The sequence below is a fragment of the Colossoma macropomum genome, unplaced genomic scaffold, assembly GCF_904425465.1.
Source record: "Colossoma macropomum unplaced genomic scaffold, Colossoma_macropomum, whole genome shotgun sequence".
Lineage (NCBI taxonomy): Eukaryota > Metazoa > Chordata > Actinopteri > Characiformes > Serrasalmidae > Colossoma > Colossoma macropomum.
In genome coordinates, this window is record NW_023494805.1 from 26,806,152 (window position 1) to 26,948,825 (window position 142,674).

Genomic DNA, 142,674 nt, shown 5'->3' on the forward strand with positions numbered 1-142,674 from the left:
AGTAATGTTCCTTTTCTGCCCTATAATGTAAATGTTTCAAGCCAAAACATTTTACATAATGAATGTCATAATGAATTAACAATGTCTCAGACATCAGACTGCATATTTGTTACCATTTCATGAAATAATTTGCTGTGACGGAGCTTTAAGTGGAATCAGTTCCTCAGACGTCTGGTTCCTGTCACCACCACTGTGAATAATTCTGACTCGGCATGTTCCCCTTTCAGAATAAGTCAGCCAGTTTACATTGCTTTCTATGTAGTTTTTGAATAATAAGCCTGAAAATAGGTCTGGAAAGAGGTTAACCAGAGCAGTGTAAGACCCTAATGTAACCCTGGGTTACAACCCTCTTGTTTGGCCTGTGGTTTATTTGCCATTCATATAGACAGAGTGAACTCAGCAGATTCGGGCTGTTTGCTTACGGATGACGAGATGTCTAAATGATAGGAGAGATTAATGCCACCGTCATGATTTCAGGAAGCACGTGAAGATACAGACATGTGAAGAAGTAAGTAAAAAAATTAGGCATTTTCAGCATACAGCATTTGGGTATACAGATATCCAGTCTTTATTTAAATAATGTTGAAAGACAGAAGTCATATAATTTGACAAGTGACACCTGAATTTAACATTTTTTTTGTCATCCTTCATGTAACTGAACAGAAAACAGAAATCCATTTTCTTTATGTGGAAAAAGTAAGCACCCCCCTACATATATCACTTCTTCAAATTTGTCAGATTGAAATCAGGTGCTAATGATTCGAAAATATCTTGCATGAACTTATTTTTAAACCTCAGATTTCCGTTCTAGTTTGCTCTTTGTTATTGGAGTTTGGGATATCATCAAGCCTATATTAAAAGAGAGGTGTTTCCAAAATATTAGAAATCAATCCTTCAGCTGTCTAAAAGATCATCTGCAAGTAGAGAAGATTTAAAAGCACTTCCAACTTGTCTAGGCCAGGCTGCCCCAGCAAATTTAGCCCAAAAGCAGACCATGAGATGCTAAAAGAAATCTTTAAGAATTTCATCACAGGATCTGCAGGCAGCTCTTGCCACTCTGGATGTCAAAGTACATCCATCTACCATTAGAAAAAGACTGCAGAAATTTGACTATGCCAGGAAGAAGCCTTTGCTACGGACAGACGAGTCAAACATAGAGTTGTACCAGACGCCATGTCAGCTTTTTTATTAGAAGAACCTTAGACTTATAGATCACCAGGACCAGGGTTAGGTCCCCAGGTGTACAGAACAGTCAGTTTTCAGACTCACCGGAGAGCAACTTTTTCCACCACAGTGGTTAAAATAGAGTTCTGGGTGAGGGCTCCAATATCAACATAAACATGTTGCTTCTGCCCTGAGCTGCACATGAATGACACAGCGTTTGCACCCTGCTTTACTTCATAGCAGGAAACAGGTGCCCTCCACTTCATTGTTCTTGGTCTAGCACCACCCATAGAGAAAAGGAGCACTTTAGAATGACTCAGTCTGCACTAGTGGTGATCTAACCAGAGGAAGGAAGGATGAGGAGGAGAAGCATTGTGTGTTTGGGGGCCCAGAGATAAAGAAACATGACTTAACACTTGAACTTTGTGACCGGTGCATTTACTGAAATGCATTGTAAAGGGAGCTGTAGATTTTCCTACCTTGAAATATGTGCTGTATGTGGTAAGTAGGCAACATGACAAAATGTTTTATTAGGTGCTTTCATTAATAAAGAGGAGTGTTATTCATATGATTTCAGAAATTGGAACGATGTCTAAGTTTCATTGATCCTTAAACAAGGCAACATACATAATGACCACAGACACTGCGTTTCTGATTGAAAGAAATTAATTTAATTTTAATTTATATAAAATAGGTCTGTCTTTGTCCAGCAAAAGAACGTTACATTTGACAACGTCAACATTATTCTCTTCATCAACCTTTACATTTACTTTGTCTGGCTTGTTTGAGTCCTTGGCCTGCTTGGACTCCTAGACTATCACAAACCATCAACAAAATATACTTTCCAATCAAAAATATCATTAAAACAAAACTGAGGATACTTCAACATGTTTAGTAGGGTTACTTATTTAAAATAAACAGGCTCCAGGCCTTTTAAGTTAGTACAGTGAAACGTTTGTTAGTGCACAAGTAACTAAAGTATAACATGTTTAGGCTGTCATTAAATATGAGAACATGGCAACCATTGACCTACTGACATACAGGCAAGCAAAAGACTATTTTCTTTCTCAAGAAGGAAAAGAAATCTAACTGGACAGTGCCAAATATGAATGCAAACATGGGGAAAAAACAGGGTTACACATTTTTTTTTTAAATGACTCATAATCAGAGCCATTTGCATAGCCACACTTCTACTCCTGGCAAAATTAAACATTCTAAGCACTCCATCAAAAACACTATAGACTTGCACATTCCTTTTTAAACAACATACAGACTCTTTCATCACACTTTTCTTTTCCAACACTTTCTGCTCTTCGCTTCTTAACCATCTTTACTTGCATTTCCTCGTTCTCCATCTGAACTCCTAACACACCTCTCCACATACCATCTACATTACTTTCTTTTTAAATCTGAAATTACTAATCACTTCTAATTGACAGCTGTATGTACCTTGTCATTTCTTCTATTTTTTTTTCTTTTTTGCTTTTGCCTTTTCCCCACACATTTCCTGCTAAAACTTGTGAGAAAGAATGTTCAGCTGGCCAAATAAATAAAGTAGAAAGCATGATAGGTAATAAAAGTTACAGTCAGCACGTCTAGTGCAGGAGAACAGCATTTCTGGAAGGCTTTTGTGTGTTATGGTACATGTCTGCTTTCCAAGAATGCTGTACTCCACCTCTTTATATTAAACAAGCTTAAAAGCCTCATAGTTAATAATACTTTTCATGCTCTTCTCTTCATATAAATCTCTGGTGAGCCATTTCAGAAGTCCCTAGGTACAGACATCCAGCGACTCTTTTGATCTCTTTTGACAGAGTTGAAACAAGACCAGATTTCAGGCCCTGGAAGTGGCGAAGGTTCACCACCCTGGACGAAGTTAAAGGGTAAGGAATTGTCTGAATTGACTGAGTATGTGTTGGATCCCTCAGCAGCTCTGCAGTATGGCTGTTCCAGTCTGGTACGGGTCTGCCAGAACCTTATAGCGGATCTTGGTGTTGGTGACAGCTCCATGCTTCTGCCTCAGGTGCAGCCTCAGCTGGCTCTTATGACGAAAGCGCAAATCGCACTTCTCACACTGGGAAGAAAGAGAGGGGAAACCGATTACATTAGAAGATTTGTGAAATTCAGCACTAATATAACATTGCTGTCATAACATAACCTTGTACCTCTTAAATGATCTTTGCAACCACATTCTGAATCCAGACCTATTCTTAAGGCCTGGGATGAAACACAAATACGTTGGTCCCTATTTATCATAGTTGAGTAAGAAAGAGTGCAGATTTGACCTCTTTTAATAATGTACACACTACTCTGCGTCTGATTCAAGGAAGTTCCCTTATTTACATATCATTTACATGGTGCATGCCCTGTTTCATGCAGATAATTTGGTAGGAAACCATCAGCAGTGAGCAGCTGGTGAGCCAATAGCTGTGCTCGTAGGTGACGTTTGACTGCCCCCCCTTTTGTCCTGACTGCCATGTGCACAGATTATTAGTGCTATTGTTATTTTCCATTTTTATTCTTATCATTGGAATTGACATTTCTACTTCTACTCCTACACCAAAGATGATTAATGATGAATAGCAATACTGAAATAGCAACAGTGAAAATTGTGTGCGCTCATTTTTCGATCAGAATTGACCATACTCAGATTTGATAAATAAGGGCCAAACCTCCTAATGAATAATGTCCTAAACCCTCAATTGGAGATAAGGGACATTGTCGTCAAACCTCTCGCACTACATCTTATAAAGAGGAGGGGCCATGGGAGGAGTAGTAAGTGTTTGACCATGCCCCCACCGCTACCAGTGACAGGACAGACTCAATACCCAAACCCTCTGTGGAGACCTGACCAAAGACTGGACATGGGCTGAATGATGTGTTTCACACAGTGTAAAAGGCAGCTGGTGCAGCTGTTGTTTTCAAACAGTGTGATTTTATTAATGGAGTAGAGGGGAAAAACTGCATAATTACATAAGTAAGGTGTAAACAAAGTCATACACACCAGTTTAGTGTTAAATGCTCCTTTCTTTAGAAAGTCAGAATTGTTCACAGCGGTGGTGATAGGAATCAGATAGTGCTGTTGCCTCACAGCAAGAAGTGCCTGGCTTCGATTCCCAGCTGGGCAACCAGGGTTCTTTCTGTGTGGAGTTTTCTTCTGTCCAATGACTGCTGGGATAGGCTCCAGCATCCCCCGTGACCCAGAAGGAAAAGTGGCTTACGTAATGTGTGTGTGTTGCAGACACTGCAACCTCTGATTCCTACCACCACTGTAAAGAAATCGGTAAGGAGTCTGCAGGTTTCTCTTCAATAAATCCTTTCACATCAAACCACTGTGAATGACTTTGTTGACATCTTATTGATTTAAATATGCAGAATTTCAGAAAAATCAGTGGAATTCTCCTTTAACCCCTTACATGGGCATGCGCCCACCAGTGGGCCCAAAGTTTTATTACACACTTCTATAACCTAAGAATAGTTCAACTTGATTGCATTAAAGTCGCTGCAGTTACTGAACAATACGTCTTAGTTTGTAGTATGAGGTTTTGATACAACAGCAACAGTAATATTGTTTATTAGTAGGTACCCTCTTTTAAAAAGCTGCTATATTTCAATTAGTGAGATATGTGCACTTAATCCAGATTGTTTGTTTGTGTGCGTGCGTTAGCTGTGCATGAGTACTCACACTGTAGGGTTTCTCCCCTGTGTGAATGCGAAGGTGGCTCTTTAGTGTCTGCAGGTGACGGAAACGTGTTCCGCAGGTGTGGCAGGGGTACGGCTTCTCCCCAGTGTGGATCAGAACATGAGCGCGCAGATGAGCAACCTGGTACATATACAATTGCACATACACACACACTTGTGAGTGAACCGGTAGCACAAGCTTACTACACTTTTCCAGTGTTCTAGTTTTAATGGATCCCTATGGATTTGTGTGTCATGTTGTTATATCACCATAAGGGCTACAAAACTACAGTTTGCTAGTTTCCCTGCTGTAGCACACTTGACTCAGCTCATCAAGGGCTCGACAATTAACTGAAGAAATGAGTCAGTTCCTTTAGTGATACATATTTGAAGATGCTGATAAGATATTGCTATTATAAAATGATAAGGCTGTTACTTAATTTACTTAAAATGTAATGATGCTTTGGTACAGTGTAGCACATTAGTCTTGTACTTTACCTGGACAAATCGAGCTCCACAGGTGTCGCAGCGATAGGGCTTCTCTCCTGAGTGGATGCGGGAATGGGTCTTCAGATTAGCTGGCCGGTTAAACTGAGCCCCACATACATTACAGCGATACGGTTTATCTCCTACAAAATAATTAGACATAAGGGTTCAGATGACTTGTTTATAATATCAATTGTTTATTTACCTTCTCCAGTACTTTCCAGTGCTCCAGCATATTTCAACATAATCTCTATTTGCCTCATGTAATATACAGTTAATTACAATGGACAATAAATTCCCTAGACTTAGAAAAGAACAGAAAAAACCACTGACTCATAGTACATTTATAATAGAAGCCAAAGGGGAAGGTGTTTCGGCACTTGCTCATTAGTTTCTATTCTGTATTTTGAGTCAACAGGTTTTTCTGTTCTTTTACTACATATATACTCTCAGAAATAAAGGTAGTAAACTGTCACTGGGGCAGTACCCCTCTTGTCACTGGGGTGGTACCCACAAGGGTACATCTTAGTACATTTAGTCATAATATAGAACATAATTATACCATAATCCATTGAAATTATATTTTCTAAGTTGTATTAACTGTCTACACACCCCGTCTCGTCTCCAGGCTTTTTATTTTATTGTTCTGTTTTAAAACATCAGGTTATGAAAAGATACAAATATGTACTTTTCACCTGGAAAAAATATATTTTAGGTACAAAATTGGACCTTTGAACCACTGTTTTACCTTTGAGGGAGCATTTACATTGTTTGTACCTTGAAGAATGAAAAATGTACCTGCACAGTACCTTTATTTCTAACAGTGTTGGGAACCGCATCAAAGTAATTATCTAAGGTAATCCACCACATGCTAAAGAAATGGCTGATTGATATTAGGTAGAAAAACACCAGGGTTTTCCTTTAAGCAGGTCTGAGGAATAATTGCTGTACCTGAGCAGGCAGGCTTTGTGCTGCCTTGGTTCCCTGAGTAACAGATCACTGGGGAGTGGCTCTCAAGCTTGATCTGAAGCTTCCCAAATAAATGAGCGCTCTGTTTTGCTGCCTCTAGCACAGGGGGGCAGGGGTGCTGATACACAGAGCAAAAACCTGTGAAGAACAATAGATCACAAATCCTGTCATTTGGTGTACATTTGCCCTGTTTTACACTGCCACATATTTTCATGTCATGTATCTTATGTAGTCATGTGTAATGTGCTGCTGTTGTGTGTGAGGCTTAAATGACATTTTGTTCTGATGTATTCAGGTTACATTGAGGAATGACAATAAAGACTAATTTCCGTGACTTTTTTTGTCCTCTCTTGAGGGGATGGAGTTAGGGTAACTTTCTGGTGGGCCAACTTTAGCCTTGATCTACACATTTTGTATTAACACAAAGACGTAATTAATAAATAAGGAATTAATCCAGCATGAGATAAAAATACCTTATGAAGAAGTCACATGCATTTTACAGGTAAAAAAACACGGTTTTTGCACATTTCACATGTGAAATATATATGGCTGTTCTGTGAGGCATGAAGCCCCTTGTTTAATTAGCATACCTTACAGAACGTATTCATGTTATATGGGACAAACAGAGGGGTCTGGTTTGCGCTAACCTTGGTTTTCCCGGCTGAAAGTGACCAGTGGTCCCATATAAGTATCCGCTGGGTGTGGTGAGAGTCCATGGTGAGGAGTGAATGGCATTTGTTGCTGTGGCGAGTCATACACTGGAGACAGGCCTTGCCTGCATAAAGAAAAGGTGTTACCAAGGTGTATATTTTTCATATGCAACTCATAAAAGCTTTTTTTTCATAAAGCCTACTTGAAAAAAAATGTTATTATTGTAAACCTAGTCTCAGCATAGCCTCTTATAGCACTTGAAGATACAGCAATAATTTAGCAATCATTAAATATTCTGTGGGAAACATGTATTAACATGGTAACAGCATACACACACAGAGTTGGGCATGCTATAAAGCCAAAGCAACATACACATCATTCAGCCCATGTCCAGTCTTTGGCCATGTCTCCTCAGATGGTTTGGGTGTGGTGTCTGTCCTATCACTGACAGTGGGGGAGTGGTTAAATGTTTGTTGCTCCTCGCCTGGCCCCTCCTCTTTAATAGATGTAGCACAGAGAGGGTTGAGGACGATGTATTTGTATTTCTTCCAGTTACAGGCCTTAGGATCTGGAGTAGGTTTGGATTCAGAACGTGGCTGTAAAGATAAGATGATAAAATCAGTAGAATAGCAGTCCTTAAATGCTGCAGTGGAAACATAGACAAACTGCTCTGTTATTGCTCAGCCAAATATATTACTGCAACTTACAACAGATTAAAATGAAATCGAGAACATTACAGATTATTTGACTATATGCATATCTTCTGTGATCATTTAAGTGACTAAAAAAGTTCACATGCATGCCTGTTTATGCACAAACACTCACATAGAGAGGCAACATACCTTCAGTTTAGGGGAGAGACTGCAGCCGCTGGACTCGGCAGGTGAGTTGGGCTGGCCGTTGGACTGAGCGGGGCTGTGTGGAGATGGAGTGCTGGGGGAAAAAGATGAAGGTTCAGACTTCTCCACTTTCAGGCTCTGAGGTCTGGGAACAGGCTTCAGTGAGGTCAAGTTCTCTCCGGGAACTCTGCAAAGAATAAGAAGTATGGGTTCATAAGTATTACACTGATTACTTTTTTATGCTACTGTGATTTCAATTGATGTATCAGGTGTAGTTTACATTAGTTTTTCTGTCCATGTGCTATAGGACATTATTACTGTTCCTTCAGATGGTTTACCCCTTTCATCTTTTTAAATGTGGAACATGTCTTGTATTTTAACCTATTTTCCCCTTGGATTTTACCCTCATTAATGTACTGCAGGTGACCCTTTTAAACACGTTAAGCTTAAGAAATCTATCAAATTCCTCCACACAATTGAGCTCTTTCATCTATGAATCTGTAAAAAGCTGCAAACACTTTACTAGATTCTTGTAAAAGAGAAAAGAGGGATCTTAAAGGGGAATTTCACAATCTGTTCAATATTTAGGCAAAAATATGTCATTAAGATGCAAAGAATCAATTGTTCTAATACTTCTAAACCTTCAGAATGGTCTGATATGAAATGGTGGACTGTAGAGAAACTTAACATATCAGACTGTCTTTACAGTGGGCATGATAAGAACCAAATTTCAAAAAATACATTTTAAGGTCAAAAGCTAATCTTAAACCCATCATAAAACAATGTCTCAGGCATTAGGCACTGTATTCATAACCATTTCATATAATAGCTTTCTGTGAGGAAGCTTTTAAAGGCATTAAACACTTTGGGTGCCTGGTTCCCATCCCCACCCCTGTGTACAATTCTGACTTGGTAAGTTTCTCTAGAAAGAAACATTTCACATCAAATCACTCTGAAAGATTTTGTTCACATTTGAATGATTTAATTATGCAGAAAGTTTGAAATATCAGCAGAATTCCCCTTTAAATCCTGCATTGCCTTCACTCTCAGTCTGTATCTCTCTCACCTAGCTCTGGCAGGGCTGGGCTCCTCTGCCTCTGCAGCAGGTCTGGAAGGGGAAGAGGTCAAAGAGGGATGTGCTGGAGGGGATCTGCCACCAGGAGGTGCTGTGGAGTTCACATGGGGGCTTCTGGAGGTCGGCTCCACCAGAGGAGGGCTCACACACACCCCTTCACTGTGAGGAAGACAACATGCTCTCGGTCAGATTCACACAGAAAGTCAGGTAGGAGGTATTATGCAGATATTCTCCATCAGTATCACTAGATGTGTCCCCCAGGCCTCACCAGTGTTAATTATGAGTGTAAAATTCAGAGTTCCAGTTATGTGGTGATTTGACTGTGTAGTACTGAGCAGTTGAGAAAAAATACAATTAGGCTGTAGGTTAGGTTTCCATCAAACTGCAATAGTAAAACTTTTTGAACACAAGGAAGATTCTGATTGTCTTTTGCTCCACTTCTGGGTCATCAGTTCCAGTCCTGGTGGGACAGAGTGCAGCTCACTTAAAGAATTACCCTGCTTAAACACACCTGATTCAACTCATTGGATAGTTACCAGGTTTATTTGGTGGTTTGAAGAAGGCAATTGCGCTGGGCTCCGGCCCTCCAGAACCAGAACCGAATACCCTGGTCTACAGTTTTACCTGTTCTGTAGGAATGCTCTGCAGGTGTCGGCAACATGGTCCATCTGCAGGTAGGTGGCAGCAGCGAGCACTCCAGGCACCGTGCTGGGGGTCAGAGGAAGGCGGGAGGTGTACATGAAGTCCAGCAGCAGTGACACACTGCCCGCATCCAGCCCCTCTGGCAGTGGCAGGGAAACCCCTCGCTCATTAACAGCACTGGCTGTGTGGCGGGAGAACAGAGAGTAGAAGAAACCGCTGCAGAGAGAGAAAGAGAAAGAGATAGAGTCCCATTAAGATAAAACACTAAAAAATACGTCATGTTTGCATTAAAAAATCAGTGGAGGTAAAACACAACATTACTAATAGAAAGTACACTCTTAAACATAAAGGTTCCTAAATGGTTCTTGGTGTGGATGTACAGTTCTAGGAAAAACATTTATTTGGTTTAGAACCATTACATTATGAGGAACTCTGAAAAGGTTCTTCAGATTCACACATCTCATTCATAAAATTAGTTCTTCAAAGAACCATCTATTGAAACGTTCTTTAGGGAACCAAAAGTGGTTCTCCTCTGGCATCAATTCAAAGAAACCTGTGTGACACCTTTATTTTAGGAGTGTAGCCGTGTAAAACTGATTACAACAAATTAGGCCTCACATACAGATATCAAACAAAGTAAGAAACATATAAAAGACTATAAAATTAGAAAGTACACAACATTCCCTTTAAGGAAAATGACTGAATAAACTTTAGGGTAAAAAAGAGAGGAAGGCATCCACTGCTCATAAATGGCCACAGGAGAAGAAAAAATGACACAAATCCTCAAAACAATGAGACGTTCTCCTGAAAACAGAATCAACAGCGGAGGAAGGAGGAAGAGAGATGGGAGGGAGGAGGAGAGAAAGAGAGTCTGCCCCGTGTGTTGGCCTTCCTAGCAGACTGACCTGCACGCTATCAGCACTGCACAGTGGGCGCGCAGCCGGGCACTGCCCACCAGCAGCGTGGCATCAGTCAGAATGTCTCGATGGCGTAGCTCGTTTAAATTGAGCAGGACATCGTTGGAGTGGCGTGTGAACTCCTTCACATACCCCTGCACCTCCACCACCTGGTCACACCGTGAGGGAACCCCACGTCCCTCAGTCATCTGCATTTTGCTCATCATCTGGCAAAGAAAAAAAAGGCATGTTCAGATGAGACATCACAGCTGGTATATGTTTGAACATTTGCATGGAACCAAAAAACATTGCCTTTATGTGGACCTGCTTACCTTACTTTATTACCTTATTAGCCTTATTAGAAATGGTGAGAAGAGAAAGTTCTAAAGGGTTCTTATTGGGGAGACCAGCTCCCTACTCGTACCTGCAAAGGAGGAGACAATTTCATTCAGAAAGTCTTTCATTTGGTCATTTAAGCGCACACATAACTCTCTTAACTACATAATGTACATATTAGTTTTATAGTTACCAGTTAATTCATAGAAATTACTCAATAATAAGCCTAAAGATGAATAATTGAATAGTAATTTTCGAGTTCAAAGGCATTAAATCAGTCTGTACAATTCAAATGTTAATGTAAAGTCTATATCATTATCACAGTTACTTAACTATTTAAGGGAACTGTACTCTTAAATACAAGTCTGCAAAACTCTGATCACTGACAATTTACACAGATCAATTAGGCAGCAGGGGTTCCATACAAATACATACTTGTTAATTATTAGAAAAATAATTTTCTCAATGATGGTTTAATTTAATTACTTAAAAATACTGCCTTTTACTATAATTCAGCAGTTTCACTAGTTCAACTAGTTCTTCTGACATACAGAATTTTGCTAGAATAATAACAGTAAAAATCATTAAAATAAACACACATGTCTGAAATAAAAGTGATCATTTGTTTTTGTAAATTTACATAAAATTTTTTTTTTACAATTTACTTTTCTGTAAATTTAAAAACAGAAATAAAGTACATGCATGGTTTATTTACATGCTTTTATCCTTTTTCATATAAAAAACAGGCACTGACTATTACATTTTACAGTACTTTGACATTGAATTTTACTGTTTAGATCATGCAAAGTAGACCATGAAACAAACATAGCACAGCATTCAATCATCCATTCATTCAAAGAATCACCAGTGGCTCTTCACAACTAAATGGGCAAGGGCAGTCTTGCTTCAGCTTCTAGCAAAAACTTCCAGTTTGCTTTTAATTTAATGAAATGAAAATTCAGTATCTCTCAACAAAACATAGCATCTCTCACTGAACAAAATGTTTAACTCACTTAAAAATTATTATTTAAAATATTTAAAATCACCAACATAAACTCACCCCGACCAGCAGGGACGAGAACACACGCTGCCGTGGTTTTGTGACCCCTCTCTGCTGCTGTCAAACCCACAACTGCACACACAATTCTGTGCGCCTTTCTCAGATGATGCTTTTTACAACTGGCCAGTGCAACCGGAGGGAGGAGCGCCTTTATAATGTTGTGCAGGAAGTTCCATGCGGCCAGGGCCGCTCATTTCCTGTGTTGGTAGAAGATGTCCTTTTTACGCTGGCCTGAGAACAGCTTCCTCTCACCAAACCTCAACCTTAACCCTGACAATACAGTCATTAACACTGGCCTGAGGTCTGGCCTAAACACTAATGTCTTTCCGGATCCTCATTTCCCTCTTCCCTGGGCGGCCCACGCGCGCTGGAAGCGCTGCAGGAAAAGGCCCCAGGGCCCCAACGCACCTCAGGTATTTATAGTTATGTATTAGAGCCTTTTGTGTTTAAGTCTGCCTGCAGCGTAAAGTGATGACAGGAAAGAGGGGTTCGTGTTTTTGATCTGTTGTGTACATAGTCCATATCAAGTGTTTGTGTGTGGGTGGATGCATGCAGAGAATATTAGTTTATCTGTTAGAGTGCGTGTTTACCTAAACAGTGGGTGCGTGCGAGTGCATGTCTGTGTGCTTTTGCGTGGGCACACTAGCATTGTCGCAAAGTCAGAAGGTCCCATAACACTATCCAGGAGTTCACCTAACCAAAGCAGACCGCACTGACCCTGTCTGACTCTCTCCAGGACGAAGGAAATGGGCCGAGAGGAAGTTTTTGAAAAACAAGGGGAATTTACATTAACACCCTCCGTGATACACCCTGCACTACAAAATATTATGAAGGATATGTGGATCAGTTTCAAAGCTATGGAAGCATAAAGAAGTATAATTTCATCCAGATATCAGATGTTTGTGTAAATGAATAGTAATTGTGCATTAAAATGTGCAGACATTTGTTCCCTGCAGAGGATGTTTTAACTTCATTTCATTTAGAAAATCATAAAAACATAATGTGATCAGGGGTGCCAAAATTTTGCATATGACTGTATGGTTCATATCCCAGATATTATACACTATACGTTCAAAAGTATCCAGAGACCCTTTTGTAATTAGTGAGTGCAGCTACTTTAAGGTGTCCCCATTTCTGACACAGGTGTTCAATCTCAATAAGAAAGGACTGCCAATGGAATGGGATGCTCTAGAGATGCAGCACATGAGCCTAAGGTCGCTGTGCCCAATGCCAAGCATCGCCTAGTGTGTATAACCTCCCTACCACCCCAGCATTAAGCTGTGGAGCAGTGTAACTGTGTTCTCTGGAGTGAGGGAGCTCCAGCCAATACATCGTTGTTGTTTTTGGTTATTCAGATGCTTCCCTTACATTGCCCAGTTGCAAACAACAGGCCCAAGCAATGGTAATAGCTGAGAGAGTAATATTAAGAGAGTGAAAATCTGCCTCCCCACCCAGTTTTCACAGATGGTTAGAGGAAATGGTGTTATAGGTTATATAGGTTAGAGGATATTGCACTACAGAAATAAACCACAGGGTGAATTTGAGAGAGTTTGGGGCACTTTCCTCAACTACCTTAGCTAGGTCCTGATTACGTTCCTGATTTAGGAAATATTGTTGATTACAGACCTCCTGTAATTCTCAACTCTAAATGCTTTATTGTAGTCTGGGTTCTCTACCTTATTGTGTTTGTGAGACTTTTGGTTAAAGGGAAATTCCACTGATTTTTTTCAGTTTCTGCATAATTAAATCATTAAGATGTAAACATGTCATTCGGAGTGGTTTGATGTGAAATGCATCACTCTTGAGAAAGCTCCTTCACAGAAAGTTATTACACAAAATGATTACAAATGTGCTGTTTGATTTCTGAGATGTTGTTTTATGATAGCCTTGAGATCAAATTTTGACCAAAAACCAAATTTTGGCAAAAAGGTACACGGGGGATGCTGTAAGGCAAAAGGTTCATTTTGGATATTAAATAAAATGGCTATATTTGCACTGCTCGCAATCCCTGATTCCTACCTCCACCACTGTAAAGAAGTCAGGGTTGGTAAGTTTCTCTACAATGAACCATTTCACATCTGACCATTCTAAATGACATTCTCAACATCTCGATGACTGAATTATGCAACAGTTTTAAAAAATCAGTGGAATTCTGCTTTTTTTCCTTTTGCTGCTTAGATATTTCTCCAGAGCAAAAGAGCCCTGTAATCTCACATGTATCTCCTTTGATCTTTGATTGAGAGATCACATAGCTCACACATTGTGCTCAGATTTGCCAAAATAATAAGAAATTATCTGCAACTGAACTAAAGACAGGAACTCAACCATTTCTCATTCAAGACTTCTTTTTGCCTCCTTTGTGTCTAAGGCTATTTCCTCTAAAGATTTTTCATCTGGGTTTCCACATCTGGATCTGTTGGTGTCATATGAAAATTTTCATGTGCAAACTGTACGGAGGAGGGGCACTAATTGAGGATTAATATTCGCCTTTCAGCTTCTACAGAATGCGATGACGGACGTGGGCTGATCGTAGATCATCATCTCTATTCATTTGTGGATTCGGTTGCTGACCTCAGGTTAGAAAATCCTCTGCTAATGCAGCCAGGTCAGCAGGTGAAGCCAGATTACACACCCTGCTCATGCCTGCTACAAAAGCTGCCGGCAACCTCTCTGTCTGCCTTCCTGTGACTTTATATGTCTGAGTGTGATTGAGGGCCCTTGTTATGGGTATAGTGAGGAAGGAAATGGGAGAGTGAAAAAAATGAGCCGGGGTGATACCCTCCTCTCACAACTGAAAAACAAGCTCACAACACCTAGAGAAATGCAGTGCACAGATGTGCAGGAACCATGGAACACCCTCTCCATGATGCTTCCTGTGAGCAACACACACACACACACACACACGCACACAAAACACAAAGTCAGGCATGAAACGCCTGCGCAGGACATCCGTCAATAAGGCCGAGCGGAGAATGAGACTGGGGATGTGGGGCCCGTTCAGGTCCCCAATAAGCTGAAAACAAATGGGAAGTTACCTCATCTTCAACACACACAGTTCATGGAGAGGTTTTGACACACACACACCTACACACGTGCACGTGAAGACTCTGATCTTAATAAGTTGGCACGCTCGAAGAAGCTTATAAAACAGATTGATTTGTCCTTTGTTGCTTGATAGGCTTGTATCCTGGTTATATCTGGCGAGTATTAATTCATATGTGTGGTGTTCATGCATGAACTTCATAAGTGCATGTAAAAATCTTTTTTTCAGGCGAAAATTGCTTCAATTTGACCTGCCTAAGCATGCGTTAATATTAAAGGTCTAATGATTTCACTACAATACTGAAAAATTGGGAAAAAATAAAATGAAAATTTAAACTAATACTCATAGGTTTGCTAATACGACTCTTGTTTTAAGTTACACTACGTAACTTGGGGATTTGGAGACCTTGCTGGTGGAAATGTGTAATCGCATGCAGCAGGTAGAAGTGAATTATTTACTATTTTCATCATCAGTATAATGTTGATTTTGCACTGGAGACCTAAACATCGAGCCACATCTTCTTTTACACCTGTTTACACCTTGCATTAACATGCGTTTCTGGTGACCAGATCACACTCACATTTCACTTAAATGGCTGAAAGGTGTAAACACCCCCAGGACGCACTGTAAATGGATTACTATCAGATCACTGATACCACATTCAGAGGTGGTCAGAGATAGATCCTGATCACATTTAACACAAGTATAAACAGAATGCATTTTGTTGTCCGTGTGCTAACTAGCATGAGAAAGTAAACAATGAAATGAAAGATGGAGGATATGCGAGGCTGAAGTTAGCCCCAAACCAAGAGCCATCTCTCACTCCAGGCAACGAAAGCATCCAAGCGAGCTTGTCCACTTGCATCGTAATAAAGAAAAGGTAAACAAAAGTAAAATGGAAACAATGTATGTGTAGATATGCTTTATATCCAGAAAATGTATAATCTGACCTCATTCAGCCACACTGAGAACGAATTTTAGTGAAAAATGTAAATGGAATCTGGCCAAAGTTGATCAAGATACATGAAATACATGTTAACACAAGGTATAAATAGGCGTTTTGAGTTCGTGTAACGTTAATACTTAAAGACATATGATGTGGTCTGTAAACTCCTGCAAAATATGACTCGACACCTCTGCCTTTTAAAAAATTATTACAGGCTCAGACTCAATAATGCTACTTCTTTTCATTTTGAGAAGAAAATCTTACATATTGCAGCTTTGATTTATTGTCACAAACATGTATACTGGGACTTAAGGTGGAAAATATGACAAATTTAATGTTTTCTTTTTTTGAATGTACAAACAATGTTGCCTGGTTCAATAATTAAAAGTGAACAGAAATCATATAATTGATTTCAGTAACATTTTCCAATTAAGTGACAAAATCTTATTTTTTGAAAACATTAAAGCAAAGAGATTCAACGGTTAAACGTAATACCTACATGCATATATACGAGAAACAGATATGTGACTGCATTAGGGTAATGAGAATTGGTGTAAAAAAATACTAAAAACTTTAAAATGGAAAAGTGAATAATTTTACTTTTTGCTGTAACATATAGAGCTCAAATTGATGTACTAAATTATGAATATTCTTCATCTACGTGAAGATTATGGCACTCAAATATTTATGGACATGGTTTGAGGCAGTTTCAGTCATATACGCCCAGTTATGACTATTCAGACATACATAGTTTATGGAGAGATTCTGACACATGCATGCTCACGTGCATGCAGTCTCAATTCAATCATGCAGAGATATTCATGTGAAATATCACATATGGCCAGTGAACCTAACATGTGTCTTATGAGTTTTTAAATGTAATGTTGATAACGATACAATAGTGTAAACCCACCCCACCCCCCACAAAAATAGTCCTTTGGGACTGCCAAAATGATAATAATATTAATATTTCAACAATAAATTTTAGCCCAAAGCCTACTAGCAAAAGACCTGTAACCATTTCAAGGGATAACTTTCTGTGAAGTAGCTTTTAGAGGCAATAAATTCTTCAGGTGTCTGGTTACTATCACCCCCAAAAATTTACAAGCCCTGGGGCACCTTGGAAAAGCATAAACATGGTACCATAAATGGGTAAAACATACTGATGTTCTAACATATTGGTAAGGCCATATACACTAAAAAGTGATCTACCGAATTTTTTTTCATTCAAATATTTGCATCAGTTCTACACATATAAAGTATATAACTTCAATACAAAAATTAACTGAAAGGCAAAGAGATCAATGCATCACTAATTTCAGTGTGGTTACTGTCCTCCTTCAGGTCTATTGAGATCATTGACAACATAATATAAGCTGTAGCTTTAAACTTTATCAAGGCAGGCTGTAAACATGCCCCACACTAGTGGTGCACATGTGCCATAGGGAATAAATCTCAGCCTAAATCAGAGTTTGTTTTAAAGTCTCAAATAAATGTCTGTAAGGTAAGATCTTCTTCAGTGGAGCATGTAAACTGAACTAGGCAGTTTCCCAAAAGAATCTTAGCACAAAGACGATTCTTAAATGATACAGCGAGCATCACACTAAACACTCTCTCTACTAGTTTAGATGATCTTTACACTAAAATGCACTTGGGAAACTGAGGCCTAGTTTAATGTATTGATCGCTGTTTGGCCTTTTAAACAACTGTCAAAAGATCTTGTTACACACTAAGATTGTGAAATATAGGCCTATTATACAAATAATGTGACATATAATGGTTTCAGACCATCCAAATAGGAGTAGGATTTCGCTAAGCAAACTTGCATGAAAACCATTAAAGTACAAGTCAGTAATGTCTTACCCAAACAAGTAATCCTCACCCAACAAGAAAATAAATCTGGAATCTGGAATATGTATCATTATGTGATTACAGAACTTACTTTGTGCCTACACATGCACTCAGTACTCTAATGTGAGTCGGAAGTATCTTTTGGTCTGGGGTGTCAAGAGCGTGTGTGTGTCTTTGTGCTCCTATTTGTTTTGATGGGGGCCTGGATCAATTGTGTCTTTGGCTCGAGAGGGAGATAGAAAAAAAGAGAAAAAGAAAACAACAGACAAAAAAATAGAAGGAGATGTGGGTCTAGGCGACTTCCAGGCATTGTGCGAGTAACGGAAGAGGGGGGCGGCCGAGGAAAAGTGAGAACATTACTGAAGGAGGTTCACCAATTAGCGGAAACTGTACAGTCTGTCGGACTGGCAGCAGCACCACTTTTATCCCCAGCTTCGTGTCTCGCCTAGCGTCCTGCAGCACACCCTGGGTGGGGTGAATCTCTACTGTACGTTATTCTACTGTAGATCAACAGCTTAAGACAATCTTATATAGTCACATGCACTCTGAGACTAAAGCATGTCAGTTGTTCTATTGTTAGTGCGGTATTTTCCCCCAAGATATATTTAGGTCATCTAGTTTTGAGACCAAAAGAATTTTCAGTCGATTCTCCCCATATTCTAATACATGGTGTGTTTTTATCAAATCTATTTTGCAATGTTGAGAATTGCTAAAAATGTTTTTGTTTAAAGCTATTTTAGTGTTTGTAAAAAAATGCAACACATGAATTGTATTATTCCATCTGGGTTTATTTAAGTTATCTAGTCAAGTCTAGTCTGTTGTGTGCTTGAGAAAATGTCCCCCTAATGTGCAGTCAGCAAATAATGACCCAGATATGAGCACTGCAAAGCAATTAACTATGTTAATGCTGCTATGTTCTCGCTGTTTAACTGCTTTTTGTCTGCATGACCACTGCAGGTACTGATCATGCAATATAATACCTTTCTATCGCTTGTCCTAGCACAAAAAACAAGAAGTAACAAAGAGTGCAAGGCTGTGAACATACAAAAATGACAAAATATTAGTTATTTTTAAACTATTTTTAAGTCCTTTCTATAATATCACTGCACGATTCCACTATTGCAGCTGTTGAAACAATAACTGGTGGTGATAAACTGCTTCTTCCTGTCGAAGCTGAGTGTTTTAGACATATAAGGACATACACCGGGGCTATCCGGTGGGGAACGGTGGGGGATTGAGGGAGGTGGGGGTTGTTTGTCCTCTTTAGGAAGGTAGTAGGAGGCAGAAACATGGAAAAAAGTAGACAAAGAAAACAATAAAGAAATACTGAAAAGGAGCTTCCTCTGCGGACGTAGAGGGGAATATGTGAGCACTTTATGTTGATGAGTCTGTGTGTGTGTGTGTGTGTGTGTGTGTGTGTGTGTGTGTGTGTGTGTGTGTGTGTCTTGGAAAGTGAGAAAAGACCATGAGGAAAGCCATGAATCAACCAAGAGTCACTGTCATTCTGAAAGTGGCAGGAAATCTGAAAGAAAGTTGCTAGATGTGGTTACTATTCAAGCCTTCTGACCCCATAATGAAATCATTAATCAGTCTAAAGGCTTTTTGTTATACTCCCTCCTGCAAAACATGGTGATGATATTTCAGGTCCATGTTACCTTTCATAACCAACATAGCATTATTAATAGAAGCTAATGCCATGCAAAGCAGCCTTTTATCGGAAATGGATCTGAAGAAAAATCCCTGCTAACAACAATAGCCTATTCACACGCCTGTCAACAGCCACACAAATCGAGGGCAGAGTTTAAGCATGTGATGAAAACCTTCTTCTGTGATATTGATTCATCCGGTCTGAGAAAATCACTGTGGGCTATAAGTGGTCAAGTAAAGAACTGATGAACCTGTTATCTGTGAATATGATTCACTAATAGACACTTTGAAAGAATGTAAGAATCACTACATAATTTCTTAAGAATAAACCAAATTAAGCATGAAGTTGTTTTAAATGCTGTTTTTCATGTTATGTCTTTGGAAAATATGTATTAAGACAATTGAACTATGTGTCTGTGTCCTAAAGCTGGGCGATATGGCAACAATTTAACATCACGATTCTTGAAGATGTTCATGATACATGATAGCAGTATTTAGTTTTTCTTATGTTTGTGTGCAGAAAACCATACTCTACCTTTTTATCCAGTGCTTTCAAAAATATACTATAAAAAAGAAATTGGTAAAAATATATTCATAAAATAAAATGATGCCATAATGCACTGACATCCAAATACCTTTTGTTACCATGCAATTTGTGCAGTAACTGTAGTGGTTGTTGTTGTTTACAGGCTCTCTATAATTGGTCTAAATCTGATTTATGATAAATGCAGTTATTCAGTATTCTAAAATAACTGACAATAAATAACATATCATCTCATAATTTATCATCATGTGAAAACATGTTGTCATATTGCATCTCTTGTCAAAAAGTATGGCTATTCAGACTATAGGCCTATTTTCCATTATAATTCTATGCATTTGTTAATTGTTTATATGACAACTGTTAATATGCATTACTTTATAATACAAGTTTCAAAAGCATAAAGACACGTGCTGATTAAGTATTACCTGTTCATTGATGCTTGAAGATAACTTCTAGTTTCCCAGGAATTATCCTTGACATTTCCCCTTAGAGTCAACTTCTACTTGACACTTCCCCTTAACAGTCCCTTTACTTCCACGAATCCTTCGAGGGCCTATTCTGAGAAAAGCTTATGGAAGAGCCAAAGCTGTGCTCCCACAGGAGAATACCTGGAAGACACAGGTAACACCTGGGACTACACTGATATTTATCCATGTCTCCAAGCTGTGAAGCATAATATAAGAAGTTGTTAATGAAACCACATGCAAATGTGGGTTGAGGCTGATTTAAATAAAAGTGTCTGAATAAGATCAAACATTAGACGAACCTTTCCTCCGCACTTGTGGTGCATTCCATTAATCTGTCACATGATCCACTTCCGCTGCAGTACTATAATGAGATAACAGTTCCCTGGCTGAGTCCTCAGGTCAACATCAGTGTCCCCTAAGGGGTGTAACGTGATCTGTCTGGCTGTTGAAATCATGAAATAAATTCCCATAAGGAGAGAGAGGTGTGAATATTTGATTAGACTCTGGAGGACTTGGTGTAGTTAGCTATTGTACTAACTGGCAAATAATGGTGGTGTGAAAGCCAACTGGCTGGCATGAAAAGCTGAGTGACAGCAGTGGTTTCATTGCCTGCGTTGAGGTTCTGGGTCAGCCTGGGTCAGTTCACAGTGTGGTATTCGCAAAGCATCTATATTCAAGAGTGCTGTTTCTGGACCAGTATATTTTGACCACATAGTGATATAGGTCTGTAGGGAGTGCAGCAAATATGATCCTGCAACTGGTGATCTATTTTAAGATGATTTGTGAATACCACTAGAGTTGGTCCCTTCAAGCTGGTCCACTTCATACCACGTCTAGCAGGTCAGTCTGATTCCACCAACTAAACCAAACAAATGTATACTTATCACAGAGGTCTATAGAGTGTAATTTGTTGTGAGTGCACAAATATGGGCACATTATGACTGAAGTAAAAGATTCAAGAAATCATTCTTATAAGAGAAAACAAGACATTTTCATTTTTCAAAATTGCAAGGCCAAACGTAGCAAGGACTTACGTGTCTTTACTTCTCTTTACTGCCGTTTATTTAGTGTATTTACAGCTCACGCTGCCTCTGTACAAAGTAAGGCTTAGGGATTAGGTCGCCATGGGTGACAGGGTTTTTTTCTTTCCCTTTTTTCCCTTTTTTCTGTAGATAAGGATATGCACCATCTGTCATTCCAATATGGGACACTGGCTGGCCAGCACAACGCGCCCCCCCCAACACCCCACACCCCTAACGTCACGCGTTCAGATCGCTTCCCAGCGTATTTTTCCCCACCCGTATTTCGACAAGCCCCGCCTCCTGCGCTCGGATTGGCTGGCAGCATTCCTCAAGCTGCGCTAGGATTGGCTAAGTAGTTCATTCTCATAAAGATTCCGTCGACGTTAAAAATGAGTGACCAATCCTGGCTGGGGAGGTGGGGCTTATCGCAATACGGGTGGGGAAAGACGCGGCTTCTCCTGGGCCTGTGGCGCACACACACGCAGGATCCACGAAAAAAAGTAGGTTACAGGAATGCATCCGCTGCTGGAATAGACAGTAGCCTACTTCACATTGTTATGAAAAGTTTATATACGTAACCGTGAAGTCGTGGCGAAGTAATGCAGGCCAGTTCAGCGCTCTTTGGTGCAACAACAAGAAGTGGGGATGGTGCTAGCTGTAACGTTAACGTCCGCTATCTAGTACGTCGAGCTGGACAGTTAGCCTGGGCACCAAACAGCCAAACACTGTAGCTTTAACGGTTTGAGCACACTGCTACTCCATGGCTGTTCAGCAGTAACGTTAGGATGGGAGTTTCAGTGACGGAGTTCAGTTTAAATCCGTTTGGTTGTATACCGTGAAGCTGAAGTTGGGCTTCCTATTCGCGTCTTGTTCGGATTTCCCCGTTCCACCTTAAACGCCTCAGGCGCCAGAACGTAACTGCTGCTCCATTTAAGGTGGAACGGGACCATTCCAATAAGAGGCTGACTTCAGCTTCGTGTGTGACACGATGTCTGGAGCTGTTAGACTTTAGGCTAACGTTACTCGCCTGGCATGGTCACCAGATTTAGGGTTTTTATCCCATACTCCAACACGGGGCGAGCAGGCTGCAGACTCGTTACTGAATTTTGAGCAGCAGCCGAAGCTGAACTGTGTGTTTGGTTCCGCAGATGAGATGAGAGGCGAGTCAGGCCGGCTGTAGACGGAGTGGATTAGCCAGCGTTTCGAGGAGGTAACGTTACGGAAATCAGTAAATGTTCCATTGTTCCAGTTTTCCCGCAGAGTCACAGCCCTACTGGAGGTACAGGGGGTTAGTGTAGTGTGGAGCGGGCTGCGTCGCTTTGGTGCCGAGATTTAACAGTTCACTTGGTCATTGGCTAAACAAGTTATCGTTCAGTTGCCACAGCGGTAGCATTCACTCACTCCCTCACTCACTCACTCCTACCCATAAACGACAGGGGTATAGCTGCACTCCCATTCAGCGTGTTGTTTTCTGGTTAAAGTCTCGTTAAACAGTGAATTTAGGAATGAATTAAGCCAAAAATCTCGTTATTTGGCTTATTGGAGTGCGTGTTTTTCGGCCCGACGCTCCTCGGGTTTGATTAGGGCTCACATACCAGCCCAGTCGGCCTAGTGACGGTGAAGCTCCTCACAAACTTACAGACGCTTGTTTGGCTGCAGCCCAGTGTAGCGAGAGGACAGCTTTCTTTACCTTACAGCCTAGTTGTTGTTTGACTAGTCGTGAAATACATTAAGAGGGCGAATCCGCTTATTTCTCTAAATTTCTGCATTAAAATGTTCAAGATGTCAGCAAAGTCATTCAGAGTGGTTAGATGTGAAACCCTTATTTCCAAAGTCAGAGCTGTTCACAGTGGTGGTGATGGGAACCAGACGCTGCCAAAAACATTGTTTTACAATAGTTTTGAGATAAGGTTTTGGCCTTAACATGTTTTTAAATACACTGATGGCAGAGAGACACTGGGCATTGTTTGAAAAAAATAAAAATAAATATTCCCCCAAGATTTTTTACAAAAGATTTTCCACTATTTTATCCTTATCAACTTTACATATTAAATCTTTGACACGTGTAGGTTCACTGGTGGTTTTGTGTTGTAAATAAAATGGTTACATTTGCGTTGTAGACATCACAATCTGTGGTTCCTGTCACCACTAATCTTAGAAATCCATATTGATTAATTTCTCTACAGTTATCATTTCACATCAAACTGAATGGCTTTGTTTACATCTCATCGATTGAATTATTCATTTTGAAAACTTGATGTAATTTCCTTTTAAACTTTACAGGTGTTATGTAGGTATATCCGTTGCTCATGGGCATTATATATGTGATATAATAACTGTAAAATAGTGGTATCCCTGTTTCCAAGCAAGTTTTTATTTTTTTATTCTATTTTGTGTATCTTTGTTATTTTGTGTGCTTTCAGCATGTGTTAACGTTAACAATGCAGACTTAAATATAGTTTGATAATGATTGATTCTGAAAATACTGCAGTACTGAATGTTATTGATATTGTTCAGCTCTAATCTGTTGTTGTGTCAAGTTTAGGCTATGTTTTCCTGATGAACCCTTCCCCCCCTTGAAGGCAGCTTTGTAAATGAAAAAGAACCTTCCAGTATTTTGTATTTGACTGGCCATTGTGAAGTGGACATTGTTGTGCTTGTCCAGATGGGTCAACAAAATTGATAATTGCACAACATTTCCTATCTCATTCTCATGTAGAGGTTTGAACACAAAGGGTCATGTCTAAATATTAAAGACAATGGCCATTGTGCCAATGGGGGGATCAGGAGGAACTTCGCACCTGTGGGAATTTTGTGTGTGCGTGTATGTGTGGGAGGCTGTTTGCTCGAGGACCCCTGGAATTCCCCTCTTGGTTAGGAATGGTTCCCTTTTCCTGCTTTTTAACTCAGAGCCTGTTGTTGTAGCAACTGTAAGTTGCCATAGGAAACCCACAGCAGAGCATCCTCTAGTTTCCCTTGGTAACCATCTGCACACACATACACAGCATAAGACCTCGATGACAGATGCGTTTGTCGGTGAGATTGGCTGTAGTGGTGTGCTTCTTTTTGGTTGATGTTCAGTTAGTGAGCGTTTATTAAATGACCCTGGGGATTTCCATTAATGGTCCTGGCCATTTCCTCATATGGTCCTGCATGTCCACTTTTTCTGGCCTAAGGTTTGAATGCTGAATGTAGTCGTGCACCAGAGTGGCTTTGTTGTCAAATACACAGCACATGGGTGTTTGGTTGCATCTGATTTGTGTAACTTACAGGCAGTTCACAGGCTCCGTGTTATTGGCTTAAAATTCTCCATTTAAATGTTTTTTAGATAATGCTGTTAATTATGTCATCTATAATTAAAATTGCAGCTCTTGCGATAAAAACACACTCTTAAATTGTGATTTCAAAAAAAGATTAAAAGATTAAATGTGCAGCCCTGTTTGATCTAACAGTCAAATGTTTATGTGAAACACACTTTTATGTGAGTAAAGAGTGGTCTTGTGCTCATATATATATATATTGTTGAGAGAGTTCACCTTCAGATGAACACTCCAGCATTTTCTATATATTATATTATATATATATATATATATATATATATATATATATTATATATATATATATATAATGCCATATCTGTAGTGTACAGCTGATTACTATGGACAGTCATTTCAACCTTTCATTATACATGACAAAACAGACCTGTTAATTTAAAATATATTTTTAATAGATTAGTAGCTTTGATCTGTTATAGTAAATAGGGTTTCTGTTCTTTCCTAAGTACAGGATATTTATTGTCTGTGCTAATCAAGTTCATACTACAAATGCTGTTGATACAGATAAGGTTGAAAAATGCTAGTTCAAAATACTGACAAAGGTTCATTTTTATATTCCTAACAAAAACTATTTGCTCTGCCAACAGAAGTCCGTTATGTCCGGCCCCACCTGGCTGCCTCCGAGGACTCTGGGTAGTCCAGAGCGACCTGCAGCACAGATGTCACATGCTGGACCTGCCTACTACAGACCGCCCAAAAAGGGTCCTTCTGACCAGAGGCCCAGATATGGTGTTTATGACCAAAATGGAGCAGCAGTCGGACATGGTGTACCAACAAGGTACATGGCCACTGGACCCTCAGGTGAGAATTTCTTTTAAGCCCCAAAAAACAACAAATCCACATACAATAACTTTATAAACTGCTGTCGGGGAGTCACTTTCTGTATTTTTTACATTCATCAATGTTGTTCCCATGTTAAAGAACACATTTGAGGAAGATTGACTGTAACATCAAATAAGAACCAGTGTTAAAGATGATGAAACTTATTTTCAAAAATAATTGTTTTGTTTAGGTTTGAATTTCATGTTACAGTCAAACTTTCTCTAGTTTATCAAATAGAGCAACAGCTCAAACTGTATAAAACCTAAACATTTGGATTTACAGTGCAGTAAACAGAAAGATGGCGATAATAGTCAATCTTTTGGTAATCTTATTGCAAGATGTCCCTCTTTCACAGACTGCACGTTTTCATTGTTTTTAATAGAATTATTTTAATTTGACAGAATTCAAACTTATAAAGTTACAGTGTTTCTTCATGTACTGGATCTGTTTTGTCCTTTGTTTCCTCTATTTGTAGAATGTCTGCCTAAGAGTGAGTGGTCGTTTGCTAGCTTGCTGTTAATGAGTGATATATTGGAGAATGATTTCTGTGAACTATGAATCATAAACCCAAAGGACCTTCTCACATATTCACACAAAAACACTACTGATGTTAAAGACCCATTTTTCCATAAAAAGATTTGAATCATTCCATGACTGCTTAGCAGAGGGTAGACTGGAATAACAACATACTGTTTGGTTGGATGACAGTGTGGCAGACTTGTGACATTTGTTCCGTCCACACTGATAAGATTATCTTTTTATTTACCATGATTATTTTCAGGGATGTATCAATACCATTTTTAGACTTCATACAAGTAAGAGTACATATTTTTAGCTCTCTGTCCTCTAAAACCAGACATACACTGTGTGATTTTTAGAAATCTTGTTTTTTGGTGACTTCTGCTGCTTGAAAATGCTCCATCCATGCTGTGTGAAACACAGCCTCTAGCCGGCTCTGCCCCTGAACATTTTCACCAGCTGTTTCATTCAAAATAACACACTGCGCCAAGTCCTGAGCAAAACTGATACAGCAGCGCTGCTCACACTGTGCAGTGAAATATACACGATAAGACAGTATGCCCTCTCTAAAAAATCACTGTATTAACCGCACAGTTCTGTTTAGTCAAACACTAAAGTCAGCATTTTGTCTTTGGTACGAAATGTCAATTTTTTTGCCTCATTTATCTGGCCTGTGTTTCCACCTCCTATTGGGGAAGCAGTTGTGATTGTGTGTTTTAAAACAGTCTAAAATCACATAGTATAGATGCGACGGCTTTGTGTCCGACTGTTGCAGAGTCAGTAACACTTCTACATGTGAGCAGTGTCCTTCACTGTGTTCGTTCATTAGTGCAGCAGCTACGCTCAGCTTACATCACTCATCATCAGCAGATATCGCTACTAACATTCTGATGAATTTTTAAGAGTACGAGTAAATGAGCACGGTATCAGCCACATACCTTTCTCTTTGCATCCCTACTTATTTGTATGTGTTTGATTATTTAGGTGGAAGCATGCATCACCAGCATCAGGATGACCTTTCAGGGCCATCCCCCTACCACCCCAAATCAGGAGAGCACTACTATCCTCCAGCAGATGGGCCCAAAGATAACCACCTCTCCTGGAGCCCACACATGGCCAGCTACGATCACCATGTAAGTCAACCAAATCTGCCTTCTGTAACCTGTAGAATTGTAATGTTAACGTATTCCTTTTTGAAGAGTCTCATTGCAGTAATAGCCTCAATTTCTTTAAAAAAAAGTTTGCTTCTAGGTTGATAATTAGTAGTGGAATTTAGGCTTGGAATAATATATAAATACATGAACGCTCAGTTGTGTTGTTCTTGTGAGTTCTCAAAGATGTGTCCATGTCAAAGGGAAGAAAAAATGTTTTTTCTTTCACTTCATGTTAAACTGATAAACCGCAGAAGAAGCAGGCCCAGACGTTTGCATGGCCCCTATAAACATTTTTTATGTACTGATGGTAAAAAGTCATTTAAAAAAATGTTATTATTATTATTATTCTTGTGTGTCCTGCTGAGGTCAGTTCATGTTCTAGTCACTAAGAAACTAAATAGAAACCTATTTGGTGCCTGAACTGTAAACCAGGTTAATGAATCCATATGTTTTGTAATTCTGTTATTCTCAGGCTCGAGGCTCTGATAAGCACCTCTCTAGTATTGATGCAGAGATAGACTCCCTCACCTGCATGCTGGCTGACCTGGACAGCCACCCTCCAAATTCAAGCACACAGGTACCATCTCTGTCATCTCTTTCTTCAGTATGAACCTTACTACCCTACAGCTTACAGGGCAAAAAAATGAAATCAAGATAGTTTGACATGACTATAATTCGTCTAGTTCCACCCACAGTCTGCTAAACCTGCTCCAGCTAATGAACTTCCAAAATTATTCTGTTTACATAGAATTCCAAGATTCTTAAGACAACTTTAAGATTTTAAGGCTTTCAGGATGTAAAGATTTTCTAGAGGGAATGTTTCTGAGGTATGTTCATGCTAACTTTCTCACCCACAGCTATACGATAACGTGCCTTACAACAAGCACCTCCCCAGTGACCGCTACAAACCCTCTGGCCAGACGGGGGTACCGTCCCAGGCTAGACCCTCCATGGGCTACCCTCCTCATTCTCAGAGTCAGTACCATTCCTCTCCTCCTTACACCTCCACTCCGCAGCCTGAGTACGCCTATCCGTCCCCTTCTTCCTCCGCCCACAAACCGTACCCCCAGCCAGTACCTGCCTCCTACACCACTGCCTCCACTCCCACCGGGCCGCGCTTCAGCGTGCAGGTTAAAACTGCCCAGCCTGTTACCTACTCTCAGAGCGGACGGCAGGCAGAGCAAGCCTATACTCCACCCCCTCCCCGCCAGCATGCTTCTCGCCCTGCTCAACAAGACCGCCCTCATTACCCTGAAGTGGCAGGGCAGGGACAGGGCTGGTACCCACCACCGCCCCCTCCAGCCCAGGAGGCTCATGGTGACCCGGCAGCATATAAGGGGGGATCAGGTCAAGTTCAAGCACCGATCAGGGTGCAGGGACCGCCAGGAAAAAAAGGACAAGAACAGGGGTCAGCATACCAGCCTAGCAAGGTAATTTTCCTCTTAAGGTGTAGTAAGTAATTATGGCTATTATGGCAATCTCAGCACACAATTATACATGAATGTTGATGTTTTAATTTTCTAAAACCATGGGTATTTAACAGTATCATCCAGTTTTATTCAGTATGTCCAGTACAGTTTCCATTTGCACCAGAGGACTGAGACAAAGCCCAAGGCTTTTTTACAGTGTCCAAAAGCATGTTAAAACAAATTTTTAAAATGTATGTTTTAACTCTCCCCTCCTTTTAAACCACTAACTGAACTAGTGCATCCAATTCCACACCAGCACATAGAGCGTTGCTGCAGAGCTCCTCTATGAATCAATGATGAAGTTTTATAGCAGAATAGGAGCAGGGGAAATCACTAAAATGTGCAGGACAGGGGTACTCCAGGACCAAGGTTGGGAGCCACTGCCGTTGTTTCTTAGTTGCCATTATTGGGTAGTATTTGTGGTACAATGCATTTAGGAAACAAGGGCCTGTATTCACCTCAGAAGTGGGAGTGTTGATCTGGGACAGCAGTTCCCAAGCTGGTCCTCAGGGCTTCCCAGGCGGTAGAAATTATTTTTGTGACCATATTTGTCAAGGGAATCTGATCTGAGATCTGGGCCCATATTCACAAAAGTCAGATGAGGCATGTCCATCTAGGATCTGTTTCTATCCATAAGGTCATCTTAAATAAGACAAGAAACTGATCCTAAATCTGCACTCTTACTTTAAGAAGCTTTGTGAATATGGGGCCAGGCCTCTAACTCAGGAATCTGAGCCAGCCCACAGTCATATTTGCTTTGTGTAAGCTCACTGCTGATTTTTGCCATGTTGTACCACCAGGGGCCAGTGCCGAGACCAGAGGAGGAGTTGGATCGACTCACTAAGAAGTTGGTGTATGACATGAATCATCCCCCCACAGAAGAATACTTTGGTATGATTTTGTCTTTCGCACCCTAAAAAAATACAATGAAGTGTTGCTTTAGTCATAAACCTAAAAGGTGAAACTTATTTCCTGTAACTCTCTTCAGCAGCCAGATGGCACTGAGAGTTTTTATTATTGATTTCTTATTCATTTGTTCGTCTCTCTCTTTCTCTTTCTCTCAGGACGCTGTGCAAGATGTGGGGATAATGTGCTAGGTGATGGCAGTGGCTGTATTGCTATGGAGCAAGTATTCCATGTGGAGTGTTTTACGTGCATCACCTGCCATGCTCGCCTTAGAGGCCAGCCTTTCTATGCACTGGACAAAAAAAGCTACTGTGAGAGCTGTTACATTGTGAGTTTTTACTTTTCACCCTCCTGTATTCTTTAATTTGTCTTTTTTCACTCTTCTCAGCTTTTACTGCTTTTTAATCAGTTTTATTTTATTTTATGACCCTAGTTTCCTTTTTCTTAAAGACTGTCTCAATTCACTCACTAGTTGCACATGTAGTGAAACGGTACAAAAATGTGAATTTGGGCACTGGAAAAATCCCTAATACCAGGGAACATTGAGATACTGTCGATTCAGTTAGGTCTGATGCAGATGCGTTGTGATGTAGTGTCAACGGCACTGTCTGTACAGCTTACCTCTTATGTGCTTGGCCATATTATATTTTTTGGGCCGAGATGTTCGTCATTTCATAAACCTTTTCAGTTATGCTTAGATGGAGATAAAGCCATGTGCCAGTCACACATTTCATTACACAGCAACGTTCAATGCAATTTAACTTCTTAAGTAGCCTTTCTTTATTCGGTTAATGCTACTAGCGTAATGCTCATTTCTGGTAGTGCTACTAAAGGGGTATTTAGTGTTTTGTTTGTGCCAAACTAACATTTGTGCACCTAAGTATTTCATGGCAACTGTAGCTAAAACACAGTCAAATGATACATGATTAGACATTCAGGCAACACATCTTACTTTGTGTTACTGTAGTTTTACAGTGAAACTTTTAAACTTAAAACCTGTTATTGAATATTTATGAAGAAGCCTTGTAACTTGTTAGCTTTGCTTACTTTAATGTCATGATTTGTTCTAGATTGTTCTGTTTGTCAGCAAAAATGGTACACATTAACATTTAAGCATAAAAGTCAAACATAAGTAGAACTGGTTAAGTAGCTAACAGGGTGCTATGAATGTTTCAGTTAACATGACAAGTAAGTGTTTAACCTTTATTCTTGGTAAGGGTTTTTTTTTCTTTCTTCATTTGTCCATTTTAAAACCTACCTACCTTTGGTCAGGGATTTTTATAGTGCATATAATTTTGGCAATGAAACCCTAGAAAATGGCTGTTTCCCTGACCAGAACCTTAACTACTGAATTAGAGACACACACTTTCGCTGTGCACTGTTTCTTGTGTTTCCTGATGATTCTGTATTTCTCAAAAAAATCTTCTGTTGAATTTCACTATTGCAGTTCTCTGTTAGATTTTTTTTTGTCTAAGGGATAACACAGAGAAAGAGCCAAGAAATTCTTTCTCAGTGTAGATTCTGTTTTTGTCTTCTGTCTCCATGTCTTGTTTCTGTGGCTCCAGAGCACACTGGAGCGCTGCTCAAAGTGCTCCAGCCCGATCCTGGACCGCATCCTGCGGGCAATGGGTAAAGCCTACCATCCACGCTGCTTCACCTGTGTGGTATGTGGCTGCTGCTTGGACGGGGTGCCCTTCACCGTGGATGCTGCCTCCCAAATCCACTGCATCGAGGACTTCCACAGGTAACTGAACTAGTGTTGATCTGTGAATGAGTGTTATGATCATTACATGCGTGTCTTTGTAAAAACCATCCTGTGAATCTCTGTGCCATCCTCGGCCCTTATCTACATGCAAGAATAGTTAAAGTGTTCTCAGCTCATCTAGTGTCTGGAGACTTGGGACCACCTTGTGTAGCTTTTTCCTGCTGTATGCATGTAACACAGCTATTTGCACCAGGAAAGCAGACCTTCAGGTGTTAACTTTCTCCCAAACATTAGTTAATTGCAAGGTGTGCATAGGTGTACAAAAAAAGCAATGTAGATACCTGTTTTGTGTGCAGGAAGTTTGCCCCGCGCTGCTCTGTGTGCGGCCAGCCCATAATGCCTGAGCCAGGCCAGGAGGAGACTGTGAGGATTGTGGCTCTGGACCGCAGTTTCCACGTCAACTGCTATGTGTGTGAGGTAAGGACCCCTGAACTGCTGTTGTAGTTATCAGTAAGTTTAATTATTAATTACTTGCTGTTTCAGGCATGTAAAAAAAAATAAAGGTTGAACATATAGGAGAAGAAAGCAATGAAGAAGAAAGTCTTGCATTGCATTGTAAAGAATAGATTGAAGAAAAGTTGGATGTTGTCGTAAAAGGCTGAGTTATATTTCTACAAAGAAGTATACTACTCCATTTTGATTTGGAACTAGTTCTGGTGGGGACGAGTATTATTTGGGTTTCATCTCACCCCCCAACGCTACTGGACAGCCAGTCAGCGTTTACCTGACTCATAGCAAAATAGATTCATGCAACACATAGTTGAGATTTTGGTAGTGCTCACTTCATATTCTCTGTGAACTTTTGCGAGCTTTTCCCCCTAAATGTTTACTTATGATGTGGTTTTATGTTCCAAAACCAGTCATAGTTTGTTTTTACTTGACCATTTCCCAACCTTCTTTATTTCTTAGAATTAAACAGGCTGGTTTTGTTGCTGTGCCTTAAAGACTAATAAATGTAAACAACATTTCTTCCAATTGGTTGCCCTGTGTTGTACTGTGTTCAAAAATCAGTCTTGTTGGAATACTCCCTAAGTTCAATGTGAAGGGGCGGGTCTAAACTGCTGTAGGTCGAATAGGAGGATGTATGTAAATGTGTTTTGTTTGTGTAATTTAGTTTCCATATGTGGAACACACAGTGAATTGTACACGTTTAACAACATACTCTATACTAAATCAAACTATTTTATTATTATTATTTTTTTTTTTTTTTAATGAGGGGAAAAATAAGTTTTCCATGATATGGGCCCTTTAAAAACTACTAAGCAATAATTAATATAAACGCTGCACTTAGGATGGGCATCTAAAAGTAGCTTATCATGCTCAAACTGCGCAAACACTTTAATAGCTCACAGGAAGAAGTGCCAAGCTAACATCACCTCATTGTGCAGTGTGAGGGTGCAGTGTTTCAGACTAGATTAGGTACAGGATTTAATCAAATTCATTTGTTTTTTAGCATTTTAGCATTTTATGCTAATACCGGTCTGATACTGATACCCATCAATTCTGATGTGCTTACCCATGAACTCCTTCATAGGTTTATGTGCCTTTATGTAGATCTGCCTTTAGTATACATGTGTGCATGCTTTCTGCCTATTTTTCAACAGCCACTCAGCTTACTACCGACATTTCTTTGTATCAGTATTGTTGCTGTTTCTATTAGCTTAGTAGGTTGGTCTTTTTTTTAAGCTTCGTCACCGATCATGTTTACTTGAATACTGTAAACAATAATAATAATAAAAATAATGAAAATAATAAAGGCTGTGATTTATGTACTTGAAGACTACATGCCATTAATTTATGTATTTTGTGATTGTTCAATGAATGTGATTTCTGTTTTTGCTGAATTAAGTCATGTCATAAATTGCATAATTTCACTGCTATTGGCTACTAAAATGATGGTATGTGTGATCATGTGCATGTGGGATCAAAGCTGTGTGTGTGACTGTTGCAGGAGTGTGGGTTGCTTCTCTCGTCTGAAGGAGAGGGCAGAGGCTGCTATCCTCTGGATGGTCACATTCTGTGCAAGAGCTGCAGTGCCCGACGAATCCAAGACCTCTCCGCCAAAATCTCTACCGACTGCTAACAACTCCTGTCATCTTTTCTCTTTTCCTCTCTATCTTACCACTCTGGTATTTGATGTTGTCTGTGAGGGTTATTCTTAGAGACAGTTCACCATTTTCAAATTCCTACTCCTGTTTCACCCCTTTATATTAGCAGAAAGCAGGTAATTGAATAACCTCATGTAACAAATAGCTGAATTCCACATACTCAGGGTTTACAGTTCAAGTCGTGAATAAGAATGAAGTTCGAGTCCTTTACATGGGCCATTTTAATGAAACGGATGGCGAGTTTACAGTGGAGATAAATATTGACTTTCTATATCCCCGTGTGTGTGTGTGTGTGTTCGTTCATTCGTTCATATGTTTGCTCACTTCTCTGAACAGGGTTAGGGTTTGATCAGGGTACCTTTTTACTTAATAGTAAGGAATCACTGCCGCTGAGAATCTGCTTTATTGATTATCTTCAGTAATCCAAAAATTTTTAGTCACTCAAACAGCAGTCGTGATAAGGAGATTTACTTTGCTGACTTTATTCTGCATATCGCTCTTGTTGGAACAAAACCTTGTATCTCCAAAATGATGACTTTACAGGAGAAGGAAACATCTTTACTTTCAGTGTAAGTCAGTCGAACCAGACATTTGTCATTTTTGGACATTTCTTTTGGTCCATTCATCATGAAATTTATACACAATGTAAAGAGCAACAGGCATTTTCAAATTATGTCAAAAACTAAAAAATGCCAAAAATGGAGATATGAGGTTTTGTCCTGACAGCGGTGATATCCTCTAGTTCAAAACTTTGTCTGTACTGTGTGGAAGTCCCTTTTCTGTAACCAGGAGGAGTCACACAGCAAAAATACTTGAGCGACATCTTAAACGATTTTTAATATAGCTAATTTGTCTAATACGTCTCAGTATGAGGTCATTGTGAGGATAGTACAAATTACTCATCCTGTGTCTTTTTACTAGATGTTTTACTTTTACAAAGTGATTTGGTGAAATTGTCTTGATGCACTGGCAGATGATTTTACGTCTTCAAGTATTATTCCATGACACAAGCAAAACTAGTGCAGTTATCAGTGTAAACTTGCATACAATAAGCTAAAATTTCTTGAAATTTGGGTTGTTTAATGATATCAGAATGATGTGGGCAGATAATCGCAAAAAAAATTAACAATGGACCAATGTTTAGATTTTTTCCCATATTTCGAACAGATATTTGACAATATATTTATTGCATTCTAAGACAGCAGAATGTTTGGGCCATGCTGGGCTGTTTTGTGCAGAAATATCTACATTTTATTCATTTTACTGCATTTGTAACCCTCTACAAATAGTTGTATGCAAAAGTTTAGTCACCCCACATCAAATTACATTTTTTTATAAGTGAAAATAAGTCAACACATCCTCCACCTTTGCACATTTTAATTCTTTTTAAGCACAGTTAAGCTGCTGCATTTAACATACTGGAGATTGGGGGGGGGGCATAAAATGTGGCCTGTGCAAAAGTTATGGCACATTTTGTAATTTACCAGCTCTGAATGTTGCATACAACTGTAAATATTACATTTCTCCATCCTAATTTGTTGATCCTAATTTGATTTTCTTCGTTATAAATGCTAAGTGTTAATGTTAAACAGCATTGCTATTGACATGTACATCCAATCAGCATAAGCCCAAAATTTTCCTGTCAGTGCATCCCTACTAGAAATAGGTTGGGTAATCTTGCAGTATTCTCACGACAAAGCAAAAAAAATTACAAGGTGCTTACATTTAAGATGTTTTTGCTCACCAAGAGAACTTTTTGCAGTACATTTGATGTTTTGCTCATCCAGTTTAAAAGGTCCTTTAGCCTCAGTGCTCTGTATAGAGTGTCTGTTACTATTAAACACTAACCTCAGCAGCTTCAGCAGGAAGTGTTAAACATTATCAGTGAACAATATTTTTAACACTTGAATTGGTCATTATCCTGTGTTTAATACCTAAGATTTAACTTTGAATCATGATGGCATTGATGGTGACGAATACAATGCCAGCCTTTTGGACATATATATAAAATGATGCTGCAATCTCTGTAGCCGGCTGAAACGAGGTGGATTTGCTCTTTATCTGTATGTTTGTTTTGGAGCTAGTTTTTCCTCCCCAAACCTTTACCATCTCAGATCAGCATCAGAGGGAACCATGTTCCAACACAGCTAAATGAAGGAACTTTGTTGAGTGTTACTTGTGATTCGTGTATGGAGTGCAGTGAGAAGATGACTTGCTTGTGCTCTGTTAGATCATGCAGGTTGATTACTGTGAAGTAGTAACTTCTATGAGGGAAAAGTTGCTGTAAATCATGGGTGGGAAACTGAGGGTTCATGTCCAACACAGAGTTTCCTGCTCAGGTGTGTTTGAGCAGGAAAGTCACCAAACTGTGCAGGAATCTGGCCCTCCAGAACTGGAGTTCCCCACCCCTGCTGCAAATGGACTCAGTGGAGCAGTGAAAAGATTTGTAGTGAAGTGTGTAGTGAGGGAAAGCTATTTAGTGAGTGAAACAACACTCAGATAAATGATCTTTAGTTCGGTGCCTCTTGAATGTGAGGTTGACGTATTGTAGCAGTCAGGGCAGATGAAATTCGAGCTTGCTTTTTGGAATCTTTGGTAAAGCAGATTTCTATAAAACATTGAGCATACTGAATATATAATGCATGAATAATTTTACATCCAGAAGGTCATTTAACAGTTGGTATTGTCACGAGTGCCATGGGGGATGCTGTGGCTGAATATCATGATGTTCTGGGCTGTCAGTGTGCCATCCTTATTTTATTTTTGTATGGTTTTTTGTTTTGTTTTCATTTTTGTGTTTTATTTTTTTGCATTTCAGTTTTTGCCACATAGAGAAAGAAGGTATTTGATGATTCATTCACTTTACTATTCATTACTAGTTGGGCTTTTCTTTACTGGTTTAACTGTTAGATGAAGTGTGTTAATTGACTGTGGCGTTTTGGTTTTTGTTTTTTTGCTGTTACATATCAACCTCATTATGCATTGAATAGCTATTCTTGATGTGACAACATATGCAGCTTGTGATGTAATGAGTGATGAATGTTAGGAGTAGTCCATTTATACACACTGATCAAAGTGAACACTAAAAGTACAAAATGACAGTTGCAGTTTTTTTATTTATTGAATTTGAAACATAAACTTTTGTTTGAATGTGCCATCATTGAACTGGATGTCAAACACCCAGATATGTGGTATGTCTTATTTTCCCCACATTGTTTCTATTGTTTCTTTACTTCTTTGCTTTTAATGATGTGTTACTGAGAACCCAGTAACTCCCTCAGGTGTGATTTGAATATTTTTTTTTTGTTTGTTTGTTTTTGTTTTTTTTGTTTGTTTTTTTTTGTGTGTCTCTGGATGTTTTTGCCTTGTTTCTGCCCTCTTGTATTTTATCCCTGCCCACTAATATTAATGAACAAGTGTCCTTGTTGCTGCAGAAGCGTTCACCTTGTGTTTTTGGTTAAATTATGAAGTTGGCACTCTGTAATGATCACTTGGCTGCACACTCATACTTTTTTTTGCTTTTCTCTGATAATTTTAGGAGAAAAATCTCAATTCATAAATCCATCAATTTTTACAGCAAATGATTGTTGTTGATCTTTATTTTGCTCAGCAGTCAAGCATATAAGCCATACACTTTAGGCAAATATTATAGACATAACTATAGCTCTGCTTGAAGGTATTTGATGATCTCTGGATGTAATCAGTTGCGTTGCAGCATTTTAAATTTATTTGTGGCTTAAATTTTAGCTTCTGACTTTTAAACCCAACTTTTAGCTACAAACTAGCAAAATCTGAGAACGGTACTAACATTTTTACATTTATTTAACAGTGTTGCTTTACATCGTGTCTCTAACAAAGACATTCTCAAAGACAACCACAGTTTAAAACGTAGATATGTCAATATCTGGAGGTGTTCAGGGATAAAACAGCAATGTATTATATTCCAAAAAGTAAAATGAATAAATAAAATAAAAGCACAGGTCTACAAAAATAAACCCCATTGGGCATGAGGGTGGAACACCCCACTATACACTACAGCATTAAAGACAGAAGTCCTTTCAAAGTTGTGCTAATGAACTATTTGATGTGAATCCGTGATGGCAGCGGTGGAGCTAGCAGGAGGTGAAGGTCTTCCAGAAGAAATTGCGGCAGCCGGTTTTGCGCTCCCGCTGGGGGAAGGGCAGCTGGCGCACCACGTCGCTCCTCACGTCTGTGCCTGAAAGCACCTCATTATCACCTGGAATCTCCAGATCAGACAGGAGCTTCAGGAGGAGCATGCGGGAAAGCTCCTGTACAAGAAGAGGAAGAAACAGAAGAATATAAGGGGAATATTTGTAATATACTAAAAGTCATAGAAGGGGCTCTGTAGATTGATGTATGTAATCTGCTATTGGTTCCTTAAAGAACCTTTTAATGAATGGTTCTTCAAAGAACCTCCATATAATGTAAATGTTTTTCATACAACTATACATCCAAGCCAAGAACCATTTAGGAACCTTTGTTTTTAAGAGTATATTTTGTTGAGCTGTGGTTTTCACCACAGAACAGCTGACATTTTTTCGAGAATATCTTCACACTCTTGGTTGCCACATTTAGCTGACTGTGGCTCTTTAAATATGTCTTTCTGCAATGAATCTAACATTTTGAAGGCTACACTTGCAAAGTATGATCCTAAAAATGTTCATGTTCTAGATTATTGCTCCCAATCTTGAAAGTGTGTAAGGGAACTAGTAGAAAACTTATCATCAAATATGATGCGGTATTATTTGTGTAGAATTGCTCCAACCTACAGCATGTTGAGTTGAAGAAGAAATGAAAGGGAAAAAAAACAGTAGAATACAACAAAACCTATGCATGTAAATTGTCTGCTCATAAAAAATTAATGTAATTTACATGTAACTTTCCATAAATCACACCTAAAGAAATTGCAGGTTTACATGGGAAATGTTATTTTTATTTTTATTTAATCCATTGAAAAAACATTAACAGTATCTTATGATTCATTCTAAACAAATATTAATAAATATCTTAAATGAATACATTTTAATATTTACATTTATTTACATAAATCTCATTTTGCATTATCAAGTAGTAGCTCTATTTAAATTTAGATGAATGAAGAAATGTAATTTGAATATTTGTATAGCACTTTTTTCAGACAAAGGCCACAACATTAAATAATACACACAGAACTAAAGATATAGTCATTGAAATAAAAAAGCATTAATCAAAGTAATAAAAATGAAAAACATGCACATAAAACATTATCCATGCATGTACACACATAAAATAACATTTTAAAATATGAGAAAAAAAATTACCATTTGGATATTAAAACAATTATGGTAAAAGAATAAACTTATAGGAGCACATTTCTAAACAACCACAAATTCATGCATTGGAAGAAACTCTCACCTCGTTCATTTTGGGGTCTGCCTGCAGCTGGGCCAGTATGTCTCCTCTGGGTGCTGCACTGACCCTACTGACCAACACAAGGACAGACAGAGCCACCACCATGACCTGCAGCTGAGAACACATCTTGCTGTATATCACACACACCAGTATCCTCGGACAGCTGAGAACTGATCACAGTGGACCAAAGACAGCACGAGGCACATTATATACCTGTGTGATAGATGGGGGGTGTTGGGGTCTGTTTGGGGAGGTGTTCTTGGTGGAGAAAGGGCAAGGCATAAGAGGATGGAGGTTGATGGGTGCTTATGAGCGAGTTGGGGGGGGGGCTCAGTGTTTGTGGATGGGAGGTGTATATTTAAGTGATTATGAGTGTGCATCCGTGCATGTGCGTAAGCCGGGTGGGTGTTTGGGTGCGTGTCGGGATGAAAGTCAGGGTGTGTGTGTGTGTTGGTGTCTCAGTGGGGAAAAACTTTGATAAGGTCACACAAAAGTGTCATCTTTGCATTAGAAATCCTATTCTAATGGCTGCTATCAGACAAATGCTAGGGCTGTCACATTCATTCAAACTCAATCACTCGGTTTTAAAAATGACTGCCAAAAAATGTGCCTTCTCAATAAGCTGGCAATGAATAAGAAACAGAGAAACAGAGCCTGATGGACACACAACACACTCATTTATACAAATGGTTGCCCACATTTGCCCAACTTGTTGGCACAGGACCCCCACAGAGCAGGTAATATTTTGGTGGCGGATCATTCTCAGCACTGCAGTAACACTGACTGGTGGTATGTTAACGTGTGCTGTGCTGGTATGAGTGTATATATATATGTATATATATATATATATATATATATATATACACACATACACACATATGTGGTGCTTGAAAGTTTGTGAACCCTCTATTTATGCATAAATTTGACCTAAAAGATAGATAAAGAGAGCCAAATTAAGCAAATTAGACAAAAATATTAGACTTGGTCATTTATTTATAGAGGAAAAAAATACAATATCACATATCTGTGAGTGGTGAAAGTACATGAACCTTTGCTTTCAGTATCTGGTGTGACCCCCTTGTGCAGCAATAACTGCAACGTTTCCAGTAACTGTTGATTAGTCCTGCACATCAGCTTGGTGGAATTTTAGCCCATTCCTCCGAACGAAACAGCTCCAACTCTGTTATATTGGTGAGTTCCCTCCCATAACCTGCTTGCTTCAGGTCCTTCCACAACATTTCTATAGGATTAAGGTCAGGACTTTGACTTGGCCATTCCAAAACATTAACTTCATTCTTCGGTACAACGACTTGTGTGCTTAGGGTTGTTGTCTTGCTGCACTGACAAATCTGATGAAGTTTTAGGTCAAATTTATGCAGAAATAGAGAAAATTCTAAAGGATTCACAAATTTTCAAGCACCACTGTACACACACACACACACACACAGTCTTATGCCAATGCCTGGGTGCCTCTGGTCAAATTAAATGCTGTGAAAAAAAGTTAGCACATCCTCGAGAGAGAACACATTTCTGCACATTTTAATGCACAGTTTTTCTTGATTTGCTGAATGTATATATATTTGCTAAAATATAGCAGAAATGTAACAGAAACTTCCACAGAAGCCTTAAAAACTAAATATCAGTGTGTCTATTAATTGTCTATATTATACCTTACATTTTTTTTTACTTGATTTCAGTTTTTTAAAGAAATCTCAAATTCAGTCTTAGTCACTGTTGTATTTCCTGCTGAGAACGCCAGCAGTTTCTTTGTTGGATTTGCACATTGTCTATTCTCTTTTCCCAATTAGAGCTACACATTCTTTCTCACCCATAGTGTGGAGTTGTCTTCTCACCATGTTAGGACAGATTTTTTGAAAGTCTTCTTTGTTTGTCTGTGTCCAGTTATGTTTTCTGGAAAACTTGAAGGACTAAGTGTGTTTGCATAGTTTGTTATTGTTCAATTGTCATTTCTATTGTTTGGTATTTTTGGTTTTTTTAGCTTTTAAAAAAAAATACTTGAATTATTTTCAAACTAATCATTGGATTACTCAATTTCTGATATACACATGGCAGCCCTACTAAATGCAGGTTCCATACCCTTCAAATACATCATTCTTCATCAGCCATCTTTCTGAAGTGGCCCTTCAAAGCCACTAATAGACAAAAGTGTTCTAAACCTCAGACATGAAACCTTCAGCAGTGGTGCTAATGGCTGCTAAGCAAAGGAGTGCGCTGACGTGCAGCTCCCTTAAGGCCAGAAGTGCGTCACTTGTGATTAAGCGCAAAGTATGTTTGCATGTCTTGCTCTCTGCGTGAGGTCCTTGTTACACAGAGCTGCTAATGACGAGAAGTGACTCAAATGTTAATTGGTCTGCATGCCCACTGCTCCCCCAATAAGGATCCATCCTGTACACTTGCCAGCTGACTGCAAAGACACACGCATGCTGACATATACTGCCCAACACCTATCACGACCTGGTATTTATGGAGTAGAGATACAAACAGAAAGTTATCTGTGGTCTAATACACTCTGCTTGTTCTGTTGCCAGACAGCATCAGCAGGCCACACTTTTCAACTGAATATGGCATAAATATATACATAAATATGCATACTTCAACTATTGAGATGCAAGTAAAGGTATTCAGAGTGGTTTGGTGTGAAATTAATTGTTAATTGTAAATAAAACCTACTGACTGAGATTTCTTTACAATGGTGGTGATAAGGACCAGGATTCACATAGCCAGTGAGCCTAAACTCGTCTTTCGAGTTTTTGTATGTAATTTTGATGATGGTAAAATAAGTTTTCTTTGAGTATTTTGCCTTACAATGCTCAGCACATACCTCCCCACCAAGAAAGGCTTTAAAAATGCGTTCAGGCAAAACCTTACCTCAAAACTATTATGAAAAGATGTCTCAGACATCAGCAATGTATCTGTAACCATTTCACGTAATAACTTTCTGTGATGTAGCTTTTAGAGGCATTAAACACTTCAGACATCTGGTTCCTATCACTACCACTGTGAATAATTCTAACCTGGTATGTTTCTCTAGAATGGAGCATTTCACATCAAACTGCTCTGAATGATGTGGTTTACATTTTAACAATGTGACTAGAGGATTTAATTGTAAATTCCGTTTCTTTTTGCAGTGTTACAGCTTCTATCATACATTTATGTTGGCTTGTGACAAGCAAGGTGGCATTAAAACCCCCTGCCCCCAACCGCCCCGAAACCACCACCTCTGGTTTCCTTGATTACCCTGATTACTCATCCCCTCCTGTCTGGCCATTAACATTTACTAAGACGGCATGTCAAAGGTGTGGGCAACATGCTGGGCCCCGAAATACATAGGATCTCTCCTTTCCACTGCAGTTACACTCATGCCAGTAATAATAAAGATTAGAAATAGAATTTGTATGAAAGGATGTTGACCTTTTTTCACAATGTATACATACAATATGAAAGTACGTACATAAGTGTCTTTTGCCAACTTTTAAAATGGGTTAGTTGATTAGAAAGACAGATAATTCTCTATCACCTTACAGAAACAAGAAGCCAATAAATGCAGTTTTCATCATTGTTAAGTTGATGGTAGGGACAGCTGGAAAATGTCTCTGGGTGGGTAGGATGGTCCTCCTTCTCCCCCCATCATTCAGCACAATGCTACTAGTCAGCGCAGGCATCTGTTGGCTTATGTAACAGAACTGGTGGTTAGCATTCTCCTCCGAGCATGTTCAAGCTGTCCAATGACTTTGTGTTAGCAGCAGTTCAAAAACATGTGGTGGCGCTTCACAGGTCTCAGAAGAAGCTTGTGTTTGCCTTTGCCCTCATAGCACTGATGGCATTGCGAGACTTGGGGACTAACTGACTAAACTGGGGAGTAAATTGGAAAAAATCCAACAAAAAATAACCTGTTCATTTGACCAAAGTAACCAGTCAGATAGCAGGATAGAATTAGATCACAGGATTCACAATTAGGAAACAGCACTGAATTTGCCAAATCAATAGGAGGTTTATAGCCAGTCTGATTTAATTTGCCAATCAGATTTCTAGATTCATTGACCCAGTGCAGCATTCAACTAACTAACCAATAAAAGCAATAAGGGCACAGGATTCACTGGGCTTCATTTACCAATATCCTCCTAAGTTATTTCTTAAATTTGTTATGTGAATCCTGAGAAAAGGTCTTTGTCAGATTCATGACGTGTTCCTAAACCACAAGATTGTCCACGCCTTTGTGCTCTTGACTGTGTGTAGATTCTGTTCTTACCTAAGAACAAATTCCAAATAAGAAAACATTGGTGAATGTCAGAATCTTCCTGAAAACTGCATAAACGGGTTTTAAGACTAAATTTCTTCTTAAGGACGGTTGGTGAATGAGACCCATTCAGTCTGTTCTATGTTATATATTCTATATTTAGTCTATATTTTCTTCTTTTATTAAACCTAGAATGGTAGACTGGCAGCTGGAATGGATGAAGTGTTAAAGATGCTACATATACATGACCTAATTTACAAGTAAATTGAATCATATCAACACAGTCAGTTCACAGCATGACAGACCCAAAAAGTACTGAGATGACACAACTGCATAAGAGACCAAATAAATCAGAGGTGAAAAGATGCTGCTGCTAAAAATGAGAACGTCTGCAGCTTGAACACTTAAAATGGGAAAAAAATACTAAGTGCTGCTTAAATAGGCTACAAACTAAATACTAAAAGTTGTGTGTACATTTCTCCGTAAAGGCCACTAGATGGCATCGCTTTGTTACTCTTCAGCCAAAGAAATATTTTTCTATCAAAATACTCGCACACATTTGTTTAAACCGAAACTCCTCCTTGATGATTTGCCAGTGAAGTTGTTACAAAAGCTAATCTTACCGTGTTATGAGATGATTCATCACACGAATATATTTAAAATAGTCGAACTTCTCGAATGTTTGAATTACTGGACCTTTGAGTGGATACCGACCGTCCAACAACTCCAGAGAATTGATTACTTTACTTCGAAATTTACTCCATATACACATTTCACAGTCTTATCAGTGATTTCACGAGTCTAATAATTTCATTTTTCATCAATTCAGTCATTCAGATACACCACATTTTTAGGTAAATTTTCAAACGTGTCCAAAACTAATTACCACATTTTTATTTTTAGTTTTAATGCTAGTAAAAAGAAATGGTTCCATTAAAATGAATTTAGAAAATCCTTTACTTATTGCTGGTGAGACCTGAAATTCTACATCGTAAAATATATTTTCTAAACGTAGAATTTTGATGTGTAAGAATTCAATTCACTTCACGAGTACTATTTTTTTACTTAGTCGAGTTGATTTTTTTTCCTGCATAAAAGCTAAAACGGGCTTTCTTCTCTGTCGTCCTAAAGACTTTTATGCAACCTTTTTCCCTCCGGCTCGCAGTTTCCGCTATAGACAGGAAGTGTTCTCTTTGTGTGTTTAGCTGAAGTTTGCGAAGGTTTTTGTCGAGGTGCCCTTTGCATTGTGTTGTTCAACATGTCGGATACATGGAGCAGCATCCAGGCTCACAAAAAGCAGGTGGACTCTCTCCGAGAGAGGATCCAGAGGAGGAGGAGAGACCCCGCGCAGCTGGGCGCCGTCGGTAACTGAGCGTTACTGCTGTTTGTAGCCTGGCCGTGCAGTGCAGTACAGTCAGCCAGCAGCTCACAGCGAGCTTAACTGCGTTTAGTCGCTGCAGTGTAGGTTTAATACTGTGTAAAAATGACAGAATATAAACCGCGAGCAAGTCTCCTTCTAAATGATGGACGTCCTTTACATGAAAACACGTAGAAATCTAGTTAGTTAGATTACGTCAGTCTGTGAATGCCAGACACACGCAAGCTAAAAGTGGTGAATTAAAAACAGTGACGGCCAGAGGTGTAACGAGGCTCCTCCGGGGCGCCTAATATGACAATTACTTCCAATTATTAAAAAATGCTAGTTTGCTTATTTACACTGTTGTTCTGACTAACAACGCCCTCAAGGCATGAGACTCCACCACAAGCCTCTAGCGTTAAAGGGGAACTCCACCTATTTTAAAAAAATTCTCCATAATTAAATGGTTAACATGTCAACAAAATAATTCAGATTGGTTTGCTTTGTTCTAGAGAAACTTAACCGAGTCAGAATTGTTCACAGTTTTGGTGAAAGGAACCAGACGTCTGAAGAGTTTAATGCCTCTAAATAATATTCATGCATAGTTATGATTACATTGCCTGATGTCTGAGACATTGATTTACAGTAGTTTCGTGGCAAAGTTTTTAGTCTAAAACGTTTATTTAATTCGTTCATATTTTTTCAGATTTCCACAATGTTACCATCATCAGCATTGCATATAAAAACTCAGAAGACACTGGTGGTTTTGGATAGTAAATAAAATGGATATATTTGTGTTGTAGACATTGTGACCCCTGCTTCCCTTTGACACCATTATAAAGAAATCGGAATTGGTAAATCTTTCTAAAAATGAACTGTTTCACCTCAAACCACTGTGATTGACTTTGGTTTTATATAACCATTGAATTATACGGAAACTTTGAAAAATCAGTGGAATTTCCCTTGATCCTAAACGTTTATGTTAGACTACCTATTTAAGACTTTAAACGTATAAATAATGTATGAATGATTTTGAAGCTTGTGAAGCATTTCTTTGAAATAAATAGACATCAGTGCTGTCTGTGTAGTGTTGTTGGAGACTAACTGTTGAGCTGTCTGCAGTTGTGTCAGTATTTGTATGAGAGTTTACAGCGATTACCACCCCCACCCCCCAACCAGTGTTTACGGCACTGGTGACATCCGTCTCATAAAAGTTCATTATTATAGCTCTTGGTTGAATATGCCAGTTAGTGAACGCACTCCACTTCTCCACTTCACATATAAAAAGAAGTACATAAGTACTATTGCTTGTGTACTATGTGCAAGCACTGTGGAGTTAGTGATCATCTTCATGAATTTTTCTCTCTCTTATCAGAGGTAGGAGGTGTTGATGGGGCAACCACACGGAGTGACAGTCCTGGGCCAACTGTCCAAACCCCCGCACAGGTAGAGGTGGAGCGTCCACCGGACCCTGAATTAGAGAGAAGACTGCTGGGATACCTGTCCGAACTGAGTCTGTCACTACCCACTGATTCTCTGGCCATCACCAACCAGCTCAACTCTGTATGTATGGCAGTATGAGATTACTCAATGTGATATGTGCAGGTCTGTGTTTTCTATATATTTCTGTACCTTGATTTTGATCTCTTCCTCCTTCTTCTCCACTCCCCTTTGTCTCTCTCAGTCTGAATCACCAGTATCCCACACCTGTATCCAGAGTCTTTTACTCAAGTTTTCTGCTCAAGAGTTGATCGAAGTCCGGCAGCCAACCATCACTACCTCGTCTTCCTCCTCTTCCTCATCCACCTTGGTCATCTCCGTAGATCATACAAAACTATGGGCCATGATTGGCAGTTCCACCGCCCAACCTCAAAGGACTGGTGTCAAAAGGAAAGGCGATGATTCCATTCACCAAAAAAGGGGCCCTGGCTCCTCCCCTCTGCTTCCCTCTCCATCCTCACCACCCAAGACTTCGTCTATTTCCCTGGCATCGTCATCTAATTCACAGACAGGGACTTCTGATTGGAAGATGGGAGGTGCTGGAGCTGGGGCTGAGAAAAAAGGGCGAACCAATAAGGGAAAGACGTCTCATGTGGATATGGAGATAGAAAGCCTGTTGAACCAGCAGTCAACCAAGGAGCAGCAGAGCAAAAAGGTACAAAGCATTATTAAAGCCACTGGTCATAAAGAGTCTTTACTGGGTCAGTCCATGTGAAATTAGCAAAGGCTTCTTGACTGACCAAGTCAGATTTTCTTAAAACTCAGGAAACAGTTTCACCAAACAGACGGTGTGCAAAAATGTAGGCTTCTGCCTTTGTTGGTTTCCAAGAATATATATTCTTATAATACCTAAATGTATCATATAGAATATATTAATATATATACATTTTGTTCTTGTGCTCTGCAGTGAATTTAGTCATTTATATCTCCAACCTGAAAAATATCAGATCTTTCAAATGTTGGTATTTGCTACTTATATCCCAGTATTCTTTTGCCAGTTAGTTGGTCTTAAGTAAAGAATTCTGATTTGTGAACCATTAAAACTCACATTTACAACTACATTTCAAATGCATTATTGATCACATTTTAATTAACAAATGTACCAAATATGAATTTGTATTTTGAGCCAAAGTAGTAAAAAGTCAAATAGCCTGCATTTGATATTACAAAAAACAGAAGCATAAAAAAAACACTCTGTATAATCACAGAACTGTGTTAGATACATTATTAAGCAAATTCGAGATGGTCAGTTGAGAACTTTTTCTGAAATCTGGTGGACTTACCTTATTACAAGCAAAGTACAAGCGAATGATGTTAAATATATGTACATGTGCATGTGGTAGGTAAGCAGAGAGATCCTTGAGCTATTGAACACTAGTTCAGCCAGGGAGCAGTCCATTGTGGAGAAGTTCCGCTCACGAGGTCGAGCACAGGTACAGGAATTCTGTGATCATGGGACTAAAGAAGAATGTATGCGGTATGGAGACACCCCACAGCCCTGCAACAAGCTGCACTTCAGGTTGGTCTGCCTCATACGTCCCACACAAAGATAGATTGGTCTGCCTCATCCCACACAAAGATAGATGTTAAACCCACTGAGACTGACGTCTGATCTCTTACACCGGGCACAGCTTGTTTTGTAGGACCATTGGATGTGATACTGTATTTATTTACTGTTAGTACTTGCAGCATCATACTGTTCTTTAAAGAACATTCAGGACTTTTCAGATGGTTTCCTATTAGCACATGGGTACTTGTCCTTCCCTTGCCCCATTCTCAGTTCAGTTCAATTTAAGTTTATTTGTATAGCACCGTTTAAAACAGACTTTGTCACTTGCAGCTTTATAAAAATACGGATCCAGGCTGAATCTTTTGGGGAAAATGCCTAAATGTGATTTTTTTTTTCTGGCAAATATTCTGGCTGCAGTTTATCATGCAATTATTTTTAAAAAATTAAAGATTTAGGCCTGTGTTTTTTGACCAAGAAGACCAGCATATTAATTTTTTTCTGGACTGAGAGTTGAAAGCTGAACATGTTATGTCAGACTGCCAACTTGTTAAGCCAACATTGTCCATAATGTAGGTTATAATTTTGATGGAAACTCCTTTTTTTTTTTTTATTTCATCTAAAACCGATTATGCTTTCAGTAGTCCAAGCCCCTTATGAGCACCATGTCTTGAAATAATTTCGGTAAATTCTATGAGTTGTGTCAAATATGTTCAGAGTGAAGGATATAAGAACATAGTCAGTTAGGAAATGAATGTAGTGTAAAGCATTGTTGTGTCTGAAAAAAAGGTTCCATCAGATAAGTTCCACTGGTTGAAACAGTCATTTGACTTCCATAGGCGAATCATCAACAAGCACACGGACGAGAGCTTGGGTGACTGCTCCTTCTTGAACACCTGTTTCCACATGGACACCTGCAAATACGTGCACTATGAGATCGACAGCCCACCTGAGGCTGAGAGCGGCACGTTGGGACCACAAGCAGGGGCCACCGAGCTGGGCCTGCATTCTGGAGATGCAGACAGCAATGTTGGGAAACTGTTCCCAGCGCAGGTAGGAGATCTACAGAGTATTAGAGAAAAGGAGAGAACATTTGACTGTAGATAGTGGCTGTGCACTAGACTGTCTCATGATTAACGGAGATCTTGATGCTGGACCAGAATTGGATTCAGTTGGATGACAGTTTCACACAGCTACTTTGTTGAGATTCTAAAAGCAAGCTTATTTTTTGCTGAGATGAAGGCATTCTTGGAAAATTTTCCTTTCCACGTGTGTTAATGCTGGTTGTTATTAAAAAAGAACTGGCTTAGTTGATGTTGGAATTTCTTATTTCATGCTAGAGCCAGCCAGCTGCATTGTGATTTATCAGTATCTGAGTTTTTCAGACTTCAGGAGGGCTAAATGCGTCCATGCCTAAGCTTTTGAATTAATGCCTTTAGGCTCCCCTTTTTAGTAGATTTTTGTACTGATATTAATGTAGTCCAGCTGTAGTAGTTTTCTTTATTTTTTATTCCGCATCAGTGGATCTGCTGTGATATCCGTTACCTGGATGTGTCCATCCTGGGGAAGTTTGCTGTGGTGATGGCTGACCCTCCATGGGACATCCACATGGAGCTTCCATATGGAACGTTGACCGATGACGAGATGAGAAAACTCAACATCCCGATTCTCCAGGATGATGGCTTCTTGTTTCTCTGGGTCACTGGCAGGTGTGGATAAAAGTAGCATTATTTAATTTAATCTAATCATTATATGGATGTTCTACTTGAACAGAACATCTGTACTTGTTATGACTTTGCATAAAGAATGTTGATTAATAATCTTCATGCGACTGTATTAGAAGAGCATTTTCTGTGTTCCTAGGTTAAACTGCCTCAACAGAGTGAGGTGTACATTTGTATAAATTTAGAGTTTGAGGAGCTTCATCTTAACTTCTTCTATTAAAATAGGTTAAATTTAGAAACCTTTTACATAGTGGAGGAACTGTTTAACCCTTCTTTAAACAGTGCATCTTGTTTAAACCTTAATCTTGGTCCAGTGCTTAACTATTAAACAAGACACAGCTGTTGTTCACCCAGTTTCTGGTACAGAAGTCTCGGACGTTACACTGCAGCTTTCTAGACTTTTAAAAAGATACTACTCTATACAGAAGATAAATACATGCAGTGATATTAGAGGTCAAATCACAAAACTGTTAAAAGAGACTTCGTATTCTTACTATCTTCTATAAAAGACTGCGGTAAAGCTGTTTTTTTCTCTGGCCCAATCCTGCCCCTGGGTAGAGGAGCAGTCGCATTTTAAACCGTCATAATTGCCTTCAAAAAACCTGCCTCTGCGCTGGCTTTTATTGACAATTTTAACCTCTTCTGGAGCTGGCCATTATTCTACAGATTTGACAGAATTCATCTAAACAGGCTTGGTTCACAGATTTTAGGACACAACATATTTTACTCTCTACATATTTTTCACTCTAGATGACTACGCAATACCAATGATATTTGCTCAGATGTTCAGGTAATTATTGGTAGTGGACCTAAGACCAGCTTTCTACATAAGCACAAAAGAAATGTCAAATGAAGCAGACATATTTAATGGTTTTATAAATACAAACAACCTAATCTGCATTGGGCCTTCGCCTCCTTTCTATTGCCAACCAAAACCTCCCATAAACCCTAAAAAAAAGATTGTTTCTTCTTTTAGAACTATCTTGAAATAATTCATTTAAATATTAGAAGTTTACCTCAAAAGAATAAAATGGACCAAAGTACTGACTGCACAGTCTGACCCAGATATATTAATCCTAACAGAGACATGGCTTAAGCACCCCATATGTGATGCAGATGTAGCTCTAATATAGAATTGACAGAGAATCGAGAGGAGACGGAGTAGCTATTTTCATAAGAGCAAATATCCAAGCTAAATTACTAATCACAGTGTTAAAAAAATGTTTTTGAGTTCTAGCTTTGAAAGTGCCCCAAGTGAAAAATGAGTCTGTTGTATTAGTAGGGAACCTTCAGGCCTCCTTCTGCTCCATCTTCTGCAACAGATTAAATATTCAGTAAGCCAGTGTTTCCCATAAAATGTGTAAGTAATTAAAATGCCATTTATAGATTTGAGAACATTAAAAAAATAGACATTTACAACTTCTCTCAATGTTCACATTTGTTTACAGAGCTATGGAGCTCGGCAGAGAGTGTCTGAGCCTCTGGGGGTAGGTGTATTTATCTAATTATTTATAATAATGTTCCACTCTGTGCTGAAATAGCAAAGGACCTCCTTGTGTTTTGTATTGTCAGAAGTTACACTTTTGCAGTAGCATCATAATGTGAACAAATTTGCTTTCTAAAGAAGCAATGAAAATTCTCTCTAGTTGTCTGTTTCAAACTGCCACTGGCAGTGTTCACCTTGGCTGGGCTGTGATTCACTCTTACTCTCTCGGTCTCTCTTTCTCTCTGGCTCAGATATGAACGTGTTGATGAGATAATTTGGGTGAAGACCAACCAGCTCCAGCGGATCATTCGCACAGGAAGGACTGGACACTGGCTGAACCACGGCAAAGAGCACTGCTTGGTGAGTTTCTGTGTACTTTCGTTGTGTTTCGTGGTCCCCCCCCGCCCCATCTTTTGCAACTTTAAATCTCTCTCTGATTCTTTCATATTAGGTAGGGGTGAAAGGAAACCCTCAGGGATTCAACAGAGGCCTGGACTGTGATGTGATCGTTGCAGAGGTAGAAACAGAAATATTACTGTGATGTTTCTCATGATATTTGGTATTATGTTGATCTTGTGCATTTAAAAGTAAAACAACATTGGTTTTCTCACACGTATGTTAGGTCCGTTCTACAAGTCACAAACCAGATGAGATATACGGCATGATTGAGCGTTTATCTCCTGGCACTAGGAAGATTGAACTCTTCGGGAGGCCACACAATGTTCAGCCAAACTGGTACATAGTTGAAGTTATAGCAGTTTTGAATGTTTTTTTTCCTTTTCACTCCTGTTATTCACGTCTGTCCTTTTTTCAATTCCAGGGTAACTTTGGGAAATCAGTTGGATGGAATTCACTTATTGGACCCTGATGTAGTAGCTCGCTTCAAGAAACGCTATCCAGATGGAGTGATCTCCAAACCCAAAAACATGTGAAGAAACTCAGACTGACACATGTGGAGTCCTCTCAGAAACTTGCAGATTACAGGTTTACACACTGGATATGTCCAGCCTGTGAATATTTTTGTATTGTCATGTGTTTTTAATAAAACACAGCAGAGTGAAAGAGGTTTTAGAACTGTTTTTAATAGCAAAATGGCACATACAGATCATAAAATCACACCTTGGAGACAGAGAGCTCTGTGAGAGCAATGGACAGTTTAAAAATCACTTTTTTGTTTAAATTTGACCAAACCAGATTTGATCACAATGTTTTCTTGCATTCTGTTAAACAAGTTTTGACCTTATTGTTTATTTGTATTTTTTTTTTAAATGCAGAGAAATGTAATTTTGGCATTAATGAAATCTCTGTATCAACCTCGTTTTTGTGGATCACATTTTTTTGTTAAACTCTGCAAACTTATAAAAGACATATAAAACTTTTTAAACAGTGTTATGGTGGTTGACAAGATGGGTTACAGCACTGTCTTGACAATCACTAACAGTACTCTAGGATAAACGTAAACCTGTTTGCTGTGATGTCGCTACTTGATGCTGTTAAAGTGTGAAGAATTAAGAATGAACAAATGTGTGTAGTATTTAACATCTTGTGTCTGCATACAAACCAATCTGAGCTCTACGTCAGTATAAGAGGCAAAAGGAAAAGAGCACTTGTAAAGAAACCAAAACGGCCTAAAAAAGAAAAGAACTTCTTTTTTAAGCCAGAGAAAAGACCTCGACCTCTTTTTGCTGATACTATTTGCAGTTAGGGTTTGTTAGCAAAGAATAAGAATAATAAGAACTGAATAATTTGCTGGTAAAATGAAAACATGACAAAAAGTAGTTGCACAGAACCATCAACCATAAGCAGACATCTGTGTAGAAGTACCAGAAAATATGAAAGGCCATGCCAAGGGAAGCGAGCAGGACAGAAACTAAAGAACACAGAAAGCACTTTTTGTAGTCTCATACACATCTCTGCATAAAAGCTCAGGACCTTCATTTTCCCTTTCTCTCTTCAGTGTAACTCTGCCAGTCAGTGGTGTTTTGCTGGCAAACACACTGACTGATTCCATCTTTGTGTCAGCACTTAAAGAGGTCATCCATTGAGTGGCTATGAGACACATCTCGTTTCAGTTCACCTTCCATTACCCATGATAACACCCCCTGTCTCTCCGGACAGTTCACAACTGAGGGGTCAGAGTTATTTTCAAGAGCTTGGCAACCAATGGGAGTTAATATGTGGCATCTACTGCATTGATGTTGCTGTCCATCTGGTGTCTGAAGGAGACCCGAGCCTTCTGGGAAAAATACACCTGAGGGCCACCCAGGCTGCTCCCGCTGTCACCCTCACTGCCCATTGATGTGGTGGAAGAGAGACGTGGCTTTGGTTCCTCACTTGATATGGCAGTTTCTTAAAGAGAGAATTGAATTAGAATATTAGAACCAAGATAGAACAAAATACAAAGAGCTAATATCTGGTTCTAGTAATGGCTTGAGTTCTAAATCAGTGAGCAGAAGATTAGCATTCATATTTGAGTTTAGTACCATCTGAAACTAACTAATGTAGTATAGTGTAGAATCCAATAGCGTATTAACCAAATTACTGTTAAGCCTCCATTCGGTTCTAATCACATAGCACTCAGTGTGAGGAAAGCTGAGCTTTAACATGCCATACATTTCCTTATCTGTCAGAATTGAAGTATTAAGTAGGTTTAGTATTTTAAAAAACGAGAAGGTGAACTTTAGGGCTGTCACAGTTAAAACTTAACATGATTAGTAAAAAGTTAAAATGCTTTCTTGGTGATTAGTTGGCAATTTGCATGATGACAATGCACATTACATTCCCTCACAGGTCTCTCACAGAGCCTGGTGCCACATGGTGTATTGTACATATGTGAAAGTCTTTTTAAAGGTTTCCCAGCTGATCTTTTTCCAAATTAAGTATTTAGGAATATTTAAAAGGCTCAGTTAACTTGTTCAGTTAAGTCGATTGTTGTTAAGCCGTTTTTAAAAAGCTCAGATAGCTTAATTGTCAAAATAATCGATGGATCATCCAATTATAATATAATCAATAGTAACAGCTCTAATAAAATTACAGTAAGATAAAATCAGTAGCTGGGGTCTCCTACCTGTCTCAGGAGGGCACTGCCTGTTCTTGCATTTGTCTTTGCAGCGCCTGTAGAAAGGGAAGCACAGGAGCACCTTCACACCCATTCCTCCAGGGGGCGCTAAGGAATAAGAGGGAGGGCAATGTAAGAAATTTATCAGGGAGAAGAGTCTGTTTCTTTTCAGTTTTGAATTAACAAATTCCTGCCACTTAAAATATTCAGCTCCTAATTATATTGTTTGTTTCATTATTAAGTGAATTGCTATGCTATTATTTTTTTATTTTAAGTTGTTATTTTGAGATACTCTCTAGTTATTTTGAGAAACTTTCTCATTATTTTAGCACACGCACAGACACACACACACACACATATATATACATACATACATATATATATATATATATGTGTGTGTGTGTGTGAACTAGATACTGATAAATAATGAGAAGGTTTCTCAAAATAATGAGATATTGTATCTCAAAATAATGGCATAGCAATTCAATGATAAAATTTTAATTAGGTGCTGGATTTTTTAGTTTAGGTGGGGGGAATGGGTTTCCATACAGATGTCACATACTTCAAACTTATTTGATCCCATTTTTGCGAACTGAGAATGAGACCCATCATTAAATCATGATCTGATTACATTGTGGTATTGATGGGAATAGTTTGTTTGATTATGTGTTGAGGGGGATAATCTAATCGAATCAAATCTTCACACCCTGCCACAGTGTCTTCAGAAAAAGAGGTGTGGCACCGCTGTCCAGCGCTAGCTAATCCTCTGAATCGACGTCAGTGGGCTAGACAGGCGTCCTGCTAAGCCCTTGATTGGCATTAGTCAACACAATAGGTCATGTTCTCAGGGCAGACATGCAGATCTCTTTATGATCCAGTTGAAAGTCATAACTCTAAACTGCCAGTAACAGCCAGCAGACGTGGGCTAACTACTCACATTTACTCAGTTACATGTGCTCAAGTAAAGTTTTGGTGGATTTGTACATTTCCGATTTTATTTTTAAATGACTTCCACATAAGTAGCCTATATATGTATGGAAATGAATCTACATTTTACATTTAGGTCACTAACATTTAACTGCTAATTCTTTTTTGGGTTTCATTTCAAAATGTGACATTAGTGACATCATCTGTACTGATTTGTCACTGATCATACCTCTGAATTTGGAAGTTCAACATTTTATTTTAGCCCAAAAGGATCATATCAGGAGAAGAATAGCATGTAGGAAACAGCAGTTCCTATGCCGATCAGGGCTGGTTATAAGAATTTCCATGCAGTTCTATTGGGAGCTTTGCAATGTAATTATCTGAGCTCGAGTTGTGTTTTTGGAAAGATAGTTTTACTTTTATTTGAGCCAGTAAAATAACCAATGCTCTTTCACCACTTTTTAATATGTTCAAACATGAACCGCAAACCAGTTGTACTGGTTTGTATTTAAAACATCTATCAGGTTACATGATCGCTGCAAGGCCTTCTCATTTTATACCACTCTGTCTCATTCACTGAAATGATTAACTGTGTAAACAAGGCTGCTCACAGAGTAGAGATAAAAAAGAAAATAAAGGATTGAATTGCGTGAATGTATATATTCCACATTTACCATGTAACTCATGGACACAGATAGTGTCAGTAGACGTTGCTGACAAAGTCACTGTCACAGAGATCCATGCCAGTACATGCCCTAGACACGCCTCCTAAAGCATTTCTCATTCTCTCTGAGGCTGAATATTAAGAACATGAATCATTGCCTTCAGAACAATACAATTAGATTTTTAGTATAAAAAAACTATTACTATACAACCACTACTGCAGGAACTACACAGTAGTGGAATATAACAAAACAATACAAGCTCTTTTTAAGACTGAAACATTTGAAAAGTTTAATTTGGCCAAAAAATGAGAGTATATTTTAACAAATATCATTAAAATTGATGTAGCTGAATTCCCCACCTTTAGATCAATGCATTTTCCACTGCTGCTGAATAGTCTTATTTCTTTCTCGTTAACATTATGACATTTAATGTCTTCAGCTGAATCACTATTAACAATGTTCTTTTCTCTCCACAGCTCTCTCTCTCTGTCTCTCTCCCTCTCTCTCTTATTCTCTCTCTCTTGCCTGTCGCTCCTCCAGCTACCCCATACTTCGCAGTTCTGAGGTAAACTCTCATAAGCTTGGTAGCTTTCTCACACTACTGATAATCTGGCACATGATCAACTCCACTCAGTTCCAGCCCATGAAAAAAAAAACTTCTGGGACAATGTCAGTTCCCCCAGAGCACACAATGGCAATTGTGTTTCCATTTGACTTATGTGATATTGCAGAACAATATAAAACAGTATACGTGCCTTTACAGCCTGGCAATCACTCAAGTGTAGTTACAGATTTGGTGCCGATTATGTAAAGGGTCAATATGAGATGAAGTTTTATGTGGTTCTTGGAAACTGTAAAAGCCACAATGACAGTAAGATCTTAGAAGTCTACCTGTACAATCTTGAAAAAAGCTTGAACACCCAAATTAAATATGTTTTGTTCATTTTCTATGTGAAAATAAGTGAACACATCCTGTACAGGGAACAAACTTAAATACTTGTCAATTTTTTCCTGCTAATTTTAGTGCACTTTTCCCATTCCATACAAAATGGCATAACTTTTTTTAAATAACCACATTTTATATTTCATTTTTCCCAATGTGTTTACTTTAGCAAATAGACAGTAACTGTGTATTTAAATTGTGCATGGAAAGTGTGTTCTCTGTAGAGGATAAGTTAACTTATATTCTCTTAGAAAATCAAGCAAACATGTCCTTTGACCAGGGCACCCAAACTTTTGCATACGGCTGTATGTAACTTTTTAACATTGAATCTAGCATGACAGTACATTATGAAGGTCAATAGGGTTGCTATTGAAAAAACATCATTACAGAGGTTTATTTTATGGAGCTTTCTCCAGGCCTGGACATCTTCAAGCGTCCTGTTGAGCTTTACACCTAAACATATAACCATTATATCACTGTTGTACATTTCTGGTACATTCACTTTACATAGTGTGCTTACTACTCTTTATGATACAAAGGAAATCTGTGGGCCTGTGTTAAGTTGTTCTGCTGTTTAAGTAGTCATTTACTTAAATACCAAGAGCATGGATTACGTCTTTTACAAACAGTGTTTCTATGCAACTACACAGCAGCCTTTTCCTGTTCTTATGTTGGGACGAATTACATATCTGGCTCTGTGCTTTGTCCACAGTGATAGCCAGTAAAGTACAGATGTTCATTCACCAGTGTTGCCTTGAGAATGTAATCCTAAGCCATCTCTGTGCATTGTAATGGTGAACTACTCAAGCTTTTAGTGCAACCATGGTGTTTGTCACTGGATCAGGCGAGGTTACTGGGAGAACACAATGTTCGAAGGATTTTCTCTGAGAGCTTTCCCAGTACTGCAGCCTCAAAGCAACAGTAAAATCTTATTAGTGTTATTGTTTTCATGTAGCAATTGGAAATCTTACATAGCTTTGCTCTCATATCTAAACCTTGTTACTCCATTAGTTTTTGTTTTTTGAAAGTGAAACTCTGAACACAGTGGAAACATTTTAAGACTAATCGACCAATAGAAATGGTCCAAAATGACTGAGAATAAAATGTTGTTACATTAACTTCTTTTAAAAGATTGTTGTTTTTTCCTCTTCCCCTGTAAAGCACTTCAAAAATATGAGGTTTTGTTACAACAGCAAACTCATGCTGCCCTCTCACTTACAGCTGTAAAGGCAAAATGGAACAGATGACCAATATTAATGCCATTCTGCTTACTAGCTCAGATACAGCCAATGCATACTCCTCCCCTCACTGTCACACCCTTAATTCAACACAGACACGTTGTGTAGACGGTATCGTCAGTGGTGAGGAACTGTAGGCTCTTGTTCTTTCAGACTGAAGCAGAGTTCTCTGGCAGCACTCAGGAGGGATATAGTGAGAGAGATGAGAGAGAGAGAGTTAAATAACTCGTAACTGGTGACTTAAAGGGGAAGTCCACTGATTTCTCAAACTTTTCACATAATTAAATGATCAATATGTAAACTCAGTCATTCAGAGTGGTTTGAGGTGAAATGCTCTGTTGTAGAGAAACTCAGAACTGTTCACAATTGTGGTGATAGGAACCAGATGTCTGAAGAGTTTAACTCTTCTTCTCTTTAAAAGCTAACCCAGAGAAAGCTATTTCATGTAGTGGTTATGAATACACTGCCTGATGCCTAAGATTTTGTTTCTTGAATGTTTTGGCCTTTTTTTTAATCTCCTTTCATGTTGGAGAGGTATAAGCAAGGTGTCGTCAGCCAAAACAGTCCCCAAAGAAAACTTTTTTTCTTGCTTTATCACCTTTTTACTATTATAAACATTACATATGAAAACTCAGAAGATATGTAGGTTCACTGGTCATTTTGGATAATAAATAAAATGACCACATTTTTGTTGTAGACATTGCTACCAGGCTTCCTATGACCACAACTGTAAAGAAATCTGAGTCGGTAAGTTTCTCTAGAATGGATTGAACAAATCTGAGTGACTCAGTTTATAGTGATTGAATTCTGCAGAAATAAAGAACAGTGGAATTATGTAAAAAAAACAGTTGGAATTCTCCCTTTAAAGGCCAGAGAGAGCCATTTTTTCCTCTTCTCTGTTATATTTTTTAACTCAAGGCTTTAACCCAAGTCCCAGGATGACGTGGGAAACCTGTGGGCCTGCGCTAAGCTGTCTTGCTGCTCAAGTGGTCATTTACTTAAAAACCTACGAGGCCTTTCACAAACAGGATCTTTATGTGACTATACACGGCAACAGTTCCATGTTCTTACCCTGAATGGTAGGACAAGCTACATATCTGTGTCTGGGTGTTTTCACTTCTTCATAGGTTAAGTAAACATAAATGAAGGAATTCAACTTGACTTTTTCCAAGCAGTTCTCCAAAGTTTACTCACAACACATGGCCACGCCCCCGCTCCCTCATGTAGGCCTAGACTTTTCTGAGAATCCTGAGCCCCCAAGTCCCACTGTTTATACATACAGTATATCGTAACTGTTCAAAGGAAAACAAGTATCTCCAAACTGACCACTTTAAAGGAGAAGGCAAAAACGCTCTTAACTTTAATGCATGTTAATGCATAGACATTTTATTCAAAGCAGTTTTGGAGCATGCCTATTGGTCCATTCATCATGAAATTTTACACAATGTAAAGGGCAACTGAGGAGCGATGCCATAGAAGAACAACTTTATGTTTGAAAGAGATGTGTGAGTGTTAAGAACCTTCTAAAGGCTTAAAGAACCTTTACATACTATAAACGTTCTATACCAATTTAAGGCTTCTTTCAAGAATCCTTTCATTATGTGGCAGTTCTTCAAACTTAAAAAGGTTCTTCACACTGACATCTTTACAAAAATAAAGGTGCCAAAAAGGCTTCTTTGGAGCAGCTTAGTAGAAGAACCAGTTTTGATTCTTTAAAGAACCTTGTTGACTTGGACATGCAGTTCTAGGAGCCTTTCATGTGCAAGTTTGAAGAACGTCCACATAATGTACAGGATCTGTGTCAATTAAAGGGTTCTCCTAGAACCACAAGTCCAACATACAAGCCATTTAGGAATCTTACTTTTTTAAGAGTGTACCAAAAGGGACATAGCCTCCATAACATGCTTCTTGAACCATAAAAATGCACTCAAAATGAGATTTTAACTCTGTGGTTAGGCTACTAATATACTGCACATGTTGAACGACAGCGAAAACATTCTTAAGCTTTTTCAAAGTATGAAATTGCAATTCATATCCACAATCATGGAATGTGTGGTTGAGGGGGTTATGGGCAGTTTTCTGGAGATGTTGAGCTATGTGTATGTGGCTTCGTTCCTCCTTGGACCCCTCTGAGTCAGGCACGGTGCCCAGCACACAGCGATGCTGCTGCCATTTCACGTTAATATGCTTGGACAAACTGGCCTAGTGAAACTCTCCCTGAAGAATTTGGAGGGGTAAATATATATTTTAAGGTCCTTCCAAAGGTCTCTGTCTTCAGCATTACCATCATTAACTTATTTTGATAAACCTAAGATTCTCTAACATTGTGAGAGACTGCCTTTGGTCTTATGAAATTTATACTTGACCATGCAGAAACATTAAGTAGTAAGGACTGTATAGTGGTTCACAGTTTTAGAGCATATATGTAGTTTTAGAGCATGTAATATGTCCCCAAAATTGTGAAAAAGATCTTTAAATTTTGTACATATGTACTAAAATACAAAGCAATCAAGATGTAGATTTATTTATGTTGAAGTACAGATCAAACTGCTGTAAAGACTTTTACGGCCTGTGAAGACACTGTCTGTGCTTGAGTATTTGAGAGCCTAAAGTGGAGCATTTGATTAATAAAAACAAGAGAGAAGAATGGAGATACTCAAGGCACTTAAGTTGACACCAAGTGATTTGCAATGTCCTGACACCAAGTGATTTGCTGCCAGAACGGTCTGGTGCCAAGTATGAGCAAATTTCTTTTCCTAAGAATTGAATACAGAATCCAGTCCTTTCTATCAGTGGTTCCCATCTGTAGTACTAGAGTAGCCCTGTGCTGCATATTTTTGGTGTTTTCCCTGCTCTGCCCTGTCAACCAACCTACTAGTGAACAAGCCCTTCCGGAACTGATGTGACTGTGTTTGAGCAGAGAAAAGACCCAAATGTGCAAAGGATGAGTTCTCCAGGACCAGGAACCACTGCTTTATATACTGAATCCAAGACATTTACAGCACTGACAGACACTCTTGTCATGTCACAGCAGTAGGCAAACATAACATTAGGAGTCTTGCCCAAAAACTCATATTAATACAACATAGTGCTTGCCCGGGTGGGGTATAGAACCTCAGTCTGGCGCATGGGGGGCAGCTGTGTTACCCACTATGCAATACAAACTGCATTTATAGCTAGAGTTCAATTTGGGAGTTGATTTTATTACTGTCATTATAGGACCTGAGATGTCTATTATCTGTATAATGATCTAAGTCATTTTAAATTTACGATATTTGCCTTTGAAATGCAAAATTTATCAAAGTCCACAAAAATGAACACAGCAAATCCAAGTAATGTTAAGCTGTTTTATACTACAGTCATCTGCTGATGATAATCCTGCTAAAAACACATTTAAAGTTTCTGTTGGTTCCAATAGTCAGTAATGATGTTTTGTGTTTTTCTGATAGGTTGATATCACAGTGGAAAGGACTCTAATGGTTTAACAGGTGTTCTGGAACTGTTGACAGGTGCATTTGATGGTTTCCTAAATGGGGTATGAAGATGAGCTACAGGTTCTACTTGTGGTCTCTTCTGGTAACTATTAAGCCAATTCCTATTAGAAAGCATAATGGTTTAAAAAGACAGTTAGATCCTATAGGACTAAAACCTGATAGAATAACATTAGTGACTGTGAGACACCATCAGGAACCAACAGAAACTTTTAATGGTTTCTGTGATTTCTTTCAGCAGAGCACCACCCCCCTGGAGACTTTTACAGTTCAACCACTGTTTATATCAGCTGTGCAGGACAAAGTGCGGACAGCAAATAATTAGGCTTCCTCAAACATGCACGATAACGCGTTGACTGTAATGGCGCCTATAGCCTTCCAGACATCCCAGTAACAACAATAAGAGGGCGAAAGCTAACTTCAACAGCTCGGAAGGGAGGCAGATACTGGGGGGAATTGTGCAACTGCCCTGCTTCTTCAGCGCTCTGCTCTCCCACACGGACTCAGCGTGTCGTACGTGACGTACAAGCTGACGGCAAAGAGGAACAGCAGCGTTTACCAGCTAATAAGGAGCCGCTGAGCTCACACTAAATCACTCGGCTGGACGGTCGAGAACGCCTTCAGCAGATCTACTGCTGCTCTAACCACAGTGAAAAGCGTGTCACATAAAAGTGCTGGGTGTTCAGGAGAAAGCAGAGCGGTCATGGACGATAAGAAAAAAAGCTGTAATCTCAGCTATCTGTGAGCTAATCAGAGGAAACCCAGCGAGCCACATCCATTCAGCTGACTGTAGGCTTCTTCGACCACGAGGCTGAAGTTGGCTTCCTATTCACCAGCTCCTGGTTCGAATTTTCCCGTTCCACCTTAAATGGTGCAGCAGTTACATTCTGACGGGAAAATTCGAATAAGAAGCTGACTTCAGCCTCGTTCTTCGAGCAAGCTTTGATTAGTGATACACAGCTAAAAATGCATTTCTTTACTTAGAAAAAGCCACAGTAAATGCAACAAGCATTTTATAGTAAATTCTGGTAATTAATACTTTACTACAAGCTACTACATACGTTTCAAAGATTACTATAAGGCTGTACTGCAGGAATATCACATTATTATAGATCATTAAAGCATTGTTCAGCACTATAGGTATCTTGTACTTTTTAGAATATTACTGTAGATGTTTTGTAAAGGTGTACTGTTCAACATGCCTCTGTTTTCATTATTTTGACTCTGCTTTAATACAGTGAAATGCGTGGCAACGTTGGCAGTAATATTTCTTGCATTACACAGACCCTCCCACCGTGACACACCTCCAGCAGAAGTAAGGTAAACAGCGTTTTTTTACCTTTTACCTTGGTTTGCTTCGTTTAAAATAGTCTAGTTCACCTGTCGTGCAGAATGTAAATGATAATTTACAGTATTGACTTACGCTTCAAAGCGTCCCAGTTGCACTGAAATCGTGGTTCCTCAGCTGGCTTCAAATGGTCGTCAGTAACTCAGTAACTTCACTCAGTCAGATTAATAATATTTCACTGGCTGTTCCTGTCCTGACAGCACGCGAAGCTCGGGGAGCACACGGAGCGCTTTAGCTTTAAATAGCTCATCTCAGCAGCTAGAGCGCACACGGACCACAGGCCACGCCCCCTCGTTCTCCGCTCAGTGCTGCTTCAAGACTCTGGCAGGGCTCCAGAGATGAGTGATAAACACGCTCTTCACAGACCGCCTTGGACTGCTTGTTCGACCACTTGTAGGAATCTTACAGAATAGACCGTCTGTGTTAGATCCAGTGTTTTCGGAGTCTTCAGAACACCCCTTTCTCTAACTGCTAGCGTTTGTAAGTAAGCAAGTTGGTAAGTTTTGTTTATAAAGTAGCCAACATTTAAACATTTCCTCCCACACAGAAATTATTAAGGGTCAGGCACATATTCCAAACTATATGTACATATATGCAGTGTTCATGTATGTAGGTATCAAAAATTGGACATATATGCACAATATATGCACATATACTGTATGTCTGAGACATATGTCTTATGCATGGATCATACATATATGTGGGAATACATCAGACATAACATTATGACCACCTCCTTGTTTCTATGCTGATTGTCCATTTTATCAGCTCCACTTACTATATAGGTGCACTTTGTAATTCTACTATTACAGACTGTTGTCCATCTGTTTCTCTGCATACTTTATTAGCCCCCTTTTACCTGTTCTTCAGTGGTCGGGACCCCCATGGACCCTCACAGATGCACTGCAGTAACACTGATGTGGAGGTGGTGTGTTAGTGTGTGTTGCGCTGGTACGAGTGGATCAGACACAGCAGTGCTGCTGGAGTTTTTAAACACCTCAGTGTCACTGCTGGACTGAGAATAGTCCACCAACCAAAAATATCCAGCCAACAGCGTCCTGTGACCACTGATGAAGGACTAGAGGATGACCAACACAAACTGTGCAGCAGCAGATGAGCTATCGTCTCTGTTACATCTACAAGGTGGACTGACAAGGTAGGAGTGTCTAATAGAGTGGAAAGTGAGTGGACACAGTGTTGAAAAACTCCAGCAGCACTGCTGTGTCTGATCCACTCAGACCAGCACAACACACACTAACACACCACCACCATGTCAGTGTTACTGCAGTGCTGAGAATGATCCACCACCCAAATGTAAGTAAAATAAATGTCCCATATTTGAAAATGGCGAGTTTCAAATAAGTTGGCATATTTGTCACATACATGGTCATATATGACAAATCTAAGTTGGACATAAGTGGAATCTGCTGTGGTATATGCTAATTTATGTCATACATTAGAAATCCACACATTGCCATATATCAGATTTCTGTATCGCGTTGCCCAAAGGTACAGATAAACTAAAAATGTAATCGTAATAAAACAAATAGAGAAGCAGAAAAATAAAACAGAACAAAAAAGACAATTAAGGCACTCTAAAATGAAATCTACATGGAGACCAGCAATTACTAGGCTGTATTGTTTGGTATTAATAACTTTAAAAATAATAACATCAAAAAATTAAATGAAAATATTGCATATTTAAATATTGCATATATCTAAGAGGAGCACATGGAGCAGTGAATGAAAACACAGAAAGAAAGAACCCCATTGATGTGACTGTTGTGTCCAGGGAAATCCTCTGAACCCTGTAGGATTATGGAGGTATCAAATAGACATTACTGGCTATGTGTGGTGAGTTGGCTATTCATACAGACATACTGCGAGCGGCTGTAGGAAGTACATATTTATCTTCATTCCACCTTATTTGTTGCACGCTGAACACAGAACTGTATTGAATGTACTTGACTCATATGTGTGCATCAAGGAAAAATGTTACATCAAGACTACTATTGCCAAATGTAAGTAAACAGAAGGACAAAATCCTGATATTTTTATTCGTTTGAATCAAGTACAGTTGTAGGCAAAATTTTAGTCTGTCTATTTAGTGTCATGAATATTTGTTGTGTATAATTATTGTTTTGTGTATTTGTGGTCGTGTATTTGTTGTTCTATATATTTATTTTCTGATGTATTTCTTGTATTTTCTTTATTTTTAAATGTTGAAATGTTGTTGGTTGCAATGTTCTTTGCTGTTTTTGGATCGAATTGTTTTCATAAGCTTAACTGGGCACTCCATACTGATTTTGACCTTATAAGCCCAGCCCCGTCATAGTCTCCAGTGCTCTAGTTTGGGTTTAAATCTGCATTACTCTAGGGACCTGATGAAAGCCTGTATCTCTAAACTGGTTCAGTGACTTGCATGGCTTGCTGTGCTACGTAAGCTGAGAGTGACTCAGAAAAAAAAACACTTTTTCTATCTTAGCTAGAAGCCCTAGGGTGGGTCTTCACCTGAACGGAAACTGAATTTGATACTAATTTTTTTTATAGTAAATGTATCTATTTGAATTTCCAAGAAATGTGTATACCAGCAACACCACTACCCTGCCTGACTAGAGAGAATAGTTTTACCTGAAAATACCTACCTGGTGGTGAAGCATCAGCATAAGCAGTGAGTGGGTCTCATTCATTTCCTGTGAGTAAGAGAGTCCTCATTACTATCAATGCCTTCATTATGTTTACTCATACAGGCTAAGAAGTGAAACAAGGCAGAAGATGATGTAAAGGCTCCATATCATGGAAACCTGAATTTTCCTCACTGTTCCTTGGTGTAGTATGTAAACACTATTAACCTTTCAAAACATACCATTCACTCTCCAGTCCATACAGCCCATATATGAACTAAGCTGCAATGACAGCTTGTTTTAAATTAATTGCTCAAAAACAAAAATACATATATCTACCTATTTAGAATAGGCTCCAGCTCCCCCTGCGGTTAGTGTGTGTGTGTGTGTGTGTGTGTGTGTGTGTGTGTACCTATTTAGAGTACAACAGTGTAGCCCATTTCTACTGAAGTTTGGTTTTGCATAAGATACATTTATTATGTTGTTAGCAAAAAGGGTTCTACACAGAAAAGGTTCTATGGTTTACAACAGTAGCAGAACCCTTTATGATTCTTTCAAAACTTTCTACAGGCTTTCCATCACGAGGAAAGACCAATTAATCATGCAAAGCACAGAGCTGGGTCTTTGAATGTTCAAAGTTCTACACATCATTGCTGTTGGAACAAAATTTTGCATTTCCGTTTTTGTAACTCAAAATGGACAAATGGACAAATAGAAATGGTCCAAAATGACTTTGATTAAAATCTTGTTACATTCATTTACATTAAAAGTTTTTACTTTTTTAGAGATGGGAGGTTTTGCTCGGACTGTGACAATTTAACCATTGACTTTGAAGAACCCCTTTTTTAAGAGTGCACCAAGGGTTTGCTAACTGGGCCCATGCCTTATTCGCATTGTTATCTGGGCCAATCTTTCAGGAATTTTGCCATTGGATTTTCTCCAGTGGAAATTTACAGAGTTGATTTCCAAAGAAACAGATTAGAATGCACACCAGAGTATCTGCTGCACAATCTGGGTTGCAGTCCAGGTTCTCCATCGATGCCAACTATGCTGTTGCTTTGGGTTCACTTTTTAAGCACTGGCTGTTTGGCACTGTGGTGTTTAGAACAAATTAGGACTCATTCCTGGCCTGTAATGACTTCAAATAATTTTGGTAAGAATTTGGCCACAGAAAAGCTGGTCTTAGATCCCTCATTAAGATCATATTTTTTATTTTTGTGTATATATCTTCATATGTGTGGTCATTATATGAGCACATGGCTGTGTGTGTAGTATCAGAAGTTATGCAGTAGCACTGTAATATGGTCAGATTTGCTGTCTGAGCTGAACAAACCTCACTTTATTCTCTCTTAGGGCTGTAAATTTCTGAAAAAGTAGCAGTAAAAATTCTCTCCACTTGGCTGTTCTGCACTGCTATTGGCAATGTCCACCTCAGCTGTAATTCTCTCTCTCTCCCACCTTTATGGCTTCTCGGTCTCCCTCCTTCATCCACGCATCTGTTTTATTTTGCCCTCTCCTCTCCCTTTTTCTAATTTCGACAGCCATGAAAGTGGATGTGGGTGAAGGACAGTTTTGGAGTCGTGAAGTGGGACATTATCTCTCAGTGACACACATAAGTGAGCAGTGGATCATTAACCAAGAACTGTGAGCCTTTGATAAAGAGCAACAAAGCAACTAGTGGCTGCCCTTTAGTGCTTCAGTACTGAGAAAGGACTGATCTCCGATCAGTGTAAAACAGAAACTTTTGGAAAGAAGGGTCAGTATTGGTTGCTGACAGTTAAAGGGGAATTTGAGCTATTCTTCTAAACATCTGTGTAATTCAATTGTTGAGATGTAATCAAGGTCATTCAGAGTGGTTTGATGTGAAATGGTTCATTGTAGAAAAACTTAAAGACTTAGATTTTTCACAGGGAACCAGGGGTCATGTCTACAATGTAAATATAGCCATTTTATTTGCTATTCAAAACAAACAGTGAACCTACAGATGTCTTCTTGGTTTTCTGAGCCAAAACCTTCTCTCAAAACTACTGTAAAATATTAACTTAATTTCAAATAATGCACTTCACAGATCATAAAATAACACCTTCTACACTCAAATTGTGCAATAGAAAGCAGTTTATATTCAACCATAAGCTGTATGACTCTCCAGCTAACGTTTAGTGCACTATTTGTGTGTAGAGGCCATAGTTTCATGACATATGCAGTGCACTATATAGGCCATGTATTTGTGAGCATTTCATGTAATAGCTGTGAGGGAGCTTTTAGAGTTATTAAACTCTTCAGACATCTGGTTCCTGTCACAACCACTGTGAACTCAGTGAACACTGTGAAATATCAGTGATTTAATTATGCAGGAATTTTGAAAAATCAGCAAATTTCTCCTTTAAAGCTGCTGCTAGAACACTTGTATACTGAAAACAGAAGTGACTCAAAAGCAGTTTTAGACAATTATGGAAATTCTCCTTATGCAATACGCTTGACCTTTCTCAAGGCAATTCATTATAACTTGACCAGATGAGATAACCTCAACATTGGATGCAGTGCACTATAATTTATACACCTCACCAATGACAAAAGGCACTATTTATATTTATCACGGAGGTCATTAACTACACTGTATGTTCTAATCCTGTCACTGTGTGCTACTCTTAAAACAAACTTCTCTTAGCTAAGAACCTCCACTGAAGACAACATCTGAGTTTTGTAGTTACATTGCATGACCTAAAGAGCTTAATTTGTCCCGATCTTTGAGAATTTCACTCCATGCTTTTTAAAAGAAAGTATTTGTGCCATGATTGAATATGTGATCTTTGACAGTCACCTTCAGCGAATGACACATGTGGTTCCCTAATGGAACACACCTCTTTCCGATCCATGAGCACCTATTGGCAGCTGCAACTGTAACTTAATTAACGTTCCGTTACTGACCAATCAGAGGCCATTTAATAGCTCATCCCCGGTGAATCTTTGGCCCTCCTGTTATTTAGAAAAAGGCTGCCGCTGGAGTCAGATAGCAAAGGATAAGAATAGCAACTCCATAAACATAAGTAGTAGTGTTGGCAGACAGAAGGAGGCTGCAATCAGGAAATTATACACGGTCATGTGGAAAATGATCTCCTGCAGAGATTGAGCCATCTAAGATCATTACAGTCAGAATGCAATACGTAAAAACAAATCTCATTACCAAAGGAATGATTGATGTCTTTTATTTCTTAATCAACCTTGTTCATTTCTCCTTGCTATAATCAAGCAAAATGTGTCTGGTTGCAGCCTCCACTGAGTTTTTTGGAGCAGTGCTGTTAAAAAATGAACTTTGGAACCTTTGAACTGAACCGAGGAACCTTTCAATGGATTACGCTTTAAAGAACACTTTACTGTGAAGAACCTATTTAAAGTTTAAAGAACATTCATGCTATGTAAAGATTCTCGAACAAATGAAGTTTTTTTTCTACACTTTCTAAAAATAAAGATGCCAACAAGGATTGTAGAACCAAGAGAGTGATGACAGAACCCATTTTGAATGAACCAAACTTTTTAATTGATGGATCCTTAAAAAATAATGTCTGTAAATGAGATGTGCAAGTGTCAATAACTAATCTAATCTCTCCAACTCAATCAAAGTTTTTCCCTGGAACAGTATGACCAAGGCAGGAACCATTTTGGTACATTTACATCCAAGTGCACATAGATATAAAGGTACCAACAGGTATTTGTGTTTGTCAGAGACTTATAGGATGTAAAAAAATCAATAAAGCCCAAAATGTATGTTTCTACGTTGTATACTATGTTGTACAGAAAGCATTTATCTGTCGGCTTTGCTTGATGGTGAAAAATGACACATATGCTTCTTATTTAAATGAGAATTCCATTTTCAACATTCCTGCACAATTAAATTCTTAAGATGTAAACTAAGTGATTCAGTGGTTTGAAGTGAAATGCGTTGTTCTTGAGAAATGTACTAAGTCAAAATTGCTTTTAGTGATAGTGATAGGAATTACACGTATACTCTCAGAAACAAGGTACTAAACTGTCACTGGGGTGGTACCCCTCGTGTGTGAGATGGTATCCTCAATTCTAGGTCTTCAGTATCTTTAGATAGGGAACATATTTGTACCATATTTGTGTCCATTGCGATGGTGTATTTTTAAGTTGCATCGAAAAACTTTTTTTTTTAACACATTTAAAGTCTACTCATGGTGGAGAGGAACATGCATGGCATTATATGGAAAAATATGCCACAAATTTACCACTTTTCAGAGTTACCACTATTTTAGCATTAATAACATTGTTTTTGCATAAATTTGCATCATAAATAAAATAGCTATCTGTAAGTTACTCTAGAATGTACGATTTCACATCAAACTACTCTAAATAACTTTATTTACATCTGAACTACACAGATGTTTTTTTTTTCAAATAGATGGAATTGCCCTTTAAGATTACCAGTGTAATAAGTGTTTACTCCTTCATGCACGCCAGAGCCTATAGCTGTATTTGTTCCCAGGCTGTACTGAGCTTTGGAACATACAAAGCTATTACTGGCACAGGCCAGCTCAAGTCGCCTCAGTCCAGTTTTCCAGTCATGTTACCCCAAATTGCCCCCCTTCCTTTTCTTGGACCCCCCGCCCCTGCTTCCTCCTCCTTTGTCCTTCTCTTCCCCCTCTCAGCCACCTCCTTCACTTGTTCCCTCCCTTTCATTCAAAAAAGAAATATTTTTAAAGAATATTCCAATATATTTTTTTTTACATTCTATTAACATATTGACCACATGCTGCAAAATATTCCATCTTACTATGGACGAAGATGTCAGATTAGCTCTGTTGCTTGGCTCAGTGTTGCACAGTCAGTACATGTGCAGCTCCCTGCAAGTCCGTGTTGAATACCATCCTATCTAGCACCTGTGATGTGATGTCTCTCCTGAGGTATTAAGTCACTCTGGGAGAAATGTGTTTACAGTGTGGAAGGTTTATTCCTGCACCAGTCAAAACATGACAGTGCTTGTATATCCACATGCATAAGGCCAGCACAAATATGTGTGGAGTATGTTTAAAAGTACCTTTCTGGAAATAGCAGTGTGTTTTGTTTTGTTTGGGTTAAGAGCTGCGGTTCTACGTGCCATTTTGAGATCACAGTGGAGTACGACAGTACACACTGCTACTAAGCACCATGCCAATACGGTCCATCGGATTCATTCATGTGTTCTAACTGGTCTGCTCCAGTTCTGCTCTGTTCTCCTCTGTTCCGGACTGCATTGTTGGGGTTTGTGTATGTTTTGCGCCTGCACTCTCTGTGGGTTGTGAGGCCTGAAAGGCTGCGTAATTGGCAGAGTGGTCAGACTGAATTAGTCTGTTTGAGTACACACCAACTGTCACTGCTGCTGGTCTGTTCCTTTCCTCAATCTGACCCAACACGTCTGCCTTTTTTTTTTTTAATGTTTTTCTCTAGCTCAGCCCTTCAGCTCTTTTGTCTACACTGTCTTTCACCCCTCTCGTTCCCCTCGTCCTTAGCTGTGTGATCTGAATGACAAGAAGCATAGAATGTCTTTTGGTGTCATTCTCTTTCTTCCCGCTTCAGGGTTTCTTCAAGCCCCTTTTCACTTCTTGCTTTGGCTTGTTTTCTGCACTCGTTTCTGCATATTGTTCATATTTTGGAGCATTAACTTGCCCAGGGACATCAGATGAAGAGTAGACATTCAGCAAAATCTGGCACATTTGTATCTTAGAATAATTATTAGTATGTGTTGACACTGCCAAACAAACAAATTGTCTATGTCAAAAGAAAACCTTGAAATGATAACTTTATAGACATGAAAAATGTTCTTAACTTTAATGTAACAAACTTTTTAAGTCATTTTTCATTTCTATTCGTTCATGTTCTCACAGTATTAAGGGCTGCTGGCATTATGAAATAGTATGGGCAGTTTGGGTAGGGTGTTTCCAGGAGTTGAAGCTTGGGTTGAAAAAATCCTTTAAATAGTAAACATGCCTTACATTTTTGTCTATATTCAGATAATTCTTAATAACACGTAATTCATTACTCACATGATTTAGTCTTTAAGATTCCTGTTTAGCTAAAAGGTTTTGTGTTCCAAAAAATCCAGATATGATGCGTGTGAAAGGTATGTCAGTCAAACATTCTTGGTCTGATATCTTTTTCAAATCTATATTAATCAGTTTTTATGCTCTTCCTACATCATTTTAATGAAATAATGAGACACAAGGATCCTAAAGATGCCCTGTCAGAGCAGTTAAATGTCATATTTTTGTCACATGGCTTTTAATCAAGCTATGAAAGCGAATCAAACGCTATATATCTGTCAATGTATTCATATGAAAAATGTGAAAAACAGACCATTCATTAAAAAAAACAACTTGTGCGTTAACACCAGTGACACACAGTCATATGCAAAAGTTTAGGCATCCCTGGTCAAATTATGTTTTTTTGATTTCCTAAATGAATATATGTACAAATGTTCTCCAATTTCTGCACATTTAATGCACAATTACTGTTTATTTGATTAATTTAACATACTGGGGAAAAAAGACAAACAAAAAATGCAGCCTGTGCAAAAGTTATGGTGCATTTTATATTTTAGGGTTTTCTTTTCAACATATTAAACTAAGTAAATAAATAAATTTAAGTTTATTCTCTGTAGATTCTATGTGTTCATGTATTTTCACTTTCAGAAAACCAACCAAATATGTACTTTGACTAAAGGAATTCAAACTTTTGCATGGTTTTTAAAATAACATGTTTTTAAAAATGCATTACACATTACACATTAAGCTCTGTTTTCAATAAAAGTGTTAACAGATGATGCTGAGAAATACCATAAGATATTTTGTTTTAGGAATTTCATTTTTTTTCCATTAAAATCCACGCTGTTCAGAGAATGACCCATTAACAAAATTAAAAAGTTGTTTTTCTTATGGCAGCAACAAAATAAAGCAAATTAACTCCTTAAAATCCCAGCTTTATTATATTCTAAGGCTTATTATTCAGCAACTGCAGGTACTTCAGTGCAGACTGGCTGAGCTATTTTTAGTTTATAGAAGTGGATAATAAGACTTTGGGCCTGCCGGTGGGCCGTGGCCATTTACGGGGTTAAAGAAATGTATGCCTGAATATTTCAAATGATAAAGCACCAAACCGGTGCTACCAAAGTGTTCAACCTTTTCTGCTATGCTGATCCAGCTGGTCCCTTAGTTAAATAGGGGTCTGCACCTGATCTGAAACAAGACCACATTCATTCAACTCATATGACAAACAAGACGTCCTCCTGACCACATATGGCTAAAACATGCAAGGTATGTGTGCATTTATCAGTTGGTGAGGCTACTTCAGCTTGAGTTGGCAGGGTTCTGTAGTGCTGGGCACAGTCAGGCAGTAATAGGGTGTTTATCTTCAGGTTAGGTAACAATTACAGTTCACTGGTGCTGTGGCAACAAAGATTATATGCTTAACCTGAGCTCATGATCTGCAGAAGCATCCTCAGAGTGGAATCACTGATCTAGGACCAGGGTTTCTTCTGCTGTGAGGTACTGAGTGTTGAAAAGCCTAACTGATTCAGGTACAGCTCTGTGAGATACCTTATGATTACAGGCTCTGCCCTTAGTGCTGAGTACAGGTCAACATTTCATTTTATCTAAGAATAGCATCACCTACTCAAATCTTAAAGGAATATTCTGCCATTTTTCTGTTTAATCTGCAACATCTGTAGCATACAGTTGACAATACACAATAATTTTGATACATTTCCCTGTACTTTCCCTGTAACCTCTAAAAGAACAGAAAATCAGTCAACATGACACGCAGGTTTAATAGGAGCCACTGGGCAGGTACTGAAGTGTTTTAAGTTCACAGCTTTTCTGCTCTTTCTTAATAAATTAGGCAAAACAGACATAGCAAATAGAGATTAGGTTGAAAACATGAGAATATTCACTGATTTATCCCAGTTCAGTGTAAAATTATGTGTTTTACAAAATTACATTAGTACTGGCCTCCAGGTTGTTTGTACAGATGCAGATGTCACTTCCACAACAAGAGTGCCTGGCCTTTGACCCTTCTTTCAAACAAATTCCAGTTCATACTGGTGTGGAGCTGAAAGAGTGAAAGCACTGCAAAGGCATTCCAGTAAATAACAAGCATGAGGCTGTTGTGTCCACTTAGTTCCAGTACTCAGCGCAATTATTAAGAACATTCCTGCTGCTCGAAATGTCCTCATAGTTTCAATCTGCAGATAACAAAATTAGTGTAGTATCACAATTATAGAATTTTGAAAATAACACACTTAAAGAGCAGTTTAATTTCACTTTGAGGCCTGGATTACGTGATTTTAAAATTGACATCAATGAATCAGCACCTGCATGATGATAAAGCATATTTTGAATGTTCCTACTGGTTTCTAGGTAAGAACTGACAACTGAAGCTGAAGTAGCCTCACCAACTCATTTACAGTGTTTTTCTATTTTTAATGAAGCATTTTAAATGTTTACTTGTTTATCATTTATTTCATAAAGTATTTTTCAGTAAAGGAGAATTCCGCAAATATTCCATTATTTCTGTATAATACAATGTCTAAAATGTAAACAAAATCTTTTAGAGTGGTTTGATATGAAATGAGAGGTAATTCAGACATCTATAGGGCATCATGTATAGGGTAGAAGACAATGTATAGGGCATCATGCAGCATATTCATAAGCATTTCATGTAACAACTTTGTGTGATGGAGCTTTTTATATTTTATAACGTGAATTGCTTATGAATCTGCTGCATGATGCCCTATACATTGTTTTCTGATCGTTTTGAGAGGATTTCAGCCTAAACTGTCATGTTTTTGATCCATTCATGTTGGAGAGGTACATGCAGGGTGTTGTAAGGCAGAACAGGGCCCAAAGAACAGTTTGTCAAGAACTTTTTTTTTGATTTTCCACTATTTTACTGTCATCATTATTGCATATAAAACTCAGAAGGCATTGTGGTTTTGGGTGGTTAATTAGAAAATAAAAATCCCTTTGTCAGTTTTATTGTTTGACCATTTGGTAAAACTTTGATTACTTAGTTAATCATTAACATAATCACTGTATTAGTTGATTAATAATGATGAAGCCCTGGTATCAAATAGAATCCTATTGTAATGGAACTTCTTGGGCTGTTTTTCTTACCCAGCCTGGGAAATCCAAGTATAGGAATGATTCACTTTCAGTCAATAATTCATAACTCTTTCTGATGTATTCACTTTAATAATTAATGATAACAGCAACATAAATAGTGTAGTACAAGTTGCCTTTGACGATAGATGCTTATGTAATCATACAATGTCAGAAGTTCAGAGGGATTCAAAGGAACACACACTGAAAAAAAAACTCTGATTTCCACATTGCTAGAGTGCTTTGGGACTACTTGTCATTAAATGTATAAAAATTGATCTTTTGGTAAATCTGAAGCACAATACAGCTATAATTTTGAAATATAAATTTACAAAATCCTATTTCAGAATGGATATTTATCTATTTACTGGTGCTGAATTAGCATATCTTCAAGTTGTAAATATGGAAGCTGGTGTCCATACATGTACTTACAGCATAAGTATAGTGCATACATGTATGTAAAAAAGGAGTCTGGCATATGAATGGCGTCATAACTCATCAGCCATAAAATCTTCTTTTCACAATCCTCCATCATCCTGAAAAATAGTAAGAAATATGTTAATTATTAATAATTTGGCATACAAGCCCCTACTGTCCTTATTAGTGTAACTAAGACCTATAAAAAGCAATACCTTGTACTTGGTTAAATAGATCAGGCTTTCATTTTTGTTATACTTTTTCAAGAAACACAAAAAAACAAACAAAAACAACCCACTATCATAGTAATATGAAGTTTTAAGCCCCAGATGAAGCTTAGGCCTAGACTAAAATACTTCATAATGCTTATTTACCATCGTTACTGCAATTACTGGACACACATTAAGCACTGCAACTGCAATACTTAATGTATGTCCAGCCCTAAATGAGCCTAAATTATCTTTTTTCCATATTTACACTTTAAAAAGTCAGCCAATGGCAGAAAGTGCACTCACAGAACTGAAGTACATAAGTGTAGAGCCCGCATGTTTAAATGCCTTCCCTGTCACTGTATGTATAACTATAAAAGTTTAATCTTTAACCCTCTATTGATTCTTTGGCCATTTTGATTTGGTGTCACATGTCAAATTGCCCTAAATTTATCACTAATAAATGAATTCATGCACCCAGTCACATCTTCCTGGTAGACCAATATGGAACATTATAAAAGCACTGCTATAATGTTTACCTCTTTGCTGTTTCTGCAGTCCCCACAGAAGCAGCCCAGGCAACCATTGATGACCTGGATGGCGAGGAGCACCACCTGCACCATGCCCAGCCCCAAGATTATGGAAAAAAGAACGATGTGCCAAAGAACTGCATTCTCCGGGAACACGCAGACAGACCACAAAGATTTATCCACCAAGTAACTGCTGTTTCTGTAGAGGATGAGAGAGAGAAATACAGTACTGTGCAAGAGTCTTAGCCATCTGAAAAAATTAAATGTAAAGCTATTTTTCTATAAAGCTATATGCTTACTGCCAAGACATTAGTTTTAAACAATATTCTTGGCTGCATAAAGAACTTTTGTACAGGACTATATATACACCAACCAGCCACTCTATTATTATTAAGTACAGTGTAAAAGGGGCCTAACAAATTATGTAATGGTCAGGATCCCCACAGAACCACCACAGAGCGAGTGGATATGACACAGCAGTGTTACTGGAGACCCCTGTCGCAAACTATGCAATGGTCAGGACCCCCACAGGACCCCCACAGTAATGAGTGGATCAGACAAAGCAGTATTACTGGAGATTTTAAACAGTGTTCACTCACTGTCCACCCTATTAGGCACCCCTACCTTGTTAGTCCACCTTGTATTCTAACATTACATCAAACATGCTTACTGCCAAGACATTAGTTTTAAACAATATTCTTGACTGCATATAGAACTTTTGCACAAGACTGTATATTCACTGACTGGCCACTTCATTAAGTACACCTACACTAATTGTCCATTTTATCAGCTCCACTTAACACGTGCACATTATAGTTCTACGATTACAGACTGTAGTCCATCTGTTTTTCTGCACACTTTGTTAGTCCAATTTACCCTATTCTTCAATGGTGAGAACCCCCACAGGACCACCACAGATCAAGTGGACCAAACACAGCAGTGTTACTGGAGATTTTAAACATTGTGTCCAGTCACTGTCCTCTCTATTAGATACATCTACCTTGTTGGTCCACCTTGAAGATGTAAAATCAGAGACAAAATAGAGAAAATAGAGCCAATGTGCTCAATGTCAACCAACTCAGCCTCTATACACCAATATAACATGTCTACTCAGAAAAAAGATCGTAAAAAAATTACATATTTAAATTATCTTCAGGGTAAATATTTAGGTAGGTTTAGAGCAAAATAATTGAACATGTGCTCTAAATGTCCTGTCTACAAAGACTTTACAACCTGATATAATAGTGCTCAAATCAGCCTGATTGGGCTACAAAATTCAGGAAAAGATATGAAGGATTTAGCTTCAAAATGCCATAAATGTTCTCCTTTTTCCCCAAGATGTATGTTGCTGAGAGTATGCTATTATAAACAATACCATGTTTATAAGAGAAATAAATGTGTTTTTGATGAAGTGTGTTGTACATCCAATAGATATATTTATATCCTAAATTATTACAGGTAAATAAACCATATTTTGGACTGAAACTCCTCATGTACAGAGAAATGCATCTGCATTAAACCACAACAACATTGATGAGATCCACTGCTACAGATCCATCTAGTGGCTACAGTAAAAAGTACATTTATCTGATAAGCACCTGCTGTTTGTATGTAATGCTAGACATTATGATTTTCTAGGCAGCAAATTGCTGTAGAAGTTCTTGATGGAATTAGCATCAGTTGGGAATTCAACCAAATATATTAATGCTAACCTGAAACATATAATTAACTGTTTTTGTTTGACTTTAGTTTAAGGCTCAGTTACCCTTGGGGTGCATCCTTAAAGGGGTACTCCCAGGTCTCACCGGACACTCTGCATTTTGGTCCAATAGCCAGTCCTGCAGATGCGACGCTGGTGCCGTATATCGCCCCAATCAGACCAAACGCAGAGGAGAACACAGAATTCAGCATCTGCAGACACACACACACACACACACACACACACACACTTGTAAGATTATCATTACAATGAACTATGTATTAGTACAGCTACAGTCATATGCCGAAGTTTGGGCACCCCTGGTCATTACATGCTTTGTTGATTTTCTAAGTGAAAATAAGTCTCTCTACAGAGAACTCATTTCTGCACATTTTAGTGCACAATTACTTTTTATTTGATGAATTTCTCATATTGGGAGAAAAAAAATAAACAAAATGTGGCCTGTGCAAAAGTTATGGCACATTTTTATTTTACATTTTTTTCAATATTTTAAACACAGGACATAACACAACTCGCACAAAAATGTCCTAGAGAGGATATGTTAACTTATTTTTACTTAGAACATCAACAAAACGTAGCACAGGGGTGTTCGAAGTTTCGTATATGACTATAAATAGCCTACCAGTATTCTCAGCAACTAACATTTCTTTCAGCTCTTTCATTTTTCAAATGAAAGCTGTATTTCATGTGAAATCAGAAAAAAAGCACCTATGGGTGCATGCTTTGTGTGAACTCTATTACTCATTTACAACATGTATTGATTTGTGCAACATTCCACAATTCAACAATTCAAACATCAGTCCACTTTCTCTACACTCCTTCACAGCTACAGTTGTAGGTTTCTTTTGTTCATTTCTATGCTGAGTTCAAGTTTTCTTTGTATTTTTCTCTGCTAGAACATGTTCACTCACACGGCAGCGGTTCCCACAGCAACCTTTCCCGCAGCAACCCTTGCCCCCGGCTCTGATAGCGGAACAGCTTGGACACAGCATCTGATGGACAATAAATGATCACTGAACACAAGCACAATAAAAGACTTTTACAACATCATTTATGACACAGTGTTTAATAATATCAGTTTATGCAATACCATGTGATGATGTCTGTGCTGTGTAGTGGGTTGATACATTATATACCTTATCTAATCTTATTCTATATTTGTCAGATTACCTCTTTTTTCAGGGTTTTTACTCCAAAGTGCAAGGGCACTTTAGCCTTATGGGTAGGGTGATAACAGACCATTGTAGCTCAGTGTGACGCAGGGATAGCAGCCAGCCAGCCCAGACACATTCATATATGTTTGTACAAAGATGCACTGTAGAAAAGATGTGTTGTTTTAACTTAAAAAAACCAAACTGATAACCTGGCTACCTTAAAATTCTGAGTTCATTGAACTATTAAAATAGTAAGTTTACATTTGGATTTAAAGCATTCAGCAGATGCTCTTATCCAGAGCAGCTTGAAAAAGTGCTTTGTTGTCCACTCAGAGAATGTATCCTAGGTTGTACAGACAGGTTAGACCCCAAACTACCCTTGAGTTAAGAACCTGTCAGAAACAAAAGCCAGTGCTGATACCTAGAAGGAGGATACATAATTAAGACAGAGCATAAGTGCAATACAATGCAAGTTGTTAGAACAATAATTTTTGCTTCTTACTTTGTTAAGTTATTTGAGGTTTATATCTTACGCAAACTCAGTGAAGGTTTCTCACATTTGTAAGCAAACAAAAATGGGTTTCCTTAGTAAATTTTTATGTTTAGGTTTATTATGGAGATTACTGAGCAATACTGTATATCATTGCTGTCAGAACAAAACCTTTATCTCCATTTTTGTTGTTTTAAATGTTTTTTTATTTGAAAATACCAGCTGCCCTTTACAACATGTTAAGATTTCATGATGAGTGGAGCAACAGAAATGCTCCAAAGCTGGAAAAAAAATTGTTCCTTTAACTTCCATTCAAGTTAAGGATGTTTTTTCTTTTTCTAGTAAAGTTACCATTTATGTGAGCGTTTGCTACAACGTTTATATATATATATATATATATATATATATATATATATATATATATATATATATACATGTATATATATATATATATAGAGAGAGAGAGAGAGAAGTATAACAGTAATTAAAGAGCAGAAGAGAGAATCATAGTAGAATCATTTTTAGTTGCCTAAAGAACTTTTACAGATGGATAGTTCAGTTGATGTTTTTTAAAAAATTCTTCTCATTAATGAGATGTATGAGTATGAAGAACCATTTTTTAAACTATGAGAAACCTCCACACAATGTAAAGCTTCTATACCAGTTAAAGGGTATTCCTAGGACACATCCGAGTCTAGAACCATTTAGGAACCTTTTTAAAAGTGTATTTCTATTTGATTTTGGTGTTGAAGTAAGTTAACAATATATTTGTTTCGAATGCAGCAACTGAGAAAGAGTAAGACAGTGGTGAAAAAGAGGAAGAACAAAGAGAGAAAAAGAGACTGAGAGTGAACCATTACTCACAAACAGTCCTCCACCGAGCAGTCCTCCCATGAGCCAGACCTGCGTCGAAATCTGACTGGTCTCCAGACGCTCACCATTGGGGAAGAACAGCAGCACGTTGGCTAACATGCATGCGAACGCTGAGGGCAACAGGATCAAACCTACTAACCGCGCACACTTTCCTGTACAACACATCTCTTTAGGATCTTAGATTAAAGAATCGATATATATATATATATATATATATATATATATATATATATATAAAGACCAAAAAAGCTGTAGAACAAAATTCACAGCTAGGCTTGATGCTGTGCCCAAATAAAATCAAGCAGAGTTTCTAAGACCGATTGTGCTGCTGTTACTGTGCCAGCTATTGACAGGCACAGTGGTGGGGATCTGACTGAAACTGCTGGATGCCCTTTGATACCTGTTCATATTTACTGCTCTACTATCAGTGCCGTTTATGGGTTGTTAACACAAGACAGTGTGTGTGTGTGTGTGTGTGTGTGTGTGTGTGTGTGTGTAATGGGAGGGATTCAGTTGAAGTCAATGCTAAGTGATATAGAGCTGATTGATCAATCTAAGGTGTGTAAGGACAAGGTTTCCTTAAGGAAGACTGAGTCAACAGGGCCTATTGCTCTATAAAAATAGATTCTAGTAATATAAAGCCTTAATCTGACCTTAGATAGTGCCAATTGATTTATATTGTGCTTGTCACATTAGAACTAGTCATTTTTAGATGCACAGTTTTTCAGCCAACTGTCAATCATTTTCAGACAGTCAAAATAAGCTATTAATGGAGCTATACTTTAGTTTTAGTTAAAACTCTTAAAGATTCCTGTAAGATTCTTTTTACAGAACCTACTACATACAGATGCTGTTTGGTTTATTGCAGGGCCCAATCCTGGTCCTGGAGATATACAACCCTGGAGAGCAGAGATCCAAAACACCTGGCTCTAATATCCAGGTGCCCCTGAAGGGCTTCATTACCTGAATCAGGTATGTTAGATTAGGTTTGGAGCTAAACTCTGCAGGGAGGTAGATCACCAGGACCAGGATTGAGCAACACTGGTCAGGATAAGAGAGGTGTTATAGCTCAGTGTTTCTACGCATTGGTCCTGGAGGCCCACTTCTCTGTACTTTCTAGTGTTTTCCCTGCTTCCAATACACCTGATCCAACTAATCAGCTCTTTAAAAGCCCATTATGGAGTTAAAGTGGCTGTGTTAAAGCAGGAAGAGCACTAAAATGTGCCGGACAGTTGGCCCCCAGGACCAGGATTGAGAAACATTGTTATATGTGATAACACTACCATGAAAATTACTTGAAACCACTGCTTTGTAATCGGGGGTTTCAAAACGTTAATATCTACATCTGAAAATTTTAATTTCCTATGTGGAGTACGTTCTCTAAGAATGCACAAAACTGAAGAAATCTTTTAAACTGATCAAAATGCTGGAAAATATATATCATTGAATTCAGTGTTTTTGGTTACATTGGTTACATACATAACTAAAACAAATCTAACATGACTGTTAATAAAAATATGGAAATTGCATGTAATAAAAAGACAACCCAATTATTAGTTTCCTAGTGACAACCAGGTCCATGTCAATTACTTTTGACTCTTGTTTTATCATGATTGGCCAGTGTGTGAGCTGATGACCTCTGGCCTCCTAGGGGCGGTGTTGGGGAGTTGACTTTGAGTTTGTTCAGGCGACCAGAGAGACCTGTATTCTCCGTCTTCTAAAGATTATGATTTACTAAAATGTTAATATTACCACAAGTAAGTAATAATAGCTTTTTAATGCGTGTAATACAGTGTTATACAAATTTTAAACGCCCAGCGCTAATAATGCGAGGTCAATGTTGAGATAATCAGTGCAGCTAACGAGCTGCTCTACTTACGTTAGCGGCGCCGCCATCAGGCCCACCCGAAGTGGCTAAACGAAGCTAGAATACATAGCTAAAATACAGTTTATTAGATTTTACACCACCACTTCCCCATTACAGTTTTTGTGGTTTAACGAGTTCCCACACACGTCTCATAATTTGCACTCGGGAGCTCTGTTTTTATTATTTTCTTTTCCTGTCAGGAGTTCGTTCCCCTGCGTTAACTATGCTAGCTAGCTAATTAACTAGCTAGCTAGGAGAGGTTAACCTAGTTAAAACTGCGCAGTGAAGAGGAGGAAGAAGAAGGGCCTTTTGCACCTTGTGCAGGTAAGACATTTACGTGTGTTGAGTATTAATGTTAAGATAATCAAGTGTTTTTAATATTTTATGCATTATGTTGTAAAACGGCACATGCTGAGCTATGCAAAGTAAGCAAATGGCGTTAAAAATTTCTGACTAACAACTACTGTTACAGTTCAAAGTGAAAAAGGGGTGATTCAGGAGTTAACGGCCATTTCGTGTTTGAGTCGAGGAATGTTGAACGTTTGAAAAGCCGGATAACGCTGTAATATTTTGTGATCATAAATCCTGGTTTTGATGTGTATATTCTTTGTTCAACTGAAAATGTTGTCGTTAAACTGTTAGGTTAAGTTTGAGTTTACCGCCTGTATTTGGTATTTTTTGGCTCGAATATCTCAACGGTTCTAGCAGCCTGAACTCTGCCTGTGATTGCGCCTGTGTAGGTGGACCTAAATGTGTTTCTAATGTGGTATATGTCGTTTACACAACGCCACTCTTAAATTGTGTTACCGAAACAATGATCTGCAAATCGGCAACTTGGCCTTCACATTTCTCCGAGAGGCTCCATGGCGACATTTCGCCTGCAATACCGCATTTGGCCACTGAGAGGCGAGCGGTGTTATCAGAACTACCGTTTTTCGTCCTTTAAAAAAAGGTTCCTTTAAGTCGCGCGACGTTACTTGAGAGAACTGCACATGTTCTCGTTGATCTTGTTTAAATGTAAGTTTAGAATAATGTTACAAATTTGGGACAAGCTTAAATGTGCTTCGACGATTCTGATTGGACAGCTGGTGAGCTCATGATCATTTTCCTTGCTCTTATGTTTTGGCGTTTATGCACGGCTAAGTCCCTTTTTTCTTCGGAGAGTTTGAGAGTAAAACGGCATGTTTGTTGAATTCTGCATTTTTTGGGGACGATAGTAGCCGAAAGCAGTATTTACCGCCCTCGTGTTGTCGGCTTAAAATAGTGACTTGATTCGTTGTGCCAGTGTTTCAGTATCGCTTCTCGGCCTTTTGGCTAAGATCAAGTGTAGTATCTGTTCTTATCAGTTTAATATCTGATACGTCCCCTACCCGGGGACCATATATTAAATTGATTTTTGGAACAGGGAGATGGAATAGGGGCTTGCTCCGTCCACTCCACGCATCGACCCGGTATTGCAGTATCTCCGGGAACGGTGCACCCCCCTCTGTTGGTGAAAATAAGACATGGCATTTATGTTTAGTGCTTTTAACGTATTGTGTATGTATGCTAATACACAAATGGGTCGTGTTTTTTCATGTGTTATCGCAAATATCACGTCTTAGCTGCATGTTCAGGTAGAGTTGTTTGATGTAATGGTATAGATGCATAAGAGTTTGTTATGTAGCATTCAGAGATTTAAGTAATTGTCTCTGTGCAGTTCCTTTGCTTTTTTTTGTTTGTTTGCCTGTTTTATGGATCTCATTGTGTGTAAATGCCTCTATAAGAACAATCACATCAGAATCTGTCCAGTCTCACAAAAAATGTACAGAGACAAAGCTCATTTTCCGAAGTGTCTAGGTTCAGAGTTTTTGATGCTTAAGAAGAGTGAAGACTAAATTTCTCTTACTATGAGGCACTATGTCGTTTTGCCTGCATCAAATGTTCTATGTAAATTGAATATAAATCAAAAAGTACTGGAAAAAAAGTTTAAATGTCCTAAGAATCTTGTCTGGAAAAGCAATAGGAGAGCACCCGTAGTGTATCATGTCTGTCATAACAGCTGGAGGCTTTTTCCTTCTGTGGTTTTCATGGTCCAAAGAACAAGAAAAACTAAAAGAACAAGAAATAGTAAAAAGACTGCCTGAACATCCTAGGAGTTGTGCCAGGAAAAGTCAGACGACATATTACATTATAGTGTAAATGTAATGCATGTAGATGCATTAAAACAGCAGTGTCCATAAAAAAGTACAATATTTAATAACGTAAAAAAAATCAAACAAGCCTATGTATTTCTCGTGTATATAACATCTATAAAATGTTTTACATATGTATTTGTGTGTGTGTGTGTACATATATGTATATATATTTATGTGTGTGTGTGTATATATATGTATGTATAGATATAGATATATATATATATGTAATGTATGTATGTGTGTGTATATATGTATATTTCTATTTGTTTATGTGTAAAGCGGTGTGTGTAACATTATTTTAAAGGTTATTTATTGCTTCTCATATCTTGATATCTGACCGCTTTATCAACCATCGCATCATCTGAAGTCTTGTACTGGGTTTTGTTGACCAGAAACACAGAGAAACATAGTTTCTTGTAGAGCAGGACAGTATTTTTAGATTTTTTTAAGTTGTGTAATGAATTGAGTGTTCTCCATCATAGTGAATAGTCTAGCCAGTAGTGATTTTGCTCCCCAGTGCATGTAGAATTCATACTTACCTCGCAGAGGAGATACTATGATCAAGAAGGTGGTTCACCCAGGGTGAGGCTCAGCCATTGTACTCCGGTTGTGCTGACCCCCTGGAATCCCCTAGACTTGACTGTTTAAAAGAAGACTTTGCTCATGCAATGTTTTTGTATGTTTGTAAGGAGTTGAGAGATTGGAGTATGCTAGTATCTGTTATAGCTGTCATTTAGTATTTTTAACAGTATAAGATGTGATGAATGCTTAGTGAAATAATATTCATAGGGAAGTCTTTACTGTTCAGTGAATTGTGGAATTGTATTTATGGTTCATACCAGTTTTTTGGGTTTTTTTGTGATAAGAAATAATGGTTTAGTCCACAATCTGACAGAAAAGCTCTGGCATATGGAGAGGGTTTTTTTTTTGCTTTGTCTGTGTTGACTCTTGTGGATTTAATGCATACAGACTGAGTAAGGGGAGAGCGCCCCTAGTGTCTGATGTCTGTAGTAGTGAGTGGAGACATTTTCTTCTTTCTGTCGATTTTGGTGGTGCATAAGATAAATGAAAAGCAGCAGTCGTAATTTTTTTACTTTTTTTTTCCAGATCAGCTTTCATGAGTTTAGAGCTCATATAAATGCCCTAATTTAAAACCAAAGGAAACATACATACTTGAGAGAGTTGAGAGTTGATTATATATTCAGAAGCAGTGCATCATGGGAAGTGGTGTTCTGGGCTTTATTCATGAGTAAAACAGCCACATGTACTGTTGTGCATATGATATCCATAGATACAACACCATGCAGTATGTGTCTGGTTTTGTTGTGGTGTTTTTTTTTCTAGGTTTCATTGTTAGGTTGTATAATGACTGAAGTGTTCACCATCACAGTGAGTGGTACAGCCAGTGGTGATCCCGCTGTCCAGTGCGTGTAGAACTCATACTTACCTGGCAGGGGAGATACCATGATCAAGAAGGTGGTTCACCCAGGGTGAGGCTCAGCCATTGCACTCCGGTTGTGCTGACCCCTGCGAATTCCCCAAATGTGGGAATCTCGACTGCATAATTTCTGGTAGTGGGGGACTGCGTTCGCGCTCTCCCCTGATTTCACTGTTCAAAGGAAGACTTTATTTATCCAATGATGTGCTAGCATGTTTTGTAAAGAGGTGTGAAGTTGGTGTGCTAGTTGTTAGTTGTTGTAGTATTTTCATCTGTTTAAGATGTGATGGCTGCTTAATGTAATAATATCCATGTGGAGGTCTTTATTATTAAGGGAATTGTGGAATTATGTTTACGTTTTTCGTGTACCTTGTTTGAGACTTCTGTATTTTGATAAGTGAAAATGGTTTGATCCACAATCTGACACAGAGCAGTATGTATACAGAGAACTTCTGGGGGTTTGTTTGTGGGTTTTTATTTTTATATATATTTTTTTATTTTTTTTTATGTATTTTTTTTTGGGGGAAGTGTTTGGCCCCTTTGTGACAGTGTTCAATCTTGTGATGTGTAAGAAAAGGGATTGAAGGCTTTTATTTTGCTTTGTCGCGGCTTGTCTGTCAGCTTTTGAGAATTTAATGCGCATAAAAAGTAAGGGGTGAGCATCTCTGATGTCTGATGTGGGTGGAGGTGTTTTCTTTGTCAATTTCCTAGATGCACAAGAAGAGTGACAGCAGCAGTTGTAATTTCTGGCTATATTTTATTTATTTATTTATTTTATTTATTTATTTTTCTTCATATCAGTTGGCTGCCCTGAGTTTAGTGCTCATTCAGATGCCCTAATAAAAAACCAAAGAGAACAATAAAGCTACAAGCGGCAATGATCGGGTCCAAGCACATATCAGCACAATAATCCCTAATGCAGTTTTAGCCAACTAGGCCTAACAAGGCCTAATGCAGTTTGGGCCTTATCTACAGAGAGAGAATGAAAAATGCAAGAAAGTCAGAGCTTATCAAAAGGCCTTCATTTGTCATAATTGTCAAGCAGTGGTCTTTAAACATGACACATGCTTCATTTCTTATGTCATGATATTAAGCTTTGGACATGCAACAGGTTGTGAACATGGATGTCAAAAATACATGACTATTGGTAACATTTGTCAGTTGTATCTGGAAAGTGGTTTGGTTCTTAATGTCTGTTTTGATATGCACAATATAATGAGGCCCATTGCACTCACTGGGCCCTTCTGCCAAAAAAAAACTGCATTTTTAATACACTTGTAATGGCAATTTTGTTTGGCCTGCTGCACTACATTAGAGGAAACCAGTTATTGGACCAAAAGAAAAAAAAAATACATGTAATAATTACTTTTTTCATAAACTGCCACCCCCTAGTGGCCAAAAGTTTGGCAACTTAACTGCTTGTTAGAAAGTGGCTGCTTGGAGACACTGTTCAAGTTTCATGATGATTGGTCAATGATAAGCCTTTCAAATGCCTGCTTAAAGCTAATTCGCTGATAGCAACCAGTAATTTCAATGTATTAAATTGTCCTTTGATATTCACTTACAGTCTGTCAAGTAGTTACTAGCTGCAGAAATGTCAGCTTGATTGGATGTACAGATTCTGATTAACAGATATTTAGGTTACAGTGCCCCATAATGATGTAGGTGTACCACAATTGATAGGCTACCTCTGAATGTAGTCCTGAATAAGCATATTGTGTTTGAATTTTTTTTTTGATTGAGCGTTCTTGAGTTATAGAATTTTTAAAATAATTTATAATTATTTCAAAAGTGTTAATTAGCATATGGCAGCCATATTGTTTGTAAAAGTCAAGATTTTTTTGATAATTATTGAGATTTACACTCTTGTGAATTTTTTGACAGCAGTTGCATGAGAATTGCGTGAAAACCGTATGACTAGTTTGCAAAGTAGGTTTCGCACATTATGCAATTTTGTGAAAAATCTAAGGGGGCGGAGGAAAAAGTTCCACATTACAGATTAGTTTGGTTTGACCAAAGGAATCAGGAAAAAAATACAGTGTGCACCTAAAAATGTTCCTTTAGAAGTTAAAAGGTCAAACATGCTGTGCTGTGCAACTGCATCCCCTTTTATGCTGCCTGGGCTTATTTCATGTGCCTGAGTAGTGGGAGAGAGTACTGTCTGTTGACAATGATTCATGTCTCTAGGACTTACAGTTTGGTCTGGCTAGATTATTGTAGGGAAGAATCATAGTAATAATAATGATAAACACAGCCGCGAGCGGCAATAAGCGAGTTCAAGTGCGCATCAGCATTATGAGCCTTTCTGCAGTTTAAACCAGTTAGGCCTAAGAAGGCCTAATGCTGTTTGGGCCTTATGTATAGGCAGAGAGTTTGATAAACTGAAAGGAAGTGAGTGATCATTGATCAGTGACTTCAACAAATATGTTCACTGAGTTTTGTTTAGGTTGACCTTTTGGCCTTTGCATAATAAGCTGTAGTCTTTGAATAAAAAAAGCCATATTGATTACAAAATGTTGTTTTGTTAATGTTTTTGATAATTATTAAGCTTCAGAGTTTTGTGAATTTTTTAAATAACTTGTTACTTGAGGGTTAGCGAAAAACCTAGGACTAGTTTGCAAAAGTAGTTTTCAAGTCTCTGGTTCCTTTTATGACAATGTTGAATTTTCCAATGGGTAAGAAAAGTGAATAAAGGCTTTTTTTGCTCTGTGGCAGCTTGTTGCTTTGTCTGTGTCGATTCTTGTGACTAATGCAGATAAAGAGCAAGGAGAGAGTGCTGCTAGTGTCTGATGTCTGTAGTAATGGGTGGAGATGTTTTCTTTTTGTTGATTTCATTGGTGCATAAGAACAGTTACAGCAGCGATTTAATTCTGGCTGTAGTTAATTTTATATATATATATATATATATATATATATATATATATATATATATATTATTTCCCCATATAAGCTGGCTTCAATGAGTTTAGTGCTAATTTAGATGCGCTAATATTAAACCAAAGAAAACATAAATGCTTGCGAGAGTTGAGTTGATTACATATTTAGAAGCAGTGCATCATGGGAAGTGGTGTTCTGGGTTTTATTCACAAGATAAAAGGCTACATGTACTTTTGTATGTGAGATGTACTATGCAGAACATGTGCTTTTTTTTCCTCTTAGATTTCATTGTTTGGTTATGTGGTGAATGAAGTGTTCACCATCACAGTGAATAGTCCAGCCAGTGGTGATCCCGCTGTCCAGTGCGTGTAGAACTCATACTTACCTGGCAGGGGAGATACCATGATCAAGAAGGTGGTTCACCCAGGGTGAGGCTCAGCCATTGCACTCCGGTTGTGCTGACCCCTGCGAATTCCCCAAATGTGGGAATCTCGACTGCATAATTTCTGGTAGTGGGGGACTGCGTTCGCGCTCTCCCCTGATTTCACTGTTCAAAGGAAGATTTTGTTCACATGGTGGTGATGTTGCATGTACTGTGAGGAATTATTAGATTGTCATGTGGTCTTTGTTATAGTTGTTATTTAGTATATGAAGCTGTAAAGGTTCTGACGAGTGCTTAGTAAAATGATGTTCATAGGGAAGTGTTTGTTATTTAGGGAATTGTGGAATTATGTTCATGGCTTTCTCTATTTATTTCATCCACCAGGTTTTTTTTGGGGGTGGGGAGGGATTTTATGTTGATAAATGGTTTGGTCCACAATTTGACAAAAAATAGCTAAGAAATACATACGTAGAGAGCTTGTGAACCTTTTTATTTAATTCTGTTTTTTTTTATGACAGTGTTGAATCTTCTGATGTGTAGTGAATTTTTTTGCTCTGTGGCAGCTCATTGCTTTGTCTGTGTCTGTTCTTGTGTTTTTAATGCATATGAACAAAGAGTAAGGGGAGAGCGCCCCTAGTGTCTGATGTGTGTAGTAGTGGGAGGAGACACTTTCTTTTTGTTGTTTTCTTTGGTGCATGGGAACAGTGAAAGCAGCGGTTGTGATTTCTGGCTGTAGTTATATATTTGTTTATTTATTCATTCAGATCAATTGGCTGCCATGAGTTTTTTTCATTCGGATGCGCTAATATAAAACCAAAGAGAACCAAAAGATCAAAGAGTTGTGAGAGGATTACAAATTCAGAAGCAGTGCATCATGGGAGTTGGTGTTCTGGGTTTTATTCACAAGGAAAACGGCCACATATACTTTTGTATGTACAGTGTGTACTATGCAGTACATGTGGTGTGTGTTTTCCTTTTAAAGGTTTCATTGTTTGGTTATGTGGTGAATGAAGTGTTCACCATCACAGTGAATAGTCCAGCCAGTGGTGATCCCGCTGTCCATTGCGTGTAGAACTCATACTTACCTGGCAGGGGAGATACCATGATCAAGAAGGTGGTTCACCCAGGGTGAGGCTCAGCCATTGCACTCCGGTTGTGCTGACCCCTGCGAATTCCCCAAATGTGGGAATCTCGACTGCATAATTTCTGGTAGTGGGGGACTGCGTTCGCGCTCTCCCCTGATTTCACTGTTCAAAGGAAGACTTTGTTTATCCAATGATGTTCAGCTAGCATGTTTTGTAAGGGGGTGTGAAGTTGGTATGCTAGTTGTTGTAGTATTTTCACCTGTTCAAGATGTGAGGGCTGCTTAGTGTAATAATATCCATGTTTATAATTAAGGTAATTGTGGAATTATGTTCACGTTTTTTTTTTTCTTTCTTTTTTCATGTACCTTTTCTGAAAGTTCTTTATTATGATGAATGAAAATGGTTTGATCCACAATCTGACACAGAGCAGTATGTATACAGAGAACTTCTGGGGGTTTGTTTGTGGGTTTTTACTTTTATATATATTTTTTATTTTTTTATGTATTTTTTTTTGGGGAAGTGTTTGGCCCCTTTGTGACAGTGTTGAATCTTGTGATGTGTAAGAAAAGGGATTGAAGGCTTTTATTTTGCTTTGTCGCGGCTTGTCTGTCAGCTTTTGAGAATTTAATGCGCATAAAAAGTAAGGGGTGAGCATCTCTGATGTCTGATGTGGGTGGAGGTGTTTTCTTTGTCAATTTCCTAGATGCACAAGAAGAGTGACAGCAGCAGTTGTAATTTCTGGCTATATTTTATTTATTTATTTATTTTATTTATTTATTTTTCTTCATATCAGTTGGCTGCCCTGAGTTTAGTGCTCATTCAGATGCCCTAATATGAAACCAAAGAGAACAATAAAGCTGCAAGCGGCAACGATCGGGTCCAAGCACATATCAGCACAATAATCCCTAATGCAGTTTTAGCCAACTAGGCCTAACAAGGCCTAATGCAGTTTGGGCCTTATCTACAGAGAGAGAATGAAGAATGCAAGAAAGTCAGAGCTTATCAAAAGGCCTGTCATAATTGTCAAGCAGTGGTCTTTAAACATGACACATGCTTCATTTCTTATGTCATGAGCTATTAAGCTTTGGACATGCAACAGATTGTGAACATGGATGTCAAAAATACATGACTAATGGTAACATTTGTCAGTTGTATCTGGAAAGTGGTTTGGTTCTTAATGTCTAACGTTTTGATATGCACAATATGAGGCCCAGTGCACTCACTAGGCCCTTTTGCCAAAGAGGGGCTAAATGAAAGTGGTTCAGAATTTTTTGTATGTCTCCCTATGTTATGATTATTGATATGATAGAGAGGACAAAGAGTATTTCTGGACCAATTTCGAAAAGTTTTGATCAAAACCCAGGGACTAATTTGAAAAGTATGGTTCTCCAACAGTTTATTATTGCAAAAAAAAATTGCATTTTTGATACACTTGTAATGGCAATTTAGTTTGGTCCACTGCACTACATTAGAGGAAACCATTTATTGGACCAAAAGAAAAAAAAATATGTACATGTAATATTTACTTTATTTTCATAAACTTCCACCCCTAGTGGCCAAAAGTTTGGGAACTTAACAGCTTCTTAGAAAGTGGCTCCTTAGAGACACCATTTGAGTTTCATGATTGGTAAATGATAAGCCTCTTAAATGCCTGCTAAAAGCTGATTTGCTGAGTGACCATAAATTTCAATGTATTAAATTGTCCTTTGATATCCACTTACAGTCTGTCAAGTAGTTGCTAGCTGCAGAAATTTCAGCTTGATTGGATGTACAGATTCTGAGAAAGATAGATCTTTAACAGTTATGGTGCTCCTCAATGATGTAATTGTACCACAATTGATGGGCTACCCCTGAATGTACTGAATAAGCATATTCAAGTTGCAGATTTTGATAAAGCATTGAGTTGTACAATTTTTGAGCTTACAAATTATTTCAGATGTGTTTATTAGCATATGGCAGCCATATTGTTTATAAAAGTCAAGATTCTTTGCTAATTATTGAGGTTCAGGCTCTTTTGAATTTTTTGACACCAGTTGCATGAGAATTGAGCAAAAACCCTCTGACTAGTTTGCAAAAGTAGGTTTCCCATATTATGCAATTTTGTGAAAAATCTAAGTGAGCAGAGGAAGAAGTTCCACATTACAGATTACTTTGGTTTGACTGAAGGAATCAGGAAAATTTTTAAAATGTTCCTCTAGAAGTTCAAAGGTCAAACGCACTGTGCTGCACAGCTGCATCCCCTTTATGCCAGCTGGGCTTATTTCATGTGCCTGAGTAGTGGGAGAGAGTACTGTCTGTTGATGAAGTTTCATGTCTTTGGGATCTACAATTTGGTTTGGCCAGATCATTGTAGAGAATAATCAGATTAATAAAAATAAATATAGCCGCAGGCAGCAATGAGCGGGTTCAAATGCGCATCAGCAGCATGAGCCCTTCTACAGTTTAAACCAGTTAGGCCTAAGAAGGCCTAACGCTGTTTGGCAGAGAGAAATAAACTGAAAGGAAGTCCGTTTATCAAAAGGCCATCTGTTGCCATAAACAATGAGCAGTGCAATTTAAACATGTTTACATTCATTTGTACTGATCATCAAAGGTTTGTAGAACATGCAAGAAATTGTCAACATAGAGGTCAAAACTGCATGATTTAATGGCAACATTTCTCACAGTTGTGTTTGCAAAGTGGTTTGGTTCTCCATAATTAACCCTTTAGTATGTATGTAATAATGAGGCCCAGTGCACCCATAAGGGGACCCGTTTGGCATAGAGGAGTTAAGTGGAAGTGGGTTGTAATTTGTCAGATCTCCATATGTTATGATCATTGATCAAGGACCTTCAACAAATGTTCACTGAGTTTTGTTCAGATTGACCTTTTGACCTTTGTATAATAAGCTGTAGTCTTTGAACAAAAAAGCCAAAATACCAGACAAGAAGTCCAGTTTATGACATAACATGTAATTATGAAGTTATTCAGGTTATTCAGGTGAACTGAATCAGATGGCACCAATTGTTTATCTCTGGACTTCATAACAACATTGTAAATAATTAAAAATGCAGATTTCTAGTGTTTTAGAGTGCTAAAGTGTCCCCTAAAGGCTGATCTGGAAGAAATTCCAGACACCGTCAGTGTGTCAATATATACACCCCTGTGAAGTTTTGAGATGATCGGGCCAAGGACTGCTGAGTTATAGCAATTTAAACTAGCAATGCCATGGCCACAGTGATTAATTGATAGAGCAACACCATGTTGAGTAATAAAGTCAACGTTTTTTAAAAAATTATTTACTTAGAGAGACCTCTGAGTATTTCTAGACCAATTTCGAAAAGTTAGGATGAAAATCCAGAGACTACTTTGAAAAGAATAGTTATGAAGCAGTTAATGGTTACTTTAACTTTTTTGTTTTAATGAACTTGTAATTTTTTCGTCCCACTGCACTACATTGGAGAAAAACAGTTATTGGACCAAAAATAAAATTAGGTATATGTAATAATTACTTGATTTTCATGAATAGCGTCATGAATAGTGTATTGAAACTTCACTGGTTGTCACAGTGGCTACTTAGAGACACTATTCAAGTTTCTTGGTGATTGGTCAATGTTAAGTCTGTCAAAAGCCTGCTGAATGCTGATTGGCTGATGGCGGCCGTAAATTTCAATGTGTCATTGTCTTTAAATGTTCACTTATAGTCTGTCTAATAGATGCTGCCTGCAAAATTTCAGCTTGTTTGAGTGAACGAGAGAAAGTTATTTAGCCATTACAGCGCCCCCTAAGGATGTATGTGCACCAATATACATACACTACCTCCAAATGATCTGCTGAAAAAGCGTTTCGAGTTTCAAATTTTTTATGTGAAACATTCTTGGCTGTAGAATTGTACATTTAAATCTGAATTATTTCAGAAGGGTTAATTAGCATATGGGAGCCATATTGTTTACAAAATGTTTTGTTAATGTTTTTGATAATTGTTAAGCTCCAGACTCTTGTGAATTTTTTAAATAACTTGTTACTTGAGGGTTGAGCAAAAAACCTAGGACTAGTTCGCAAAAGTTTTTTTTTCTTTTTCTTTTTCTTCCTTTTATGACAATGTTGAATTTTCCAATGGGTAAGAAAAGTGAATAAAGGCTTTTTTTTTGCTCTGTGGCAGCTTGTTGCTTTGTCTGTGTCTGTTCTTGTGACTTTAATGCAGATAAAGAGCAAGGAGAGAGTGCCCCTAGTGTCTGATGTCTGTACTAGTGTGTGGAGATGTTTTGTTGATTTCATTGGTGCATATGAACAGTTAAAGTAGTGGTTTAATTTCTGGCTGTAGTTATTTATATATATATTTTTTCCAGATCAGCTGGCTTCAGTGAGTTTAGTGCTCATTTAGATGCGCTAATATTAAACCAAAGAAAACATAAATGCTTGCGAGAGTTGAGTTGATTACATATTCAGAAGCCGTGCATCATGGGAAGTGGTGTTCTGGGTTTTATTCGTAAGAAAAACGGCTACACATTTATGTATGTACAGTATGTACTATGCAGTACATGTATTGTTTTTTTTTCTTTTTAAAGATTTCATTGTTTGGTTATGTGGTGAATGAAGTGTTCACCATCACAGTGAGTGGTACAGCCAGTGGTGATCCCGCTGTCCAGTGCGTGTAGAACTCATACTTACCTGGCAGGGGAGATACCATGATCAAGAAGGTGGTTCACCCAGGGTGAGGCTCAGCCATTGCACTCCGGTTGTGCTGACCCCTGCGAATTCCCCAAATGTGGGAATCTCGACTGCATAATTTCTGGTAGTGGGGGACTGCGTTCGCGCTCTCCCCTGATTTCACTGTTCAAAGGAAGACTTTATTCACCAATAATGATATGCTAGCATGTTTTGTAAAGAGGTGTGAAATTGCTATTGATTACAGTTGTGGTGTAGTATTTTTAGCTTTATAAGACGTGAGGAGTGCTGAATGTAATATCCATGGATATATAATATCTAAGTTTTTATTATTATGGGAATTGTGTGTTAGTTTTGTTTTTTTTGTTTTTGTTTTTGTTTTGTTTTTTTGCATGTACCCTTTTGAGACTTTGTTTATTTTGATAGAAAATGAGCAATGTGCATGTAGAGAACTTTCTAGGTTTTAAATGGCTGGCCCCTTTTATGATCATGTCGAATCTTTTGATGTGTAAGAAAAATGAATGAAGGTTTTATTGATAAATTTTTTTATTATTTTGCTTTGTTGCAACTTGCTGTTTTGTCTCCATCAGCTCTCATATATTTAATGCATATAAACAAAAATTAAGGAGCATCTCTGGTGTGTGTTGTGGGTGGAGGCATTTTCTTATAGGGATTTCCTTGATGCACAAGAAGAGTGACATTAGTTGTAATTTCTGGCTATATTTATTTAATTAATTTTATTTTCAGATCAGTTTGCTGCCGTGAGTTTAGTGCTCATTCAGATGCCCTAATAAAAAAACCAAAGAGAACAATATAGCTGCATGCGGCAATGAGCACGTCCAAGCACACGTCAGCACAATATGCCCTAAAGCAGTCTTAGCCCACTAGGCCTAATGAGGCCTAATGCAGTTTGGGTCTTATCTACAGAGAGAGGAGGAAAAATGCAAGGAAGTCAGAGCTTATCAAAAGCCTTTTATTTGTCATTGTCAAGCAGTGGTCTTTAAAGATGATACATGCTTTATTTCATATGTCATGAGCTATTAAACGTTGGACATGCATGCAGTCCAGTATTTCTAGTTGACTTTTGAAATGTTTGGATCAAAACCCAGAGACTTGTTCAAAAAATGTGGTTCTCACACAGTTAACGATTGCAACAAACTGCATTTTTTTGTAAGACACTTGTAATGGAGAAATTTGCTTGGCCCACAGCACTACATTAGAGAAGACCAGTTATCAGACCAGAAATGGGAAAAAAAAATGTATGTGATAATTACTTTTTCCATAAACAGCCATCCCCTAGTGGGCAAAAGTTTGGGAACTTAACTGGTTGTTAGGAAGTGGCTACTTAGAGACACCGTTCAAGGTTCATGATGATTGGTCAATTACAAGCCTTTCAAATGGCTGCTGAAAGCTGATTCACTGATAGTGACTAAAAATTTCAATGTATTAAATTGTCCTTTGATATTCACTTACAGTCTGTCAAGTAGTTGCTAGCTGCAAAAATTTCAGCTTGATAGGATGTATGGAGGCTCAGAAACAGATGTTTGTTACAGTGCCCCCTAATGACATAGCCCATCAATTGTGGTACACCTATCTCGGAATGTATTTCTGAATAAGCATTTTCAGTTTCAGATTATTTTGGTGAAGTTATTTCAGAAGGGTTAATTAGCATATGGGAGCCATATTGTTTACAAAATGTTTTGTAAATGTTTTTGATAATTGTTAAGCTCCAGACTCTTGTGAATTTTTTAAATAACTTGTTACTTGAGGGTTGAGTGAAAAACCTAGGACTAGTTCGCAAAGGTTTTTTTTTTTTTTTTTTCTTCCTTTTATGACAATGTTGAATTTTCTGATGGGTAAGAAAAGTGAATAAAGGCTTTTTTGCTCTGTGGCAGCTTGTTGCTTTGTGTCGATTCTTGTGACTTTAATGCAGATAAAGAGCAAGGAGAGAGTGCCCCTAGTGTCTGATGTCTGTACTAGTGTGTGGAGATGTTTTGTTGATTTCATTGGTGCATAAGAACAGTTAAAGTAGTTGTTTAATTTCTGGCTGTAGTTATTTATATATATATTTTTTCCAGATCAGCTGGCTTCAGTGAGTTTAGTGCTAATTTAGATGCGCTAATATTAAACCAAAGAGAACATAAATGCTTGCGAGAGTTGAGTTGATTACATATTCAGAAGCCGTGCATCATGGGAGTTGGTGTTCTGGGTTTTATTCGTAAGAAAAATGGCTACACATTTATGTATGTACAGTATGTACTATGCAGTACATGTATTGTTTTTTTTTCTTTTTAAAGATTTCATTGTTTGGTTATGTGGTGAATGAAGTGTTCACCATCACAGTGAATAGTCCAGCCAGTGGTGATCCCGCTGTCCAGTGCGTGTAGAACTCATACTTACCTGGCAGGGGAGATACCATGATCAAGAAGGTGGTTCACCCAGGGTGAGGCTCAGCCATTGCACTCCGGTTGTGCTGACCCCTGCGAATTCCCCAAATGTGGGAATCTCGACTGCATAATTTCTGGTAGTGGGGGACTGCGTTCGCGCTCTCCCCTGATTTCACTGTTCAAAGGAAGACGTTGTTCACATGGTGGTGATGTTGCATGTACTGTGAGGAATTATTAGATTGTCATGTGGTCTTTGTTATAGTTGTTATTTAGTATATGAAGCTGTAAAGGTTCTGACGAGTGCTTAGTGAAATAGTGTTCATGGGGAAGTGTTTGTTATTTAGGGAATTGTGGAATTATGTTCATGGCTCTCTCTATTTATTTCATCTACCAGGTTTTTTTGGGGTGGGGAGGGATTTTATGTTGATAAATGGTTTGGTCCACAATCTGACAAAAAAGCTAAGAAATACACATGTAGAGAGCTTGTGAACCTTTTATTTAATATTTTGAAGTCTCTGTTTTTTTGTTAAAAGGTCTCCAAATGTTATGATTATTGATCAAGTTTTGTCCACATTGACCTTTTGACCTTTCTATAGTATCCGGTAGTCTTTGAATGACTAATTGAAATCACCAGACAAGGAGTCCGATTTATGACACATGATTATAAAGTTGTTCAGATCAGTGAACTGAATCAAATGGCGCCAAATGTTTATCTCTAGACTTGAAAATAACAATTGCATTTTTAATTATTTTACTTGTGTTGAGTGCTAAAGTGCCTCCTAAAGGCCAATCTGGACCAAATTTTGCAGACCTCATCATAGCCTCAAAATTTGAGTCATTGTAGTGTTGAGATGATCAGACCAATTACTGATGAATTCTAGCAGTTGAAGCTAGCAATGCCATGGCTGCAATGATTAATTGATTGAGCGAGACCATGTTGAGTAAAAGTCATCCTAATTCAAACAGTATGAGTACTCTCCAATGTTTAACTATACATTTTAGTATGCTAGTGTGGTAATGTGACCGTGTGTGGTGGATGAGATGAGGCTGCTGCAAAAACTTCGGAAGAACGCAAAAGTGAGGATCCATCAATTCTTGTCTATTTATTAAAGTTCCCAAAAAAATACAACAAAGAAGAAAAAGGAAATGCATAAAAACAGTCACCGGGCTTCTCCCAGCCTCTAGACTGCCCCCCTGATCTTCGAGCCCGCCTGCTAAGCCCTGCCACCCTTAGCAGACGACTCGTCTGCTCCAAGCTGTCCTTCCCTCTCACGTGCACTGCTGCCTTAATACCTCCCCTTCCATGGAACATACCATCCTAAGGGGTTACAAACAAGAGAAGCATTAAAACCAGTACATAATATATATTAGTTAACAAAGACATGACTAATTTAAATTTATCTATATACATATAATAAGTCTACAGAGTAATCCAATGGTCAATTTCTCCGTTCTCTCTCTACGGGAGCTGCTGACTGAAGACACCCCCCCACCCCCCTCTAGTAGATTAACCAGGTAAGTACTATTACGCCCAACAATATAATTTCTTACAGGTGTGTATGCCCCTTCTTAAGATAGCTTAATCCGATCTAGATGCATTTCACATTACTAAAGGTGTAGAGTGGATGTAACCTCATTGGTGATGTGTCTGGCACCTTGACATCATCACACGCCCCCCACCCTAAGCGAAGTCAGTCCTCAGAATGACGAGACAAGTAGTCAGTGATAATATTTTTGGAACCTTTCTTATACTGAATTGTGAACCTAAAAGGTTGCAAAGATCAAGTCAAGAGGCTTTTGTCATTCCATCTATGTACAAGTACACAGTGGAGCGAAATTACGTTCCTCCAGGAACAACACGGTGCAACAAGGAACAAAAAGTACAAAGTACAATAAATGCCACCTCGTACTTCTTGCATTGGTGTCTTTCATGCATGCCATCCATTGCAGTGCTTTGTGGTCTGTTTCAAGGATAAACTCAGCCCCAATCAGATAATACTTTAGAGAATCTAAGGCCCACTTTACAGCTAGTGCCTCCTTCTCTACCGTTGAATATCTAGTTTCCCTTGGGAATAACTTCCGACTGATATACAAAATAGGCTTCGCCTTCCCCTTGAAGTAACACAGTTCCTAGACCCCGACCAGAAGCATCAGTTTGCACTGTGAAAGGTTTACTAAAATCTGGACTTCTCAGTACAGGTTAAGAACACATACAGTTCTTGACGTGTTGAAATGCAGCTTCACATTCTGCAGTCCACCTTACTCTTTGGTGCATGTCCTTTTTTTTGTGAGGTCTGTTAATACTGCTGCAAGACTGGCAAAGTCCGGTATGAAACGTCGATACCATCCAACTAACCCCAGAAATGACCTCACCCTTTTCTTGGTTGTTGGAACTGGGCTTGCCCTGATGGCTTCAACCTTGTCCACCTGTGGTCTAATGACTCTATTTCCCAGCACATACCCCAAGTAGGAGACCTCGGACTTGGCAACGCTGTACTTAACAGGGGTTGACTAAGTTCTGCAGCTGCAAGTTTCTGGAAAACATTAGCAAGATGATTCAAATGATCCTCCCATGTCATACTGTAAATAATTACATCAATATAACATGCAGCATATTCTTCAGTGCCCCTTAATATTTTGTCCATAAGTCTTTGGAAAGTTGCAGCCGCTCCGTGCAAACCAAAAGCCATGACTTTAAAATGATACAGTCCACTCGGTACTCTAAATGCAGTCAACTCTCTAGCTGCTGGATCTAACGGGACCTGCCAGTACCCTTTACTTAGATCAAGGGTGGTAAGAAAACTTGCCTTACCCAACCTCTCAATCAGCTCATCTGCTCTGGGCATTGGGTATGGGTCCTTCACCTCTCTTCCTGAACTTTCTCTCTGTCATTTTGGGTTTTCATAAAACTCTGAAGCAACTCACTGAGCTGATTGACGCTGCATGCCGTACTGCTCAAGATCTGGGGGGATGAAGGTTGAGATTCGCTTAACTCCTCCTCACCTTGTTCCACCTCACGCGACGGTGCCGCTGTTATTCTTTTTGGAGGCATCCTAAGAACTTTTTCCCCCTGCTCCTTCTAACATTCCCGTCTTTACCTCTCGAGCCGCGTCTTCCTTTGTGGCGGCTTCTAATGGCTCGCTGAATAGTTACTGCCCCCTCTGGCGGGGCCGTGCCTTCACACTGTTTTCCGCTGCCATCATTTGTGGTAATGTGACCGTGTGTGGTGGATGGGATGAGGCTGCTGCAAAAACTTCGGAAGAACGCAAAAGTGAGGATCCATCAATTCTTGTCTATTTATTAAAGTTTACCAAAAAATAGGGGAAAAAAATACAACAAAGAAAAGAAAGGAAATGCATTAAAAACAGTCACCGGGCTTCTCCCAGCCTCTAGACTACCTCTCTGGTCTACGAGCCCGCCTGCTAAGCCCTGCCACCCTTAGCAGACGACTCGTCTGCTCCAAGCTGTCCTTCCCTCTCACATGCACTGCTGCCTTAATACCTCCCCTTCTATGGACCATACCATCCTAAGGGGTTACAAACAAGAGAAGCATTAAAACCAGTGTATAATATATATCAGTTAACAAAGACACAATTAATTAACATTTTTTTTGGTAATTATTAAGCTCCAGACTCTGAATTTTGTAAATAACTTGTTACTTGAGAGTTGAGCAAAAAAACCTAGGACTAGTTCGCCCCCCAAGTCTCTGGTTCCTTTAATGACAATGTTGAATCTTCTGATGGGTAAGAAAAGTGAATAAAGGCTTTTTTTGCTCTGTGGCTTCTTGTGACTTTAATGCAGATAAAGAGCAAGGAGAGAGTGCCCCTAGTGTCTGATGTCTGTAGTACATTTTCTTTTTGTTGATTTCATTGGTGCAAAAGAACAGTTAAAGCAGCGATTTAATTTCTGGCTTTAGTTATTTTTTTATTTTTCCCCAAGATCAGCTGGCTTCAATGGGTTTAGTGCTAATTTAGATGCGCTAATATTAAACCAAAGAAAACATAAATGCTTGCGAGAGTTGAGTTGATTACATATTTAGAAGCAGTGCATCATAGGAAGTGGTGTTCTGAAAAACGGCCACACATTTATGTATGTACAGCATGTACTATGCAGTACATGTATTGTTTTTTTTCTTTTTAAAGATTTCATTGTTTGGTTATGTGGTGAATGAAGTGTTCACCATCACAGTGAATGGTACAGCCAGCGGTGATCCTGCTGTCCAGTGCGTGTAGAACTCATACTTACCTGGCAGGGGAGATACCATGATCAAGAAGGTGGTTCACCCAGGGTGAGGCTCAGCCATTGCACTCCGGTTGTGCTGACCCCTGCGAATTCCCCAAATGTGGGAATCTCGACTGCATAATTTCTGGTAGTGGGGGACTGCGTTCGCGCTCTCCCCTGATTTCACTGTTCAAAGGAAGACTTTGTTCACATGGTGGTGCTATTGTATGTTCAGTGAAGAATTATCAGATTGTCATGTGGTCTTTTGTTATAGTTGTACTTTACTATATGTAGCTGTATAAGTTGTGATGGCTGCTTAGTAAAAATATTCTCAGGGAAGTCCTTGTTATTTAGGGAATTGTGGAATTATGTTCATGGCTTTCTCTATTTATTTCATCTACCAGGTTTTTTTTGGGGTGGGAAGGGATTTTATGTTGATAAATAGTTTGGTCCACAATTTGACAAAAAAAAAGCTAAGAAATACACATGTAGAGAGCTTGTGAACCTTTTTTATTTTTTTTTTTTGAAGTCTCTGGTTATTTCTATGACAATGTTGAATCTTCTGATGTGTAAGAAAAGTGAGTGAATGGTTTTTTTGGCTCTGTGGCAGCTCGTTGCTTTGTCTGTGTCTGTTCTTGTGTTTTTAGTGCATATGAATAAAGAGTAAGGGGAGAGCGCCCCTAGTGTCTGATGTGTGTAGTGGTGGGAGGAGACATTTTCTTTTTGTTGTTTCCTTTGGTGCATGAGAACAGTGAAAGCAGTGGTTGTGATTTCTGGCTGTAGTTAGTTATTTATGTATTCATTTATTTATTCATTCAGATCGGTTGGCTGCCATGAGATTTTTCATGTGGATGCGCTAATATAAAACCAAAGAGAACATAAATGCTTGAGACAGTTGTGAGTGTATTACATATTCAGAAGCAGTGCATCATGGGAGTTGGTGTTCTGGGTTTTATTCATAAGAAAAATGGCTACAAATACTTATGTATGTACAGTATGTACTATGTAGTACATGTGGTGTTTTTATTCCTTTTAAAGATTTCATTGTTTGGTTATGTGGTGAATGAAGTGTTCACCATCACAGTGAATAGTCCACCCAGTGGTGATCCCGCTGTCCAGTGCGTGTAGAACTCATACTTACCTGGCAGGGGAGATACCATGATCAAGAAGGTGGTTCACCCAGGGTGAGGCTCAGCCATTGCACTCCGGTTGTGCTGACCCCTGCGAATTCCCCAAATGTGGGAATCTCGACTGCATAATTTCTGGTAGTGGGGGACTGCGTTCGCGCTCTCCCCTGATTTCACTGTTCAAAGGAAGACTTTGTTCACATGGTGGTGCTATTGTATGTTCAGTGAAGAATTGTCAGATTGGCATGTGGTCTTTTGTTATAGTTGTACTTTACTATATGTAGCTGTATAAGTTGTGATGGCTGCTTAGTAAAAATATTCTCAGGGAAGTCCTTGTTATTTAGGGAATTGTGGAATTATGTTCATGGCTTTCTCTATTTCATCCACCAGGTTTTTTTGGGGTGGGGAGGGATTTTATGTTAATAAATGGTTTGGTCCACAATCATCTGACAAAAAAGCTAAGGAATACACGTGTAGAGAGCTTGTGAACCTTTTTATTTAATATTTTGAAGTCTGTGTTTTTTTATGACAGTGTTGAATCTTCTGATGTGTAAGAAAAAAGTGAATGAAATGTTTTTTTTGGCTCCGTGGCAGCTCGTCGCTTTGTCTGTATCTATTCTTGTGTTTTTAATGCATATGAATAAAGAGTAAGGGGAGAGCGCCCCTAGTGTCTGATGTGTGTAGTAGTGGGAGGAGACATTTTCTTTTTGTTGTTTTCTTTGGTGCATGGGAACAGTGAAAGCAGCGGTTGTGATTTCTGGCTGTAGTTATATATTTGTTTATTCATTCAGATCAGTTGGCTGCCATGAGTTTTTTTCATTCAGATGCGCTAATATAAAACCAAAGAGAACCAAAAGATCAAAGAGTTGTGAGAGGATTACAGATTCAGAAGCAGTGCATCATGGGAGTTGGTGTTCTGGGTTTTATTCACAAGAAAAACGGCTACATATACTTTTGTATGTACAGTGTGTACTATGCAGTACATGTGGTGTTTTTTTTTCTTTTTTTCCTTTTAAAGGTTTCATTGTTTGGTTATGTGGTGAATGAAGTGTTCACCATCACAGTGAATCGTCCAGCCAGCGGTGATCCCGCTGTCCATTGCGTGTAGAACTCATACTTACCTGGCAGGGGAGATACCATGATCAAGAAGGTGGTTCACCCAGGGTGAGGCTCAGCCATTGCACTCCGGTTGTGCTGACCCCTGCGAATTCCCCAAATGTGGGAATCTCGACTGCATAATTTCTGGTAGTGGGGGACTGCGTTCGCGCTCTCCCCTGATTTCACTGTATAAAAGAAGATTTTGTTCATGTATTATTAATGCATGCCGTGTGAGGAGTTGTTTGATTGGTAAATGATATTTGTTGTAGCTGTCATTTAGTATTTGTAACTGTTTAAGCTGTGATAAGTGCTTAGTGAAATAATATTTTTTTAGGGAGGACTTTGTTTTTAGGGGGATTGTGGAATTATGTTTGTTTTTTTTCCTTGTACCAGGTTTTTTTGGTGGAGAATTTTATGTTGATAAATAGTTTGGTCAACAATCTGACAAAAGCTAAGAAATACATATGTAGAGAACTTCTGAGCTTTTCTTACTTTTATTTCATTTCATTTTTATTTTATTTTTATTTTTTTATTTTTTTAAGTCTCCGGTTCCTTTTGTAATAGCGTTGAATCTTCTAAAGTATAAGAAAAGTGAAAAGGCTTTTTTTTTGCTCTGTGGCAGCTTGTTGCTTTGTCTGTGTCGATTCTTGTGACCTTTTATGCATATGAATAAGGAGTAAGGGGAGAGCGCCCCTAGTGTCTGGTGTGTGTAGTAGTGGGAGGAGACATTTTCTTTTTGTTGTTTCCTTTGGTGCATGAGAACAGTGAAAGCAGTGGTTTAATTTCTGGCTGTAGTTATTTTTCCAAATCAGCTGGCTTGCAAGAGTTTAGTGCTCATTTAGATGTGCTAATATTAAACCAAACAGAACATAAATGCTTGCGAGGGTTGAGTTGATTACATATTCAGAAGCAGTGCATCATGGGAAGTGGTGTTCTGGGTTTTATTCACAAGAAAAACAGCTGCATATCCTTTTGTATGTACAATATGTTCTATGCAGAATGTGTTTTTTTTATTTTTTATTATTTTTTATGTTTTTTTCATGTTTTTTTGTTTTTTTTTCCCCCTCTTAGATTTCATTGTTTGGTTATGTGGTGAATGAAGCATTCACCATCACAGTGAATAGTCCAGCCAGTGGTGATCCCGCTGTCCAGTGCGTGTAGAACTCATACTTACCTGGCAGGGGAGATACCATGATCAAGAAGGTGGTTCACCCAGGGTGAGGCTCAGCCATTGCACTCCGGTTGTGCTGACCCCTGCGAATTCCCCAAATGTGGGAATCTCGACTGCATAATTTCTGGTAGTGGGGGACTGCGTTCGCGCTCTCCCCTGATTTCACTGTTCAAAGGAAGACTTTATTTATCCAATGATGTTGTGTTAGCATGTTTTGTAAGGAGGTGTGAATTTGGTGTGCTAGTTGTTAGTTGTTGTAGTATTTTCATCTGTTTAAGATGTGATGGCTGCTTAGTGTAATAATATCCATGTGGAGGTCTTTATAATTAAGGGAATTGTGGAATTATGTTCACGTTTTTTTTTCTTTTTTGATGTACCTTTTTTGAGACTTCTTTATTTTGATATATGAAAATGGTTTGGTCCACAGTCTGACACAGAGCGGTATGTATACAGAGAACATCTAGGGTTTTGTTTCTGGGTTTTTAGTTTGATATATTTTTTTTTGGAAAGTGGTTGGCCCCTTTGTGACAGTGTTCAGTCTTGTGATGTGTAAGAAAAGGGATTGAAGGCTTTTTTTATTTTTGCTTTGTTGCAACTGGTTGTCTCTGTCAGCTCTTGAGAATTCAATGCACATAAACAAAGAGTAAGGGGTGAGCATCTCTGATGTCTGATGTGGGTGGAGGTGTTTTCTTTGTCAATTTCCTAAATGAACAAGAAGTGACAGCAGCAGTTGTAATTTCTGGCTTTATTTAATTTATTTATTTATTTATTTTAGATCAATTGGCTGACCTGAGTTTAGTGCTCATTCAGATGCCCTAATAAAAAACCAAAGAGAACAATAAAGCTGCAAGCGGCAACAATCGGGTCCAAGCACATATCAGCACAGTATGCCCTGATGCAGTTTTAGCCAACTAGGCCTAACAAAGCCCAATGCAGTTTGGGCCTTATCTACAGAGAAAGAATGAAAAATGCAAGAAAGTCAGAGTTTATCAAAAGGCCTGTCATAATTGTCAAGCAGTGGTCTTTAAACATGATACATGCTTCATTTCATATGTCATGAGCTATTAAGCTTTGGACATGCAACAGATTGTGAACATGGATGTCAAAAATACATGACTAATGGTAACATTTGTCAGTTGTATCTGGAAAGTGGTTTGGTTCTTAATGTCTAACGTTTTGATATGCACAATATGAGGCCCAGTGCACTCACTAGGCCCTTTTGCCAAAGAGGGGCTAAATGAAAGTGGTTCAGAATTTTTTGTATGTCTCCCTATGTTATGATTATTGATATGATAGAGAGGACAAAGAGTATTTCTGGACCAATTTCGAAAAGTTTTGATCAAAACCCAGGGACTAATTTGAAAAGTATGGTTCTCCAACAGTTTATTATTGCAAAAAAAAAATTGCATTTTTGATACACTTGTAATGGCAATTTAGTTTGGTCCACTGCACTACATTAGAGGAAACCATTTATTGGACCAAAAGAAAAAAAATATGTACATGTAATATTTACTTTATTTTCATAAACTTCCACCCCTAGTGGCCAAAGGTTTGGGAACTTAACAGCTTCTTAGAAAGTGGCTCCTTAGAGACACCATTTGAGTTTCATGATTGGTAAATGATAAGCCTCTTAAATGCCTGCTAAAAGCTGATTTGCTGAGTGACCATAAATTTCAATGTATTAAATTGTCCTTTGATATCCACTTACAGTCTGTCAAGTAGTTGCTAGCTGCAGAAATTTCAGCTTGATTGGATGTACAGATTCTGAGAAAGATAGATCTTTAACAGTTATGGTGCTCCTCAATGATGTAATTGTACCACAATTGATGGGCTACCCCTGAATGTACTGAATAAGCATATTCAAGTTGCAGATTTTGATAAAGCATTGAGTTGTACAATTTTTGAGCTTACAAATTATTTCAGATGTGTTTATTAGCATATGGCAGCCATATTTTTTATAAAAGTCAAGATTCTTTGCTAATTATTGAGGTTCAGGCTCTTTTGAATTTTTTGACACCAGTTGTATGAGAATTGAGCAAAAACCCTCTGACTAGTTTGCAAAAGTAGGTTTCCCATATTAAGCAATTTTGTGAAAAATCTAAGTGAGCAGAGGAAGAAGTTCCACATTACAGATTACTTTGGTTTGACCGAAGGAATCAGGAAAATTTAAAAATGTTCCTCTAGAAGTTCAAAGGTCAAACGCACTGTGCTGCACAGCTGCATCCCCTTTATGCCAGCTGGGCTTATTTCATGTGCCTGAGTAGTGGGAGAGAGTACTGTCTGTTGATGAAGTTTCATGTCTTTGGGATCTACAATTTGGTTTGGCCAGATCATTGTAGAGAATAATCAGATTAATAAAAATAAATATAGCCGCAGGCAGCAATGAGCGGGTTCAAATGCGCATCAGCAGCATGAGCCCTTCTACAGTTTAAACCAGTTAGGCCTAAGAAGGCCTAACGCTGTTTGGCAGAGAGAAATAAACTGAAAGGAAGTCCGTTTATCAAAAGGCCATCTGTTGCCATAAACAATGAGCAGTGCAATTTAAACATGTTTACATTCATTTGTACTGATCATCAAAGGTTTGTAGAACATGCAAGAAATTGTCAACATAGAGGTCAAAACTGCATGATTTAATGGCAACATTTCTCACAGTTGTGTTTGCAAAGTGGTTTGGTTCTCCATAATTAACCCTTTAGTATGTATGTAATAATGAGGCCCAGTGCACCCATAAGGGGACCCGTTTGGCATAGAGGAGTTAAGGGGAAGTGGGTTGTAATTTGTCAGATCTCCATATGTTATGATCATTGATCAAGGACCTTCAACAAATGTTCACTGAATTTTGTTCAGATTGACCTTTTGACCTTTGTATAATAAGCTGTAGTCTTTGAACAAAAAAGCCAAAATACCAGACAAGAAGTCCAGTTTATGACATAACATGTAATTATGAAGTTATTCAGGTCAGTGAACTGAATCAGATGGCACCAATTGTTTATCTCTGGACTTCATAACAACATTGTAAATAATTAAAAATGCAGATTTTTAGTGTTTTAGAGTGCTAAAGTGTTCCCTAAAGGCCGATCTGGAAGAAATTCCAGACACCGTCAGTGTGTCAATATATACACCCCTGTGAAGTTTTGAGATGATCGGGCCAAGGACTGCTGAGTTATAGCAATTTAAGCTAGCAATGCCATGGCCGCAGTGATTAATTGATAGAGCAACACCATGTTGAGTAATAAAGTCAACGTTTTTTAAAAAATTATTTACTTAGAGAGACCTCTGAGTGTTTCTAGACCAATTTCGAAAAGTTAGGATGAAAATCCAGAGACTACTTTGAAAAGAATAGTTATGAAGCAGTTAATGGTTACTTTAACTTTTTTGTTTTAATGAACTTGTAATTTTTTCGTCCCACTGCACTACATTGGAGAAAAACAGTTATTGGACCAAAAATAAAATTAGGTATATGTAATAATTACTTGATTTTCATGAATAGCGTCATGAATAGTGTATTGAAACTTCACTGGTTGTCACAGTGGCTACTTAGAGACACTATTCAAGTTTCCTGGTGATTGGTCAATGTTAAGTCTGTCAAAAGCCTGCTGAATGCTGATTGGCTGATGGCGGCCATAAATTTCAATGTGTCATTGTCTTTAAATGTTCACTTATAGTCTGTCTAATAGATGCTGCCTGCAAAATTTCAGCTTGTTTGAGTGAACGAGAGAAAGTTATTTAGCCATTATAGCGCCCCCTAAGGATGTATGTGCACCAATATACATACACTACCTCCAAATGATCTGCTGAAAAAGCGTTTCGAGTTTCAAATTTTTTATGTGAAACATTCTTGGCTGTAGAATTGTACATTTAAATCTGAATTATTTCAGAAGGGTTAATTAGCATATGGGAGCCATATTGTTTACAAAATGTTTTGTAAATGTTTTTGATAATTGTTAAGCTCCAGACTCTTGTGAATTTTTTAAATAACTTGTTACTTGAGGGTTGAGCGAAAAACCTAGGACTAGTTCGCAAAAGTCTTTTTCTTCCTTTTATGACAATGTTGAATTTTCTAATGGGTAAGAAAAGTGAATAAAGGCTTTTTTTTGCTCTGTGGCAGCTCGTTGTTTTGTCTGTGTCTGTTCTTGTGACTTTAATGCAGATAAAGAGCAAGGAGAGAGTGCCCCTAGTGTCTGATGTCTGTACTAGTGTGTGGAGATGTTTTGTTGATTTCACTGGTGCATAAGAACAGTTAAAGTAGTGGTTTAATTTCTGGCTGTAGTTATTTATATATATATATATTTTTTCCAGATCAGCTGGCTTCAGTGAGTTTAGTGCTCATTTAGATGCGCTAATATTAAACCAAAGAGAAACATAAATGCTTGCGAGAGTTGAGTTGATTACATATTCAGAAGCAGTGCATCATGGGAAGTGGTGTTCTGAAAAACGGCCACACATTTATGTATGTACAGTATGTACTATGCAGTACATGTATTGTTTTTTTTCTTTTTAAAGATTTCATTGTTTGGTTATGTGGTGAATGAAGTGTTCACCATCACAGTGAGTGGTACAGCCAGTGGTGATCCCGCTGTCCAGTGCGTGTAGAACTCATACTTACCTGGCAGGGGAGATACCATGATCAAGAAGGTGGTTCACCCAGGGTGAGGCTCAGCCATTGCACTCCGGTTGTGCTGACCCCTGCGAATTCCCCAAATGTGGGAATCTCGACTGCATAATTTCTGGTAGTGGGGGACTGCGTTCGCGCTCTCCCCTGATTTCACTGTATAAAAGAAGATTTTGTTCATGTATTATTAATGCATGCCGTGTGAGGAGTTGTTTGATTGGTAAATGATATTTGTTGTAGCTGTCATTTAGTATTTGTAACTGTTTAAGCTGTGATAAGTGCTTAGTGAAATAATATTTTTTTAGGGAGGACTTTGTTTTTAGGGGGATTGTGGAATTATGTTTGTTTTTTTGCTTGTACCAGGTTTTTTTGGTGGGGAATTTTATGTTGATAAATAGTTTGGTCAACAATCTGACAAAAGCTAAGAAATACATATGTAGAGAACTTCTGAGCTTTTCTTACTTTTATTTCATTTCATTTTTATTTTATTTTTATTTTTTTATTTTTTTAAGTCTCAGGTTCCTTTTGTAATAGCGTTGAACCTTCTAAAGTATAAGAAAAGTGAAAAGGCTTTTTTTTTGCTCTGTGGCAGCTTGTTGCTTTGTCTGTGTCGATTCTTGTGACCTTTTATGCATATGAATAAGGAGTAAGGGGAGAGCGCCCCTAGTGTCTGGTGTGTGTAGTAGTGGGAGGAGACATTTTCTTTTTGTTGTTTCCTTTGGTGCATGAGAACAGTGAAAGCAGTGGTTTAATTTCTGGCTGTAGTTATTTTTCCAAATCAGCTGGCTTGCAAGAGTTTAGTGCTCATTTAGATGTGCTAATATTAAACCAAACAGAACATAAATGCTTGCGAGGGTTGAGTTGATTACATATTCAGAAGCAGTGCATCATGGGAAGTGGTGTTCTGGGTTTTATTCACAAGAAAAACAGCTGCATATCCTTTTGTATGTACAATATGTTCTATGCAGAATGTGTTTTTTTTATTTTTTATTATTTTTTATGTTTTTTTCATGTTTTTTTGTTTTTTTTTCCCCCTCTTAGATTTCATTGTTTGGTTATGTGGTGAATGAAGCATTCACCATCACAGTGAATAGTCCAGCCAGTGGTGATCCCGCTGTCCAGTGCGTGTAGAACTCATACTTACCTGGCAGGGGAGATACCATGATCAAGAAGGTGGTTCACCCAGGGTGAGGCTCAGCCATTGCACTCCGGTTGTGCTGACCCCTGCGAATTCCCCAAATGTGGGAATCTCGACTGCATAATTTCTGGTAGTGGGGGACTGCGTTCGCGCTCTCCCCTGATTTCACTGTTCAAAGGAAGACTTTATTCACCAATAATGATATGCTAGCATGTTTTGTAAAGAGGTGTGAAATTGCTATTGATTACAGTTGTGGTGTAGTATTTTTAGCTTTATAAGACGTGAGGACTGCTGAATGTAATATCCATGGATATATGATATCTAAGTTTTTATTATTATGGGAATTGTGTTAGTTTTGTTTTGTTTTTTTTTTTGTTTGTTTTTTTTGCATGTACCCTTTTGAGACTTTGTTTATTTTGATAGAAAATGAGCAATGTGCATGTAGAGAACTTTCTAGTGTAAATGGCTGGCCCCTTTTATGATCATGTAGAATCTTTTGATGTGTAAGAAAAATGAATGAAGGTTTTATTGATAAATTTTTTTATGATTTTGCTTTGTTGCGACTTTGTTGCGGCTGTTTTGTCTCCATCAGCTCTCATATATTTAATGCATATAAACAAAAATTAAGGAGCATCTCTGGTGTGTGATGTGGGTGGAGGCATTTTCTTGGAGGGATTTCCTTGGTGCACAAGAAGAGTGACATTAGTTGTAATTTCTGGCTTCATTTATTTAATTAATTAATTTTATTTTCAGATCAGTTTGCTGCCGTGAGTTTAGTGCTCATTCAGATGCCCTAATAAAAAACCAAAGAGAACAATATAGCTGCATGCGGCAATGAGCACGTCCAAGCACACGTCAGCACAATATGCCCTAAAGCAGTCTTAGCCCACTAGGCCTAATGAGGCCTAATGCAGTTTGGGTCTTATCTACAGAGAGAGGAGGAAAAATGCAAGGAAGTCAGAGCTTATCAAAAGCCTTTTATTTGTCATTGTCAAGCAGTGGTCTTTAAAGATGATACATGCTTTAATTCATATGTCATGAGCTATTAAACGTTGGACATGCATGCAGTCCAGTATTTCTAGTTGACTTTTGAAATGTTTGGATCAAAACCCAGAGACTTGTTCAAAAAATGTGGTTCTCACACAGTTAACGATTGCAAAAAACTGCATTTTTTTGTAAGACACTTGTAATGGAGAAATTTGCTTGGCCCACAGCACTACATTAGAGAAGACCAGTTATCAGACCAGAAATGGGAAAAAAAAAATGTATGTGATAATTACTTTTTCCATAAACAGCCATCCCCTAGTGGGCAAAAGTTTGGGAACTTAACTGGTTGTTAGGAAGTGGCTACTTAGAGACACCGTTCAAGTTTCATGATGATTGGTCAATTACAAGCCTTTCAAATGGCTGCTGAAAGCTGATTCACTGATAGTGACTAAAAATTTCAATGTATTAAATTGTCCTTTGACATTCACTTACAGTCTGTCAAGTAGTTGCTAGCTGCAAAAATTTCAGCTTGATTGGATGTGTGGAGGCTCAGAAACAGATGTTTGTTACAGTGCCCCCTAATGACATAGGTGTACCAAAATTGATGGGCTATCTCGAAATGTATTTCTGAATAAGCATTTTCAGTTTCAGATTATTTTGGTGAAGTGTCTTTGAGTTATAGAAATTTTAAAATAATACTAAGTTATTTCAGAAGTGTTAATTAGCACATGGCAGCCATATTGTTCATAAAAGTCAAGATTTAAAAAAAAAAATTAAGGTTCAGGCTCTTGTGAATTGTGGCATGAGAATTGAGCGAAAACTCTAGGACTAGTTCGCAAAAGTAGGTTTTGCATATTGTGCAATATTGCGAAACATCTTAAGTGGGCAGAGCAAAAAGTTCCAATTTACAGATTAGGAGGTCAAACGTATTGTGCTGTGCAACAGCGTCCCCTTTAGGCTGATTGGGTTTATTTCAGTAGCTTGAGGGAGTACTACCTATTGACAAAGTTTCATGTCTCTAGGACTTACAGTTTGGTCTGGCCAGAGCATTGTAGGGAAGAAGCAGAATAATAATAATAAATACAGCCACGAGCGGCAATGAGCAGGTTCAGGGATGCATCGGCAGTATGAGCCCTTCTGCAGTTTGAGCCAATTAGGCCTAAATAGACAGTAGATGTTTACATTTGTATGTACTGATCTACATGATTAATGACAAAATTTCTAACGTGTTTTTAAAAGTGGTTTCGTTCTCCATATTTAACCCTTTGATATTTATGCCTTAATGAGCCCCAGTGCGCCCATAAGGCATAGAGGACCTTAGTGAAAATGGGTCAGAATTTGTCAAAAGGTCTCCAGATGTTATGATTATTCATCAAGGGCCTTCAACAAAGATGTTCACTAAATTTTGTTCAGATTGATCTTTTCACCTTTTGTATAACAAGCTGTAGTCTTTGAATGAATAATTGAAATACCAGACAAGGAGTCCAATTTATGATGTGCCACCTGGAGCCCTTGGCCTAGTGGCTGAGGAGGAAACCGACCTTTTTGGGCTGCACATCCCTGGAGAGAAGGGAATGAGCGCCTTGAGATGGGTGATCCTCTGACGGGAATGGCTCTGTGAGGGGGTTTCGTTTAAAGATGTGGGTGTACAGTTTTAGTGGTGTTTGGTTCTTTTGTTTGTTTCTGAGGGTGCGGATAGGCAGGGTGGTCCGGTGATATGCTTTGGAGGATGGGGTGGGGTATGGTTCTGTTTGGTTGTATTGTTTGTTTGTTTCTGAGGGTGTGAGCGGGTGGGGTATGGTCCTGTGTTGTATTTTGGATGGTGGTGGAATATGGTTCTGTTTGTTTCTGAGGGTGTGGGAGGACAGGGTGAGTGGGGTATAGTCCTGTGTTGAATTTTACAGGGTTGGTGGCGTATTGCCTTGTTTGTACTTTGTTTCTGTGGGTGTGGTTGGGCCGGGTGGGATGGGGTGTGGACCTGTTTTGTATTTTGGAGCGTGGGCAGGGCGGGTCGGGTATGGTCCTGTGTTGCATTTTGGAGGGTGGGTGGAGTATGGTTCTGTTTTTTGTTTTTGAGTTTGTTGTCCCCCTTTTTGATAAGTGCCATATGTGTTAAAAGGGGTTCTGTTTTGTTTATGCTGTTTTGCTGGTTTGATTTTGTTCTTGGGACTGGGATTCCATGACAAACATGGCCATGGGGACTGCATTTGTGCCTGGATTCTGTATTGTTATTTTCTGTTTAATGAAGAAGGGAAAAAAAAAAAAAAATCTGTTCTTACCATTACCACTGGAGCCAGTGAGTCGAGTGCACAGGCCCACCCTGTTCTTCTGAACAAGCATGAGGACCTGTTGTGGATGGCGGCTCATGAGAACCCTCTCGCCAAGGCCGTTATGCACTTCCAGGACATGGCAAAAGATCCACTCAGGACACTCATGATGAGGATTCACCCTGGCCCTGCACAAATGGTGAAAAGTTGCTTTTTTTTTTTTGACACAATTTTTAATGAAAACTTTTTTTTTTTTTTTTTTTAAGTTTAAAGAGAAGTCCTGAAGATACTTTACACATGCACAACACAAACTTCGTGTAATTTAATTTTTAAAATTATTTTTAGTTGTCTAGAGTCTTACTCCATTTGTGTTAAAGATAAAATGGTTTTTAATGACGATAAAGAAAAAAATCAGTGTAAATTATTCATGTATGCATGATCTGTGGCGGTGTAATGGTAAACAGAGGTCATGGTTCAATTCACACTGTGGTTTCGGACATGACGATTCAGTAAAATTTCGGTACAACAGAAAGCAACAAAAACACCCAGATATATAAGGCTAGGTTTCTTCTCATTTGTTTTGAACAGGCAGTAGCACAGTTACAGTTTGTTCCACCTAGTATTGTATAGTTCCCCCTGAGTTAACTTTTATTGGTAAAACCTGTGGTGTGGGCCATTTGCACTCGACGTGGAAAGTCACTAATGTTAACTAAATTGTGCAGTGATAGTTCAACTAGGTGTGATTTTGAATTTAGAAGCAGAGGAAACAAAAATTGTTGAGGCTTTGTGCTGAATCTTTTCACAGATGCAAAAATACAGCAGGCTGTGGATAGGGATAAGTCTCGTTTCATTCGTTCAATTTCAGCTTGTCTTTTTTCTTTTATTCTTTCTCCCCCGATAGCTGCTTTCTTAAACTCTCACTCACTGTTCAGACACCACACACTTAACCTCACAGCTGATTTGGGGTCAGGATTTATGACGTCACAGTAATGGGGAAAAACTCAGATGTTGCAACTGACCCCAACTCTAGGGACAGTTGCAACATGTTAAGAATACATTAAATTTCACTAATTAACTTCTGCTTTTTGTCTCAGTAAGCGAGGATTTCTGAAAATGGGTATAGTTTTACAATATCATAGTATTATTTATTCAGTTATCAATATTCATCATCGCCCTGACTGTCCTGCCCTCGACACCGATTATATTTTTGGCTCATTCCAAATTACTGAGGGGAACCTGCTCTGTTAGTAACTCTGTTCCTCACTCTTGGCATAGCCTACTGAAAACAGACAGGATACAATTTCTACTTTTAGATGATTTTATTCACTGTATGACACCCCCAACACACACACGCACACAAAAAAATACAAACAAGTTATTTTGAGAATTATTTTGTTTATCATTAGGCTCTCTTTGTCTTACATGCGTCTGTTCTGTTCATCATGAGCAATACAATAGATAAATTGTGCTTATGCTGCACTAACAATATTGAAAAATGTTGCGTGCAACCATCCTCATCTCTTATGACAGAACATCATGTACTAGCTAGACATACTGACTCTGACACATGCAAGCCATGTCGCTTAGAAGTCAACAAAATAATTCTTCAAACTAAGTAAATTTTGATTAATGAAAAAAGATTACTTTCATACTTCAAAACAAGTTTTTTTTTTAAATAAATAAAATAAAAAGTGCCATCTGTCTTCTTGGTGGGGGAGGGTCTAACTGAGCATGTACAGTATGTAGAGTGTCATCACTCTAACAAGTTTCCGATTGGAGGAATAAGAGTGGTTGCGCTTATCCCCGGTCTCCCCTTCTGACTCTTCTAAGTTCTGGTTCGTGTTGTTTTCCCCCCATTACCTAAAACTCCAGAAGGGAGGGCCTCATTTACTGCATCAAGTCTTCTGATTTCTCTTGTGTGCCTTAGGTTCCACTGTTTCTTCCTTTGAACCTGAAAAACCTTGACCAATCACTAGAGTCAATGGAAGGTTCAAATTTTTTGCCAAAACAACAAAAGTGAAAGGAAAAAAAAAAATTTAGAAAAATAATTGTGTGTGAGATCTATATCTGTTTGTGTATCTGCACTTTTTCATGAGATTTTGTAAATGCCTCAAGACTGTAAGACAAAAGCTATTCAGAAAAAAAACATCTGTTCTTATCAGTTTAATGTCTGATACGTCCCCTAACCGGGGACCATACATTAAATTGATTTTTGGAACAGGGAGATGGAATAGAGGCTAGCTGTGCTCACTCCATGCATTGACCTGGTATTGCAGTACCTCAGTGCACCTGCCTCTGTTGGTTAAAAGAAAAATGGCATGTATGGTGTTTGTTCTTGGAAATGTTTAGTATGTATATTAATACATGAATTGTTTGTGTTCTTTTCACGTGTATTCATGCAAATAGTAAGCCATAGCTGCCTGTAGCGGTAGAGCTGTTTGATGTAATTTACAAGCAAAACAGAGTTTATGTATTTCAAGGCCTAAGTAATTATCTCTATGCCATTGCTATTTTTTTTCTTATGGTTTATTAGCCTGCTTTAGACTGTTATAATTTTGCTTTTTAATTTTTTTTTTTTTATATTGTGTATTTGCTGCTGACAGAAGAACAGAGACTTTAGGAATTAAAGAAAAAAAAAGGTGCATAGATGCAGAACTCACTGGCAGAGGTGTTTTAGGTTATTTTCTTTGTAGAAATGGAATCCTTTGGTGCTTAAAAAGACATGAATGGATGGTGTCCTTTTCATGTGTATTTAATCTAGATGACTATACCAGTACTGGCACACTTCCGTCAAAGCGTTTACTTCTGTTCTTTATACATTTCTATGCATCATGTCCAGGAATACAGCAATGCAGTGTATTGTTAGAGAAAGCTAGAAATGTCAGGATTCAATACCCACAAACCATTTATGATCAGTTATTCAGAGCAGTTACAATTGTTTCATTTGCAACATGAACACTAAATGAGCGAATGTTAGCAAAATCTGTGGCCTTGCCTTTAAAGCCTTGCCGCTATCCATGGAGACATCGTAATCCAGAACATGTGGTCTTGACAACACAGCCAGTTAGAGATCAGTTCAGAGGTCTTTGAGTCAGGCAGAAATAAACTCCTCCATTCTAGCCTCTGTTACTGTGTTGGTAATTCATACAGTTGTTCTCACAGTTGGGAAAACTTGAGTTACTTTTCAAATGAGACAGAGATCATGATTGTAGCCTGAAGTATGTCGGAACAGTGCTTGCTGTTTAAGGCAAACATGGGGCAACAGTTACAAGGTTAACTAGAGAAAGCAACACTTCAGCGGTGTGGGCCAACGAGCAGTAGGAAAAATGCTCATGGTAACATCTAGAACAGGAGTATTGCGTGGGGTGGCAATAGTAATGGGTGACAGACCAGTTGGAATTCTTCCAAAGGTATTTGTTTCACCTGTATGGCACAAATAAGGCAGATAATACAACATGCAAGCAGTCAAGACATCTTTCTGATATCCCTCATTTCCTGCTGTGTAGTCAGTTACTTTTTGAGAGTCTTAGTACAGGTTGTTATTGAGTGACCATTAGAGTAATATGGAAGGAACTGCCAGTCTCTTGGGGTAATTATAGTCTTTAGTCTACTTTTAACCTTAATCTTTTAGCTTGGCAGCCTGCCTGCAGTGCTCCTGTCAGTCATCTACATCACTCACTGTCATGGTCTCTCCCATCAGGCTGAGAATTCCTTTGCTTCTCATATTGTGAATGATTTTACTGAGAGTAATATTTACCAAGCTCCAGCAGTGACTAGTGCGCATAGATGTGTGTGTGTGGGATGCATGTATGAGGCAGTTGACTTGAGAAGTTCAGGTGTGAAACATCTTACCACCGTTTTTGCCAAGCAGGAACAACTGCTGCATGCTTACATGTACACACCACAGGTTTTTCTGTATATTATTAAGTTCTCTTTTTAACTGTTTTGCACAATAAAACTTTTTAAAATGTACTTCATTTGTACATGTATGTGTGTTTGTCACAGAACACTGCTTTTTTTTTGTGGAATTGTATAAATCAGGATTTATAGGCTAGTTATGTTAGATTAAGTTAGTATTGGTGTCAGTACTCTGTATTGATAGTGATATCAAAAGAGAAAAAAGGTTAGATCGCACATTCCTAATAACAAATGTCAGGCCGTAGTTGCCTATTGAGAGAGAACTCTGATGTAAAATAAAAGCAGAAGATAGACTGTGAAGGCTGCAGTAATGTTAGCTGTAAAGGTGCAATGGATTAAACACTCATGGTTTTTGATTCACGGATTGGATTATTTTTCCAGATCAGACCTGAGCTTATAACTTAATTCTTTGTCAAAAAGAAGATGACTACATTGTGGGAGAGGGTAGACCTATTCGCACTCGCCATTTCCCCTGCTGTAGAGAACACCATCCTGCTAGAAACTAAATTATGAGGTAGCATTTCACCATCATGTGACAGTATTTACACTCCTTGCTTTTCCACCATGACAGTAAAGTCAGTAAACTCAATGTTAAATGTTAAAAGCTATTATTATAGCGTTCCCATACATAAATCCTGATGCGTTACCAGCATACATTTCCGTTGTTGAGGGATTGCGAAACTCGCAATCTTTAAACATCTTATGCTAACCATACACTAGAAGACTTTGAAAAGACTTTTGAAAGACTAAAGTCTGACACCCTCTCACATCTAAAGACAGTGTCACGTTTTTTAGTCACAGACTCTGATTTTGCAAAGACTAGGAATCTTGCAGTGTCACTATTTACAAGACTGCAACTAGATTTGAGATTATTCCCCATCATGCCCCTGGTGGAAATTTGGAAGCATATAAATACTTTTCCTTCCACTCCGTAGCGGTACAGATGGGAAGATGCGCTGGCTGGGTGTATAAAGAGCTGGCTCAGCCCAGTTCACTGTAGAACTGTATACTCTCAGAATCTTTTAATTAATCTGTAAAATGCGCAGTTACTTTTTAAATTTGATATAAAAATTTACTCATCAACACAGCATGCAGCGAATCACCATTGTTGACTGGGTGTTATGAACTAAACCATAAAAAACAAACAAAATAAGAAACCACTGTAACGGAAAACAGAAAAAAAAAAAAAACATTGATTCTTCAGTAATGGCATTCTTAAACTCCTCTGCACATTTCTTTACATGTTACAGGCTCGGTGAACCTGAAATATTAAAGCAATCAGTTTACATTTTAACTTAATATGATTATTGTATTGAAGTGGAGCAGATTTGCCGTTTTTAGAGATTTCAGGCACTCCCGCCTGCATTTTCTCTCTTTCTCGCGCCGCGCGCCTGCGCACGCCAGAAGCACTCATGCGCGCCCCTGGCACGTCACTATTTGCATGAGCCAAGACTTAAAACTTACGATAATAGTAAACATGGTTGATTTTGTCGCAGCGTCAAGACGAGAAAAAGAGTGACTTAAGACCTCCATCTTGACCACCTTACACTAAACGATCGAGATGACCCGAGCGCGACGCGACTCTAACAAAACTCTCATGATTTTATTCCGACATGGATATACAGTGAAATCGCTTGAAAAGTCGTTTGGTGTAAAACCGGCATTAGTCTTACTAGGATGTGCATTATCACATCTGCCACGAAAGTCTAGTTAAACAGACTGACATCCCCAGTATGAATGGCCAGTGGTTCCTTCTCTTTTTGGTCAAAATAAAATCCCACCACGTTTTTGTTTTGCAAAACTCCACTGTAAAAACAAACATCTCAGAAGAGTTCTGCTTTACCAGCAGTGCTGTATCAATTTTACACACTCATCAACAAGGGGCAGATTTTGCCGCTTCTCTCAAGCAGTCTGTTGTAGAATTATGTACAGAATACACTCCCATAACGTTGTACAATCTCATGTAGGAAGTCAATGTGTAGTACCAGCTGATAGGCCATTAGATGTTATACCCACACTGCTTATAGTGGAAGTTAAACAGCTGCTATGAGTTTAGTGCATGTTAGGCGTCCAAATTCAGAAATAAAGAAAACAAACGTTTTAGAGGGTTTCTTACATATTCTGAAGAAATACATCATGAAAAGCCATATTTTGGGTTGGTTTTTGTTCACAGTGAATATTAAGTGAACAGTGAAGATTATTTTTTCATGTGTGTTGCCTGTACATAAAAAGCTGTACACTCTCTCAGGCTTTTTGTAAGGTTTCAGTGTTTGGTTTGTGTAAAGTCTTTACACAGTAAGTAGTACAGCCATTGGTGAACCTGCTCCCCAAGCAGTGTAGAGCTCATTCTTAGCTGGCAAGGCAGTTACCATAATCAAGAAGGTGGTTTATTTAGGGTGAATCTCTGTGAGCTCTGTGCACACCGGTTGTGCTGACCACTGCAAGCGTCGAGTGTTGAACCACGAAATACTGATGAACTTATTTGAACATTAAAGACGGCAACCCAAACACGCTGAGGTTGTCATAGTGCATCTCTGTTTTACCTTAGCAAAAATGCAAAATAGAATCATGTTCTTGTATAACTTTTTTCAAGCCTTTATTTAGCCCCTCAGATTTATCTGGTATATCTGTATATATAACTGTATATACAGTACTTCAAACTAGCTCCAGCAGCTCCAATCCACACATCACTTTTCTACATGCAGGTTTGCAAAATAGTAGGCACAAACTTTGTTTGCTGCTTTTCATTATTTTTAGGCAAGCACCTTCAAGAGTGATTATTCGTCATGACCAGGTGATGAGACAGAACTTTTAGCTGCAAGCCAGTCTGTGTTAGGTAATTGAGATACGGAGTTAATAGATGCCAAACCGTTTTAAACAAATAATTCATAATACAAAATACTTTGGTAAATTCTTGACTCACTCAAGTCACCAGAGTCCCCATTTATGAGTGAATCTGGCAGTCAGTCTCTGAAGCCTACCAGTCATGTGTTCTTAGCCCACAGACAAGATCAAGCAGCCACTGTCCGGCCAAAACAGCCTGGGCCTGCTGTCTGGCCCAAACAGCATGTGTTCACTATCCACAAACTCCCCATACAAAACCCAGGGTCATGATTATCCGCTAGAGTGACTCCCCTGCAAGTGCTATTCACATTATATACAAAGTGTAAATGAGAATGGTTTGTTCTGTTTTTTTTTTTTTATTGTATTTGTTTTAACATTACTTTGTATGCAATAATAACCAAATGTTTTGTCTGTTGCAGGAAGAGCTAGAGGGTTAGGTGTGTCTGTGGGCGAATCTACAGGGACAACACTGCCCCGTTCAAATCTACAGGGACAACACTGGTCTGTTCAAGAGACAAGGGGTGATGAAATCCAGGTTTTAAGATACATCATGTGATGCTCTTGGACATATCATCAGTAATAGTACCTGGTGTCACTGGGTGTTTTAGGTCTTTCAACTATTATACACTCTCTCCCAGGTGGCCCGACCAGGGTTGATCAAATCCCAGCCTGTGCTCAAGTAGCATGCCACGGATCACCCCTCTTGATATAGAGCCATCTTGAGGCTTTCTCAGCTGCCTCAGTTGTTTCTCTGATGGCTCTTCTCTTGTACTGCCCTGTAATGCCCAGGAGACTGTATACTTTGCAAAGTGACTAGCTCACAAAGCCTCTGCAGCCTACTTCTATAGGCACGCATGAAGCATGCCACCCTCCTCTGTTCCACCAGATCTGCATATTTGGCTTTTTTCCTCACATTAGCCTCCTCCATTCTCTCCTCCTGACGGCAGCATTCCAACTAGCACACTGTGCCGTAATCGTTACTCCGCTTGTTCAACTGCATCATGTGCCTTCCATTTTCTTCCCTGTTCATGGCATCCCATCTGCTGACATTGACTGGCTCAAAGAGGACACCGAAAACAGGGCTGTTCACCCTGTTCAAATCTACAGGGACAACACTGGTCCGTTCAAGAGGCGAGGGGTGATGCAATCCAAAAGCATACAGTTTTTCCCACAAGAACCTTCCGGATATATCAGTAGTGGTCTGCCAACTCCACACCTCTTTTTTTTTCAGAGTTGCTTTTTTGTGTGGGGCCCTGTTGGAGTGTGGAGGTACTCCCTGTAGTGACCTCGAGATGACTGTGTGTAGAGGACAGAATGTCCTCTGCAGGTCTGGCTCCTCCCACTGGGTAGGTCACTTCATTTGTGTTTGAGTTACTATGTTACAATTGAATATTTATCACCATGGCTATTATCATGCTTACATATTATGTAAACATGCAAAAAAAGAGCACTGAAAGTCATATGCTACTATTGGCCTTTATTTGTTGTCCCCCCTCCCCATATGTACTTCCAGTTCATCACATCTTTGTCTGGTGTATCCTGGATGCACTCCAGCTGGGCTGTCCACATCATGTCAATAGCCCCTGTAAACATACATACATACAGTGGGTTTATGTTGTAATAACTTTTTTGTGTGAGGTCTTTAGTACCAGGTGTTTTGAAGAGGCTTACTCCGTTCTCGTCCAGTCTAGAGGGACCTTTTGGCTCCTCAGTGGCCAGGTGAATGAGCCAGAATGCTTCCTGAGCCCCGAGTGTGCACATGATGTTTCAGCTGCTCCCTGGAAACATAGTAGCAGATGACATCTTACACAGACATTGCCAGGTCCTTGGCTCTGACAGCCTTGAGCAGCTCCAAGCCTGTGCGGTTAAAGGCCACCACTGGCCCAGCTAGCGCAGACTTGAAAGCAGCATACTTGGAGTGAAACTCTGTATGGATGGCTGCATCAAACCAGAGGATCTAGTGAAAGATGTTAAGACGCACAACCATCCTGTTGTCCACTCAAGGCTGGAACGAAGTCTCCATTGCTGTTGGGTACTGTGTACAGCAACACCACCAAGGTTTTAAGGGGCAGGTTCGTTGGTCAGCTGAAACCCGTCCATGACTGCGCAGCACATTGGTACCAGCTTGTCAGCAGACTCCTCACAGGTCAGCACAAGTGAAACTATTTGGGGGGGCTGGTTTCCAGTGCTGGTGAACCACTCAGCTGAGCTTTCTCCCTCCCCAGACAGCATCTTCACTATCTAAAAAATGTTAAGTTTGCATAATGTCATAATACTGCAAGTCTGTTTTGCATTGTATAGTATAGTGTTATATTTTGATTTACGTGCTTTCTTGATGGAATCCATTTTGCGCACAGTGCCAAAAGTGGAGAGGATCTGGCTTCTGTAATCCTGCACGTTGCTGGCCTCTGCCAGCAGGAAAGCGTGTCGCATAGGCTGCATGGAGGGAAGCGCTCTTGGAAGAGGTGGAGCCTGGAAATTGTGCCTTAATGCAGACACGATCCATCTGGGTTCCATTACAGTCATGAGGAGTGTAGTGTAGAGGTCTTTATGTTAAAGTTCCTCAACGTGATTCTCCTGTATCAGCTGCCAGACTAAAAAAGTGAGATTCCTCGCAAGCCACTGAACCATTGTGCCACTTTCTCTGCTCTTAGCTGAACATTGTGTACCAGTTGGACACTTCATAGCTGTGGTGGAAGTACATATGGGGGCAGAAAATCCTCTTTGAGGCAGGCAATGTTGGCAGATAGGATGCGATTTGGGTTTTACCACAGACACACCCATACCTCTAGCTCCATCTGCAACACACAGCACATACAAAACATCTGGTCATTATTGTGTACAAAGTAAAGTTAAAAGAAAACCAGTTTAAAAAACACGAACAAATTGTTCTCATTAACGTTGTATATTCTGTGAATAGCACTTAAAAGGGACTCGAAAGGACTTTTGTGGGCTGGCTAGTGGATGCATGCTGTTTGGGCTGGACAGTAGGCTCAGGCTGTTTTGGCTGAACAGTGGGCTCTGGTTGCTTAAACTGGATAGCGGTCACAGGCAGTTTTGGCTGGACGGTGTGCTTGGGGTGCTTGAGCCGGACAGTAGACTTAAGCTGTTTTGGCTGAACAGTGGATCTTGTCTGTGGGCCGAGAAGCCTGGGACTGGGACTTCAGAGACTGACTGCCGGATTCGTCAATAAATGGGGACTCTTGGGACTTTAGTGAGTCTAAGAATTTACCAAACAAAGTATTTTGTATCATGAATTACTGGATAAAAATGATTTGATGTCTGTTAACTCTCTCACCTACCCACCACAAACTGACTTGCAGCTAACAGTTCAGTGTAATCATCTGGCCATGATGAAGGATCACACTTGGAGATACTTGCCTGCAGTTGCAAGACCCCAAATATATTGTAACTATCTAAATTTTAGGACAGAAGTTTTTAATGACCAAAATTAAACACATTCAGGCAACATGATTAAAATATCACTAACTGGACAATTTTAATTTACTATGCTATTCTGTTCTCTTTCAGTGTTTCATAACACTTACTTGGTCTTTGTCATTAATATATTTCCTGAACCTCTTCATTTGCACGCTTATGATTTGTCACTGGTGTGGGCAACCACCTCCTCAGAGACCTGCATGCCTTCTGTATTACCTCCCTTTGCTCATCACTGAGTTGCTCTGGCCTGTCCTTTTGTGTGGGGTACTGACTGTAGAGTTCCCACATCGCTTGAAAGGTGTGATCCTCGAACCCTCTCTGACTTTTCGACGTTTACCTCAAGGAGAATGGAGACTTGTGGGAAATTCTCTGCATGTTTTCTGAGGACATAGGTTCACTATCTTTCCATTCCTATGTGGATTTGTCATCTCTGATCTGTCCTTATCAGTTGTGTTGGAATCATATACATCAACTTGGTACCATCAATAATATTGCTGCCATAGTGATAATAAGCAAAGAAACTTTTCACAGACTAATAATAAACACTGATAATAGCCATAATGTTGTGAAAACAGATTTGCAGGTAATTTCTTTTAAGCATGCCGTCAAACTGGTATTTAAATGCATAGCTTGCAATGGTATTAAATATAATGTGCGTACTACTTTATGTAGCGCACATCCTTTGCCACAAGCCAGTGGAATGGTACATTCTCATACTAAATATTAAAGCATCTAAAAGTGTAAATAGCATGTTACTGTTGGAGCTGCTGGAGGTGGAGCTAGTGCATACAGTCTTATACCGAATAAATCCGAGGGGTTAAAAAAAAGCCTTAAATAAAGTTATAGATTAACAAGATTGCTCTTTAGCTAATGCTTTTGTTCTGTGGTTTAAAGCATGCCGCCACTGGCCTCTGGAGCAATGGAAACGTATTTTGTAGCGTGATGAATCATACTTCTCTATCTGTCAGTCTGATGGACCAATCTGGGTTTGGCGAATGCCAGGAGAAAGTTACCCAGTGCAAAAAGCCAGGTCCATAAAGACATAGCTGGATGAGTTTGGTGTGGAAGAACTTGACTGACCCGCACAGAGCCCTGACCTCAACCCCATGGAAGACCTCTGGGATGAACTAGAAGAGATTGCGAGCCAGGCCCTTTCGTTCAACATCAGTGTCTGACCTCACAAATGCTCTTCTGGATGAATGGGCAAAAAATCCCACAGACACACTCCAAAATCTTGTAGAAAGCTTCCTAGAAGAGTGGAAGCTGTTATAGCTGCAAAGGGGGGACCAACTCCATATTAATGCCTATGGATTTACAATGGGATGTCATAAAAGCTCCTGTAGGTGTAATGTCTAGGCGTCCCAATACTTTTGTCTATATAGTGTATGACTAGTCTTGTGCACAGCGGAAACAATCAAGTATTGACATATGATTGGTCTACGCTCACTGTAGATTCTGACTATAGACTGTTAATCGGATTGTAGAATTCAGCTGTAGACTACCAAAACGCGTAACTGTGTACAGTCACTATAGACTTTGCACTACCATCTACTCGATGCCTGCGACAAATGTGGGAATCTTGACTACATAATTTTTTTATAAATTATAATTACGTATACACATGGATACCTGAGTGCAAAACCAAAAAAATGCAGTAACTACTACTGTTATTACTACTATAAAATAAAGTCCACAAGAAAGCACATCTAAAGTTCAAAGTTCATCAGACACAAAGTTAATACCAGTAGTATCAGTCACAATTATGGAGTCTGTCACTCAGGTGGCATTGTTCAACGTCTCCAATGTGCTGTTCTTTGCTTTAACCCTGACATGACTAACATGTCCCTTACTGTCTGCAAAGTTCAGTGACGTGTCTGATGAGCCAGAGAACTAGATAGATAGATAGATAGATAGATGCAGCGTAGTCGCATAGGTAAAAGCTAATGCTAAAGCTACCCCATGCGAGCACCTCTCCTCTCCAGTTCACATGTCCAACAGGTTTGTTACTCAGTGAGACACCCTCTGAGATGCCTGTTGAAAGAGCTCTGGTTATGAGTGATTCTGTTTTACAGCATGTAAAATTAGCTTCTTCTTTAGGGGCGCCAGTAGCAGTTAGCTGTATACTGGGCACAAGGGCGCCGGACAATATAGGGAACCTGAAGCTGCTAGCCAGCTGTAGATATTTGAAGGTAGTCATTCATGTAGGTATTAATGATGTTCGTCTGCAGGAGTCAAAAATAACTAAAGATAGCATTAAAGAGGTGTGTAGACTATCCCAGACGATGTCGTAATATGCTCTGGCTCCATCCCTGTTCGACGTTGGCTCCAAAATCTACAGCAGGTTATGGTCACTGAACTGCTGGTTGTCCAAGTGGTGCTCAGAAAACAATGTGGGATTTGTAGATTGGTCTACTTTTGAAAGCAAGCCCGGTCTTTTGAGTCGGGACAGGTGCTGCTCTCACTTCCTCTAGCATAGCTTACAGTCTCTCAGCTAGCCATCAGTGTAGGACAGTAAGTCGCTGACAAACCACTGCCAAGGACAGGTAGCAGACAAACAGGCTAAACCAACCGTCTGCTATCTGCCTTGAGATGCCACATAGGTTCCACCCAATTGAGACTGTCTGTTCCCCGAATGAAACAAAATTTCAGAAAACCTGGAAAAGCTTGTTCTGCTGATTTAATCAATATCATGAAAAACATGGATTAGCCCTGATGAACACTTTGCTCTAAATGAAGCCACCTCCATAGGCTACAATTATGCACATAGCCCTCATTTAAGCAACCAGGGTGGAGGTATAGCAACCTGTTACACAAAAGCTTTAGGTGTGAACCAGAAAGCAGACTATGAATTCTCTTCTTTTGGAATTCTTTTTCTTAATATAGGTGAGGAAGGAACAAATAAGAATTCATTTTCGTTAATTACAATCTATAGGCCACCAGGGCCCTATTCTGAATTCTTACAGGAATTTGCTGACTTTCTATCATGTTTAATGCTCTTGTTTAAAGTAATAATTGTCTGCAATTTTAATATCCACTTTAATAAACCACAGGATCCACTAAGTAAGGCATTTATGTCTATCTTGGACTCTGTTGGTTTCACTTAACATATAAAGGGGCCCACTCATTATTGCAACCATACCCTTGACTTAATTGTGACCTTTGGTGTAAACATAGATCATTTAGCCATTCTCCCCCAGACCACAGCATTATCATAGTACAGTGACAGCATTAGTGAAAATTGTAAACAATCTCATTATTCTCTGACCAAGAAAATGTATCTTTACTAGTTTTGCTTGATTTTGGGGCAGGATTTGATATGATAGAGTGGTCTATCTTACTAGTTAGACAAGAAAACCGTAATAGGAATAGCTGTTTCCTGGTTCAGATCTTACCAAACTGATGGTGTTCCCCAAGGCTCTGTTTTAGGACCTCTGTTATTCACATTATGTATGCTACCACTGGGTACCATTACTATTAAACATGGTATCAATTTCCACCGCTACTCTGATGTCACAGAATTATATATATTGACCAAACCAGATGATAAACTTCAACCTAAGAGGATTAAGGGCTGTGTAAAAGACATCAGATTGGATGTCAAGTAACTTCCTCAGACAAAACGTAGTAATAGAAATATAACCCAAAAAACTTAGATATAGGTAATAGTCAAAAAACGTTACTGTTATTTATATATAACATTACAGAAGCATAACAGTTCTAGGTTAAACTGAAGTTGGTTATTCAAAAAGGACAAATAATAAACATTTGGTCATCTAAAAGTGAATATGAACAGTGTTTACCAAGTTCATAGACAGGTATGAATGTAGTTACAACATTGCAAAATATGCTGTACAGCAAATGGTTCACCAAGCAAATAACGCAACTTTTTAGATTCCAGAGACCATCTGAGTAAGCACTGGAATTAGGTATATCTGCTGCTTGGTCGGAATGAAACTCCTTTTACAAAGAAGACTGGACACCCTGTTACAAAATTCAGTCATCCACTTGAGCACAAATGTTTTAATATTTTCTTTTTGAATTAAAGCCTTTGAGTCACTAGTTACAGTGCCATGAAAAAAAAAAATGCCCCTCACCTTATTTCTTCTATTTTTGCTAGTGTCACACTGAAATGTTTCAGATCATTCAACTGATTTTAATATAAGATAAAGACAGTGCAAGTAAACACAAAGTGCAGCTTTTAAATGATCATTGCATTTATGGAAGATAAAATTCATTTAAAACCTATATTACCCATGTGAAAAAGTAATTGCCTAATGAAAAAGTAAACCTAATAACTGGTTGTGCCACCCTTGGCAGTAACAACTGCAATCAAACGATTGTGATAACTTGTGATGAGTCTTTTAGATCATTGTGGAGGCACTTTGGCCCACTTTTTGGAAGGTTTTCAAGCATGAACTGACCGTTTTGGGTCTTATGATGAGATTTAAGTTAGGACTTTGATTTGGCCACTCCAAAATCTTAATTTTGGTCCTTGTAAACCATTGAGAGGTGGAGTTGCTTGTGTGCTTCAGATCGTTGTCCTGCTGCATAACCCAAATGTGCTTGGGTTTTAGGTCACAAACTGACAGGAAGACGTTCTTCAGGATTTTCTAATAGAGCAGAATTCATGGTTCCATCAATTATGGCAAGTCATCCAGGTCCTGCAGTAAAGCAGCCCCATCCCATCACATTACCACCGCTATGGTTGACTTTTGTTATGATGTTCTTATGATGGAATGTAGTGTTAGCTTTATACCAGATGTAATGGGACCCTTGTCTTTCAGAAAGTTCCACATTTGACTCCTCAGTCCACAGAATATTGTCCCAAAGGTCTTGAGGGTCATCAAGTTGTTTTCGGCAAATGTGCGACAAGCCTTTGAGTTCTTTTTGGTCAGCAGTGGTTTGCGCCTTGCAACTCTCCCATGGATGCCATTTTCGCCCAGTGTCTCTTATTGTGGAATTGTGTACATTGACCTTAACCGAGGCACCTGAGGCCTGCAGTTCTTTAGATGTTTGTCTGGGTTCTTTTGTGACCTCCTTGATGAGCTGTTGATGTGCTCTTGGTGAAATTTTGATACGCCGGCCACTTCTGGGAAGGTTCACCACCGTTTCAAGTTTTCTCCATTTTTTGGATAATGGCTCTCACTGCGGTTGGCTGGAGTCCCAGAGCCTTAGCAATGGCGTTGTAACCCTTTTCAGACAGGTAGATTTCAAAGACTTTGTTTTGGATCTGTATTTCAACCTCTTTAGAACATGGCATCATGTGCTGCTTGTAGCCTGCGTCACATTGCCAGACAGGTTCTATTTAAGTGATGTTTAGATCCAGTACATCTGGCAGTTATCATGCCTGGGGTTGGCTAGTGAAATTAAACCTAATAGTCAGTTGAATTTGGTTAACAAGTTGATTTAGTGCCTAAGAGGGCAGTTAAGTTTTAACATAGGGTCAGGTAGGGCTTAGCAGCATTTTTCCTTCAATAAATGAAATCATTGAAAAACAGCATTTTGTGTTTACTTAGGTTATCAATGAAACATTTAAGTGTTATAAATATGCAAAAATAGAAGAAATTGGGAAGGGGGCAAATACTTTTTCACTGCACTGTACAGATTAGTCTCCTCTAAATGCACTAATAGTTCCCAGCAACGTGGACTATTGATTTTTTCAGGCACATTAAAGGTGATTCCACAAGGAATGAAAATGTTGCATTAGAAGGAAACTTTAAACGGCATAGAAGTAGTGAACCAGGGTTTATCACTACTCATTAAGTTTACCCCTCAGACATTGCATGTCTCTTGATGTCTCTCTGCTTCATGTTTGATGATGACTCTGCATAGCGTTCTGAACAAAGGTATTTAACCTTAGTTCCCCTAACCAACATCTCGTGCTCAGTGTACAGGAAACATCATGGTACTGCCTAGGAACCAAGTGTAATGGAACACAGCTTGTATGTCCTCCTCTGCAATAAAATATTAAGTTTATTTAACAAAATAAAATTCAAAAAGTAATCCTAATAATAGTATTTAGACCAGGGGTTACCAATCTTATCCACTAAGTCAATGTGGCTGCAAGTTTTCATTCCAATCATGCTGAAGCCCAACTGATTCCACTTGTTTAGTCTTGGTCTCAGTCTTCAAACAGTTGATTAGGTACAGGTTTTCATGCATGGCTGGAACAAAAACCTGTAGCCACATCGGCTTTAAGGACAAGACTAGTGAGCATTGATGTAGGTAATAGCATTTACGTCTATTGTTTAACACAGCAAGTGACTACAATCAGTTGATCTAATTGCATTTGTAAAAGGCTTTTTGTAGTTTCTACACTTTAACAGCAAAAGCACAAACGTACCATCTGGGAGCTGTTATGACCAAGACGCCTCTGTTGCTGCCCTCTGCTGGCCTTTTGTGTTTTGTCTTTCTCGGTTTCCTAGGTGGAGATGTTTGGATCAGCTGATCTGGTGAGACTGATGTCAGCTGACTACCATGCATGCTGTGATTGGTGGCTGAATGAAGATTCGTCCTCGAAAAAGCGACAGCCAGGAGATGCAGCTGGCCCGCTGTGTTTTCACTACGTGGTGGTCTTTAGGAAAGCTGTGGTTTAGCTGCTCTGTTAATGTTTGTTTGTTCACCCGGTGTTTGAGATATAGACCAGTTAGAACTATGACCTAGATTTTATGTTTGTTCTAGTGATTGTGACTGTGTTGCTTATCTATTTGATACTTGTACCATGCTGCCTGTTTCTTATTACTATAACTTACTAGTCACAACCATGTAGGGGTGGGTGCCATTTAATGTGATACATATAATTTTTCTCCTGTTTACCTGTGGAGGGAGGTAGGCTAGCTCCTGCTGTATTTTTCTTTTTTCTTATTTTCTTTTAGATTAGGGAAGGTAGATTCATGGGGGTGGCTTTAAAGGTTTTGTTTATTTTGGCATCAGCGCACCCTGAAGTCAATGACTCTGTGACTCTTTGCCCTGATAATACAAAATAATACAATCTGTTCACGTAAATTAAATCGGTGTGCTGGTCTGTTTCTCTTTATGTAGCTATGAATTACACCATAAGAAATACCACATTAGATTAACAGGTCCTGGATGTGACCAGCTTGTTTGTAGAGCTGCTTACATACTGCTTTAAATCAAATGTCTCGAAGTCTAACAAATTCTTTTGTGTTACTGTCAGATGGGTTATCAGTATGTAAGGAGCAGCTTCAGGTAAAGTTGCTGTACCATTTTTGTTCAGCCATGTTTCTTGCACTTTAATAAGACCTTGAATTTGTAGTGTTTTGTTATCTAGTGGCATTACATTGAGTAAAGCAAGGTTTATTTTTTTGCTCAGTACACTGTTTGGCGAGGGGGGGTTCTTTGATTTTCTAATCGCACAGTTTAATGACTCTACACTGTTAGAAATAAAGGTGCTGTGGGTGCATTTTTCATTCATCAAAGTACAAACAATGTAAATGTCCCCTCAAAGGTACAACAGTGGTTATAAGGTCCAGGTGTGCACCTTAAATAAGCTTTTCCCAGGTGAAAAGTACGTATTTGTACCTTTTCATAATCTAAAGTTTTAAAACAAGAATAAAATAAAAAGCCTGGAGACGAGACAGGGTGTGTGGAGTCAATACAACTTTGAAAAAAAAATTCAATGGGTTATGGTACAGTTGTGTTCCCTGCCTAAAGGTACTAAGATGTACCCTTGTGGGTACCACCCCAGTGACAGTTTCATCCCTTTTTTTCTGTGAGTGTAATAGTGTTTGATTTGTTGGTGAGTATAACCAAATCAAATTCGTTGATGTCAGCAGCCTATGTGAGAAACACAGGACAAAAACAAAGCAAGACTAGACAAACATGAGGGCAGCATGAGGACAAGAGAGGGCTTCTTATACAGAACGCCTGGAAACACTTGGTAAAGCAGAGGTAAAAACCAAACACAGATTTCAGGGATAAATAAGGTGGGACATGGGACAAGATGGAAAATGGAGGAATGAGGACAAGGAAGCCCTGATAGGCCCTCCTCTGCCTTTAAATACAAAGCTATTAAGATGTGACACAGCTGGAGTCAGGATAGAGGAGGGTGGCAGGAACAGTGACATTCAATGAGACAGACATGGCATGGGACACACGTAGTGACTTGGACAGGAACATGGACCAGCACAGTGACAAGGATGAGGGATAAAAATGGGGTCAAAGACAAAATGGGGGGACCACCAAGGAGGAGTTTCAGAGGTCAGAACTAAAGCGGCATGGGGAGCAGCCATTGGAGTAGGTAGGTAGGTGTGGACTTTTATCTATTTATTTATTTTTTATTATTTTTCTGATTGTTTGGGGGCTCTGAACTCAAGTGTTTGTGAGCCCCCTGCACAGTTTGAAATTGTTTCCAACACTCCTGATCCTATGGATTGTTGTGAGAGGAAGACTATTCAGGGCAGGGGTTTGTGTGCAAGACTTGAGTTGAGAGCCCCAACTTTTTTTTTCAAATATTTTATTTTTTCATACATGCATAATTGGTTACCAAAATTATCCATCTGAATTTGTGTTTTCAGATAAACCGTCTTCCAATAGCCAACCTCAAGGCTTAAATGTCTACTTTATAGAAGGTATAAGCCTAAACCAGGCCATTTTTTCTTTACGGAGACATATTAAGATGCATAAGATTAAGATAAGTATTTTCAAAGAATTCTTGGGGTAATTTCAAACTAATCTGTGTCTTCCATGTCAGATTTGATTCCATGGACAGTCATGTCATTTGTTAAAGCCAGTTTATTCTCATCATTTGTAATCAAATGTGTGTGTGTGTGTATATATATGTATATGTACATATGTGTGTGTGTGTATATATATATATATATATGTACATATATATATATATATATACATATATGTGTGTGTGTGTGTGTGTATATATATATATATGTATTAAAATTGTGGGCTATTTCATCCTTTACTTTGCAGAAAAGCAATGGCTATGTAAAAAAATGGTGTCACGATATAGCACCTAAAATCTGTGTAGTTACGCCAAATGTGGTACAAGTGTAATTGTAATAAGTGATGTAATTATAATATGTACTTATAATAAGTGATGACAATGTATTCAGTCTTGTGTTCTTTTTAAAAAGATTTTCTAATTTTAGTTTTATCTGAATTCCAAGCTTTCCAGGTTAGTCATTTTAAATTGAAATATCATGGTGTCATAAAGTTGGTATTTTAACTGTGCCTTACATTATTATTCATATACAAATATATGTATGCATGTATTCAGCTGTGCTATTTGCATGTTCAATCGGTGATGAATGCATTAAGCAAAAAATGGATTATGGCTGATTCATGAACGAGGATTGCTAGCACGTTTTACAACTTGCAAAATGTGCCGGTATCGATTCATAACAGTCCTGCAAAAAATAATGCCTAAAGTACTCTGACAGTAATTAAAGCTTAAAGAAACTGATGTTGATTCAAATTTGTTTTCTACAGTGTTTTCTAACCTTTTTGAGCCTACATGCAAGTATAATCAACGTTATACACATTTATAAACTTCTGTTCACCCATTTAAGCCATACTGGCTGAAATGTGGCCACATGTCATATTATAATGAAACATTTTAATGTTCTTCTGTTATGGAGCTAATGATGCCATCTTTCCACCATCTGTTCCAAATTATTTTTCCCATCTCTTATCCTGTTAAAATCCTCGTATCACCCCCTGCTGGTGACCTTTGCGTTTGTCAATGAAAGAGTTTAAAAATTGGACCTTTTCCGAGTTTGTCCTTCGTTTTTTTCCATTTTATTGTTAAGAATGGAAAATAGGCAGTGAATTTATGATTTAAATACATTTTACATGAAAAATGTGGATTCACATACTGAGCACTTAGGTATACTACTACATACTGAGTATGTTAGGTATACTAACCTTGTTTCTATATGTATTGCCCATTTTATGAGCTCTGTTTACCATACAGGTGCACTTTGTAGTTCTACAGTTACAGACTGCTGTCCATCTGTTTCTTTGCATAATTTGTTATTCCACCTTTAGCCTATTCGTCAGTGGTCAGGACCTCCACAAGACCACCACAGAGCAGATATTATTTGGGTGGTGGGTCAGTCTCAGCACTGCAGTGACACTGATGTGGTGGTGGTGTGTTAGTGTATGTTGCACTGGTACAGACACAGCAGTGTTGCTGGAGTTTTTAAACACTGTGTCCACTCACTGTCCACTCTATTAGACACTCCTACCTTGTTGGTCCACCCTGTAGATGTGAAGTCATAGATGATAACTCTTCTGCTGCTGCATAGTTTGTGTTGATCATCCTCTAGTCCTTCATCAGTGGTCACTGGATGTTCTTGGCTGGATGTTTTTGGTTAGTGGACTCTTATCAGTACAACAGCGCTGCTGGAGTTTTTAAACAATTCAGTGTCACTGCTGGACTGAGGTTAAAGGTGGGATAACACATTAGCAAAGAAACAGATGGACTACAGTCTGTAATTTTCAAACTATAAAAAAGTGCACCTGTATGGTTAGGGGAGCTGACACCATGGGCAATAAATGTAGATACAAGGTTGGTATACCTCGGTGAGTGTTTATTTAGAAGACACATTTGATATGTTTGGACAAGCATCATGACAAACCTTGTAACTCATTGTAGATGGATTTCAGTTTGGCAGATTTAACTGCTACTGTCCTTAAAACAGCCTCTTCTTCCTGCAACAAATTCAGTGTTTGGCGAATTCTCCTTCTGGGTAGTATGTTGAAATCCAAATAAGTAAAGAATAATTTGGTTAATTTTAATATCAGTGTTTTAATTATATGTTTGAATTGATTTTATTGCAAGTGGTTTTAGCTTTTAATCCTATTTTTCATTTTACAATGAAGAAATTCTGTAGAATTTAATAACATTTTTCATAGTAAAAAGTCATTTCATAAGAACTTTTCTTTTCATAAGAAAAAAAAATACATTTTTAATGTTTACTAGGAATTTTAATCTTCACATGGGCAAATCAATTTCCTTTCATCAAGAATGCAATATTTAGTAGTTGAAATGTAATGTATATATTGTGAAATAAGTGTATTAACTTTTAGTGTAGGTTCATTAATACAAGTAAGTTAATGTAAAAAGTTTTTGTTCCATGTTATCTTGGATAGCTAGATTTCTGATGGCTCATTCATTGTGAAATGTTCATCAAATGTAACAAAAAACAAAACGACTGCCTTGCTGAGACCCCCCCTCATACCCACACCTTTCCTTTCCCTCCTTTAGCAGGCAAGTTCTTGTAGACGACGCGGCTGTAGGGGATGAAGCAGAGGCCAAGCTGGACTGCAAGGTTCCCTAAAGATTTAAAGGTTACTACAAGGTTCCTCAATATTTTTCAATATTTTTAAGGTTACGGGAATGTTATGGGAACGTTCTCAGAATCACAACCAAACAGGAAGGTTTTCTTTTCAATACCGAAGACTTCCCTGGAAAACGCCAAAAATTGTTAACCAAGTCCTTCAATGTCAGCTTGAGTCATTTGTTAATTAGCAGCATACACTCAGCTTACATCACATGGTATCAGTTGGTACTGGATATTGGTATCTGTAATTTTTTATATAAATGCCAGTAAATTACTGCAATATCGGATTGACACCTGATACCAGTATCACTAATTTATACCATGAGTGTCAAATTGAATAGAAATACTGTATTTTGTGTGAATGGACTGGACTTCTGTTTGTTTGTGCATTTCCATGAACACTAGAGGGCTCTACAAGGTAATGTTGATCAGGCCACAGTGGGTTTCACCCCTTGGCATATTGGTCCTGATTCCAGCCGTTATGGTGTTCTGAAGGTTGTAAATGACTTGCATTCCTCTCCCCCAACAAAACACTACAGATTTAATAAGAAGCATAACATTCTTGAGAGCTGTTATTTCTTATTTGTTTGTCATTCTTTGTGTGCACTGGCAACACAAGAACACTCCTCCTTCAAGTATACTGTTGCTAGGTTTGTGTATGTGTGTGCACTTGCTGTCTTTGTGAGGGCTATACAGTGATAGGACAACATGACATTTTGCTCAAGTGGGGACATTTTGCTGGTCCTCACTTGAGTACGTGTTTTGAGCACAAATTAATTTTTTTAAACTAAAAGAGCAGGAAAATTGCATTGTGGACACTAAGGTTAAGGGTAGTGTGCAGGTGAAGAATTGCCAGACCATATGGGTTGCGTATTGTGCATTTTAGATTGCACTATAATCCCACATACATTTTTGTTTCTACATTAATGGGGATATACAGCAGTCAGAATATATGTATGAAAGTTTTTTTTCTTTTATTTGAGTATAAAATAATAACCACAGTACAAGACAGTTTAAACGAGGAAAGAATTTACATTTATATCGACACATCTTTATTAAAAAAGTTTCATCATTTTGTAGGTTATACCTTTCTGAGGTTAGAAATGCATACAAGATACAGTGTAACTAGTCCAGCTTTGGTCTCATAAAATAATCCAGTGTTCTTTTTAAGTGAAAGTACTAAGTTAAAGAAAGTAATCTTGTTGACCTTTAAAAACTGACTCCTGCATTTTAAAGATGATTTCTGATTTCTCAGCACTAGAGTACATCTTTAATTTTGATGAGGAAAAAAGTGTTTCAGCTTGGAGCAACACAAACTATTATGGAACCTTGAAGAAAGAAATGAATATTTGCATGAATTTGGTGCATTTATTTACTGGCAAATGGCATTATTTGGTGTCATTTTTACTTATTTTAAGGCACCCTACGTTGGTATAGGGGATTTAAAAGAAGGTTCCATTAAAAGAATAAGAGCAAAAACACTGCCTTGCTGAGACCCACCATCAAGCCCCCCTCATACCCACACCTTTCCTTTCCCTCCTTCATTCCCTGCCTGCTGACCACAGCAGCCCCCTCCCAGGCCATGGTGCTGCGTGGCAGGCAGGTTCTTGTAGACTGCGCGGCTGTAGGGGATGAAGCAGAGGCCGAGCTGGAGGTGACGAGCCAGTCTGCAGTATGCTGCCAGGGCCAGGACCAGTAGTGGAGTGACAAGCAGGAAGCCCACCACTAAGAGTGCCACACAGCCTCCATCACTCAGCAGGTCCGAGCAGTAGGCAGACGCACCATGTGGACGCACCTTATAGAGGACAAAAGAGTTCGGTCAGCTAGGTGACAGCAAATACAGAGATACAAGAGGGGAAAAAACAGGAATAAAGGCTTTCAGAGAAAATTGCATTGAAATATTGTACTGATTGGAATATTACTGATTGAGTATTTGTTGAATGCATTATTTTACAACAAAAATGAGTAGAGATGTGGAAATGAAGGGAAAAAAAGATTGGTAAGCTGCAACAACAAATTTGTACCTGACCACTTTCTTGTGCCGATCTATGCATCTATATGTGCTGTAGGTTGTTCTTTATATAGAACCTTTATATAGCTGCGGCTCAAAGGACAATGCTATAATGTCTGAATTATCAGTCTTAAAAAAGATTTTTCTTCAAAGGTTCTTTAGTAGAGAAAAGGGTTCTCCTGTTATGATGTTAGTCTTGTAACAAAAGAATCCTTTTTGATGCCATATAGAACCATTTTCTCTCCTAAAGAACCTTTGAAGAAAAATCTTTTTTATGATAGTTCAGACATTATAGCATTGTCCATTGAGCCACAGCTTAATCACATCACTTCGGGTGGTATGTTTTGGAAGGCAAATGGTAGGGGTTTGGTTATATCACAGGCTGATTTAGTGGAGTTGAGGTTTGGGATTTGAGGGAGGGAAAAAAATCATGGGGGGAGCGAAATGTGCCCCTGAAGGAATGTGTTTCTGAAGTGAGGACAGGCGAGGAGCAGATATGTGGGGCTAGAATGTCTGCTTCGTTATTACATGTACACTGACACACATGCGCTGTGAAAGACTGTCATGTTGGAGTGTCTGAGACACAAACTGCTCACCAGTAAGACTGTTCTCTATAGCTAGAGCATATTTAGATTATCACATGATTCTGTTGAAGCATTTTGAAAAATGCTCTAAATTTGGGGTTTTCTTTAAAAATATCTGACTTGTTATCGAACGCAAGGAATCCGATGTCAGTATGATAAAATAGCACCTGGCTGGTGTGATGCTGTGAGATAAAGATAAAACACTGATGACAAGTGAGAAAGTTCAGTTTGAAAGCAGGAGAATAGGAGAGAAAGAAAGATTAGTCTCCTCCACATTCCACTGATATTCCCTTGATATTCCCTTGTGAAAGGAAAGAGTGAAGAAAGTGAAGGGGGGGGAGGGAAAGAGAGGAGGCTGAGTAAACGGAGTAGGGTGGACAGGGTAGGAGGTGAGCTGATAAGCCTTACACAAGTCCATCTGTGTTTGCTTTCTGTCTCCCTCTAAGCTGTGGCTATGAATCCTTTCTAAAAGACATCTGGTTAAAATAACTCATGCTCTGTTTTTACTGTAGGTTGAGTTTTGTAGTAATCCTGCCCTTCTTGGTTGTAGCCTGTCACATTAGAATTTGAGTTTGGAGTGTTTCATTACTACACTGAACTGTTTCATGGCCCCTTAGCTCTGCTTATGTCTTACAGGAAGATACACTTTGTTTTCTTGATTAACAGTTGCTCTATTTTACAAGAGTTTATGGTTGAGTCAAGGTGATGTAGCACCTTTAGCGAACTAGCATCAGTTAAGTAAAAACCCTTGGACTGAAATATGTGTATGTATGCTCTTGTTCAGAAAAGACCTTCAATTCACATCAGAACTTGCTGGTGGCCTACTTTTCACTCTTTATCCTTTTGTTTGCAGCTTTCCTTTTTATTTAATCCTTCACTAAGCTGATGTCTTGAGAGCACTAATTGGTTGGAATGGTAAAGGAATGACCACAAGTGTCTGCTAATTGGAGAGGAAGGAGAATCCATCCTCAATTCACACACACTGACCCACACTGACCTTAAGAGACATCACTGAGGACATTGAGTTCACAAAGACAATGCTGCAGTTTGTTTGCAAGTTGTTTAGCTACATTTAGAAACTAAATGTGATAGAGAACATATATGAGGTTGCATATGAAGTTTTTACTGTTGTCTTGCGTGTGGAAGGTCAAATAGAAATTGAGCAGTATCTAAGTTGGGTCTCCTATCTGGTCAGTTGCTCCTGTGTATGAGAGTGGGACAACTAAAGAGTCTACAGAGGCTCCAGGGCTGACGTCAGCTCTCCTGACCTGGCCTCACTAATACTACCCCTCGAACATCTGAGAAATGCTCAAGATTAAGAGATTATGCCAGAAATCAAAGGGAGAGAGACAAAACGTCATTCTGATCCTTTGGAGGAAAATTCAGTCATCATTGGATATATTTATTAAGTCAAAGAACTTAGTAGATGTTGAACTTTTTAAAAAACATTCTGCAATAGCAGTTATTATTTATTCTGTGCTTGAAGGGGTGAGTTTTCAAGACCCATGTTACGCCTAAGCCTAGATGAAAAGATTGTACAGTGGTGAATTCCTATTAGTATTGCAATTTAGTCCAAGAGTAGCCTTATATCTGGGAAATGGGCCCATTATTTTATTCTTTGAAACACTCAAAATATGTTGTTTGTGTACTTACAGTGGAGTGGCAGAGAAATCCAAACACCACCATGACTGTGGCAGGTGTTAGGATCAGGCCGAACACCATGCCAGCCAGGCATGCGTTAATGGTGGCTATCACCAGATTCTGTGCTGTCACCAGTACTGAACATGCCCAGCAGTCTAGAGACCCCCTCAGCTCTAAGGGAGCATCACCACCTCCAGTGTCTGCAGTGGAGTATGGAGGAGGCACCACCACCCCTGACTCGCTGATGGGAGTTCCAGCAGGAACTGTAGAGGCCAGAGAGTTGCTGTGCTGGAGATGGGCCTGCTGATGGTGATGAAGGTGGTTGTGGGATGGGAGCTCCTCAGACAAGTCCAAAACTTGATGATGAGCTCCCTTCTCCAGAGTGCCGTTCAGACTCATGGTGACCTGGACAAAGGAGGTTGTTGGCATCATTAGGTTTGTTAAATGGGCAGTCCTTTCATGATGCTGTGAACACATTTCTAGTAGATTTCAAATGGAAGCTATGGCCAAGTTACTTCAGTTAACTAATGTGCAACATGCGTAGCTGTAAAAGATGGAAAAACAGAAAGAATAACAGTACAATGAGTAACATTCACCACCTTTATTGTTCTGTGGCTCTCGTTTCTGCTTCCTGATGGGTTGAACATTTTATTACGATGTCCGCACCAAACTTGGGAATTCAATACGACCATGTTTTTTAGTGCACATCAACATTGTACTGTCCGCATAATCTGCTCATTTTGCCGTTTGAGTCTTAACAGAGGCTTGTATTGTTCTTGCAGCATGAGCTGAAGCTAATAATGGCAGATGAGCAAAAGTGAAGCTTTTGATTTTGTTACATGGACTGTGGAACGTTTTTGAAAGATTGGGCCAAGCATCACTAACGTGATTGGATGAATTCAAAGTGATGCATAATAAAATGAACTGGGAGATGGAGAGATCAAGTGAGAGGTTTTTTTAACACTTATAATGTGCATGTAGACTATAGGCATTTTTATTTTTTGCAACATGAGTATGATGATATACTTTATCAAAAATATGTGAGGGATAAAGATGGATTTTATAGTTTGATAGGCTCGTGAAAGTTAAAAAAAATAGCAAAAAGTAACAGACTGTCAATCAAAGAAAGCAAAGAACACCTACATGTATAATTTTATACACTTCAACTATTGTAATGTGAAACAAACCTAACCAAATAAATTATCACAAGTAGCCACACTCGGGGACTAGATGTGAAAACAGCCTTAATGTTGCTTTTAGATGTCTTGTAATTCATGCAGTGCTGCAACATACTCTTTGTTCTGTTATACTAGATAGACTGTCAAAGTTCATTGCCAGTTTTCATCATTTTCCAAAGCCAAATCTGTTATGTAATATTTGTGTGAGAGGCTCTGGACCAGAGGAGTTCATGGCAAGGGCAGATTTGTTATCACTGGGAAGCCAAACTTGTGTGATCTCTTAATTGGCCCTTTTATCAGAAGATTGTTATCTGAAAGCTGTGTGCCGGAAGCCAATTGGCATCTGACTGTGTTTTAAGCAAGGTTGATAAGGTGAAGTGATGAAGAGGCCAAGCCTTTTACTATCTGCATGTATATACGTCGAGGGTCGTGTGTGTGTGTGTGTGTGTGTGTGTGGGGCGGGGTATAAGAGGCAGCAAAGTTCCTCAGGGTTTTGATGTTACAGCTCCCCAGAGTAGCGCATTTAGCTAAGACGCCTCCACTTCATCATAGAGATAAACACTGCCACTAGCTGTCAGTAGCATCATATGAGGTTAGTTATGGAAATTTGGAATATTCTCTTTTTGTGAAAAACAAAAACGACAAAAAAATTATTGTGTCAAACCTTCATGTTTCTTTTTTCATGTGGACTTAATAGCACTGGAAGAGTGGCTCCGTAGTCCACTTCTTTTTTTCTTCCATTTTAACATATTATGTAACATTTCCACACATGGTGGCTACCAAATGCATAGAAGAACGTGCTATTGCTGACTGTGGTATCTATTTCTTTTGGCTTGAATTAGTTTTAAAACGTACAGCAGCTCTTCAGCAACTTGGCTATTTTAAATGAAGCACTGTTTTACATCCTTTGTAGTGTGGTTAGCTTTTAATTGTGTAATGCAATGCCAATAAACATAGTGAAATTAGCTGCTTGGCCAAGCACTGCTGCACATTGTCATGACAGTTTGTGACCTTTTTGCTACACTTCAGTGTGTGTGTGCAACTCACTGTTTTAGCTTAGAATGACATTTAAGCAACAGAACACGAGAGGGAGTGTGTTATTGCGAAATAACATCACAACTGTGATGTTATTTGCGATAACACACAGTGTTCTGTTGCTTTTATACAACAGTTAAATAAATAAAGTAAGAAATAAATAAATTGGGCCGTGAACGTGGCATTTAATGTTTTAATGTTAGCAATTCCTTCCGCCAAATTAGTTCCTTAACAAGCAGCTTGTTGCTACGTCAGAGTACAGCCAGCAGTTCGTTCTCCAGCTCCTTACACTAAATTTCAGAACTGTCATTACAGCTGAGCAAGCTTTTCAGTCGGCAGCTGTGACAGAACAACACCTAAACAACCTAGAATACCATTCGCCAAACGTGTAGTTTCATCTTCAGAGTCTGACCAAATCAGACTGAGCCATAAAACTGCTGCAATATCAAGTTTAGCTCAGTGTTGTCAATTTTTGCTAGATCAGTATTAATGTTGTTTTGTTCCAGCCAGTCTGTAAAGCATTTTACAGCCTATTATGTTTGGCGAATGGTATTCGGTTAATTTCTGGCTAATTCCAGGTTGTTAAGGTGTTCTTCTGTCACAGCTGCTGACTGAAAAGCTTGCTCAGTGGTGATGGCAATTTCAGAATTTTGTGTTCTCATCCTCAGAGTCTGACCAAATCGGCTGTAGGTCAAATGTGATCTTAAAAGTATCCATTTTCTGTTTGTGCATAAAGTAAGAAGTAAAAATGTTCAAATGCCTTGAGCGTCTCCCACAGCTGCCAAAGTCATTGCTTAGCAATGGCATCTCGGGGAGAGATAGTGTTTGTGAAAAAAACATAATGTTATGGTGAAATAAGGTATAATATAGGTCCTACAGGCACAATGTCAGAAATCTCTTTAGATGACTGTGACACCTTAGTGCTACATGCGCTCTGTTGAGGATAGTGGGGTCTTCTGGTCGTGTCAATGGAAAGACAAAATTATAAAAAAAACTCTCTATGCTTATATTATCTTAGACTACCAGAAGTAAGAGGACATAACTTTATCCTCAAGCGCTAATATAAACATCAACCAACAGGCCAGTCTCCAGAAAAAAATCTCACTGGCCCAAATAACTGCTCTCTCTTCTGTAGTAATAGATAAGTGCACCGTATCTGCTGGCATGCTAACACCTTAAAATTGTGGTCTTGTGAATACTCACGCACACTTAAGGTACTTTATCCAGTTCATGTACCTACATAAACACTGTGCATACCCAGCAAGTGATAGTGTCTTCCTGTCGTTGTGTTTTTTGGCATGACGCAGGTTAAGTGGGGTAGGTGCCAGATCTGAATTAAAAACCTCCTCCACCCATTTACAGCCACCAGTGGTGTTCCCTTTTACTTTTCTGGGAACTACACAATTGGATTTTTCTTTTTTTCCCCCCCAAATAAACTTTCACCGGATTTGTTAGGCAGTTTAATGAGATGGGAAACATTCATCTGTACACTTTGATCTTCAGAACCCAATTCTACTAGGCTTGTGAAGTGGTTTCTACAGTTTTCCCACACACCGGATTATGGCTTCCTTTGCAAATACCGAACAGGCCCATCACCAATTATTTAACAAACGCTTATGATTATGGATCAACTTTTATAGCAAAAGCAAAAGCACCATCCAGTTTTCATTATCTTTATCCTTCATATTGTTACTTTCCTGGGTATTATACAGCATTATAAGGCAGTGGAAGCTACACATTAC

General features: G+C 38.7%; 6 protein-coding genes, 2 long non-coding RNA genes, 12 other non-coding genes and 2 pseudogenes across 26 annotated transcripts in view; 16 read left to right on the forward strand and 6 right to left on the reverse strand.

Moving 5' to 3' along the window:
- Nucleotides 1-1,816: 1,816 nt before the first annotated feature.
- bcl6b (BCL6B transcription repressor) lies at nt 1,817-20,675 on the reverse strand. Of its 4 annotated transcripts, none has more exons than XM_036596382.1 (13): nt 20,597-20,675; nt 20,256-20,493; nt 10,749-10,827; nt 10,413-10,630; nt 9,490-9,723; nt 8,857-9,024; nt 7,794-7,977; nt 7,324-7,547; nt 6,948-7,075; nt 6,283-6,438; nt 5,344-5,474; nt 4,850-4,987; nt 1,817-3,238 (listed from the first exon to the last, which is right to left on the reverse strand). In XM_036596382.1, the coding sequence occupies exons 4-13, from the start codon at nt 10,628-10,630 to the stop codon at nt 3,089-3,091; spliced, it is 1,731 nt and encodes a 576-aa protein (XP_036452275.1). In that variant the 5' UTR covers nt 10,749-10,827; nt 20,256-20,493; nt 20,597-20,675; the 3' UTR covers nt 1,817-3,088. The 4 variants fall into 4 exon arrangements, with proteins under 4 accessions (XP_036452275.1, XP_036452274.1, XP_036452273.1 ...); XM_036596381.1 differs by having other exon boundaries at nt 10,736-10,827; XM_036596380.1 differs by lacking the exons at nt 20,256-20,493; nt 20,597-20,675 and adding an exon at nt 11,800-12,214.
- Nucleotides 20,676-20,722: 47 nt separating this feature from the next.
- On the forward strand, nt 20,723-34,808 carry trip6 (thyroid hormone receptor interactor 6). 4 transcript variants are annotated; one of them, XM_036596385.1, is made up of 11 exons: nt 21,758-21,819; nt 22,468-22,529; nt 25,242-25,455; nt 26,980-27,128; nt 27,622-27,726; nt 28,007-28,579; nt 29,419-29,509; nt 29,683-29,852; nt 31,090-31,268; nt 31,586-31,706; nt 33,241-34,808. In XM_036596385.1, the coding sequence occupies exons 3-11, from the start codon at nt 25,251-25,253 to the stop codon at nt 33,370-33,372; spliced, it is 1,725 nt and encodes a 574-aa protein (XP_036452278.1). In that variant the 5' UTR covers nt 21,758-21,819; nt 22,468-22,529; nt 25,242-25,250; the 3' UTR covers nt 33,373-34,808. The 4 variants fall into 4 exon arrangements, with proteins under 4 accessions (XP_036452279.1, XP_036452276.1, XP_036452278.1 ...); XM_036596387.1 differs by lacking the exon at nt 22,468-22,529 and adding an exon at nt 21,957-21,958 and having other exon boundaries at nt 21,768-21,819; XM_036596386.1 differs by lacking the exons at nt 21,758-21,819; nt 22,468-22,529 and adding an exon at nt 20,723-21,137.
- Nucleotides 34,809-37,207: 2,399 nt separating this feature from the next.
- On the reverse strand, nt 37,208-39,126 carry sst5 (somatostatin 5). Its single transcript, XM_036596388.1, has 2 exons — nt 38,813-39,126; nt 37,208-37,686 (listed from the first exon to the last, which is right to left on the reverse strand). Exons 1-2 carry the CDS (start codon nt 38,933-38,935, stop codon nt 37,510-37,512), a joined length of 300 nt encoding a protein of 99 aa, XP_036452281.1. The 5' UTR covers nt 38,936-39,126; the 3' UTR covers nt 37,208-37,509.
- A 5,106-nt stretch (nt 39,127-44,232) lies between these two features.
- On the forward strand, nt 44,233-51,703 carry mettl3 (methyltransferase like 3). Its single transcript, XM_036596243.1, has 11 exons — nt 44,233-44,431; nt 45,800-45,987; nt 46,109-46,579; nt 47,268-47,443; nt 48,271-48,484; nt 48,953-49,140; nt 50,604-50,642; nt 50,893-51,001; nt 51,093-51,158; nt 51,264-51,376; nt 51,462-51,703. The coding sequence occupies exons 1-11, from the start codon at nt 44,326-44,328 to the stop codon at nt 51,571-51,573; spliced, it is 1,782 nt and encodes a 593-aa protein (XP_036452136.1). The 5' UTR covers nt 44,233-44,325; the 3' UTR covers nt 51,574-51,703.
- LOC118825576 lies at nt 51,704-62,699 on the reverse strand. Its single transcript, XR_005008668.1, has 3 exons — nt 62,387-62,699; nt 53,709-53,807; nt 51,704-52,990 (listed from the first exon to the last, which is right to left on the reverse strand). It is a non-coding gene; the product is annotated as an uncharacterized LOC118825576 (long non-coding RNA).
- An 11,448-nt stretch (nt 62,700-74,147) lies between these two features.
- Nucleotides 74,148-79,872, reverse strand: tm4sf5 (transmembrane 4 L six family member 5). The gene is made up of 5 exons (XM_036596903.1): nt 79,469-79,872; nt 77,872-77,952; nt 77,006-77,151; nt 75,250-75,439; nt 74,148-74,620 (listed from the first exon to the last, which is right to left on the reverse strand). Exons 1-5 carry the CDS (start codon nt 79,640-79,642, stop codon nt 74,603-74,605), a joined length of 609 nt encoding a protein of 202 aa, XP_036452796.1. The 5' UTR covers nt 79,643-79,872; the 3' UTR covers nt 74,148-74,602.
- Nucleotides 79,873-82,638: 2,766 nt separating this feature from the next.
- Nucleotides 82,639-82,829, forward strand: LOC118826780. Its single transcript, XR_005008788.1, has one exon. It is a non-coding gene; the product is annotated as a U2 spliceosomal RNA (small nuclear RNA).
- Nucleotides 82,830-84,052: 1,223 nt separating this feature from the next.
- Nucleotides 84,053-84,199, forward strand: LOC118826776 (annotated as a pseudogene).
- Nucleotides 84,200-84,960: 761 nt separating this feature from the next.
- Nucleotides 84,961-85,124, forward strand: LOC118826767. The gene has a single exon (XR_005008776.1). It is a non-coding gene; the product is annotated as a U1 spliceosomal RNA (small nuclear RNA).
- A 3,089-nt stretch (nt 85,125-88,213) lies between these two features.
- LOC118826778 lies at nt 88,214-88,377 on the forward strand. Its single transcript, XR_005008786.1, has one exon. It is a non-coding gene; the product is annotated as a U1 spliceosomal RNA (small nuclear RNA).
- Nucleotides 88,378-89,295: 918 nt separating this feature from the next.
- On the forward strand, nt 89,296-89,459 carry LOC118826789. Its single transcript, XR_005008791.1, has one exon. It is a non-coding gene; the product is annotated as a U1 spliceosomal RNA (small nuclear RNA).
- A 4,487-nt stretch (nt 89,460-93,946) lies between these two features.
- LOC118826800 lies at nt 93,947-94,110 on the forward strand. Its single transcript, XR_005008802.1, has one exon. It is a non-coding gene; the product is annotated as a U1 spliceosomal RNA (small nuclear RNA).
- Nucleotides 94,111-96,343: 2,233 nt separating this feature from the next.
- LOC118826811 lies at nt 96,344-96,507 on the forward strand. Its single transcript, XR_005008813.1, has one exon. It is a non-coding gene; the product is annotated as a U1 spliceosomal RNA (small nuclear RNA).
- Nucleotides 96,508-97,426: 919 nt separating this feature from the next.
- Nucleotides 97,427-99,443, reverse strand: LOC118825868. Its single transcript, XR_005008697.1, has 2 exons — nt 99,264-99,443; nt 97,427-97,656 (listed from the first exon to the last, which is right to left on the reverse strand). It is a non-coding gene; the product is annotated as an uncharacterized LOC118825868 (long non-coding RNA).
- A 1,132-nt stretch (nt 99,444-100,575) lies between these two features.
- Nucleotides 100,576-100,739, forward strand: LOC118826768. Its single transcript, XR_005008777.1, has one exon. It is a non-coding gene; the product is annotated as a U1 spliceosomal RNA (small nuclear RNA).
- Nucleotides 100,740-101,692: 953 nt separating this feature from the next.
- LOC118826769 lies at nt 101,693-101,856 on the forward strand. Its single transcript, XR_005008778.1, has one exon. It is a non-coding gene; the product is annotated as a U1 spliceosomal RNA (small nuclear RNA).
- Nucleotides 101,857-102,799: 943 nt separating this feature from the next.
- LOC118826770 lies at nt 102,800-102,963 on the forward strand. Its single transcript, XR_005008779.1, has one exon. It is a non-coding gene; the product is annotated as a U1 spliceosomal RNA (small nuclear RNA).
- Nucleotides 102,964-103,950: 987 nt separating this feature from the next.
- LOC118826771 lies at nt 103,951-104,114 on the forward strand. The gene has a single exon (XR_005008780.1). It is a non-coding gene; the product is annotated as a U1 spliceosomal RNA (small nuclear RNA).
- A 4,439-nt stretch (nt 104,115-108,553) lies between these two features.
- Nucleotides 108,554-108,717, forward strand: LOC118826772. The gene has a single exon (XR_005008781.1). It is a non-coding gene; the product is annotated as a U1 spliceosomal RNA (small nuclear RNA).
- A 986-nt stretch (nt 108,718-109,703) lies between these two features.
- On the forward strand, nt 109,704-109,867 carry LOC118826773. The gene has a single exon (XR_005008782.1). It is a non-coding gene; the product is annotated as a U1 spliceosomal RNA (small nuclear RNA).
- Nucleotides 109,868-115,085: 5,218 nt separating this feature from the next.
- On the forward strand, nt 115,086-115,253 carry LOC118826785 (annotated as a pseudogene).
- A 20,181-nt stretch (nt 115,254-135,434) lies between these two features.
- The window catches only part of tmem88b (transmembrane protein 88 b), a 7,908-nt gene continuing 668 nt past the window's right edge, over nt 135,435-142,674 (reverse strand). The window contains exons 2-3 of the mRNA XM_036596727.1: nt 138,732-139,124; nt 135,435-136,278 (exon numbers count right to left, since the gene is read on the reverse strand). Of these exons, the coding sequence (XP_036452620.1) occupies nt 135,997-136,278; nt 138,732-139,118 (669 nt within the window). The 5' untranslated portion in view covers nt 139,119-139,124 and the 3' untranslated portion in view covers nt 135,435-135,996. The remainder of the gene's footprint in view (nt 136,279-138,731; nt 139,125-142,674) is intronic.

Bases quoted from the DNA above. Each gene is read 5' to 3' on its own strand.
- sst5 (XM_036596388.1), bottom strand. From the start codon at position 38,935: ATGTGTTCTCAGCTGCAGGTCATGGTGGTGGCTCTGTCTGTCCTTGTG. The intron at 37,687-38,812 runs GTGAGAGTTTCT...CTTCTTGTACAG, and splicing joins CAGACCCCAAAATGAACGAG to GAGCTTTCCCGCATGCTCCT.
- mettl3 (XM_036596243.1), top strand. From the start codon at position 44,326: ATGTCGGATACATGGAGCAGCATCCAGGCTCACAAAAAGCAGGTGGAC. The intron at 45,988-46,108 runs GTATGTATGGCA...TGTCTCTCTCAG, and splicing joins TCACCAACCAGCTCAACTCT to TCTGAATCACCAGTATCCCA. The intron at 47,444-48,270 runs GTTGGTCTGCCT...TGACTTCCATAG, and splicing joins TGCAACAAGCTGCACTTCAG to GCGAATCATCAACAAGCACA.
- trip6 (XM_036596386.1), top strand. From the start codon at position 25,251: ATGTCCGGCCCCACCTGGCTGCCTCCGAGGACTCTGGGTAGTCCAGAG. The intron at 29,510-29,682 runs GTATGATTTTGT...TCTTTCTCTCAG, and splicing joins CCCCACAGAAGAATACTTTG to GACGCTGTGCAAGATGTGGG. The intron at 31,269-31,585 runs GTAACTGAACTA...TTTTGTGTGCAG, and splicing joins TGCATCGAGGACTTCCACAG to GAAGTTTGCCCCGCGCTGCT.
- tm4sf5 (XM_036596903.1), bottom strand. From the start codon at position 79,642: ATGTGTTGTACAGGAAAGTGTGCGCGGTTAGTAGGTTTGATCCTGTTG. The intron at 77,953-79,468 runs GTGAGTAATGGT...ATTGTCCATCAG, and splicing joins TGCTCGGTGGAGGACTGTTT to ATGCTGTGTCCAAGCTGTTC. The intron at 77,152-77,871 runs GTGAGTGAACAT...GTGTGTCTGCAG, and splicing joins GCTGTGGGAACCGCTGCCGT to ATGCTGAATTCTGTGTTCTC.
- bcl6b (XM_036596382.1), bottom strand. From the start codon at position 10,630: ATGATGAGCAAAATGCAGATGACTGAGGGACGTGGGGTTCCCTCACGG. The intron at 9,025-9,489 runs GTAAAACTGTAG...TCTTCCTCACAG, and splicing joins AGAGCATTCCTACAGAACAG to TGAAGGGGTGTGTGTGAGCC. The intron at 7,076-7,323 runs GTATGTTGCTTT...TTCTTTATGCAG, and splicing joins GGACATGGGCTGAATGATGT to GCAAGGCCTGTCTCCAGTGT.